Raw genomic sequence first — 144,179 nt, forward strand, 5'->3', positions numbered from 1 at the left:
ATGACCCCCTCCACTGCCCGAACACCACTGCCCTAAACCCTGAAACGCCTTCCCCTGCAAGACCCTCTACACTGCCCGAACACCACTGCACCACTGCCCTAAACCCTGAAATGCCACCCCCTGCAAGACCCCCTATATTGCCCGAACACCACTGCACTGCCCTAAATCCTGAAACACCACCCCCAGCACGACCCCCTACACTGCCCGAACACCACTGCACTGCCCTAAACCCTGAAACACCACCCCAGCACGACCCCCTACATTACCCGAACAACACTGCACTGCCCTTAATCCTGAAACACCACCCCCAGCAAGACCCCCTACACTGCCTGAACACCACTGCCCTAATCCCTGAAACACCACCCCAGCAAGAACCCCTGGAATGCCCGAAAACCACTGCACTGCCCTAAACCCTGAAACACCACCGCCTGCACGGCCCCCTGCACTGCCCGAACACCACTGCACTGCCCTAAACCCTGAAACACCACCCCCAGCACGACCCCCTACACTGCCCGTACACCACTGCACTGCCCTAAATCCTGAATCACCATCCCAGCATAACCCCCTACACTGCACGAACACCACTGCACTGCCCTAAACCCTAAAACACTACCCCCAGCATGACCCCCCACACTGCCCGAACACCACTTCACTGCCCTAAACCCTAAAACACCACCCACTGCACGACACCCTACACTACCGAAACACCACTGCACTACCCTCAAACACCACCCCCAGCATGACGCTCAACACAACCCGAACACCACTGCACTACCCTAAACCATAAAACACCAGCCCCAGCATGACCCCCTAGACTGCCCGAACACCACTGCAGTGCCCTAACCCTAAAACACCAGAACGACCCTTCACACTGCCCGAACATCACTGCACTGCCCTAAACCCTGAAAAACCAGCCTCAGCACGACCCCCTACACTGCCCGAACACCACTGCACTGCCCTAAACCCTGAAACACCACTCCCAACATAACCCTCTACACTGCCAGAACACCACTGCACTGCCCTAAACCCTGAATCACCACCCCCTGCACGACCCCCTACAGTGCCCGAACACCACTGCATTGCCCTAAACCCTGAAACACCACCCCCTGCACAACCCCCTACACTGCCCGAACACCACTGCACTGCCCTAAATCCTGAAACACCACTACCAGGACGACCCCCTACACTGCCCAAACACACCTGCTCTGCCCTAAACCCTAAAACACCACCCTCAGCACGTCCCCCTACACTGCCAAAACACCACTGCACTACCCTAATTCCTGAAACACCACCCCCAGCACGACCCAATACACTGCCTGAACACCACTGCACTGCCCCAAACCCTGAAACACTAGCCCCAGCACGACCCGTTACACTGCCCGCACACCACTGCACTGCCCTAAACCCTGAAACAACTCCCCCAGCATGACCCCCTACACTGCACGAACACCACTGCACTGCCTTAAACCCTAAAACACCACCCACAGCACGATCCCCTACACTACCCGCACACCACTGCACTACCCTAAACCCTGAAACACCACCCCAGCATGACCCCCTACACTGCCCGAACACCACTGCACTGCCCTAAACCCTGAAACACCAGCCCGATCACGGCCCCCTACACTGCCCGAACACCACTGCACTGCCCTAAACCCTGAAACACCACCCCCAGCATGACCCCCTACACTGCCCGAACACCACTGCACTGCCCTAATCCCTAAAACACCACCCCCCTGCACGACCCCCTACACTGCCCGAACACCACTGCACTGCCATAAACCCTGAAGCACCACCCCCAGCAAGACCCCCTACACTGCCCGAACACATCTGCACTGCCCTGAACCCTGAAACACCACCCCCAGCAGGACCCTCTACACTGCCTGAACACCACTGCCCTAATCCCTGAAACACCACCCCAGCAAGAACCTCTAGAATGCCCGAAAACCACTGCACTGCCCTAAACCCTGAAACACCACCCCCTGCACGGCCCCCCTGCACTGCCCGAACACCACTGCACTGCCCTAAACCCTGAAACACCACCCCCTGCACAATCCCCTACACTGCCGGAACACCACTGCACTGCCCTAAACCCTGAAACACCACTCCCAGGACGAACCCCTACACTGCCCAAACACCACTGCTCTGCCCTAAACCCTAAAACACCACCCCCAGCACGTCCCAATACACTGCCAGAACACCACTGCACAGCCCTAATTCCTGAAACACCACCCCCAGCATGACCCCCTACACTGCCTGAACACCATTGCTCTGCCCTAAACCCTGAAACACCACCCCCTGCACGTCTCCCTACACTGCCTGAACACCACTGCCGTGCCCTAAACCCTGAAACACCAGCACGACCCCCTACACTGCCCAAACATCACTGCACTGCCCTAAACCCTGAAACACCATCCCCAGCACGACCCCCTACACTGCCCGCACTCCACTGCGCTGCCCTAAACCCTGAAACACCACCCCCAGCAAGACCCCCTACACTGCCCGAACACCACTGCTCTTAACCCTGAAACGCCACCCACTGCAAGACCCCCTACACTGCCCGAACACCACTGCACTGCCCTAAACCCTGAAACATCACCCCCAGCACAACTCCTACACTGCCCGAACACCACTTCACTGCCCTAAACCCTGAAATACCACCCCCAGCATGACCCCCTACACTGCCCGAACACTACTGCACTGCCCTAAACCCTAAAACACCACCTCCAGCACGACCTCCCACACTGCCCGAACACCACTGCACAGCCCTAAACCCTGAAACACCAGCCCCAGCTGTCCCCCTACACTGCCCGAACACCTCTGCACTGCCCTGAAAGCTGAAACACCACCCCCAGCAAGACCCCTACACTGCCTGAACACCACTGCCCTAAACCCATAAACACCACCCCAGCAAGACACCCTATGCTGCCCGAAAACCACTGTACTGCCCTAAAACCTGAAACACCACCCCCTGCACGACCCCCTACACTGCCCGAACACTACTGCACTGCCCTAAACCCTGAAACACCACCCCTTGCACGGCCCCCCTACACTGCCCGAACACCACTGCACTGCTCTAAACCCTGAAACGCCACCCCCAGCACGTCCTCCTACACTGCCTGAACACCACTGCTCTGCCCTAAACCCTCAAACACCAGCACGACCCCCTACACTTCCCTAACACCACTGCACAGCCCTAAACCCTGAAACACCACCAACAGCACGACCCCCTACACTACCCGCACACCACTGCACTGCCTTAAACCCTGAAATACCACACCCAGCACGTCCTCCTACACTTCCCGAACACCACTGCACTGCCCTAAACCCTGAAACACCACCCCCAGCACGACTCCCTATACTGCCCGAACTCCACTGCACTGCCCTAAACCGTGAAACACCAGCCCCAGTGCGACCCCTTACACTGCCCGAACACCACTGCACTGCCCTATACCCTAAAACACCAGCACGACCCCCTACACTGACCGCACACCACTGCACTGCCCTAAACCCTGAAACACCACCCCCAGCACGACCCCCTACACTGCCCAAACAACACTGCACTGCCCTAAGCCCTGAAACACCACCCCCAGCACGACCCCCTACACTACCAGCACACCACTGCACTGCCCTAAACCCTGAAAAACCAGCCCCAGCATGACCCCCTCCACTGCCCGAACACCACTGCCCTAAACCCTGAAACGCCTTCCCCTGCAAGACCCTCTACACTGCCCGAACACCACTGCACCACTGCCCTAAACCCTGAAATGCCACCCCCTGCAAGACCCCCTATATTGCCCGAACACCACTGCACTGCCCTAAATCCTGAAACACCACCCCCAGCACGACCCCCTACACTGCCCGAACACCACTGCACTGCCCTAAACCCTGAAACACCACCCCAGCACGACCCCCTACATTGCCCGAATACCACTGCACTGTCCTGAACCCTAAAACACTACCCCCAGCACGACCCCCCACACTGCCCGAACACCACTTCACTACCCTAAACCCTAAAACACCACCCCCTGCACGACACCCTACACTACCGGAACACCACTGCACTACCCCAAAACACCACCCCCAGCATGACCCTCAACACTGCCCGAACACCACTGCACTACCCTAAACCATAAAACACCAGCCCCAGCATGACCCCTCACACTGCCCGAACACCATTGCACGGCCCTAAACCCTGAAACACCATCCCCAGCATGACCCCCTACACTGCCCGAACACCACTGCACTGCCCTAAACCCTGAAACACCAGCCCCAGCACGACCCCCTACACTGCCCGAACACCACTGCACTGCCCTAAACCCTGAAACACCACCCCCAGCACGACCCCCTACACTGCCTGAACAACACAGCACTGCCCTAAACCCTGAAACACCACCCCCAGCAAGACCCCCTACATTGCCCGAACACCACTGCACTGGCATAAACCCTGAAACACCACCCCCAGCAAGACCCTCTACACTGCCTGAACACCACTGCCCTAAACCCTGAAACACCACCCCAGCAAGACCCTCTACACTGCCTGAACACCACTGCCCTAATCCCTGAAACACCACCCCAGCAAGACCCCCTGCACTGCCTGAAAACCAATGCACGGCCCTAAACCCTCAAACACCACCCCCTGCACGACCCCCTACACTGGCCGAACACCACTTCACTGCCCTATACCCAAAAACACTACCCACAGCACGACACCCTACACTACCTTAACACCACTGCACTATCCAAAAACGCCACCTCCAGCAAGAACCCCTACACTGCCGAACACCACTGCCCTAAACCCTGAAAAACCACCCCCAGCAAGACCCCCTACATTGCCCGAACACCACTGCACTGCCCTAAACCCTGAAACACCACCCCCAGCAATACCCTCTACACTGCCTGAGCACCACTGTCCTAAACCCTGAAACACCACCCCAGCAAGACCCCCTACACCACCCGAAAACCACTTCACTGCCCTAAACCCCAAAACACTACCCCCAGCACGACACCCTAAACTACCTGAATACCACTGCACTATCCTAAAACGCTACCTCCAGCAAGACCCCTATGTTATGTTATGTTATAAAATTTTTGTATAGCGCCTATCACCACCCGTCTCTAAGCGCTTAAACAGAAAGAACACAACATACTGTCACCCCGAAGCCCTCTACTGTCTCCGATTAGGCCGAGGATATAGCTTTTTTAAAAAGGCGCGTCTTGAGTTTTTTCCTGAAGGAAAGTAGCTGTGTATCTTCCTTCAGACTGGCCGGTAGCGCATTCCAGAGTTGCGGAAGAATCACCGAAAAGGCCTTGCCTCCTTTAGTTTTTAATTTAAATCTGGGTTGAATCAGGTTGGAGGCTTGACCTGAGCACAAAGTTCTGCCAGGGCCATACCTCCTCAGGCGCTGCTTAATGTATTCTGGGGCTTTGCCCCAGAGTGCCTTATGGGCCACACAAAGACATTTAAATTGAATTCTGAACTTCACAGGCAGCCAATGCAGCTTCCAGAGGAGTGGGGTTGCATGGGCGTTTCTCGGTAGAGAAAAAATCAACCTGGCTGCATCGTTTTGTAAGACCTGCAACTTCCTCAGCAACTTCTGTGGTAAACCCAGATACAGAGCGTTGCCGTAGTCTAGCCTCGATATGACTGTGGCAGAGACGATGGTTTGTAGGGTGGAGGCTGAAAGAATGGAAGTCAGCTTGCGTAGTTGCCTCATCACGCCCGTGCAGGAGCCCACCACCGCCAAGACTTGAGGGGCCATGGTGAGGTCTGCATCAATTTTAAGGCCTAGACTTTTTACCACTGACCGGGAGAGGGGGTTCTTCCTAATTCCGGGGGCCAGTATAGATCACCCCAGGGATTAGCCTGGTTGGTGAGCACCAGCACCTCCGTTTTCTCAGCATTCACTTTCAAAAGGTTGTCAGTCATCCAATTGACCGTGAATCTCAGCACGTTACTCACAGATTCCTGGACCTCCTTAGTTTCGTCTAGCTGCACCAGTAGCTGAGTATCATCTGCGTAGTTAAAGATTTCACAACTCCTACGCGAGAGCTCCTCCATCAGCGGTTGCAGGTAAATGTTGAAGAGTAGGGGGGAGAGAGCGGACCCCTGGGGTACACCCCATGTCACTTGATTAATCCCAGACAACTGGTCCCCCATCTGAACCCTCTGAGTACGCCCTGACAGGAAGGATTCAAGCCACTTGAGCGCCTGTCCTGTTATCCCCAGCTTGGCGATACGGTCCAGCAGGATGATATGGCTGACCGTATCAAATGCTGCCGACAGGTCTAATAGAATCAGAGCGCATGGTTGTTTCTTGTCGGCTCTTATTCTCAGTTCATCGGTGACCGTGGCCATAACTAGTTCTGTACTTTGCTGTGGCCGGAACCCAGCCTGCCTAGCCTGGAGTAGATGGTGTTCCTCCGGATAGCTGGCTAAGGTGTTTAAGACGTGCTTTTCTATAATGTTACTCATAAGTGGCAACTGGGAGATAGGCCTATAGTTTTTCAGTACCCTGGCATCGGCACCCAATTTCTTAAGAAGTAGGGAGACTCTAGCTTCCTTCAGCTGGACTGGCAGGTAGCCCGCTTCTAGTGAGGCATTCAGTAGGCTCAGCAACTGAGGCTGAATACCAGGTAAGGCCAGTTTAAAAAAATTTGGGGGACAGGGGTCTGTGCTGGAGCCTGATTTAACATGGCCGACAAGCACCACCAGTCGCTGTTCATCAATGTAAGGGAAACTACTCAAGACCCCGATTTCCGGCTGACTGTCTGGGCAGGATGGTGGAGACAATCCAGCTGGAGTCATGGTAATGTCTTTTAAGATGTCCTGAACCTTCTGAAGGAAAAAGCCTTGAAAGGTATCACAGTCAGGCTGTTCATCCGCAGGCTTTTTCTCACTTAGCTGTGTAAGTTCTCTTAAGATCATAAAGGTCTCCCTTTGTTTGTTTGTGGCCTCCCTAATTCTGTTTTCATAGAAGGCGGATTTCCTCACCAGAATATCCGTCTTATAACTGGCCAGGAGTGATTTAAAGGTTAGTGACTCTGCTGGACAGTAGTTAAGTCTCCATCTTCGCTCGGCCTTAGGAAGGGCTTGTTTCTTTTCCTTGAGTGAGGCGTCAAACCATGGAGCTCCCTTTCCCTTTGTTCTGGTCCTCCCCAAACGCTCCGGGGCAAGTTTATCTAAAGCAGACCGGATCCAGGTCATCAGGGCAGTAGTATCAGAGTCCAGGTTCGTCAGTGTCATCTTGGGGGGAGGAGAGGAAAGCAGGGTCGAGACTAAGGAAACAGCCTCAATCTTCTTCCAAGACCTAACTTTCCTCCCCAGTTGCTTTGAGACAGCCGGTAAGGGATCCCCCGGAACCCAGCACTTTATTAGGGAATGGTCTGACCAAATGCAAGGGTTAACTTCAGTTATTTCCACAAGGGACAGAGAGGACCAGACAAGATCAAGTGTGTGGCCCTTCACATGGGTTGGACCCGTTACTAGTTGTTGTAAATTCAGAGCAGATAGATTGGTTTCAAAATCTGTCACCGTGGGCTCTCTGGGAACCTTGTCCCAATGGTAATTGAAGTCACCTACCACAATAAGAGACTTATATCTCGAGGCTAAGTCTGTCAGTAGTTCAAAGAAGATGTCATTAAATTCAGGTGAACTCTGAGGTGGGCGATATACTAACAGTAGCAGGATGCATGAGGATTTAAGTGATATTTTTATCCCTAACAGCTCTGCACAATCACAATTTTCTGCTACAATTTGTGTCACTTTAAGACTCTTTTTGAACAAGAAGGCCACACCACCCCCTCTGATGTCATTGGGGCGATTGTACCAAAGTGCGTCAAACTCAGGAGGCAGGGCTGCTAGAACATCCGGAGTCGAAGACTTGCCCAGCCATGTCTCTGGGAGAGCAAGGATGTCAATCTCACCCTCGGCCAGCAGTGAGAATACCTCTAGGTGATGCTTTTGCAGGGAGCGAGTATTTAATGTGGCAATGATTAGGCCTTGAGTCCTCGTACGGGTCCGTGCATCCTCTCCCTGCAACAAAGCCTCAGACCGTAGTTTAGCGTAGGTTAACCTATCTAACACCATGTTACCTGTGTTAAGAGACCTGAGAAGATCGGGCGAGTATATACGAGAACGGCCAGGGGTTATGGCCCCTGGGCCCGTTCTGGCCCGGACGGGCCCAGACGGGCTTTCCTCTGGCGCTCATCCGGCGCGACGCTGCGCACGTGCGCCTCGCGCGACCATTGCAGTGCCCTAAATAGTGTATGGCAAGGGCTGCTCGTCCAGACTACAGCGCTAGCCCCGGAAGCATTGTGGGAGCGCTTCAGACCCACACCCAAAATGGCGGCCGGGAGCAAGGGAGCGCGAAAACACCCAAATGGTGAGTTTGTGCAAACAAATTAATGTGCAGGCAATGCGGGCGTTTAGGGGGACAGGAAAGCGTTATTTGTGCAAATTTTAAAATACAGATTTTAAAAACAACAAGTTCACAATTTTATAAAGCTAAAAACTCAGCGAGAATTAGCAGCTAGCAGCAAAAGTTTACAATGACAGCGTTAGCATTACAGTCCAATCTGTTGACCTCAGGCACACCAACTGGCCCCCTAAATAGAGTTTGCCAAGGGCTGCTCGTCCAGACTAGAGCGCTAGCCCCGGAAGCGTCGTGGGAGCGCTTCAGACCCATACCCAAAATGGCGGCCGGGAGCAAGGGAGTGCGAAAACACCCAAATGGTGAGTTTGTGCAAACAAATTAATGTGCAGGCAATGCGGGCGTTTAGGGGGACAGGAAAGCGTTATTTGTGCAAATTTTAAAATACTGATTTTAAAAACAACAAGTTCACAATTTTACAAAGCTAAAAACTCAGCGTGAATTAGCAGCTAGCAGCAAAAGTTTACAATGACAGCGTTAGCATTACAGTCCAATCTGTTGACCTCAGGCACACCAACTGGCCCCCTAAATAGAGTTTGCCAAGGGCTGCTCGTCCAGACTAGAGCGCTAGCCCCGGAAGCGTCGTGGGAGCGCTTCAGACCCACACCCAAAATGGCGGCCGGGAGCAAGGGAGCACCATGTTACCTGTGTTAAGAGACCTGAGAAGATCGGGCAAGTATATACGAGAACGGCCAGGGGTTATGGCCCCTGGGCCCGTTCTGGCGCGGACGGGCCCAGACGGGCTTTCCTCTGGCGCTCATCCGGCGCGACGCTGCGCACGTGCGCCTCGCGCGACCATTACAGTGCCCTAAATAGCGTATGGCAAGGGCTGCTCGTCCAGTCTACAGCGCTAGCCCCGGAAGCGTTGTGGGAGCGCTTCAGACCCACACCCAAAATGGCGGCCGGGAGCAAGGGAGCGCGAAAACACCCAAATGGTGAGTTTGTGCAAACAAATGAATGTGCAGGCAATGCGGGCGTTTAGGGGGACAGGAAAGCGTTATTTGTGCAAATTTTAAAATACAGATTTTAAAAACAACAAGTTCACAATTTTATAAAGCTAAAAACTCAGCGAGAATTAGCAGCTAGCAGCAAAAGTTTACAATGACAGCGTTAGCATTACAGTCCAATCTGTTGACCTCAGGCACACCAACTGGCCCCCTAAATAGAGTTTGCCAAGGGCTGCTCGTCCAGACTAGAGCGCTAGCCCCGGAAGCGTCGTGGGAGCGCTTCAGACCCATACCCAAAATGGCGGCCGGGAGCAAGGGAGCGCGAAAACACCCAAATGGTGAGTTTGTGCAAACAAATTAATGTGCAGGCAATGCGGGCATTTAGGGGGACAGGAAAGCGTTATTTGTGCAAATTTTAAAATACTGATTTTAAAAACAACAAGTTCACAATTTTACAAAGCTAAAAACTCAGCGTGAATTAGCAGCTAGCAGCAAAAGTTTACAATGACAGCGTTAGCATTACAGTCCAATCTGTTGACCTCAGGCACACCAACTGGCCCCCTAAATAGAGTTTGCCAAGGGCTGCTCGTCCAGACTAGAGCGCTAGCCCCGGAAGCGTCGTGGGAGCGCTTCAGACCCACACCCAAAATGGCGGCCGGGAGCAAGGGAGCGCAAAAACACCTAAATGGTGAGTTTTTGCAAACAAATTAATGTGCAGGCAATGTGGGCGTTTAGGGGGACAGGAAAGCGTTATTTGTGCAAATTTTAAAATACAGATTTTAAAAACAACAAGTTCACAATTTTACAAAGCTAAAAACTCAGAGAGAATTAGCAGCTAGCAACAAAAGTTTACAATGACAGCGTTAGCATTACACTGCCCAAACACCACTGCCCTAAACCCTGAAACGCCACCCCCTGCAAGACCTTCTACACTGCCCGAACACCACTGCACCACTGCCCTAAACCCTGAAATGCCACCCTCTGCAAGACCCCCTACACTGCCCGAACACCACTGCACTGCCATAAACCCTGAAACACCACCCCCAGCACGACCCCCTATACTGCCTGAACACCACTGCTCTACCCTAAAACACCAGCCCCAGCATGACCCCTACCCTGCCCGAACACCACTGCCTTAAACCCTGAAACGCCACCCTCTGCAAGACCCCCTACCCTGCCCGAACACCACTGCTCTGCCCTAAACCCTGAAACACCAGTCCCAGCATGACCCCCTGCACTGCCCGAACTGCACTGCACTGCCCTAAACCCTGAAACACTAGCCCCAGCACGACCCCCTACACTGCCCGATCACCACTGCACTGCCCTAAACCCTGAAACACCAGCCCCAGCATGACCCCCTACATTGCCCGAACACCACTGCACTGTCCTAAACCCTGAAACACCAGCCCCAGCATGACCCCCTACACTGCCCGAACACCACTGCACTGCCCTAAACCCTGAAACACCACCCCCAGCAAGACCACCTACATTGCCCGAACACCTCTGCACTGCCCTGAACCCTGAAATACCACCCCCAGCAAGACCCTCTACACTGCCTGAACACCACTGCCCTAAACCCTGAAACACCACCCCAGCAAGACCCCCTACACCGCCCGAAAACCAATGCACTGCCCTAAACCCTGAAACACCACCCCCTGCACGACCCCCTACACTGCCCGAACACCACTTCACTGCCCTAAACCCTAAAACACTACCCCCAGCACGACAACTGAAGTACTGGGTATTTTAGACCCAGCAGTGCAGGGGCACACACCCTATGACTTCTGGGTTCACCCTGTTCCAGACCTACAGAAACACAGAGTCTTCTAGGTGAAGTCAAAGATCGTTTATTGGCTGCAGACCAATTACAGGTATCCTAGAAGTACAACAGCGTGTATGTTCTCAGGAGACTGCTGAAAATCATAGAAACGGACTTCATCTTAAATACGCTTTTTCCTGCCTCAAGCATACATTCCTAGGTTTTATGATACGGCAATATACAAGTGTACATTTCAAAGAAAAGAGCAGAGTCATGATGACCATCCCACATTCCAGTTCGGCCAGCCCACAATGATTTACACAGCAAGGTTCAGATCCCACATTAGATAATCGATAGGCCCCAATAAACATGAGCATCTCCTGTTTTGGGAAACAAGCCATAAAGCAGGAACAAGCAGGTGCGAAAGTGATTAGCCGGAGGCTTGTGTGTGATGAAAGGACTTTATGGTGCGCTGAGCCCTGATGCTAATCACAGGTGGCCGGAGGAAGGGGAGCTCGTGAGACCAGTTTGACCTGGGGCAGCAGAGCCAAGCTGCCCAGGTCACAGAAGAGTCATGGAAAGGCACATGGATTGCAAGGCCCGTAGTTGCTTCATTATAGCCTATGTGAGGGCAATCACAAGATGGCCACTGCCTTCAAAATGGAACCCGCGTAGTGAAGCAGAATAACGTGTACACAGTGCATTCATAGCTAGAACGATATATAAAGCACTCGTACATACCGCATTAACCATTTGCGGTTTGCTAATACCAGGATAGACAGGGGTGGGGCCCTGTCCCCTACGCGGTAACAGAGATTAAAGTATGACAGACCCTCCTTTTGCCCTTACATAGGCAATTACTATACTCATCTTAATCCGAGTCTAGGTCAATGTTCACAAAGTCATGGAGATGTTGCTGTAGCATCATCCTATTACTTAGCTCATCCCTCGATACAGGTTTCCTTACACATAAGGTAGCACAGAGGCTACATATCGCAGGAGCACACTGTATGCACAGACAGAACAGGAAAAGAATGGCTAAGATCATTCCAATGACCATTAGAACTTTCCAACCCCAGGCAGATATCAGTTCCCAGAACCACCCCACCAGTGACCAGTCTCCCTTATCCACGTGTATGGATTCAGATATTTTATGGAGTTTGGAGATGGCTTGATAGACTGTTGGAGCGTTATCTGGTATGAAAATGCAACAACTGGATTGGATAACCTTACATACCCCACCGCGGTCTGCAAGAATAACGTCTAGAACCATGCGGTTCTGCAAAGTCATAAGGCGATCCACTTGGAGCTCAGCGGTCAGATTACCAAGGGCACCAGCCGTTACATTGACAGTGGATTCAACCACACGAGTCAGTTGTCTCAGCTTCCTACTATTTACCATAGGTCCCCAAAACGGCAGGAAACCCAAGAAGAAGTCTCCTTCTTCCTGACCGGCAGTATCCTCCTTACTAATCACGCCCCTCACAACTCTGGTCTTGTGATAGTCAGCGGCAGCAGTAAATGTTGGCGGTAGCAAGTTCGCAATATAACATGTGCCCGAGAAGTCAGGGGGCAACCATGTATATGCTCGGTCATTGCAGATGAAATATGTACCCTTGGCAGCCAAAAACGCAGGGGAAAACTGTGACGGGAAAGTGTACGTTTCAGTACAGTCACTTCTTCCCAGTTGGGCTCTAGGATTCTGACCATTACCCTGTAAGCAGAACCGACCTATGTGGGGTACGACCCAGATTGGAGATGAGATTTTTCGCTGTCTTTCACCCAGACTAATACTATACCCCGTCGCGTTCCACCCTACATAAGCTCTCAGCTCTTCTTTGGGAATGGATGAGTATGCATCAATATCCCTACTCATATCGGCAATTCCTCTCACTAAGGCTTTATTATTTGTACTAGGTCTGATGGAACGCGGTTGTCGCGGGGAGTAGGCATCTAGAGCGTAGAGGAACATGGTCTGGAATGCCCATGACGATCCATTGTAACTAAAGGGCAGCACCAAATAGGGAATACCCTTGTTAATGGTATGTGGCATTAACCCACAGACCCAGCAATTGGTTGTATTCATTACTAGTTGGTGTTGGTGCAAGAGCTGAATAAACGAGTTATTTACAAATTCTGATCGTCTGGTTTGTTCGTGCTCAGGCAGAGGGTGGAAAGAGTGTGAGGAGGCAGTAGAAAGAGGTATAGGCTGTACAGTGGGCGCAATGGTCTTTTGAGAGGAGAAAAACACAAATCCTACGATGAACATTATTATACTACACAGTGTAAATAGGCACAAAAATACAAAACATTTACTTTTTACAATTCTACACATCCTTGCTTTAAAGTTCATTTCCTCAACGGGTCTCTCCATCTTAAAAAACTCCATCCTCTAATCGGGCCGCTCGCGGCGGATGAGTTTCTTCTGCTAAGGAGTACGCCTGTCAGTCCAGGGAAACGCCCTAGACCAACCAGAACCGTTGACCTAACGTCTTCGGCCTGTACCCCAAAGTCTTGGCACCGCGACCCTGCGGCTGAACCCGGATGGTGGTTCGAAAAACAAAAATCAAGAAAGTCCTTCAGATGGGAGAGCTCAAATGTCAAAAAGGAAATAGTAAGGAAATCTTTATTTGTCTATAGGCCTTGGTCTCAAATTATAGCGGAGACGGCCAGGTGCTGTTTGGTCTTGGAACAAAAGTTCAGGCTCTGTGGTGTCCAATTGATTTGACAGTGGCACAGCTTCTTGTAAAATATCGTCACTCTCTTGGTCTGAAACTGTGCCTTTTATGCGTGCATCACTGAATGATACAAAACGAGGTACAGTGTCTGTCTCAGAGTCGGCGATACCCTCCTGGACCCACCGGTCATATGGCAAGGGCAAGGGAACTACCTTGCAGTGGGTGCCGTGGATCCAGTGTTTCTTCCCCTTCACTCGCACCGCTGATCTTGTTGATAAAAGGACAAGGTGAGGGCCGATCCAGCGAGGCTCGTCGTTGCTCTTGCGCTGGAAATTTCGGATCAGCACCCACGTACCAGGGTTGATAGGAGTTTCAGAAGCTTGAGGAAGAGTATCATGTACCTGTTGGTGCAAAACACGCAGTTTAACAGTCAAATCATACAGGTAATCGAGTAGTACTGGATGGTCGATCTCACTAAATTTCGCCGGTCTTGGCACGCCCCATACATTAGCCGGGCGGCCAAAGACGACCTCATAGGGACTAAGTCCCACTCGTGAGTGTATGGTCATTCTGGTGGACAGGAGTGCTAAGGGCAGGGCGTCAGGCCATTTAAGACCGGTGCTTGCCTGGATTTTGGCCAATTTAAGTTTTAGAGCGCCATTGTAGCGTTCTACTAATCCAGCTGATTGGGGGTGATTTGCAGCGTGGAACTTTTGCTGGATGCCTAAACCTTCACATACATTCTTCATCACTTTACCCACGAACTCACTTCCATTATCACACCACACCATTCTTGGCATCCCAAACCTGGGAAAAAACTCCTTCACAAGAGCTTTGGCTGTGGACAGGGCAGTGTTATCTTTCAGAGGATAGGCCTCTACCCATTTGGAGAAAGCACAAACAACCACCAGTACATATTTCAGGTTGTTGCACCTTTCCATGTGGATAAAGTCCAGCTGCAAAACTTCAAATGGGTATGATGGGGGTGCAATGTGACCAGCTGGAGTTGGGGTTCCCCTACCAGGGTTGTATTTCAAGCATACCATGCAATTCTTAACCACATTCTCTGCACATTTGGGAATTCCAGCATTCTGCCATGCTGGAGCCAACAACTTACAAATTCCTTTCGTACTGATATGTGCCATCCCATGTGCCATTGTAACTACTGGAAGCACATATGCATCGGGCAACAACCATCGCCTATGTTCTGTCAGATCAATCCAACAACCATTCTCATCTAACTTACCCACACTTTCTCTCCACTTGCTTAATTCTTTCTCTGTAGCTTCAGCTTGAAGCGACTTCACACTCTCTATTGTGTTTTCACACATCCCAACATCATCAACCCATCTTGCGGGGCCTGCAATATACATTCTAGTCTTTACATTCTGTGCTGTTTCTTTCGCGATCTCATCAGCAAACGCATTCCCACGTCCAACATCATCTGTGATTTTCCTGTGCGCACTGCATTTCATAATCGCAACTTGTAATGGTAGGGTCAGTGATTCAAGGAGATCATTCACCAGCTTGCCATTCTGAATTTTAGCTCCATGCGACGTCAGGAACCCACGTTCTTTCCACAGTCGTCCAAAATTGTGAGCCACGCCAAAGGCGTACTGGCTATCCGTGTATATATTCACTCTCATTCCTTCAGACAACACGCACGCTCTCGTGAGGGCGATTAATTCTGCTGCTTGGGCCGAATTATGTGGCACTCGTGCAGTTTCCACGACTGTGTGTAACGTCGTGATAGCATATGCAGCAGTCGTATCACCATTAGGGAGCTTGAAACACGAACCATCCACCCATAAAGTACCATCACACTCAGTCAGGGGAGTATCTTTTAGATCTACTCTCCCTTTCGTCTCTTCTTCTGTTCTGAACAGACAGTCATGTTGCTCATTCTCATCTAGGTCTGCTGGATTTGGCAATAACGTAGCTGGATTCAGCGTGTTGCATCTCTTTATGTGTATGTGATTTGCTAACAGTGTGAGCTCATAACCTGATAATCGCGCACTAGTCAAGTGTTGTGTCTTGGTCCTGTTTAATAATGTGTCTACAGCATGTGGAACCATAACGATCAATGTGTTGTCCATTACCAGACCAGCAGATTGTCGGATAGACATAGCTGCAGCAGCTGTCGCTCTCAGACAGCTTGGCAATGCCCTCGCTACAGGGTCCAAGGTTGATGAAAAATATGCGCATGGGCGCGGTCTGTCACCAAAAGGCTGTGTTAACACTGATAATGCGCAACCATCTTTCTCGTGAACATACAATGTAAAAGGCTTGCTGTAGTCAGGAGTACCCAACACAGGTGCTGAACACAATGCATTGCGCAATTCCACAAAACGTTTCTGACACTCTTCAGACCATGGGATAGGATTTGGTGTGTCTTTGCATGTTAATGCTAACAAAGGTTTTGCCAACAAGGAAAAATTTGGGATCCAGTGCCTACAGTATGAGGTAATGCCCAAGAAAGCACGCACTTCTCTCTGTGTTCTTGGCACACTCAACTGCGCAATGGCTTGAATTCTTTCTGGGGTCAGTTTCCTTCCCTCCTTCGATAAGAGATGACCTAAGTAGGTCACTTCTTGTCGACAATATTGCAGCTTGGAGAGAGACACTTTATGATGGAAAGCAGATAAATGGCGCAACAATGACAATGTGGCTTCTTTGCAGATCTTTTCAGTATCCGCGGCGATTAGTAAATCGTCCACGTACTGAATCAGAATAGCGCCACTAGGTAAAACAAGTGCATCAAGCTGCGCTTTCAAAGCTTGACTGTATATGGATGGACTCTCACAATAGCCCTGGGGAGCGCGTTTGAAGCGGAAGCTTCGGCCTCCCAGACTAAAGCCAAAAATGTCTCTGCTCTCTTCTGCAATTGGGATGCTAAAGAAAGCATTCTTTAAATCGATCACTGAAAACCATGCAGCAGAGGCTGGAATCATCGTTAACAAGGCAGTTATATCAGGGACAACTGGAAACTGTGGCACAACAATCTTATTAACCTCTCTAAGATCAATCACAAATCTGTAAACAGGTGGCTGTGAAGGGTCCGTTCGTTTTAAAACAGGTAAAATCGGACTATTGCAAACGTTGCCTCTTGTCTCTTCAATTACACCCTTATTAATCAAATCTCTGACAATGTCTAACAATGCTTTCTGGCCTTCATTAGAGATCTTGTACTGGGGAATACGTGGCAGTCTGACATTAGCCTTTAAAGTTACCACGTATGGCGGTATCTCCAAGAGGCCCACATCATTGGGACCAGTAGCCCAAAGGACATCCGGAAGGGATGACAATTCAGGCGGCATTGTATTTTTAGACAAGTACATCGGGGAAATCACTTTCCTGCCTAATGTAAGTTGTACCCCTGACGGTGAACAATACAGTGTAGCATGTAATCTTTTCAACAAATCTAACCCTAGCAAATTCTCACCACAACCTGTTGTTAGAATCAGGGGTGCTTTCAGCTCGCAAGGTCCAATAGAAAGTGACATGGGACTAGAAATCGGGTTTCTAACTGGGGCCAGAAAAACCTACTGAAACATTTATATCGCCAGACAAAGGTGCGCCAGGGAGTTTTGAATGCATGATTGAACTCTTTGCAGCACCAGTGTCTAGCAGAAAGGGCTCCGTTACATTTGCTGTAGTCACCTCAACATACGGTCCGCTCTGATCCACTGGCACTGAAACAACTCCCTCTCTCTGTCTACGGCTGTCCTAGTAGTCATTATTTCCTGCATCGCCGTCCTCTGCATAATAATCATTATTGTAGTACTGAGCTGTATTACTAGTCGTGTTAGCTTGCTGGTCAAAACTATTGATGGTATTCTGAGGCGGCAGAGGACGCGCGTTCTGGGGAGCATTTCCACGCCCTCTGCCTCTAGGAGCTTGCTGACCACCCCTACCTCTTGCGCCATAAGCATTACCGTTCCGCTGCATTAATTTAGGTCAACTATATTTAAAATGACCTTCCTCTTTGCAGTATGAACATTGGTTGGGACCTACAGGGACACGTGGTTGATAATACCCATTCGTTTGCTGATTGTTCTGAAATTGTTGGGGTTGGTGATAGACACCTTGGGGTTGCCTATAATTATTCTGACCTCCACGTGGCGGATAGGCCTGCTGCAAAAGGACCTTTGTCTTTAGTTCCTTCGTTTTCTTATCTGTTCTATCTTTTTCATCTTTATCTCTGTTCTGGTAATACTGTGCAGTAGCCAGTATTTGCGCTGAAGAGGAAACAGCCCAAGAACTTTCTGAATCTTTTAACTTTTTACACAGGTCAGGAAGTAAATTCTGCACAAATGTATCCACAAATAACCGTTGGCCACCCTCAGTACTCATATCTTGCCCACTGTGATCAATAAACGTTTCTTCAAACCTGGTAAAGAAGTGTGACACTGTTTCATCTTTCTTCTGCTTGCATGCAGATAGTTTGTCCCAATTTACGCGCATCGCGGGCATTATTGTCTTCATATACGTGATGATTCTACCAGGCAGTTCTGCTATTAAAGGCTCAGGTTTCGCGCCACCAGTTTGTCTAGCGTCAGCGGCAATAATGTCTGCCCATGTAGCACCTAATTCTGCATCGTGATCTGCATTACGAATTGATCCCCATAGAGGCTGTGGAACAACATTACCAAACAACATGTCTATGTCGGCCAGATTCATAACGCATGACCCTGCCGTCTGTGACAACTCTTTATAATATCCTGCAGGGTTTTTACGGGGATCAGGCAATGTCTGCTTAAGCGCTAGCACCTCAGAACGCTTCCATGGAACATGCACCCAAACACGCTGGAAATGCGCTGGCACAGCAGCGATACCGGCACCGGCGTCAGCTGCAACTGCTTCCTTCCATACCGGGGGAACTTCTCTCATGGGGTATTGTCGCGCTTTTACCTTCTTCCCCACAAGGACCTCTTGTTCAAATAATGACTGTTGACAATCATCATTCCTGAAGGACAATACAACCACAACTGCTTTATCTACCTCGCGATCCACAATTGTACCAGTTCCAAAATCGAACCTCACTCTACACAACTCCTGCGGGCTCGGGTCTTTACCACTATCCTCCAATTCTTCACAGAGAATTTCACACATTTTCTCAAACACATATCTCTGTTTTGGGGCATCCCATTGATGGAAAACGTTGACAACTGATTCCACATCATACAGTGAAGGGAAAACAATCCATCTACGCGCCATGCGATCTATTACCTTTTTCTCATCGGGGTTAGGCAATTGACTACGCAGTTGCTTATGCTGTAAACCAGGAGTCGCACCAGATGACTCAAAGAGAGGAGACATTAATGTAGTAACCACATTAGCTAAGCGCTGTCGCGCTGAAGGAGAAGCTGAGGCGAAAACAGGGGGATAAACAGAGGGGAGAAAAGAGGATGCAGAAACAGGTACTGGAGTGGTGCAAGGAAGAGTGTCAGGGGAGGCAGCTGCTGAACTAGACAAAGTCGCAGGAAGTGCGGGGGCAGTTGGAAACACAACTGGCGGCCCTTGAGAAGGCTGCGCTATAGGGATAGGAGCCGGCTGCAAAGCAACTGGCGGTAGCGGCAAGGCTTGCAGTATATTGACTGGAGGTGGCATATTCACAAGCTGGGGAGGCGCCGTGGCATTTTGAGCATACGGGGGTGGCGAACTCAACAAATGCGACATCAGGGGATCTTTCTCCTTTTCTTCTAACTCATTCTGTTTAGAGTGTGGTAAAGCTGGGTAACATTTGTCGATCCCTAACTTATGCTGACTGTGCAATTGCTCATTCATCTGCTCCTCCTCATTGTCTTTGAATTGTACAGCTGCTTGCATTACTGTCATACCTCTCTCTCTTTTATTCTTTTTCGCTAGCTTAATTTCCTTCTGTTTGGCTTCCTTTCGCCATAAGCGGAAAGAATCAAACATCGCCGGCCGGGCTTTCTTTTTAAACAATTTAATTTCCAAATTATCTAAAATATCGGTATCGAAACTACCATTTTGGGGCCATTTTAAAACACCGTCTTTTCTGGTGTAGTGGATCCACACTTCGTTATATGCAATAGGGCCTACACCATGTTTTAGATAGAGCTCATAAGTTGGAGTTCCAACCGGAGGAACCGGACATGATTCCTCCAGCTGGAAATCTCTTCCACAACCCAAACAAAATATTCTACCAAATATTCTAGAACCAGGCATCTTCGCTCACTAGTCTAGATCTAAACGTCAGAGGATTATCGATTACGATAGTCTCGTGAATACACGAGTCCTCTGGCTTTGGCGTTTGCAAACTCCAAATTTCCAAATCAAAACAATCCCGAGGGATACCAAACAAATGGGAGACGCTCCACTTATACTTAACTGAATATTGCTGATCAATGGCGTCACCAGAAGACTCTCTCGATTGTTTCGCTCTCTCAAAACTCGTCAAGGGTCCAAAACAGGTCGATTAATCAGGGCAGCAGTCCTTCGTAGCCGTCGGGACGCGGAGAACCTCGCAGAAAAGACTTTCGGACCACGTCGACATGCAGGGGTCGATGAAGTGGCGGCCTTCCTCCAGAATTTCCACACGAAGCTCCTCACGAACCTCTGGCTTGGACCGGTACCGCTGAAATCGTCCCGAGTTGGGCGCCAAACTGAAGTACTGGGTATTTTAGACCCAGCGGTGCAGGGGCACACACCCTATGACTTCTGGGTTCACCCTGTTCCAGACCTACAGAAACACAGAGTCTTCTAGGTGAAGTCAAAGATCGTTTATTGGCTGCAGACCAATTACAGGTATCCTAGAAGTACAACAGCGTGTATGTTCTCAGGAGACTGCTGAAAATCATAGAAACGGACTTCATCTTAAATACGCTTTTTCCTGCCTCAAGCATACATTCCTAGGTTTTATGATACGGCAATATACAAGTGTACATTTCTAAGAAAAGAGCAGAGTCATGATGACCATCCCACATTCCAGTTCGGCCAGCCCACAATGATTTACACAGCAAGGTTCAGATCCCACATTAGATAATCGATAGGCCCCAATAAACATGAGCATCTCCTGTTTTGGGAAACAAGCCATAAAGCAGGAACAAGCAGGTGCGAAAGTGATTAGCCGGAGGCTTGTGTGTGATGAAAGGACTTTATGGTGCGCTGAGCCCTGATGCTAATCACAGGTGGCCGGAGGAAGGGGAGCTCGTGAGACCAGTTTGACCTGGGGCAGCAGAGCCAAGCTGCCCAGGTCACAGAAGAGTCATGGAAAGGCACATGGATTGCAAGGCCCGTAGTTGCTTCATTATAGCCTATGTGAGGGCAATCACAAGATGGCCACTGCCTTCAAAATGGAACCCGCGTAGTGAAGCAGAATAACGTGTACACAGTGCATTCATAGCTAGAACGATATATAAAGCACTCGTACATACCGCATTAACCATTTGCGGTTTGCTAATACCAGGATAGACAGGGGTGGGGCCCTGTCCCCTACGCGGTAACAGAGATTAAAGTACGACACACCCTACACTACCTGAACACCACTGCACTACCCTAAAACACCACACCCAGCATGACCTCCAATACTGCCCGAACACCACTGCACTACTCTAAACCATAAACCACCACCCCCAGCAAGACCCCCTACACTGCCAGAACACCACTGCTCTAAACCCTGAAACGCCACCCCCTGCAAGACCCTCTACACTGCCCGAACACCTCTGCACCACTGCCCTGAACCCTAAAACATCACCCCCTGCAAGACCCCCTACACTGCCCGAACACCACTGCACTGCCCTAAACCCTGAAACATCACCCCCAGCACGACTCCTACACTGCCCGAACACCACTGCACTGCCCTAAAACATGAAATACCACCTACAGCATGACCCCTACACTGCCCGAACACTACTGCACTGCCCTAAACCCTAAAACACCACCCCAGCACGACCTCCCACACTGCCCGAACACCACTGCACTGCCCTAAAACCTAAAACACCACCGCATCACGACACCCTACACAGCCCGAACACCACTGCAGTGCCCTAAACCGAGAAACACCACCCCAGCACAACCACTTACACTGCCCGAACACCACTGCACTGCCCTAAACCCTAAAACACTGCCCCCAGCATGACCCCCCACACTGCCCGAACACCACTTCACTGCACTAAACCCTAAAACACCACCCCCTGCACGACACCCTATACTACCGGAACACCACTGCACTACCCTAAAACACCACCCCCAGCATGACCCTCAACACTGCCTGAACACCACTGCACTACCCTAAACCGTAAAACACCAGCCCCAGCATGACCCCCTACATTGCCCGAACACCACTGCACTGCCCTAAACCCTGAAACACCAGCCCCAGCACAACCCCCTACACTGCCCTAACACCACTGCCCTAAACCCTTAAACACCACCCCAGCAAGACACCCTACGCTGCCCGAAAACCACTGTACTGCCCTAAACCCTGAAACACCACCCCCAGCATGACCCCCTACACTGCCTGAACACCACTGCCCTAAGCCCTGAAACGCCACCTCCAGCAAGACCCTCTACACTGCCCGAACACCACTGCACCACTGCCCTAAACCCTGAAATGCCACCCCCTGCAAGACCCCCTACATTGCCCGAACACCACTGCACTGCCCTAAACCCTAAAACACCACCCCCAACACGACAACCTACACTACCCGAACGCCACTGCACTGCCCTAACCATAAATCACCAGCCCCAGCACAACCCCCTACACTGCCCGAACACCACTGCACTGCCATAAACCCTGAAACACCACCCCCAGCATGACCCCCTACACTGCCCGAACACCACTGCTCTACCCTAAACCCTAAAACACCAGCCCCAGCACGACCCGCTACACTGCCGGAACACCACTGCACTGCCCTAACCCTAAAACACCAGCCCCAGTACGAGCCCTTACACTGCCCCAACACCACTGCACTGCCCTAAACCCTAAAACAACAGCCCCAGCACGACCCCTCACAGTGCCCGAACACCACTGCACGGCCCTAAACCCTGAAACACCAGCCCCAGCACGACCCCCTACACTGCCCGAACACCACTGCACTGCCGTAAACCATGAAAGACCACCCCCAGAAAAACCCCCTACACTGCCCGAACACCACTGCTCTGCCCTATGCCCTCAACCATGCCCAGCACGTCCCCCTACATTGCCCGAACACCACTGCTCTGGCCTAAATCCTGAAACACCACCCCCAGCACGACCCCTACTCTGCCCGAACACCACTGCTCTGCCCTAAACCCTGAAACACCACCCCCAGCACGTCCCCCTACACTGCCGAACACTACTGCTCTGCACTAAACTCTGAAACACCAGCACCAGCACGACACCCTACACTGCCCGATCCCCACTGCACTTCCCTAAACCCTGAAACACCAGCCCGAGCACGACCCCCTACACTGCCCGAACACCACTGCACTGCCCTAAACCCTGAATCACCAGCCCCAGCACGACCCCTACTTTGCCCGAACACCACTGCCCTAAACCCTGAAACGCCACCTCCAGCAAGACCCCCTACACTGCACGAACACCACTGCCCTAAACCCTGAAATGCCACCCCCTGCAAGACACTCTACACTGCCCGAACACCCCTGCATATTGCCCTAAACCCTGAAATGACACCCCCTGCAAGACACCCTACATTGCCCGAACACCACTGCACTGCCCTAAACCCTGAAACACCACCCCCAGCATGACCCCCTACACTGCCCGAACACCACTGCACTGCCATAAACCCTGTAACACCACCCCTAGCACGACCCCCTACACTGCCCAAACATCCCTGCACTGCCCTAAACCTTAAAACACCACCCCCAGCACGATCCCTACACTACCTGAACACCACTGCACTACCCTAAAACACCACCCCAGCATGACCCCAACACTGCCCAAACACCACTGCACTACCCTAAACCATAAAACACCAGCCCCAGCACAACCCCCTCCAGTTCCCGAACACTACTGCACTGCCCTAACCCTAAAACACCAGCCCCAGCACGACCCCCTACACTGCCCGAACACCACTGCACTGCCATAAACCCTGAAACACCACCCCTAGCACAACCCCCTACACTGCCCGAACACCACTGCACTGCCCTAAACCCTAAAACACCACCCCGAGCATGACCCCCCACACTGCCCTACCACTTCCCTGCCCTAAACCCTAAAACAGCACCCCCGGCACAACACCCTACACTACCTGAACACCACTGCACTATCCAAAAACGCCACCTCCAGCAAGACCCCTACACTGCACGAACACCACTGCCCTAAACCCTGAAACACCACCCCCAGCAAGACCCCCTACATTGCCCGAACACCACTGCACTGCCCTAAACCCTGAAACACCACCCTCAGCAATACCCTCTACACTGCCTGAACACCACTGCCCCAAACCCTGAAACACCACCCCATGCACAACCCCCTACACTGCCCGAACACCACTTCACTGCCCTAAACCCTAAAACACTACCCCCAGCATGACACCCTACACTACCTGAATACCACTGCACTATCCTAAAACGCTACCTCCAGCAAGACCCCTACACTTCCCAAACACCACTGCCCTAAACCCTGAAACACCACCCCCTGCAAGACCCTCTACACTGCCCGAACACCACTGCACCACTGCCCTAAACCCTGAAATGCCACCCTCTGCAAGACCCGCTACACTGCCCGAACACCACTGCACTGCCATAAACCCTGAAACACCACCCCCAGCACGACCCCCTACACTGCCCGAACACCACTGCTCTACCCTAAACCCTAAAACACCAGCCCCAGCATGACCCCTACACTGCCCGAACAACACTGCCCTAAACCCTGAAACGCCACCCTCTGCAAGACCCCCTACCCTGCCCGAACACAATTGCACTCCCCTAAACCCTGAAACGTCAGCCCCAGCATGACTCCCTACACTGCCCGAACTCTACTGCACTGCCCGAAACCCTGAAACACTAGCCCCAGCACGACCCCCTACACTGCCCGATCACCAGTCACCACTGCACTGCCCTAAACCCTGAAACACCACCCCCAGCAATACCCTCTACACTGCCTGAGCACCACTGCCCTAAACCCTGAAACACCACCCCAGCAAGACCCCCTACACCGCCCGAAAACCAATGCACTGCCCTAAACCCTCAAACACCACCCCCTGCACAACCCCCTACACTGCCCGAACACCACTTCACTGCCCTAAACCCCAAAACACTACCCCCAGCACGACACCCTACACTACCTGAGTACCACTGCACTATCCTAAAAAATGCTACCTCCAGCAAGACCCCTATGTTATGTTATGTTATAAAATTTTTGTATAGCGCCTATCACCATCGGTCTCTAAGCGCTTAAACAGAAAGAACACAACATACTGTCACCCCGAAGCCCTCTACTGTCTCCGATTAGGCCGAGGATATAGCTTTTTTTAAAAGGCGCGTCTTGAGTTTTTTCCTGAAGGAAAGCAGCTGTGTATCTTCCTTCAGACTGGCCGGTAGCGCATTCCAGAGTTGCGGAGGAATCACCGAAAAGGCCTTACCTCCTTTAGTTTTTAATTTAAATCTGGGTTGAATCAGGTTGGAGGCTTGACCTGAGCGCAAAGTTCTGCCAGGGACATACCTCCTCAGGCGCTGCTTAATGTATTCTGGGGCTTTGCCCCAGAGTGCCTTATGGGCCACACAAACACATTTAAATTGAATTCTGAACTTCACAGGCAGCCAATGCAGCATCCAGAGGAGTGGGGTTGCATGGGCGTTTCTCGGTAGAGAAAAAATCAACCTGGCTGCATCGTTTTGTAAGACCTGCAACTTCCTCAGCAACATCTGTGGTAAACCCAGATACAGAGCGTTGCCGTAGTCTAGCCTCAAGATGACTGTGGCAGAGACGATGGTTTGTAGGGTGGAGGCTGAAAGAATGGAAGTCAGCTTGCGTAGTTGCCTAATCACAATCGTGCAGGAGCCCACCACCGCCAAGACTTGAGGGGCCATGGTGAGGTCTGCATCAATTTTAAAGGCCTAGACTTTTTACCACTGTACCGGGAGAGGGGGTTCTTCCTAATTCCGGGGGCCAGTATAGATCACCCCAGGGATTAGCCTGGTTGGTGAGCACCAGCACCTCCGTTTTCTCAGCATTCACTTTCAAAAGGTTGTCAGTCATCCAATTGACCGTGAATCTCAGCACGTTCCTCACAGATTCCTGGACCTCCTTAGTTTCGTCTAGCTGCACCAGTAGCTGAGTATCGTCTGCGTAGTTAAAGATTTCACAACTCCTACGCGAGAGCTCCTCCATCAGCGGTTGCAGGTAAATGTTGAAGAGTAGGGGGAGAGAGCGGACCCCTGGGGTACACCCCATGTCACTTGATTAATCCCAGACAACTGGTCCCCCATCTGAACCCTCTGAGTACGCCCTGACAGGAAGGATTCAAGCCACTTGAGCGCCTGTCCTGTTATCCCCAGCTTGGCGATACGGTTCAGCAGGATGATATGGCTGACCGTATCAAATGCTGCCGACAGGTCTAATAGAATCAGAGCGCATGGTTGTTTCTTGTCGGCTCTTATTCTCAGTTCATCGGTGACCGTGGCCATAACTAGTTCTGTACTTTGCTGTGGCCGGAACCCAGCCTGCCTAGCCTGGAGTAGATGGTGTTCCTCCGGATAGCTGGCTAAGGTGTTTAAGACGTGCTTTTCTAGAATTTTACTCATAAGTGGTAACTGGGAGATAGGCCTATAGTTTTTCAGTACCCTAGCATCGGCACCCAATTTCTTAAGAAGTAGGGAGACTCTAGCTTCCTTCAGCTGGACTGGCAGGTAGCCCGCTTCTAGTGAGGCATTCAGTCGGCTCAGCAACTGAGGCTGAATACCAGGTAAGGCCAGTTTAAAAAAATTTGGGGGACAGGGGTCTGTGCTGGAGCCTGATTTAACATGGCCGACAAGCTCCGCCAGTCGCTGTTCATCAATGTAAGGGAAACTACTCAAGACCCCGATTTCCGGCTGACTGTCTGGGCAGGATGGCGGAGACAATCCAGCTGGAGTCATGGTAATGTCTTTTAAGATGTCCTGAACCTTCTGAAGGAAAAAGCCTTGAAAGGTATCACAGTCAGGCTGATCATCCGCAGGCTTCTTCTCACTTAGCTGTGTAAGTTCTCTTAAGATCATAGAGGTCTCCCTTTGTTTGTTTGTGGCCTCCCTAATTCTGTTTTCATAGAAGGCGGATTTCCTCACCAGAATATCCGTCTTATAACTGGCTCGGCCTTACGAAGGGCTTGTTTCTTTTCCTTGAGTGAGGCGTCAAACCATGGAGCTCCCTTTCCCTTTGTTCTGGTCCTCTCCAAACGCTCCGGGGCAAGTTCATCTAAAGCAGACCGGATCCAGGTCATCAGGGCAGTAGTATCAGAGTCCAGGTTCGTCAGTGTCATCTTGGGGGGAGGAGAGGAAAGTAGGGTCGAGACTAAGGAAACAGCCTCAATCTTCTTCCAAGACCTAACTTTCCTCCCCAGTTGCTTTGAGACAGCCGGCAAGGGATCCCCCGGAACCCAGCTCTTTATTAGGGACTGGTCTGACCAAATGCAAGGGTTAACTTCAGTTATTTCCACAAGGGACAGAGAGGACCAGACAAGATCAAGTGTGTGGCCCTTCACATGGGTCGGACCCGTTACTAGTTGTAAATTCAGAGCAGATAGATTGGTTTCAAACTCTGTCAGCGTGGGCTCTCTGGGAACCTTGTCCAAATGGTAATTGAAGTCACCTACCACAATAAGAGACTTATATCTGGAGGCTAAGTCTGTCAGTAGTTCAAAGAAGATGTCATTAAATTCAGGTGAACTCTGAGGTGGGCGATATACTAACAGTAGCAGGATGCATGAGGATTTAAGTGATATTTTTATCCCTAACAGCTCTGCACAATCACAATTTTCTGCTACAATTTGTGTCACTTTAAGACTCTTTTTGATCAAGAAGGCCACACCACCCCCTCTGATGTCATTGGGGCGATTGTACCAAAGTGCGTCAAACTCAGGAGGCAGGGCTGCTAGAACATCCGGAGTCGAAGACGTGCCCAGCCATGTCTCTGAGAGAGCAAGGATGTCAATCTCACCCTCGGCCAGAAGTGAGAATACCTCTAGGTGATGCTTTTGCAGGGAGCGAGTATTTAATGTGGCAATGATTAGGCCTTGAGTCCTCGTACGGGTCCGTGCATCCTCTCCCTGCAACAAAGCCTCAGACCGTAGTTTAGCGTAGGTTAACCTATCTAACACCATGTTACCTGTGTTAAGAGACCTGAGAAGATCGGGCGAGTATATACGAGAACGGCCAGGGGTTATGGCCCCTGGGCCTGTTCTGGCCCAGACGGGCCCAGACGGGCTTTCCTCTGGCGCTCCTCCGGCGCGACGCTGCGCGCGTGCGCTGCGCGCGACCATTACAGTGCCCTAAATAGAGTATGGCAAGGGCTGCTCGTCCAGACTACAGCGCTAGCCCCGGAAGCGTTGTGGGAGCGCTTCAGACCCACACCCAAAATGGCGGCCGGGAGCAAGGGAGCGCGAAAACACCCAAATGGTGAGTTTGTGCAAACAAATTAATGTGCAGGCAATGCGGGTGTTTAGGTGGACAGGAAAGCGTTATTTGTGCAAATTTTAAAATACAGATTTTAAAAACAACAAGTTCACAATTTTACAAAGCTAAAAACTCAGCGAGAATTAGCAGCTAGCAGCAAAAGTTTACAATGACAGCGTTAGCATTACAGTCCAATCTGTTGACCTCAGGCACACCAACTGGCCCCCTAAATAGAGTTTGCCAAGGGCTGCTCGTCCAGACTAGAGCGCTAGCCCCGGAAGCGTCGTGGGAGCGCTTCAGACCCACACCCAAAATGGCGGCCGGGAGCAAGGGAGCGCGAAAACACCCAAATGGTGAGTTTGTGCAAACAAATTAATGTGCAGGCAATGTGGGCGTTTAGGGGGACAGGAAAGCGTTATTTGTGCAAATTTTAAAATACAGATTTTAAAAACAACAAGTTCACAATTTTACAAAGCTAAAAACTCAGCGAGAATTAGCAGCTAGCAACAAAAGTTTACAATGACAGCGTTGGCATTACACTGCCCAAACACCACTGCCCTAAACCCTGAAACGCCACCCCCTGCAAGACCCTCTACACTGCCCGAACACCACTGCACCACTGCCCTAAACCCTGAAATCCCACCCTCTGCAAGACCCCCTACACTGCCCGAACACCACTGCACTGCCATAAACCCTGAAACACCACCCCCAGCACGACCCCCTACACTGCCAGAACACCACTGCTCTACCCTAAAACACCAGCCCCAGCATGACCCCTACACTGCCCGAACACCACTGCCCTAAACCCTGAAACGCCACCCTCTGCAAGACCCCCTACCCTGCCTGAACACCACTGCTCTGCCCTAAACCCTGAAACACCAGTCCCAGCATGACCCCCTGCACTGCCCGAACTCCACTGCACTACCCTAAACCCTGAAACACTAGCCCCAGCACGACCCCCTACACTGCCCGATCACCACTGCACTGCCCTAAACCCTGAAACACCAGACCCAGCATGACCCCCTACATTGCCCGAACACCACTGCACTGCCCAAAACCCTGAAACACCAGCCCCAGCATGACCCCCTACACTGCCCGAACACCACTGCACTGCCCTAAACCCTGAAACACCACCCCCAGCAAGACCGCCTACATTGCCCGAACACCTCTGCACTGCCCTGAACCCTGAAACACCACCCCCAGCAAGACCCTCTACACTGCCTGAACACCACTGCCCTAAACCCTGAAACACCACCCCAACAAGACCCCCTACACCGCCCGAAAACCAATGCACTGCCCTAAACCCTCAAACACCACCCCTGCACGACCCCCTACACTGCCCGAACACCACTTCACTGCCCTAAACCCTAAAACACTACCCCCAGCACGACACCCTACACTACCTGAACACCACTGCACTACCCTAAAACACCACACCCAGCATGACCTCCAATACTGCCCGAACACCACTGCACTACTCTAAACCATAAACCACCACCCCCAGCAAGACCCCCTACACTGCCAGAACACCACTGCTCTAAACCCTGAAACGCCACCCCCTGCAAGACCCTCTACACTGCCCGAACACCTCTGCACCACTGCCCTGAACCCTAAAACGTCACCCCCTGCAAGACCCCCTACACTGCCCGAACACCACTGCACTGCCCTAAACCCTGAAACATCACCCCCAGCATGACTCCTACACTGCCCGAACACCACTGCACTGCCCTAAACCCTGAAATACCACCCCCAGCATGACCCCCTACACTGCCCGAACACTACTGCACAGCCCTAAACCCTAAAACACCACCCCAGCACGACCTCCCACACTGCCTGAACACCACTGCACTGCCCTAAACCCTAAAACACCACCCCATCACGACACCCTACACAGCCCGAACACCACTGCAGTGCCCTAAACCCAGAAACACCACCCCAGCACAACCACTTACACTGCCCGAACACCACTGCACTGCCCTAAACCCTAAAACACTACCCCCAGCATGACCCCCCACACTGCCCGAACACCACTTCACTGCACTAAACCCTAAAACACCACCCCCTGCACGACACCCTATACTACCGGAACACCACTGCACTACCCTAAAACACCACCCCCAGCATGACCCTCAACACTGCCCAAACACCACTGCACTACCCTAAACCATAAAACACCAGCCCCAGCACGACCCCCTACATTGCCCGAACACCACTGCACTGCCCTAAACCCTGAAACACCAGCCCCAGCAAGTCCCCCTACACTGCTCGAACACCACTGCACTGCCCTAAACCCTGAAACACCAGCCCCAGCACAACCCCCTACACTGCCCTAACACCACTGCCCTAAACCCTTAAACACCACCCCAGCAAGACACCCTACGCTGCCCGAAAACCACTGTACTGCCCTAAACCCTGAAACACCACCCTCAGCATGACCCCCTACACTGCCTGAACACCACTGCCCTAATCCCTGAAACGCCACCCCCTGCATGACCCCCTACACTGCCCGAACACCACTGCACTGCCCTAAACCCTAAAACACCACCCCAGCACAACCCCCTACACTGCCCGAACACCACTGCACTGCCATAAACCCTGAAACACCACCCCCAGCACGACCCCCTACACTGCCCGAACACCACTGCTCTACCCTAAACCCTAAAACACCAGCCCCAGCACGACCCGCTACACTGCCGGAACACCACTGCACTGCCCTAACCCTAAAACACCAGCCCCAGTACGACCCCCTACACTGCTCGAACACCACTGCACTGCCCTAAACCCTAAAACACCAGCCCCAGCACGACCCCTCACAGTGCCCGAACACCACTGCACGGCCCTAAACCCTGAAACACCAGCCCCAGCACGACCCCCTACACTGCCCGAACACCACTGCACTGCTCTATGCCCTCAACCATGCCCAGCACGTCCCCCTACATTGCCCGAACACCACTGCTCTGCCCTAAATCCTGAAACACCACCCCCAGCACGACCCCTACTCTGCCCGAACACCACTGCTCTGCCCTAAACCCTGAAACACCACCCCCAGCACGTCCCCCTACACTGCCGAACACTACTGCTCTGCACTAAACTCTGAAACACCAGCACCAGCACGACACCCTACACTGCCCGATCCCCACTGCACTTCCCTAAACCCTGAAACACCAGCCCGAGCACGACCCCCTACACTGCCCGAACACCACTGCACTGCCCTAAACCCTGAATCACCAGCCCCAGCACGACCCCCTACACTGCCCGAACACCACTGCCCTAAACCCTGAAACGCCACCTCCAGCAAGACCCCCTACACTGCCCGAACACCACTGCCCTAAACCCTGAAATGCCACCCCCTGCAAGACTCTCTACACTGCCCGAACACCCCTGCACCACTGCCCTAAACCCTGAAATGACACCCCCTGCAAGACACCCTACATTGCCCGAACACCACTGCACTGCCCTAAACCCTGAAACACCACCCCCAGCATGACCCCCTACACTGCCCAAACACCAATGCACTGCCAAAAACCCTGTAACACCACCCCTAGCACGACCCCCTACACTGCCCAAACATCCCTGCACTGCCCTAAACCTTAAAACACCACCCCAGCACGATCCCTACACAACCTGAACACCACTGCACTACCCTAAAACACCACCCCAGCATGACCACAACACTGCCCGAACACCACTGCACTACCCTAAACCATAAAACACCAGCCCCAGCTCAACCCCCTCCACTTCCGGAACACTACCGCACTGCCCTAACCCTAAAACACCAGCCCCAGCACGACCCCCTACACTGCCCGAACACCACTGCCCTAAACCCTGAAACGCCACCCCCTGCAAGACCCTCTACACTGCCCGAACACCACTGCACCACTGCCCTAAACCCTGAAATGCCACCCTCTGCAAGACCCCCTACACTGCCCGAACACCACTGCACTGCCATAAACCCTGAAACACCACCCCCAGCACGACCCCCTACACTGCCCAAACACCACTGCTCTACCCTAAACCCTAAAACACCAGCCCCAGCATGACCCCTACACTGCCCGAACAACACTGCCCTAAACCCTGAAATGCCACCCTCTGCAAGACCCCCTACCCTGCCCGAACACAATTGCACTGCCCTAAACCCTGAAACGTCAGCCCCAGCATGACTCTCTACACTGCCCGAACTCTACTGCACTGCCCTAAACCCTGGAACACTAGCCCCAGCACGACCCCCTACACTGCCCGATCACCAGTCACCACTGCACTGCCCTAAACCCTGAAACACCAGCCCCAGCATGACCCCCTACATTGCCCGAACACCACTGCACTGCCCTAAACCCTGAAACACCAGCCCCAGCATGACCCCCTACACTTCCCGAACACCACTGCACTGCCCTAAACCCTGAAACACCACCCCCAGCAAGACCCCCTACACTGCCCGAACACTACTGCACTGCCCTAAACCCTAAAACACGACCCCCAGCACGACCTCCCACACTGCCCGAACACCACTGCACTACCCTAAACCCTAAAACACCACCCCATCACGACACCCTACACTGTCTGAACACCACTGCACTGCCCTAAACCCAGAAACACCACCCCAGCACGACCACTTACACTGCCCGAACAACACTGCACTGCCCTAAACCCCAAAACACTACCCCCAGCATGACTCCCCACACTGCCCGAACACCACTTCACTGCACTAAACCCTAAAACACCACCCCCTGCACGACACCCTATACTACCAGAACACCACTGCACTACCCTAAAACACCACCCCCAGCATGACCCTCAATACTGCCCGAACACCACTGCACTACCCTAAACCATAAAACACCAGCCCCAGCACGACCCCCTACACTGCCCGAACACCACTGCAATGCCCTAAACCCTGAAACACCAGCCCCAGCACGTCCCCCTACACTGCCCGAACACCACTGCACTGCCCTAAACCCTGAAACACCAGCCCCAGCACAACCACCTACACTGCCCGAACACCACTGCACTGCCCTCAACCCTGAAACACCACCCCCAGCAAGACCGCCTACATTGCCGAACACCTCTGCACTGCCCTGAACCCTGAAACACCACCCCCAGCAAGACCCTCTACACTGCCTGAACACCACTGCCCTAAACCCTGAAACACCACCCCAGCAAGACCCCCTACACCGCCCGAAAACCAATGCACTGCCCTAAACCCTGAAACACCGCCCCTGCACGACCCCCTACACTGCCCGAACACCACTTCACTGCCCTAAACCCTAAAACACTACCCCCAGCACGACACCCTACACTACCTGAACACCACTGCACTACCCTAAAACACCACACCAAGCATGACCTCCAATACTGCCCGAACACCACTGCACTACTCTAAACCATAAACCACCACCCCCAGCAAGACCCCCTACACTGCCAGAACACCACTGCTCTAAACCCTGAAACGCCACCCCCTGCAAGACCCTCTACACTGCCCGAACACCTCTGCACCACTGCCCTGAACCCTAAAACGTCACCCCCTGCAAGACCCCCTACACTGCCCGAACACCACTGCACTGCCCTAAACCCTGAAACATCACCCCCAGCACGACTCCTACACTGCCCGAACACCACTGCACTGCCCTAAACCCTGAAATACCACCCCCAGCATGACCCCCTACACTGCCCGAACACTACTGCACTGCCCTAAACCCTAAAACACCACCCCAGCACGACCTCCCACACTGCCTGAACACCACTGCACTGCCCTAAACCCTAAAACACCACCCCATCATGACACCCTACACAGCCCGAACACCACTGCAGTGCCCTAAACCCAGAAACACCACCCCAGCACAACCACTTACACTGCCCGAACACCACTGCACTGCCCTAAACCCTAAAACACTACCCCCAGCATGACCCCCCAAACTGCCCGAACACCACTTCACTGCACTAAACCCTAAAACACCACCCCCTGCACGACACCCTATACTACCGGAACACCACTGCACTACCCTAAAACACCACCCCCAGCATGACCCTCAACACTGCCCAAACACCACTGCACTACCCTAAACCATAAAACACCAGCCCCAGCACGACCCCCTACATTGCCCGAACACCACTGCACTGCCCTAAACCCTGAAACACCAGCCCCAGCAAGTCTCCCTACACTGCCCAAACACCACTGCACTGCCCTAATCCCTGAAACACCAGCCCCAGCACAACCCCCTACACTGCCCTAACACCACTGCCCTAAACCCTTAAACACCACCCCAGCAAGACACCCTACGCTGCCCGAAAACCACTGTACTGCCCTAAACCCTGAAACACCACCCCCAGCATGACCCCCTACACTGCCTGAACACCACTGCCCTAATCCCTGAAACGGCACCCCCTGCATGACCCCCTACACTGCCCGAACACCACTGCACTACCCTAAACCCTAAAACACCACCCCCAGCACAACCCCCTACACTGCCCGAACACCACTGCACTGCCATAAACCCTGAAACACCACCCCCAGCAAGACCCCCTACACTGCCCGAACACCACTGCTCTACCCTAAACCCTAAAACACCAGCCCCAGCACGACCCGCTACACTGCCGGAACACCACTGCACTGCCCTAACCCTAAAACACCAGCCCCAGTACGACCCCCTACACTGCTCGAACACCACTGCACTGCCCTAAACCCTAAAACACCAGCCCCAGCCGACCCCTCACAGTGCCCGAACACCACTGCACGGCCCTAAACCCTGAAACACCAGCCCCAGCACGACCCCCTACACTGCCCGAACACCACTGCACTGCTCTATGCCCTCAACCATGCCCAGCACGTCCCCCTACATTGCCCGAACACCACTGCTCTGCCCTAAATCCTGAAACACCACCCCCAGCACGACCCCTACTCTGCCCGAACACCACTGCTCTGCCCTAAACCCTGAAACACCACCCCCAGCACATCCCCCTACACTGCCGAACACTACTGCTCTGCACTAAACTCTGAAACACCAGCACCAGCACGACACCCTACACTGCCCGATCCCCACTGCACTTCCCTAAACCCTGAAACACCAGCCCGAGCACGACCCCCTACACTGCCCGAACACCACTGCACTGCTCTAAACCCTGAATCACCAGCCCCAGCACGACCCCCTACACTGCCCGAACACCACTGCCCTAAACCCTGAAACGCCACCTCCAGCAAGACCCCCTACACTGCCCGAACACCACTGCCCTAAACCCTGAAATGCCACCCCCTGCAAGACACTCTACACAGCCCGAACACCCCTGCACCACTGCCCTAAACCCTGAAATGACACCCCCTGCAAGACACCCTACATAGCCCGAACACCACTGCACTGCCCTAAACCCTGAAACACCACCCCCAGCATGACCCCCTACACTGCCCAAACACCACTGCACTGCCATAAACCCTGTAACACCACCCCTAGCACGACCCCCTACACTGCCCAAACATCCCTGCACTGCCCTAAACCTTAAAACACCACCCCAGCACGATCCCTACACAACCTGAACACCACTGCACTACCCTAAAACACCACCCCAGCATGACCACAACACTGCCCGAACACCACTGCACTACCCTAAACCATAAAACACCAGCCCCAGCTCAACCCCCTCCACTTCCGGAACACTACTGCACTGCCCTAACCCTAAAACACCAGCCCCAGCACGACCCCCTACACTGCCCGAACACCACTGCCCTAAACCCTGAAACGCCACCCCCTGCAAGACCCTCTACACTGCCCGAACACCACTGCACCACTGCCCTAAACCCTGAAATGCCACCCTCTGCAAGACCCCCTACACTGCCCGAACACCACTGCACTGCCATAAACCCTGAAACACCACCCCCAGCACGACCCCCTACACTGCCCAAAAACCACTGCTCTACCCTAAACCCTAAAACACCTGCCCCAGCATGACCCCTACACTGCCCGAACAACACTGCCCTAAACCCTGAAACGCCACCCTCTGCAAGACCCCCTACCCTGCCCGAACACAATTGCACTGCCCTAAACCCTGAAACGTCAGCCCCAGCATGACTCTCTACACTGCCCGAACTCTACTGCACTGCCCTAAACCCTGAAACACTAGCCCCAGCACGACCCCCTACACTGCCCGATCACCAGTCACCACTGCACTGCCCTAAACCCTGAAACACCAGCCCCAGCATGACCCCCTACATTGCCCGAACACCACTGCACTGCCCTAAACCCTGAAACACCAGCCCCAGCATGACCCCCTACACTTCCCGAACACCACTGCACTGCCCTAAACCCTGAAACACCACCCCCAGCAAGACCCCCTACACTGCCTGAACACTACTGCACTGCCCTAAACCCTAAAACACGACCCCCAGCATGACCTCCCACACTGCCCGAACACCACTGCACTACCCTAAACCCTAAAACACCACCCCATCACGACACCCTACACTATCCGAACACCACTGCACTGCCCTAAACCCAGAAACACCACCCCAGCACGACCACTTACACTGCCCGAACTACACTGCACTGCCCTAAACCCTAAAACACTACCCTCAGCAGGACCCCCCACACTGCCCGAACACCACTTCACTGCACTAAACCCTAAAACACCACCCCCTGCACGACACCCTATACTACCAGAACACCACTGCACTACCCTAAAACACCACCCCCAGCATGACCCTCAATACTGCCCGAACACCACTGCACTACCCTAAACCATAAAACACCAGCCCCAGCACGACCCCCTACACTGCCCGAACACCACTGCAATGCCCTAAACCCTGAAACACCAGCCCCAGCACGTCCCCCTACACTGCCCGAACACCACTGCACTGCCCTAAACCCTGAAACACCAGCCCCAGCACAACCCCCTACACTGCCCGAACACCACTGCACTGCCCTCAACCCTGAAACACCACCCCCAGCAAGACCGCCTACATTGCCGAACACCTCTGCACTGCCCTGAACCCTGAAACACCACCCCCAGCAAGACCCTCTACACTGCCTGAACACCACTGCCCTAAACCCTGAAACACCACCCCAGCAAGACCCCCTACACCGCCCGAAAACCAATGCACTGCCCTAAACCCTGAAACACCACCCCTGCACGACCCCCTACACTGCCCGAACACCACTTCACTGCCCTAAACCCTAAAACACTACCCCCAGCACGACACCCTACACTACCTGAACACCACTGCACTACCCTAAAACACCACACCCAGCATGACCTCCAATACTGCCCGAACACCACTGCACTACTCTAAACCATAAACCACCACCCCCACCAAGACCCCCTACACTGCCAGAACACCACTGCTCTAAACCCTGAAACGCCACCCCCTGCAAGACCCTCTACACTGCCCGAACACCTCTGCACCACTGCCCTGAACCCTAAAACGTCACCCCCTGCAAGACCCCCTACACTGCCCGAACACCACTGCACTGCCCTAAACCCTGAAACATCACCCCCAGCACGACTCCTACACTGCCCGAACACCACTGCACTGCCCTAAACCCTGAAATACCACCCCCAGCATGACCCCCTACACTGCCCGAACACTACTGCACTGCCCTAAACCCTAAAACACCACCCCAGCACGACCTCCCACACTGCCCGAACACCACTGCACTGCCCTAAACCCTAAAACACCACCCCATCATGACACCCTACACAGCCCGAACACCACTGCAGTGCCCTAAACCCAGAAACACCACCCCAGCACAACCACTTACACTGCCCGAACACCACTGCACTGCCCTAAACCCTAAAACACTACCCCCAGCATGACCCCCCACACTGCCCGAACACCACTTCACTGCACTAAACCCTAAAACACCACCCCCTGCACGACACCCTATACTACCGGAACACCACTGCACTACCCTAAAACACCACCCCCAGCATGACCCTCAACACTGCCCAAACACCACTGCACTACCCTAAACCATAAAACACCAGCCCCAGCACGACCCTCTACATTGCACGAACACCACTGCACTGCCCTAAACCCTGAAACACCAGCCCCAGCACGTCCCCCTACACTGCCCGAACACCACTGCACTGCCCTAAACCCTGAAACACCAGCCCCAGCACAACCCCCTACACTGCCCTAACACCACTGCCCTAAACCCTTAAACACCACCCCAGCAAGACACCCTACGCTGCCCGAAAACCACTGTACTGCCCTAAACCCTGAAACACCACCCCCAGCATGACCCCCTACACTGCCTGAACACCACTGCCCTAAACCCTGAAATGCCACCTCCAGCAAGACCCTCTACACTGCCCGAACACCACTGCACCACTGCCCTAAACCCTGAAATGCCACCCCCTGCAAGACCCCCTACATTTCCCGAACACCACTGCACTGCCCTAAACCCTAAAACACCACCCCCAGCACGACAACCTACACTACCCGAACACCACTGCACTGCCCTAACCATAAAACTCCACCCCCAGCACAACCCCCTACACTGCCGGAACACCACTGCACTGCCATAAACCCTGGAACACCACCCCCAGCACGACCCCCTACACTGCCCGAACACCACTGCTCTACCCTAAACCCTAAAACACCAGCCCCAGCACGACCCGCTACACTGCCGGAACACCACTGCACTGCCCTAACCCTAAAACACCAGCCCCAGTACGACCCCCTATACTGCCCCAACACCACTGCACTGCCCTAAACCCTAAAACACTAGCCCCAGCACGACCCCTCACAGTGCCCGAACACCACTGCACGGCCCTAAACCCTGAAACACCAGCCCCAGCACGACCCCCTACACTGCCCGAACACCACTGCACTGCTCCATGCCCTCAACCATGCCCAGCACGTCCCCCTACATTGCCCGAACACAACTGCTCTGCCCTAAATCCTGAAACACCACCCCCAGCACGACCCCCTACACTGCCCAAACATCCCTGCACTGCCCTAAACCTTAAAACACCATCCCAGCACGATCCCTACACTACCTGAACACCATTGCACTACCCTAAAACACCACCCCAGCATGACCCCAACACTGCCCGAACACCACTGCACTACCCTAAACCATAAAACACCAGCCCCAGCTCAACCCCCTCTACTTCCCGAACACTACTGCACTGCCCTAACCCTAAAACACCAGCCCCAGCACGACCCCCTACACTGCCCGAACATCACTGCCCTAAACCCTGAAACGCCACCCCCTGCAAGACCCTCTACACTGCCCGAACACCACTGCACCACTGCCCTAAACCCTGAAATGCCACCCCCAGCACGACCCCCTACACTGCCCAAACACCACTGCTCTACCCTAAACCCTAAAACACCAGCCCCAGCATGACCCCTACACTGCCCGAACAACACTGCCCTAAACCCTGAAACGCCACCCTCTGCAAGACCCCCTACCCTGCCCGAACACAATTGCACTGCCCTAAACCCTGAAACGTCAGCCCCAGCATGACTCTCTACACTGCCCGAACTCTACTGCCCTGCCCTAAACCCTGAAACACTAGCCCCAGCACGACCCCCTACACTGCCCGATCACCAGTCACCACTGCACTGCCCTAAACCCTGATACACCAGCCCCAGCATGACCCCCTACATTGCCCGAACACCACTGCACTGCCCTAAACCCTGAAACACCAGCCCCAGCATGACCCCCTACACTTCCCGAACACCACTGCACTGCCCTAAACCCAGAAACACCACCCCAGCACGACCACTTACACTGCCCGAACAACACTGCACTGCCCTAAACCCTAAAACACTACCCCCAGCATGACCCCCCACACTGCCCGAACACCACTTCACTGCACTAAACCCTAAAACACCACCCCCTGCACGACACCCTATACTACCAGAACACCACTGCACTACCCTAAAACACCACCCCCAGCATGACCCTCAACACTGCCCGAACACCACTGCACTATCCTAAACCATAAAACACCAGCCCCAGCACAACCCCCTACACTGCCCGAACACCACTGCAATGCCCTAAACCCTGAAACACCAGCCCCAGCACGTCCCCCTACACTGCCCGAACACCACTGCACTGCCCTAAACCCTGAAACACCAGCCCCAGCATGACCCCCTACACTGCCTGATCACCACTGCCCTAAACCCTGAAACGCCACCTCCAGCAAGACCCTCTAGACTGCCCGAACACCACTGCACCACTGCCCTCAACCCTGAAATGCCACCCCCTGCAAGACCCCTTACATTGCCTGAACACCACTGCACTGCCCTAAACCCTAAAACACCACCCCCAGCACGACAACCTACACTACCCGAACAAAACTGCACTGCCCTAACCATAAAACACCAGCCCCAGCACAACCCCCTACACTGCCCGAACACCACTGCACTGCCATAAACCCTGAAACACCACCCCCAGCACGACCCCCTACACTGCCCAAACACCACTGCTCTACCCTAAACCCTAAAACACCAGCCCCAGCATGACCCCTACACTGCCCGAACAACACTGCCCTAAACCCTGAAACGCCACCCTCTGCAAGACCCCCTACCCTGCCCGAACACAATTGCACTGCCCTAAACCCTGAAACACTAGCCCCAGCACGACCCCCTACACTGCCCGATCACCAGTCACCACTGCACTGCCCTCAACCCTGAAACACCAGCCCCAGCATGATCCCCTACACTGCCCGTACACCACTGCACTGACCTAAACCCTGAAACACCAGCCCCAGCATGACCCCCTATACTTCCCGAACACCACTGCACTGCCCTAAACCCTGAAACACCACCCCAGCAAGACCCCCTACATTGCCCGAACACCACTGCACTGCCCTAAACCCTGAAACACCACCCCCAGCAATACCCTCTACAATGCCTGAACACCACTGCCCTAAACCCTGAAACACCACCCAGCAAGACCCCCTACACCGCCTGAAAACCAATTCACTGCCCTAAACCCTCAAACACCACCCCCTGCACAACCCCCTACACTGCCCGAACACCACTTCACTGCCCTAAACCCTAAAACACTACCCCCAGCACGACACCCTACACTACCTGAATACCACTGCACTATCCTAAAACGCTACCTCCAGCAAGACCCCTACACTGCCCTAACACCAATGCCCTAAACCCTGAAACGGCACCTCCTGCAAGACCCTCTACACTGCCCGAACACCACTGCACCACTGCTCTAAACCCTGAAATGCCACCCTCTGCAAGACCCCCTACACTGCCCGAACACCACTGCACTGCCCTAAACCCTGAAACACCAGCCCCAGCATGACCCCCTATACTTCCCGAACACCACTGCACTGCCCTAAACCCTGAAACACCACCCCCAGCAAGACCCCCTACACTGCCCGAACACTACTGCACTGCCCTAAACCCTAAAACACGACCCCCAGCACGACCTCCCACACTGCCCGAACACCACTGCACTACCCTAAACCCTAAAACACCACCCCATCACGACACTTTACACTGTCCGAACACCACTGCACTGCCCTAAACCCAGAAACACCACCCCAGCACGACCACTTACACTGCCCGAACAACACTGCACTGCCCTAAACCCTAAAACACTACCCCCAGCATGACCCCCCACATTGCCCGAACACCACTTCACTGCACTAAACCCTAAAACACCACCCCCTGCACGACACCCTATACTACCAGAACACCACTGCACTACCCTAAAACACCACCCCCAGCATGACCCTCAATACTGCCCAAACACCACTGCACTACCCTAAACCATAAAACACCAGCCCCAGCACAACCCCCTACACTGCCCGAACACCACTGCAATGCCCTAAACCCTGAAACAGCAGCCCCAGCACGTCCCCCTACACTGCCCGAACACCACTGCACTGCCCTAAACCCTGAAACACCAGCCCTAGCACAACCCCCTACACTGCCCGAAAACCACTGTACTGCCCTAAACCCTGAAACACCACCCCCAGCATGACCCCATACACTGCCTGATCACCACTGCCCTAAACCCTGAAACGCCACCTCCAGCAAGACCCTCTACACTGCCCGAACACCACTGCACCACTGCCCTCAACCCTGAAATGCCACCCCCTGCAAGACCCCTTACATTGCCCGAACACCACTGCACTGACCTAAACCCTAAAACACCACCCCCAGCACGACAACCTACACTACCCGAACACCACTGCACTGCCCTAACCATAAAACACCAGCCCCAGCACAACCCCCTTCACTGCCCGAACACCAATGCACTGCCATAAACCCTGAAACACCACCCCCAGCATGACCCCCTACACTGCCCGAACACCACTGCTCTACCCTAAACCCTAAAACACCAGCCCCAGCACGACCCCCTACACTGCTGGAACACCACTGCACTGCCCTAACCTTAAAACACCAGCCCTAGTACGACCCCCTACACTGCTCGAACACCACTGGACTGCCCTAAACCCTAAAACACCAGCCCCAGCACGACCCCTCACAGTGCCCGAACACCACTGCACGGCCCTAAACCCTGAAACACCAGCCCCAGCACGACCCCCTACACTGCCCGAACACCACTGCACTGCCGTAAACCATGAAGGACCACCCCCAGAACAACCCCCTACACTGCCCGAACACCACTGCTCTGCCCTATGCCCTCAACCATGCCCAGCACATCCCCCTACATTGCCCGAACACCACTGCTCTGCCCTAAATCCTGAAACACCACCCCCAGCACGACCCCTACTCTGCCCGAACACCACTGCTCTGCCCTAAACCCTGAAACACCACCCCCAGCATGTCCCCCTACACTGCCGAACACTACTGCTCTGCACTAAACTCTGAAACACCAGCACCAGCACGACACCCTACACTGCCCGATCCCCACTGCACTTCTCTAAACCCTGAAACACCAGCCCGAGCACGACCCCCTACACTGCCCGAACACCACTGCCCTAAACCCTGAAACGCCACTTCCAGCAAGACCCCCTACAGTGCCCGAACACCAGTGCCCTAAACCCTGAAATGCCACTCCCTGCAAGACACTCTACACTGCCCGAACACCACTGCACCACTGCCCTAAACCCTGAAATGACACCCCCTGCAAGACACCCTACATTGCCCGAACACCACTGCACTGCCCTAAACCCTGAAACACCACCCCCAGCATGACCCCCTACACTGCCCGAACACCACTGCACTGCCATAAACACTGTAACACAACCCCTAGCACGACCCCCTACACTGCCCAAACATCCCTGCACTGCCCTAAACCCTAAAACACCACCCCGAGCATGACCCACCACACTGCCCTAACACCACTTCCCTGCACTAAACCCTAAAACACCACCCCCAGCACGACACCCTACACTACCTGAACACCACTGCACTATCCAAAAACGCCACCTCCAGCAAGACCCCTACACTGCACGAACACCACTGCCCTAAACCCTGAAACACCACCCCAGCAAGACCCCCTACATTGCACGAACACCACTGCACTGCCCTAAACCCTGAAACACCACCCCCAGCAATACCCTCTACACTGCCTGAACACCACTGCCCTAAACCCTGAAACACCACCCAGCAAGACCCCCTACACCGCCTGAAAACCAATGCACTGCCCTAAACCCTCAAACACCACACCCTGCACAACCCCCTACACTGCCCGAACACCACTTTACTGCCCTAAACCCTAAAACACTACCCCCAGCACGACACCCTACACTACCTGAATACCACTGCACTATCCTAAAACGCTACCTCCAGCAAGACCCCTACACTGCCCTAACACCAATGCCCTAAACCCTGAAACGCCACCCCCTGCAAGACCCTCTACACTGCCCGAACACCACTGCACCACTGCTCTAAACCCTGAAATGCCACCCTCTGCAAGACCCCCTACACTGCCCGAACACCACTGCACTGCCATAAACCATGAAACACCACCCCCAGCACGACCCCCTACACTGCCCGAACACCACTGCTCTACCCGGCCTAAACCCTAAAACACCAGCCCCAGCATGACCCCTACACTGCCCAAACACCACTGCCCTAAACCCTGAAACGCCACCCTATGCAAGACCCCCTACCCTGCCCAAACACCATTGCACTGCCCTAAACCCTGAAACGTCAGCCCCAGCATGACTCCCTACACTGCCCGAACTCCACTGCACTGCCCTAAACCCTGAAACACTAGCCCCAGCACGACCCCTACACTGCCCGATCACCAGTCACCACTGCACTGCCCTAAACCATGAAACACCAGCCCCAGCATGACCCCCTACATTGCCCGAACAACACTGCACTGCCCTAAACCCTGAAACACCAGCCCCAGCATGACCCCCTACACTTCCCGAACACCACTGCACTGCCCTAAACCCTGAAACACCACCCCCAGCAAGACCGCCTACATTCCCCGAACACCTCTGCACTGCCCTGAACCCTGAAACACCACCCCCAGCAAGACCCTCTACACTGCCTGAACACCACTGCTCTAAACCCTGAAACACCACCCCAGCAAGACCCCCTACACCGCCCGAAAACCAATGCACTGCCCTAAACCCTGAAACACCACCCCCTGCATGACCCCCTACACTGCCCGATCACCACTTCACTGCCCTAAACCCTAAAACACTACCCACAGCACGACACCCTACACTACCTGAACACCACTGCACTACCCTAAAACAACACACCCAGCATGATCCCCAATACTGCCCGAACACCACTGCACTACTCTAAACCATAAACCACCACCCCCAGCAAGACCCCCTACACTGCCCGAACACTACTGCTCTAAACCCTGAAATGCCACCCCCTGCAAGACCCTCTACACTGCCCGAACACCTCTGCACCACTGCCCTGAACCCTAATACGTCACCCCCTGCAAGACCCCCTACACTGCCCGAACACCACTGCACTGCCCTAAACCCTGAAACATCACCCCCAGCACGACTCCTACACTGCCCGAACACCACTGCACTGCCCTAAACCCTGAAATACCACCCCCAGCATGACCCCCTACACTGCCCGAACACTACTGCACTGCCCTAAACCCTAAAACACGACCCCCAGCACGACCTCCCACACTGCCCAAACACCACTGCACTACCCTAAACCCTAAAACACCACCCCATCACGACACCCTACACTGCCCGAACACCACTGCACTGCCCTAAACCCAAAAACACCACCCCAGCACAACCACTTACACTGCCTGAACACCACTGCACTGCCCTAAACCCTAAAACACTACCCCCAGCATGACCCCCCACACTGCCCGAACACCACTTCACTGCACTAAACCCTAAAACACCACCCCCTGCACGACACCCTATACTACCAGAACACCACTGCACTACCCTAAAACACCACCCCCAGCATGACCCTCAACACTGCCCGAACACCACTGCACTACCCTAAACCATAAAACACCAGCCCCAGCACGACCCCCTACACTGCCCGAACACCACTGCACTGCCCTAAACCCTGAAACACCACCCCCGGCACGTCCCCCTACACTGCCGAACACTAGTGCTCTGTGCTAAACTCTGAAACACCAGCACCAGCACGACACCCTACACTGCCCGATCCCCACTGCACTTCCCTAAACCCTGAAACACCAGCCCGAGCACGACCCCCTACACTGCCCAAACACCACTGCACTGCCCTAAACCCTGAATCACCAGCCCCAGCCCAACCCCCTACACTGCCCGAACACCACTGCCCTGAACCCTAAAACGCCACCTCCAGCAAGACCCCCTACACTGCCCAAACACCTCTGCCCTGAACCCTGAAATGCCACCCCCTGCAAGACACTCTACACTGCCCGAACACCCCTGCACCACTGCCCTAAACCCTGAAATGACACCTCCTGCAAGACACCCTACATTGCCCGAACACCACTGCACTGCCCTATACCCTGAAACACCACCCCCAGCATGACCCCCTACACTGCCCGAACACCACTGCACTGCCATAAACCCTGTAACACCACCCCTAGCACGACCCCCTTCACTGCCCAAACATCCCAGCACTGCCCTAAACCTTAAAACACCACCCCCAGCACGATCCCTACACTACCTGAACACAACTGCACTACCCTAAAACACCACCCCAGCATGACCCCAACACTGCCCGAACACCACTGCACTACCCTAAACCATAAAACACCAGCCCCAGCACAACCCCCTCCACTTCCCGAACACTACTGCACTGCCCTAACCCTAAAACACCAGCCCCAGCACGACCCCCTACACTGCCCGAACACCACTGCACTGCCATAAACCCTGAAACACCACCCCTAGCACAACCCCCTACACTGCCCGAACACCACTGCACTGTCCTAAACCCTAAAACACCACCCTAAGCATGACCCCCCACACTGCCCTACCACTTCCCTGCCCTAAACCCTAAAACACCACCCCAGCACGACACCCAACACTACCTGAACACCACTGCACTATCCAAAAACGCCACCTCCAGCAAGACCCCTTCACTGCACGAACACCACTGACCTAAACCCTGAAACACCACCCCCAGCAAGACCCCCTACATTGCCCGAACACCACTGCACTGCCCTAAACCCTGAAACACCACCCCCAGCAAAACCCTCTACACTGCCTGAACACCACTGCCCTAAACCCTGAAACACCACCCAGCAAGACCCCCTACACCGCCCGAAAACCAATGCACTGCCCTAAACCCTCAAACACCACCCCCTGCACAACCCCCTACACTGCCCGAACACCACTGCACTGCCATAAACCCTGAAACACCACCCCCAGCACGACCCCCTACACTGCCCGAACACCACTGCTCTACTCTAAACCCTAAAACACCAGCCCCAGCATGACCCCTACACTGCCTGAACACCACTGCCCTAGAACCTGAAACGCCACCCTCTGCAAGACCCCCTACTCTGCCCGAACACCATTGCACTGCCCTAAACCCTGAAACGTCTGCCCCAGCATGACTCCCTACACTGCCCGAACTCCACTGCACTGCCCTAAACCCTGAAACACTAGCCCCAGCACGAACCCCTACACTGCCCGATCACCAGTCACCACTGCACTGCCCTAAACCCTGAAACACCAGCCCCAGCATGACCCCCTACATTGCCCGAACACCACTGCACTGCCCTAAACCCTGAAACACCAGCCTCAGCATGACCCCCTACACTTCCCGAACACCACTGCACTGCCCTAAACCCTGAAACACCACCCCCAGCAAGACCGCCTACATTGCCCGAACACCTCTGCACTGCCCTGAACCCTGAAACACCACCCCCAGCAAGACCATCTACACTGCCTGAACACCACTGCCCTAAACCCTGAAACACCACCCCAGCAAGACCCCCTACACCGCCCGCAAACCAATGCACTGCCCTAAACCATGAAACACCACCCCCTGCACGACCCCCTACACTGCCCGAACACCACTTCACTGCCCTAAACCCTAAAACACTACCCCCAGCACGACACCCTACACTACCTGAACACCACTGCACTACCCTAAAACACCACACCCAGCATGACCCCCAATACTGCCCGAACACCACTGCACTACTCTAAACCATAAACCACCACCCCCTGCAAGACCCCCTACACTGCCCGAACAGCACTGCACTGCCCTAAACCCTGAAACATCACCCCCAGCACGACTCCTACACTGCCCGAACACCACTGCACTGCCCTAAACCCTGAAATACCATCCCCAGCATGACCCACTACACTTCCCGAACACTACTGCACTGCCCTAAACCCTAAAACACGACCCCCAGCACGACCTCCCACACTGCCCGAACACCACTGCACTACCCTAAACCCTAAAACACCACCCCATCACGACACCCTACACTGCCTGAACACCACTGCACTGCCCTAAACCCAGAAACACCACCCCAGCACGACCACTTACACTGCCCGAACACCACTGCACTGCCCTAAACCCTAAAACACTACCCTCAGCATGACCCCCCACACTGCCTGAACACCACTTCACTGCACTAAACCCTAAAACACCACCCCCTGCACGACACCCTATACTACCAGAACACCACTGCACTACCCTAAAACACCACCCCCAGCATGACCCTCAACACTGCCCGAACACCACTGCACTACCCCAAACCATAACACACCAGCCCCAGCACGACCCCCTACACTGCCCGAACACCACTGCAATGCCCTAAACCCTGAAACACCAGCCCCAGCACGTCCCCCTACACTGCCCGAACACCACTGCACTGCCCTAAACCCTGAAACACCAGCCCCAGCACAACCCCCTACACTGCCCGAACACCACTGCCCTAAACCCTTAAACACCACCCCAGCAAGACACCCTACGCTGCCCGAAAACCACTGTACTGCCCTAAACCCTGAAACACCACCCCCAGCATGACCCCTACACTGCCTGATCACCACTGCCCTAAACCCTGAAATGCCACCTCCAGCAAGACCCTCTACACTGCCCAGACACCACTGCACCACTGCCCTCAACCCTGAAATGCCACCCCCTGCAAGACCCCCTACATTGCCCGAACACCACTGCACTGCCCTAAACCCTAAAACACTACCCCCAGCACGACAACCTACACTACCCGAACACCACTGCACTGCCCTAACCATAAAACACCAGCCCCAGCACAACCCCCTACACTGCCCGAACACCAATGCACTGCCATAAACACTGAAACACCACCCCCAGCACGACCCCCTACACTGCCCGAACACAACTGCTCTACCCTAAACCCTAAAACACCAGCCCCAGCACGACCCCCTACACTGCTGGAACACCACTGCACTGCCCTAACCCTAAAACACCAGCCCTAGTACGACCCCCTACACTGCTCGAACACCACTGCACTGCCCTAAACCCTAAAACACCAGCCCCAGCACGACCCCTCACAGTGCCCGAACACCACTGCACGACCCTAAACCCTGAAACACCAGCCCTAGCACGACCCCCTACACTGCCCAAACACCACTGCACTGCCGTAAACCATGAAAGACCACCCCCAGAACAACCCCCTACACTGCCCGAACACCACTGCTCTGCCCTATGCCCTCAACCATGCCCAGCACGTCCCCCTACATTGCCCGAACACCACTGCTCTGCCCTAAATCCTGAAACACCACCGCCAGCACGACCCCTACTCTGCCCGAACACCACTGCTCTGCCCTAAACCCTGAAACACCACCCCCAGCACGTCCCCCTACACTGCTGAACACTACTGCTCTGTAATAAACTCTGAAACACCAGCACCAGCACGACACCCTACACTGCCCGATCCCCACTGCACTTCCCTAAACCCTGAAACACCAGCCCGAGCACGACCCTCTACACTGCCCAAACACCACTGCAATGCCCTAAACCCTGAATCACCAGCCCCAGCACGACCCCCTACACTGCCCGAACACCACTGCCCTAAACCCTGAAACGCCACCTCCAGCAAGACCCCCTACACTGCCTGAACACCACTGCCCTAAACCGGGAAATGCCACCCCCTGCAAGACACTCTACACTGCCCGAACACCACTGCACCACTGCCCTAAACCCTGAAATGACACCCCCTGCAAGACACCCTACATTGCCCGAACACCACTGCACTGCCCTAAACCCTGAAACACCACCCCCAGCATGACCCCCTACACTGCCCAAGCATCCCTGCACTGCCCTAAACCCTAAAACACCACCCGAGCATGACCCCCCACACTGCCCTAACACCACTTCCCTGCCCTAAACCCTAAAACACCACCCCCAGCACGACACCCTACACTACCTGAACACCACTGCACTATCCAAAAACGCCACCTCCAGCAAGACCCCTACACTGCACGAACACCACTGTCCTAAACCCTGGAACACCACCCCCAGCAAGACCCCCTACATTGCCCGAACACCACTGCACTGCCCTAAACCCTGAAAAACCACCCCCTGCAATACCCTCTACACTGCCTGAACACCACTGCCCTAAACCCTGAAAAACCACCCAGCAAGACCACCTACACCGCCCAAAAACCAATGCACTGCCCTAAACCCTCAAACACCACCCCCTGCACAACCCCCTACACTGCCCGAACACCACTTCATTGCCCTAAACCCTAAAACACTACCCCCAGCACGACACCCTACACTACCTGAATACCACTGCACTATCCTAAAACGCTACCTCCAGCAAGACCCCTACACTGCCCAAACACCACTGCCCTAAACCCTGAAACGCCACCCCCTGCAAGACCCTCTACACTGCCCGAACACCACTGCACCACTGCCCTAAACCCTGAAATGCCACCCTCTGCAAGACCCCCTACACTGCCCGAACACCACTGCACTGCCATAAACCCTGAAACACCACCCCCAGCACGACCCCCTACACTGCCGGAACACCACTGCTCTACCCTAAACCCTAAAACACCAGCCCCAGCATGACCCCTACACTGCCCAAACACCACTGCCCTAAACCCTGAAACGCCACCCTCTGCAAGACCCCCTACCCTGCCCGAACACCATTGCACTGCCCTAAACCCTGAAACGTCAGCCCCAGCATGACCCCCTACATTGCCCAAACACCACTGCTCTGCCCTATGCCCTCAACCATGCCCAGCATGTCCCCCTACATTGCCCGAACACCACTGCACTGCCCTAAATCCTGAAACACCATCCCCAGCACGACCCCTACTCTGCCCGAACACCACTGCTCTGCCCTAAACCCTGAAACACCACCCCCAGCACGTCCCCCTACACTGCCGAACACTACTGCTCTGCACTAAACTCTGAAACACCAGCACCAGCACGACACCCTACACTGCCCGAACAACACTCCTCTACCCTAAATCTTGAAACACCACCACCAGCATGACCCCCTACACTGCCTGAACACCACTGCACTGCCCTAAACCCTGAAACACCACCCCCAGCATGACCCCTACACAGCCCGAACCCCACTGCACTTCCCTAAACCCTGAAACACCAGCCCGAGCACGACCCCCTACACTGCCCGAACACCACTGCACTGCCCTAAACCCTGAAACACCAGCCCCAGCACGACCCCCTACACTGCCCGAACACCACTGCCCTAAACCCTGAAACGCCACCTCCAGCAAGACCCCCTACACTGCCCGAACACCACTGCCCTAAACCCTGAAATGCCACCCCCTGCAAGACCCTCTACACTGCCCGAACACCATTGCACCACTGCCCTAAACCCTGAAATGACACCCCCTGCAAGACACCCTACATTGCCCGAACACCACTGCCTTAAACCCTAAAACGCCACCTCCAGCAAGACCCCCTACACTGCCCGAACACCACTGCCCTAAACCCTGAAACACCACCCCCAGCAAGACCCCCTACACTGCCCGAACACCACTGCACTGCCATAAACCCTGTAACACCACCCTTGCATGACCCCCTACACTGCTCGAACATCACTGCACTACCCTAAACCCTAAAACACCACCCCGAGCACGACCCCCCACACTGCCCTAACACCACTTCACTGCCCTAAACCTTAAAACACCACCCCCAGCACGACATCCACTGCACTACCCTAAAACACCACCCCAGCATGACCCCAACACTGCCCGAACACCACTGCACTACCCTAAACCATAAAACACCAGCCCCAGCACAACCCCCTCCACTGCCCGAACACTACTGCACTGCCCTAACCCTAAAACACCAGCCCCAGCACGACCCCCTACACTGCCCGAACACCACTGCACTGCCATAAACCCTGAAACACCACCCCTAGCACAACCCCCTACACTGCCCGAACACCACTGCACTGCCCTAAACCCTAAAACACCACCCCGAGCACGACCCCCCACACTGCCCTAACACCACTTCACTGCCCTAAACCCTAAAACACCACCCCCAGCACGACACCCTACACTACCTGAACACCACTGCACTACCCTAAAACACCACCCCCAGCATGACCCCCAACACTGCTCGAACACCACTGCACGGCCCTAAACCCTGAAACACCAGCCGCAGCACGACCCCCTACACTGCCCGAACACCACCGCACTGCCCTAAACCCTGAAACACCACCCCCAGCACGACCACATACATGGCCCGAAAACCACTGCACTGCCATAAACCCTGAAACACCACCCCCTGCATGACCCCTACACTGCCCGAACACCACTGCACTGCCCTAAACCCTGAAACACCACCACCTGCACGACCCCCTACACTGCCCGAACACCTCTGCACTGCCCTAAACCCTGAAACACCACTCCCAGGATGACCTCCTACACTGCCCAAACACCACTGCTCTGCCCTAACCATAAAACACCAGCCCCAGCACAACCCCCTACACTGCCCGAACACCACTGCACTGCCATAAACCCTGAAACACCACCCCCAGCATGACCCCCTACACTGGCCGAACACCACTGCTCTACCCTAAACCCTAAAACACCAGCCCCAGCACGACCCGCTACACTGCCGGAACACCACTGCACTGCCCTAACCCTAAAACACCAGCCCCAGTACGACCCCTTAAACTGCCCCAACACCACTGCACTGCCCTAAACCCTAAAACACCAGCCCCAGCACGACCCCTCACAGTGCCCGAACACCACTGCACGGCCCTAAACCCTAAAACACCAGCCCCAGCACGACCCCCTACACTGCCCGACCACCACTGCACTGCCATAAACCCTGAAACACCACCCCTAGCACAACCCCCTACACTGCCCGAACACCACTGCACTGCCCTAAACCCTAAAACACCACCCCGAGCATGACCCCCCACACTGCCCTAACACCACTTCCCTGCCCTAAACCCTAAAACACCACCCCCAGCACGACACCCTACACTACCTGAACACCACTGCACTATCCAAAAACACAACCTCCAGCAAGACCCCTACACTGCACGAACACCACTGCCCTAAACCCTGAAACACCACCCCCAGCAAGACCCCCTACATTGCCCGAACACCACTGCACTGCCCTAAACCCTGAAACACCACCCCCAGCAATACCCTCCACACTGCCTGAACACCACTGCCCTAAACCCTGAAACACCACCCAGCAAGACCCCCTACACCGCCCGAAAACCAATGCACTGCCCTAAACCCTCAAACACCACCCCCTGCACAACCCCCTACACTGCCCGAACACCACTTCACTGCCCTAAACCCTAAAACACTACCCCCAGCACGACACCCTACACTACCTGAATACCACTGCACTATCCTAAAACGCTACCTCCAGCAAGACCCCTACACTGCCCAAACACCACTGCCCTAAACCCTGAAACGCCACCCCCTGCAAGACCCTCTACACTGCCCGAACACCACTGCACCACTGCCCTAAACCCTGAAATGCCACCCTCTGCAAGACCCCCTACACTGCCCGAACACCACTGCTCTACCCTAAACCCTAAAACACCAGCCCCAGCATGACCCCTACACTGCCCGAACACTACTGCCCTAAACCCTGAAATGCCACCCTCTGCAAGACCCCCTACCCTGCCCGAACACCATTGCACTGCCCTAAACCCTGAAACGTCAGCCCCAGGATGACTCCCTACACTGCCTGAACTCCACTGCACTGCCCTAAACCCTGAAACACTAGCCCCAGCACGACCCCCTACACTGCCCGATCACCAGTCACCACTGCACTGCCCTAAACCCTGAAACACCAGCCCCAGCATGACCCCCTACATTGCCCGAACACCACTGCACTGCCCTAAACCCTGAAACACCACCCCCAGCAAGACCGCCTACATTGCCCGAACACCTCTGCACTGCCCTGAACCCTGAAACACCACCCCCAGCAAGACACGCTACATTGCCCGAACACCACTGCCTTAAACCCTAAAACGCCACCTCCAGCAAGACCCCCTACACTGCCCGAACACCACTGCCCTAAACCCTGAAACACCACCCCCAGCAAGACCCCCTACACTGCCCGAACACCACTGCACTGCCATAAACCCTGTAACACCACCCTTGCATGACCCCCTACACTGCTCGAACATCACTGCACTACCCTAAACCCTAAAACACCACCCCGAGCACGACCCCCCACACTGCCCTAACACCACTTCACTGCCCTAAACCTTAAAACACCACCCCCAGCACGACATCCACTGCACTACCCTAAAACACCACCCCAGCATGACCCCAACACTGCCCGAACACCACTGCACTACCCTAAACCATAAAACACCAGCCCCAGCACAACCCCCTCCACTGCCCGAACACTACTGCACTGCCCTAACCCTAAAACACCAGCCCCAGCACGACCCCCTACACTGCCCGAACACCACTGCACTGCCATAAACCCTGAAACACCACCCCTAGCACAACCCCCTACACTGCCCGAACACCACTGCACTGCCCTAAACCCTAAAACACCACCCGAAGCACGACCCCCCACACTGCCCTAACACCACTTCACTGCCCTAAACCCTAAAACACCACCCCAGCACAACACCCTACACTACCTGAACACCACTGCACTACCCTAAAACACCACCCCCAGCATGACCCCCAACACTGCTCGAACACCACTGCACGGCCCTAAACCCTGAAACACCAGCCGCAGCACGACCCCCTACACTGCCCGAACACCACTGCACTGCCCTAAACCCTGAAACACCACCCCCAGCACGACCACATACATGGCCCGAAAACCACTGCACTGCCCTAAACCCTGAAACACCACCCCCTGCATGACCCCTACACTGCCCGAACACCACTGCACTGCCCTAAACCCTGAAACACCACCACCTGCACGACCCCCTACACTGCCCGAACACCTCTGCACTGCCCTAAACCCTGAAACACCACTCCCAGGATGACCTCCTACACTGCCCAAACACCACTGCTCTGCCCTAACCATAAAACACCAGCCCCAGCACAACCCCCTACACTGCCCGAACACCACTGCACTGCCATAAACCCTGAAACACCACCCCCAGCATGACCCCCTACACTGCCCGAACACCACTGCTCTACCCTAAACCCTAAAACACCAGCCCCAGCACGACCCGCTACACTGCCGGAACACCACTGCACTGCCCTAACCCTAAAACACCAGCCCCAGTACGACCCCTTACACTGCCCCAACACCACTGCACTGCCCTAAACCTTAAAACACCAGCCCCAGCACGACCCCTCACAGTGCCCGAACACCACTGCACGGCCCTAAACCCTAAAACACCAGCCCCAGCACGACCCCCTACACTGCCCGACCACCACTGCACTGCCATAAACCCTGAAACACCACCCCTAGCACAACCCCCTACACTGCCCGAACACCACTGCACTGCCCTAAACCCTAAAACACCACCCCGAGCATGACCCCCCACACTGCCCTAACACCACTTCCCTGCCCTAAACCCTAAAACACCACCCCCAGCACGACACCCTACACTACCTGAACACCACTGCACTATCCAAAAACGCCACCTCCAGCAAGACCCCTACACTGCACGAACACCACTGCCCTAAACCCTGAAACACCACCCCCAGCAAGACCCCCTACATTGCCCGAACACCACTGCACTGCCCTAAACCCTGAAACACCACCCCCAGCAATACCCTCCACACTGCCTGAACACCACTGCCCTAAACCCTGAAACACCACCCAGCAAGACCCCCTACACCGCCCGAAAACCAATGCACTGCCCTAAACCCTCAAACACCACCCCCTGCACAACCCCCTACACTGCCCGAACACCACTTCACTGCCCTAAACCCTAAAACACTACCCCCAGCACGACACCCTACACTACCTGAATACCACTGCACTATCCTAAAGCGCTACCTCCAGCAAGACCCCTACACTGCCCAAACACCACTGCCCTAAACCCTGAAACGCCACCCCCTGCAAGACCCTCTACACTGCCCGAACACCACTGCACCACTGCCCTAAACCCTGAAATGCCACCCTCTGCAAGACCCCTACACTGCCCGAACACCACTGCTCTACCCTAAACCCTAAAACACCAGCCCCAGCATGACCCCTACACTGCCCGAACACTACTGCCCTAAACCCTGAAATGCCACCCTCTGCAAGACCCCCTACCCTGCCCGAACACCATTGCACTGCCCTAAACCCTGAAACGTCAGCCCCAGGATGACTCCCTACACTGCCTGAACTCCACTGCACTGCCCTAAACCCTGAAACACTAGCCCCAGCACGACCCCCTACACTGCCCGATCACCAGTCACCACTGCACTGCCCTAAACCCTGAAACACCAGCCCCAGCATGACCCCCTACATTGCCCGAACACCACTGCACTGCCCTAAACCCTGAAACACCACCCCCAGCAAGACCGCCTACATTGCCCGAACACCTCTGCACTGCCCTGAACCCTGAAACACCACCCCCAGCAAGACACCCTACATTGCCAGAACACCACTGCCTTAAACCCTAAAACGCCACCTCCAGCAAGACCCCCTACACTGCCCGAACACCACTGCCCTAAACCCTGAAACACCACCCCCAGCAAGACCCCCTACACTGCCCGAACACCACTGCACTGCCATAAACCCTGTAACACCACCCTTGCATGACCCCCTACACTGCTCGAACATCACTGCACTACCCTAAACCCTAAAACACCACCCCGAGCACGACCCCCCACACTGCCCTAACACCACTTCACTGCCCTAAACCTTAAAACACCACCCCCAGCACGACATCCACTGCACTACCCTAAAACACCACCCCAGCATGACCCCAACACTGCCCGAACACCACTGCACTACCCTAAACCATAAAACACCAGCCCCAGCACAACCCCCTCCACTGCCCGAACACTACTGCACTGCCCTAACCCTAAAACACCAGCCCCAGCATGACCCCCTACACTGCCCGAACACCACTGCACTGCCATAAACCCTGAAACACCACCCCTAGCACAACCCTCTACACTGCCCTAACACCACTTCACTGCCCTAAACCCTAAAAAACCACCCCCAGCACGACACCCTACACTACCTGAACACCACTGCACTACCCTAAAACACCACCCCCAGCATGACCCCCAACACTGCTCGAACACCACTGCATGGCCCTAAACCCTGAAACACCAGCCGCAGCACGACCCCCTACACTGCCCGAACACCACTGCACTGCCCTAAACCCTGAAACACCACCCCCAGCACGACCACATACATGGCCCGAAAACCACTGCACTGCCCTAAACCCTGAAACACCACCCCCTGCATGACCCCTACACTGCCCGAACACCACTGCACTGCCCTAAACTCTGAAACACCACCACCTGCACGACCCCCTACACTGCCCGAACACCTCTGCACTGCCCTAAACCCTGAAACACCACTCCCAGGATGACCTCCTACACTGCCCAAACACCACTGCTCTGCCCTAACCATAAAACACCAGCCCCAGCACAACCCCCTACACTGCCCGAACACCACTGCACTGCCATAAACCCTGAAACACCACCCCCAGCACGACCCCCTACACTGCCCGAACACCACTGCTCTACCCTAAACCCTAAAACACCAGCCCCAGCACGACCCGCTACACTGCCGGAACACCACTGCACTGCCCTAACCCTAAAACACCAGCCCCAGTACGACCCCTTACACTGCCCCAACACCACTGCACTGCCCTAAACCCTAAAACACCAGCCCCAGCACGACCCCTCACAGTGCCCGAACACCACTGCATGGCCCTAAACCCTAAAACACCAGCCCCAGCACAACCCCCTACACTGCCCGACCACCACTGCACTGCCATAAACCCTGAAACACCACCCCTAGCACAACCCCCTACACTGCCCGAACACCACTGCACTGCCCTAAACCCTAAAACACCACCCCGAGCATGACCCCCCACACTGCCCTAACACCACTTCCCTGCCCTAAACCCTAAAACACCACCCCCAGCACGACACCCTACACTACCTGAACACCACTGCACTATCCAAAAACGCCACCTCCAGCAAGACCCCTACACTGCACGAACACCACTGCCCTAAACCCTGAAACACCACCCCCAGCAAGACCCCCTACATTGCCCGAACACCACTGCACTGCCCTAAACCCTGAAACACCACCCCCAGCAATACCCTCCACACTGCCTGAACACCACTGCCCTAAACCCTGAAACACCACCCAGCAAGACCCCCTACACCGCCCGAAAACCAATGCACTGCCCTAAACCCTCAAACACCACCCCCTGCACAACCCCCTACACTGCCCGAACACCACTTTACTGCCCTAAACCCTAAAACACTACCCCCAGCACGACACCCTACACTACCTGAATACCACTGCACTATCCTAAAACGCTACCTCCAGCAAGACCCCTACACTGCCCAAACACCACTGCCCTAAACCCTGAAACGCCACCCCCTGCAAGACCCTCTACACTGCCCGAACACCACTGCACCACTGCCCTAAACCCTGAAATGCCACCCTCTGCAAGACCCCCTACACTGCCCGAACACCACTGCTCTACCCTAAACCCTAAAACACCAGCCCCAGCATGACCCCTACACTGCCCGAACACCACTGCCCTAAACCCTGAAATGCCACCCTCTGCAAGACCCCCTACCCTGCCCGAACACCATTGCACTGCCCTAAACCCTGAAACGTCAGCCCCAGGATGACTCCCTACACTGCCTGAACTCCACTGCACTGCCCTAAACCCTGAAACACTAGCCCCAGCACGACCCCCTACATTGCCCGAACACCACTGCACTGCCCTAAACCCTGAAACACCACCCCCAGCAAGACCGCCTACAGTGCCCAAACACCTCTGCACTGCCCTGAACCCTGAAACACCACCCCCAGCAAGACCCCCTACATTGCCCGAACACCACTGCACTGCCCTAAACCCTGAAACACCACCCCCAGCAAGACCGCCTACAGTGCCCGAACACCTCTGCACTGCCCTGAACCCTGAAACACCACCCCCAGCAAGACCCTCTACACTGCCTGAACACCACTGCCCTAAACCCTGAAACACCACCCCAGCAAGACCCCCTACATCGCCCGAAAACCAATGCACTGCCCTAAACCCTGAAACACCAGCCGCAGCACGACCCCCTACACTGCCCGAACACCACTGCACTGCCCTAAACCCTGAAACACCACCCCCAGCACGACCACATACATGGCCCGAAAACCACTGCACTGCCCTAAACCCTGAAACACCACCCCCTGCATGACCCCTACACTGCCCGAACACCACTGCACTGCCCTAAACCCTGAAACACCACCACCTGCACGACCCCCTACACTGCCCGAACACCTCTGCACTGCCCTAAACCCTGAAACACCACTCCCAGGATGACCTCCTACACTGCCCAAACACCACTGCTCTGCCCTAACCATAAAACACCAGCCCCAGCACAACCCCCTACACTGCCCGAACACCACTGCACTGCCATAAACCCTGAAACACCACCCCCAGCATGACCCCCTACACTGCCCGAACACCACTGCTCTACCCTAAACCCTAAAACACCAGCCCCAGCACGACCCGCTACACTGCCGGAACACCACTGCACTGCCCTAACCCTAAAACACCAGCCCCAGTACGACCCCTTACACTGCCCCAACACCACTGCACTGCCCTAAACCTTAAAACACCAGCCCCAGCACGACCCCTCACAGTGCCCGAACACCACTGCACGGCCCTAAACCCTAAAACACCAGCCCCAGCACGACCCCCTACACTGCCCGACCACCACTGCACTGCCATAAACCCTGAAACACCACCCCTAGCACAACCCCCTACACTGCCCGAACACCACTGCACTGCCCTAAACCCTAAAACACCACCCCGAGCATGACCCCCCACACTGCCCTAACACCACTTCCCTGCCCTAAACCCTAAAACACCACCCCCAGCACGACACCCTACACTACCTGAACACCACTGCACTATCCAAAAACGCCACCTCCAGCAAGACCCCTACACTGCACGAACACCACTGCCCTAAACCCTGAAACACCACCCCCAGCAAGACCCCCTACATTGCCCGAACACCACTGCACTGCCCTAAACCCTGAAACACCACCCCCAGCAATACCCTCCACACTGCCTGAACACCACTGCCCTAAACCCTGAAACACCACTCAGCAAGACCCCCTACACCGCCCGAAAACCAATGCACTGCCCTAAACCCTCAAACACCACCCCCTGCACAACCCCCTACACTGCCCGAACACCACTTCACTGCCCTAAACCCTAAAACACTACCCCCAGCACGACACCCTACACTACCTGAATACCACTGCACTATCCTAAAGCGCTACCTCCAGCAAGACCCCTACACTGCCCAAACACCACTGCCCTAAACCCTGAAACGCCACCCCCTGCAAGACCCTCTACACTGCCCGAACACCACTGCACCACTGCCCTAAACCCTGAAATGCCACCCTCTGCAAGACCCCTACACTGCCCGAACACCACTGCTCTACCCTAAACCCTAAAACACCAGCCCCAGCATGACCCCTACACTGCCCGAACACTACTGCCCTAAACCCTGAAATGCCACCCTCTGCAAGACCCCCTACCCTGCCCGAACACCATTGCACTGCCCTAAACCCTGAAACGTCAGCCCCAGGATGACTCCCTACACTGCCTGAACTCCACTGCACTGCCCTAAACCCTGAAACACTAGCCCCAGCACGACCCCCTACACTGCCCGATCACCAGTCACCACTGCACTGCCCTAAACCCTGAAACACCAGCCCCAGCATGACCCCCTACATTGCCCGAACACCACTGCACTGCCCTAAACCCTGAAACACCACCCCCAGCAAGACCGCCTACATTGCCCGAACACCTCTGCACTGCCCTGAACCCTGAAACACCACCCCCAGCAAGACACCCTACATTGCCAGAACACCACTGCCTTAAACCCTAAAACGCCACCTCCAGCAAGACCCCCTACACTGCCCGAACACCACTGCCCTAAACCCTGAAACACCACCCCCAGCAAGACCCCCTACACTGCCCGAACACCACTGCACTGCCATAAACCCTGTAACACCACCCTTGCATGACCCCCTACACTGCTCGAACATCACTGCACTACCCTAAACCCTAAAACACCACCCCGAGCACGCCCCCCCACACTGCCCTAACACCACTTCACTGCCCTAAACCTTAAAACACCACCCCCAGCACGACATCCACTGCACTACCCTAAAACACCACCCCAGCATGACCCCAACACTGCCCGAACACCACTGCACTACCCTAAACCATAAAACACCAGCCCCAGCACAACCCCCTCCACTGCCCGAACACTACTGCACTGCCCTAACCCTAAAACACCAGCCCCAGCACGACCCCCTACACTGCCCGAACACCACTGCACTGCCATAAACCCTGAAACACCACCCCTAGCACAACCCTCTACACTGCCCTAACACCACTTCACTGCCCTAAACCCTAAAACACCACCCCCAGCACGACACCCTACACTACCTGAACACCACTGCACTACCCTAAAACACCACCCCCAGCATGACCCCCAACACTGCTCGAACACCACTGCATGGCCCTAAACCCTGAAACACCAGCCGCAGCACGACCCCCTACACTGCCCGAACACCACTGCACTGCCCTAAACCCTGAAACACCACCCCCAGCACGACCACATACATGGCCCGAAAACCACTGCACTGCCCTAAACCCTGAAACACCACCCCCTGCATGACCCCTACACTGCCCGAACACCACTGCACTGCCCTAAACTCTGAAACACCACCACCTGCACGACCCCCTACACTGCCCGAACACCTCTGCACTGCCCTAAACCCTGAAACACCACTCCCAGGATGACCTCCTACACTGCCCAAACACCACTGCTCTGCCCTAACCATAAAACACCAGCCCCAGCACAACCCTCTACACTGCCCGAACACCACTGCACTGCCATAAACCCTGAAACACCACCCCCAGCACGACCCCCTACACTGCCCGAACACCACTGCTCTACCCTAAACCCTAAAACTCCAGCCCCAGCACGACCCGCTACACTGCCGGAACACCACTGCACTGCCCTAACCCTAAAACACCAGCCCCAGTACGACCCCTTACACTGCCCCAACACCACTGCACTGCCCTAAACCCTAAAACACCAGCCCCAGCACGACCCCTCACAGTGCCCGAACACCACTGCACGGCCCTAAACCCTAAAACACCAGCCCCAGCACAACCCCCTACACTGCCCGACCACCACTGCACTGCCATAAACCCTGAAACACCACCCCTAGCACAACCCCCTACACTGCCCGAACACCACTGCACTGCCCTAAACCCTAAAACACCACCCCGAGCATGACCCCCCACACTGCCCTAACACCACTTCCCTGCCCTAAACCCTAAAACACCACCCCCAGCACGACACCCTACACTACCTGAACACCACTGCACTATCCAAAAACGCCACCTCCAGCAAGACCCCTACACTGCACGAACACCACTGCCCTAAACCCTGAAACACCACCCCCAGCAAGACCCCCTACATTGCCCGAACACCACTGCACTGCCCTAAACCCTGAAACACCACCCCCAGCAATACCCTCCACACTGCCTGAACACCACTGCCCTAAACCCTGAAACACCACCCAGCAAGACCCCCTACACCGCCCGAAAACCAATGCACTGCCCTAAACCCTCAAACACCACCCCCTGCACAACCCCCTACACTGCCCGAACACCACTTTACTGCCCTAAACCCTAAAACACTACCCCCAGCACGACACCCTACACTACCTGAATACCACTGCACTATCCTAAAACGCTACCTCCAGCAAGACCCCTACACTGCCCAAACACCACTGCCCTAAACCCTGAAACGCCACCCCCTGCAAGACCCTCTACACTGCCCGAACACCACTGCACCACTGCCCTAAACCCTGAAATGCCACCCTCTGCAAGACCCCCTACACTGCCCGAACACCACTGCTCTACCCTAAACCCTAAAACACCAGCCCCAGCATGACCCCTACACTGCCCGAACACCACTGCCCTAAACCCTGAAATGCCACCCTCTGCAAGACCCCCTACCCTGCCCGAACACCATTGCACTGCCCTAAACCCTGAAACGTCAGCCCCAGGATGACTCCCTACACTGCCTGAACTCCACTGCACTGCCCTAAACCCTGAAACACTAGCCCCAGCACGACCCCCTACACTGCCCGATCACCAGTCACCACTGCACTGCCCTAAACCCTGAAACACCAGCCCCAGCATGACCCCCTACATTGCCCGAACACCACTGCACTGCCCTAAACCCTGAAACACCACCCCCAGCAAGACCGCCTACAGTGCCCGAACACCTCTGCACTGCCCTGAACCCTGAAACACCACCCCCAGCAAGACCCTCTACACTGCCTGAACACCACTGCCCTAAACCCTGAAACACCACCCCAGCAAGACCCCCTACATCGCCCGAAAACCAATGCACTGCCCTAAACCCTGAAACACCACCCCCTGCAGGACCCCTACACTGCCCGAACACCACTTCACTGCCCTAAACCCTAAAACACTACCCCCAGCACGACACCCTACACTACCTGAACACCACTGCACTACCCTAAAACACCACACCCAGCATGACCCCCAATACTGCCCGAACACCACTGCACTACTCTAAACCATAAACCACCTCCCCCAGCAAGACCCCCTACACTGCCCGAACACCACTGCTCTAAACCCTGAAACACCACCCCCTGCAAGACCCTCTACACTGCCCGAACACCTCTGCACCACTGCCCTGAACCCTAAAACGTCACCCCCTGCAAGACCCCCTACACTGCCCGAACACCACTGCACTGCCCTAAACCCTGAAGCATCACCCCCAGCACGACTCCTACACTGCCCAAACACCACTGCACTGCCCTAAACCCTGAAATACCACCCCCAGCATGACCCCCTACACTGCCCGAACACTACTGCACTGCCCTAAACCCTAAAACACGACCCCCAGCACGACATCCCACACGGCCCAAACACCACTGCACTACCCTAAACCCTAAAACACCACCCCATCATGACACCCTACATTGCCCGAACACCACTGCACTGCCCTAAACCCAGAAACACCACCCCAGCACGACCACTTACACTGCCCGAACACCACTGCACTGCCCTAAACCCTAAAACACTACCCCCAGCATGACCCCCCACACTGCCCGAACACCACTTCACTGCACTAAACCCTAAAACACCACCCCCTGCACGACACCCTATACTACCAGAAAACCACTGCACTACCCTAAAACACCACCCCCAGCAAGACCCTCAACACTGCCCGAACACCACTGCACTACCCTAAACCATAAAACACCAGCCCCAGCACGACCCCCTACACTGCCCGAACACCACTGCACTGCCCTAAACCCTGAAACACCAGCCCCAGCATGTCCCCCTACACTGCCCGAACACCACTGCACTGCCCTAAACCCTGAAACACCAGCCCCAGCACAACCCCCTACACTGCCCGAACACCACTGCCCTAAACCCTTAAACACCACCCCAGCAAGACACCCTATGTTGCACGAAAACCACTGTACTGCCTTAAACCCTGAAACACCAACCCCAGCATGACCCCCTACACTGCCTGGTGATCACCACTGCCCTAAACCCTGAAACGCCACCTCCAGCAAGACCCTCTACACTGCCCGAACACCACTGCACCACTGCCCTCAACCCTGAAATGCCACCCCCTGCAAGACCCCCTACATTGCCCGAACACCACTGCACTGCCCTAAACCCTAAAACACCACCCCCAGCACGACAACCTACACTACCCGAACCCCACTGCACTGCCCTAACCATAAAACACCAGCCCCAGCAAAACCCCTACACTGCCTGAACACCACTGCACTGCCATAAACCCTGAAACACCACCCCCAGCACGACCCCCTACACTGCCCGAACACCACTGCTCTACCCTAAACCCTAAAACACCAGCCCCAGCACGACCCCCTACACTGCCAGAACACCACTGCACTGCCCTAACCCTAAAACACCACCCCTAGTACAACCCCCTACACTGCTCGAACACCACTGCACTGCCCTAAACCCTAAAACACCAGCCCCCGCACGACCCCACACAGTGCCCGAACACCACTGCACGGCCCTAAACCCTGAAACACCAGCCCCAGCACGACCCCTACACTGCCAGATCACCAGTCACCACTGCACTGCCCTAAACCCTGAAACACCAGCCCCAGCATGACCCCCTACATTGCCCGAACACCACTGCACTGCCCTAAACCCTGAATCACCAGCCCCAGCACAACCCCCTACACTGCCCGAACACCACTGCCCTAAACCCTGAAACGCCACCTCCAGCAAGACCCCCTACACTGCCCGAACACCTTTGCCCTAAACCCTGAAATGCCACCCCCTGCAAGACACTCTACACTGCCCGAACACCCCTGCACCACTGCCCTAAACCCTGAAATGACACCCCCTGCAAGACACCCTACATTGCACGAACACCACTGCACTGCCCTAAACCCTGAAACACCACCCTCAGCATGACCCCCTACACTGCCCGAACACCACTGCACTGCCATAAACCCTGTAACACCACCCCTAGCACGACCCCCGACACTGCCCAAACATCCCTGCACTGCCCTAAACCTTAAAACACCACCCCCAGCACGATCCCTACACTACCTGAACACAACTGCACTACCTTAAAACACCACCCCGGCATGACCCCAACACTGCCCGAACACCACTGCACTACCCTAAACCATAAAACACCAGCCCCAGCACAACCCCCTCCACTTCCCGAACACTACTGCACTGCCCTAACCCTAAAACACCAGCCCCAGCACGGCCCCCTACACTGCCCGAACACCACTGCACTGCCATAAACCCTGAAACACCACCCCTAGCACAACCCCCTTCAATGCCCGAACACCACTGCACTGCCATAAACCCTAAAACACCACCCCAAGCATGACCCCCCACACTGCCGTACCACTTCCCTGCCCTAAACCCTAAAACACCACCCCCAGCACGACAGCCTACACTACCTGAACACCACTGCACTATCCAAAAACGCCACCTCCAGCAAGACCCCTACACTGCACGAACACCACTGCCCTAAACCCTGAAACACCACCCCCAGCAAGACCCCCTACATTGCCCGAACACCACTGCACTGCCCTAAACCCTGAAACACCACCCCCAGCAATACCCTCTACACTGCCTGAACACCACTGCCCTAAACCCTGAAACACCACCCAGCAAGACCCCCTACACCGCCCGAAAACCAATGCACTGCCCTAAACCCTCAAACACCACCCCCTGCACGACCCCTACACTGCCCGAACACCACTTCACTGCCCTAAACCCTAAAACACTACCCCCAGCACGACACCCTACACTACCTGAACACCACTGCACTACCCTAAAACACCACACCCAGCATGACCCCCAATACTGCCCGAACACCACTGCACTACTCTAAACCATAAACCACCACCCCCAGCAAGACCCCCTACACTGCCCGAACACCACTGCTCTAAACCCTGAAACGCCACCCCCTGCAAGACCCTCTACACTGCCCGAACACCTCTGCACCACTGCCCTGAACCCTAAAACGTCACCCCCTGCAAGACCCCTACACTGCCCGAACACCACTGCACTGCCCTAAACCCTGAAACATCACCCCCAGCATGACTCCTACACTGCCCAAATACCACTGCACTGCCCTAAACCCTGAAATACCACCCCCAGCATGACCCCCTACACTGCCCGAACACTACTGCACTGCCCTAAACCCTAAAACACGACCCCCAGCACGACCTCCCACACGGCCCAAACACCACTGCACTACCCTAAACCCTAAAACACCACCCCATCATGACACCCTACATTGCCCGAACACCACTGCACTGCCCTAAACCCAGAAACACCACCCCAGCACGACAACTTACACTGCCCGAACACCACTGCACTGCCCTAAACCCTAAAACACTACCCCCAGCATGACCCCCACACTGCCCGAACACCACTTCACTGCACTAAACCCTAAAACACCACCCCCTGCACGACACCCTATACTACCAGAAAACAACTGCACTACCCTAAAACACCACCCCCAGCATGACCCTCAACACTGCCCGAACACCACTGCACTACCCTAAACCATAAAACACCAGCCCCAGCACGACCCCCGACACTGCCCGAACAACACTGCACTGCCCTAAACCCTGAAACACCAGCCCCAGCATATCCCCCTACACTGCCCGAACACCACTGCACTGCCCTAAACCGTGAAACACCAGCCCCAGCACAACCCCCTACACTGCCCGAACACCACTGCCCTAAACCCTTAAACACCACCCCAGCAAGACACCCTATGCTGCACGAAAACCACTGTACTGCCTTAAACCCTGAAACACCACCCCCAGCATGACCCCCTACACTGCCTGGTGATCACCACTGCCCTAAACCCTGAAACGCCACCTCCAGCAAGACCCTCTACACTGCCCGAACACCACTGCACCACTGCCCTCAACCCTGAAATGCCATCCCCTGCAAGACCCCCTACATTGCCCGAACACCACTGCACTGCCCTAAACCCTAAAACACCACCCCCAGCACGACAACCTACACTACCCGAACCCCACTGCACTGCCCTAACCATAAAACACCAGCCCCAGCAAAACCCCTACACTGCCTGAACACCACTGCACTGCCATAAACCCTGAAACACCACCCCCAGCACGACCCCCTACACTGACCGAACACCACTGCTCTACCCTAAACCCTAACACACCAGCCCCAGCACGACCCCCTACACTGCCGGAACACCACTGCACTGCCCTAACCCTAAAACACCAGCCCTAGTACAACCCCCTACACTGCTCGAACACCACTGCACTGCCCTAAACCCTAAAACACCAGCCCCCGCACGACCCCACACAGTGCCCGAACACCACTGCACGGCCCTAAACCCTGAAACACCAGCCCCAGCACGACCCCTACACTGCCAGATCACCAGTCACCACTGCACTGCCCTAAACCCTGAAACACCAGCCCCAGCATGACCCCCTACATTGCCCGAACACCACTGCACTGCCCTAAACCCTGAATCACCAGCCCCTGCACAACCACCTACACTGCCCGAACACCACTGCCCTAAACCCTGAAACGCCACCTCCAGCAAGACCCCCTACACTGCCCGAACACCTCTGCCCTAAACCCTGAAATGCCACCCCCTGCAAGACACTCTACACTGCCCGAACACCCCTGCACCACTGCCCTAAACCCTGAAATGACACCCCCTGCAAGACACCCTACATTGCACGAACACCACTGCACTGCCCTAAACCCTGAAACACCACCCTCAGCATGACCCACTACACTGCCCGAACACCACTGCACTGCCATAAACCCTGTAACACCACCCCTAGCACGACCCCCGACACTGCCCAAACATCCCTGCACTGCCCTAAACCTTAAAACACCACCCCCAGCACGATCCCTACACTACCTGAACACAACTGCACTACCTTAAAACACCACCCCGGCATAACCCCAACACTGCCCGAACACCACTGCACTACCCTAAACCATAAAACACCAGCCCCAGCACAACCCCCTCCACTTCCCGAACACTACTGCACTGCCCTAACCCTAAAACACCAGCCCCAGCACGACCCCCTACACTGCCCGAACACCACTACACTGCCATAAACCCTGAAACACCACCCCTAGCACAACCCCCTTCACTGCCCGAACACCACTGCACTGCCATAAACCCTAAAACACCACCCCAAGCATGACCCCCCACACTGCCGTACCACTTCCCTGCCCTAAACCCTAAAACACCACCCCCAGCACGACAGCCTACATTACCTGAACACCACTGCACTATCCAAAAAAGCCACCTCCAGCAAGACCCCTACACTGCACGAACACCACTGCCCTAAACCCTGAAACACCACCCCCAGCAAGACCCCCTACATTGCCCGAACACCACTGCACTGCCCTAAACCCTGAAACACCACCCCCAGCAATACCCTCTACACTGCCTGAACACCACTGACCTAAACCCTGAAACACCACCCAGCAAGACCCCCTACACCGCCCAAAAACCAATGCACTGCCCTAAACCCTCAAACACCACCCCCTGCATAACCCCCTAAACTGCCCGAACACCACTTCACTGCCCTAAATCCTAAAACACTACCCCTAACACGACACCATACACTACCTGAATACCGCTGCACTATCCTAAAGCGCTACCTCCAGCAAGACCCCTACACTGCCCAAACACCACTGCACCATTGCTCTAAACCCTGAAATGCCACCCTCTGCAAGACCCCCTACACTGCCCGAACACCACTGCACTGCCATAAACCCTGAAACACCACCCCCAGCACGACCCCTACACTGCCCGAACACCACTGCTCTACCCTAAACCCTAAAACACCAGCCCCAGCATGACCCCTACACTGCCCGAACACCACTGCCCTAAACCCTGAAACGCCACCCTCTGCAAGACCCCCTACCCTCCCCGAACACCATTGCATTGCCCTAAACCCTGAAACGTCAGCCCCAGCATGACCCCCTACACTGCCCGAACTCCACTGCACTGCCCTAAACCCTGAAACACTAGCCCCAGCACGACCCCCTACACTGCCCGATCACCAGTCACCACTGCACTGCCCTAAACCCTGAAAAACCAGCCCCAGCATGACCCCCTACATTGCCCGAACACCACTGCACTGCCCTAAACCCTGAAACACCAGCCCCAGCATGACCCCCTACACTTCCCGAACACCACTGCACTGCCCTAAACCCTGAAACACCACCCCCAGCAAGACCGCCTACATTGCCCGAACACCTCTGCACTGCCCTGAACCCTGAAACACCACCCACAGCAAGACCATCTACACTGCCTGAACACCACTGCCCTAAACCCTGAAACACCACCCCAGCAAGACCCCCTACACCGCCTGAAAAACAAATGTACTGCCCTAAACCCTGAAACACCACCCCCTGCACGACCCCCTACACTGCCTGAATACCACTTCACTGCCCTAAACCCTAAAACACTACCCCCAGCACGACACCCTACACTACCTGAACACCACTGCACTACCCTAAAACACCACACCCAGCATGACCCCCAATACTGCCCGAACACCACTGCACTACTCTAAACCATAAACCACCACCCCCAGCAAGACCCCCTACACTGCCCGAACACCACTGCTCTAAACCCTGAAACGCCACCCCCTGCAAGACCCTCTACACTGCCCGAACACCTCTGCACCACTGCCCTAAACCCTAAAACGTCACCCCCTGCAAGACCCCCTACACTGCCCGAACACCACTGCACTGCCCTAAACCCTGAAACATCACCCCAGCACGACTCCTAAACTGCCCGAACACCACTGCACTGCCCTAAACCCTGAAATACCACCCCCAGCATGACCCCCTACACTGCCCGAACACTACTGCACTGCCCTAAACCCTAAAACACGACCCCCAGCACGACCTCCCACACGGCCCGAACACCACTGCACTACCCTAAACCCTAAAACACCACACCTAGCACAACCCTCTACACTGCCCGAACACCACTGCACTGCCCTAAACCCTAAAACACCACCCCGAGCACGACCCCCCACTCTGCCCTAACACCACTTCACTGCCCTAAACCCTAAAACACCATCCCCAGCATGACACCCTACACTACCTGAACACCACTGCACTACCCTAAAACACCACCCCAGCATGAACCCCAACACTGCTCGAACACCACTGCACAGCCCTAAATCCTGAAACACCAGCCGCAGCATGACCCCCTACACTGCCCGAACACCACTTCACTGCCCTAAACCCTGAAACACCACCCCCAGCACGACCACCTACATGGCCCGAAAACCACTGCACTGCCCTAAACCCTGAAACACCACCCCCTGCATGACCCCTACACTGCCCGAACACCACTGCACTACCTTAAACCCTGAAACACCACCCACAGCACGACCCCCTACACTGCCCGAACACCACTGCACTGCCCTAAACCCTGAATCACCATCCCAGCATGACCCCTACACTGCATGAACACCACTGCACTGCCCTAAACCCTAAAACACCACCCCCTGCACGACACCCTACACTACCGAAACACCACTGCACTACCCTCAAACACCACCCCCAGCATGACCCTCAACACAACCCGAACACCACTGCACTACCCTAAACCATAAAACACCAGCCCCAGCATGACCCCCTAGACTGCCCGAACACCACTGCAGTGCCCTAACCCTAAAACACCAGAACGACCCCTAGCACTGCCCGAACACCACTGCACTGCCCTAAACCCTGAAACACCAGCCCCAGCACGACCCCCTACACTGCCAGAACACCACAGCACTGCCCTAAACCCTGAAACACTACCTCCAACACAACCCTCTACACTGCCCGAACACCACTGCACTGCCCTAAACCCTGAAACACCACCCCCCTGCACAACCCCCTACACTGCCCGAACAACACTGCACTGCCCTTAATCCTGAAACACCACCCCCAGCAAGACCCCCTACACTGCACGAACACCTCTGCACCGCCCTGAACCCTTAAACACCACCCCCAGCAAGACCCCCTACACTGCCTGAACACCACTGCCCTAAACCCTAAAACACCACCCTAGCATGACCCCCTACACTGCCCGAAAACCACTGCACTGCCCTAAACCCTGAAACACCACCCCCTGCACGACCCCCTACAGTGCCCGAACACCACTGCATTGCCCTAAACCCTGAAGCACCACCCCCTGCACCACCCATTACACTGCCCGAACACCACTGCACTGCCCGAAATCCTGAAACACCACTACCAGGACGACCCCCTACACTGCTCAAACACACCTGCTCTGCCCTAAACCCTAAAACACCACCCTCAGCACATCCCCCTACACTGCCAGAACACCACTTCACTGCCCTAATTCCTGAAACACCACCCCCAGCACGACCCCCTACACTGCCTGAACACCACTGCTCTGCCCAAAACCCTGAAACACCACCCCCAGCACGTCCCCCTGCAACACCTGAACACCACTGCTCTGCCCTAAACCCTGAAACACCAGCACGACCCCCTACACTGCCCGAACACATCTGCACTGCCCTAAACCCTGAAACACCACCCACAGCACGACCCCCTACACTACCCACACACCACTGCACTGCCCTAAACCCTGAAACACCACTCCAGCACGTCCCCCTACACTGCCCGAACACCACTGCACTGTCCTAAACCCTGAAACACCAGCCCCATCATGACCCCCTACACTGCACAAACACCACTGCACTGCCCTAAACCCTGAAACAGCACACCCAGCATGACCCCCACACTGCCCGAACACCACTGCACTGCCCTAAACCCTGAAACACCAGCCCCATCACGACCCCCTACACTGCCCGAACACCACTGCGCTGCCCTAAACCCTGGAACACCACCCCCAGCATGACCCCCTACAAAGCCTGAACACCTCTGCACTCCCCTGAACCCTGAAACACCACCCCCAGCAGGACCCCATACACTGCCTGAACACCACTGCCCTAATCCCTGAAACAACACCCCAGAAAGAACCCCTAGAATGCCCGAAAACCACTGCACTGCCCTAAACCCTGAAACACCACCGCCTGCACGGCCCCCTGCACTGCCTGAACACCACTGCACTGCCCTAAACCCTGAAACACCACCCCCTGCACGATCCCCTACACTGCCCGAACCACACTGCACTGCCCTAAACCCTGAAACACCACTCCCAGGACGAACCCCTACACTGCCCAAACACCCCTGCTTTGCCCTAAACTCTAAAACACCACCCCCAGCACGTCCCCCTACACTGCCAGAAGACCACTGCACTGCCCTAATTCCTGAAACACCACCCCGAGCACGACCCCCTACACTGCCTGAACACCACTGCTCTGCCCTTAACCCTGAAACACCACCCCCAGCACGTCTCCCTACACTGCCTGAACACCACTGCTCTGCCCTAAACCCTGAAACACCAGCACAACCCCCTACACTGCCAGAACACCACTGCACTGCCCTAAACCCTGAAACACCACCCCCAGCACGACCCCCTACACTGCCCGTACACCACTGCACTGCCCTAAATCCTGAATCACCATCCCAGCATGACCCCCTACACTGCACGAACACCACTGCACTGCCCTAAACCCTAAAACACTACCCCCAGCATGACCCCCACACTGCCCGAACACCACTTCACTGCCCTAAACCCTAAAACACCACCCCCTGCACGACACCCTACACTACCGAAATACCACTGCACTACCCTCAAACACCACCCCCAGCATGACGCTCAACACAACCCGAACACCACTGCACTACCCTAAACCATAAAACACCAGCCCCAGCATGACCCCCTAGACTGCCCGAACACCACTGCAGTGCCCTAACCCTAAAACACCAGAACGACCCTTCACACTGCCCGAACATCACTGCACTGCCCTAAACCCTGAAACACCAGCCTCAGCACGACCCCCTACACTGCCCGAACACCACTGCACTGCCCTAAACCCTGAAACACCACCCCCAACACAACCCTCTACACTGCCAGAACACCACTGCACTGCCCTAAACCCTGAAACACCACCCCCTGCACAACCCCCTACACTGCCCGAACAACACTGCACTGCCCTTAATCCTGAAACACCACCCCCAGCAAGACCCCCTACACTGCCCGAACACCTCTGCACTGCCCTAAACCCTGAAACACCACCCCCCTGCACAACCCCCTACACTGCCCGAACAACACTGCACTGCCCTTAATCCTGAAACACCACCCCCAGCAAGACCCCCTACACTGCACGAACACCTCTGCACCGCCCTGAACCCTTAAACACCACCCCCAGCAAGACCCCCTACACTGCCTGAACACCACTGCCCTAAACCCTAAAACACCACCCTAGCATGACCCCCTACACTGCCCGAAAACCACTGCACTGCCCTAAACCCTGAAACACCACCCCCTGCACGACCCCCTACAGTGCCCGAACACCACTGCATTGCCCTAAACCCTGAAGCACCACCCCCTGCACCACCCATTACACTGCCCGAACACCACTGCACTGCCCGAAATCCTGAAACACCACTACCAGGACGACCCCCTACACTGCTCAAACACACCTGCTCTGCCCTAAACCCTAAAACACCACCCTCAGCACATCCCCCTACACTGCCAGAACACCACTTCACTGCCCTAATTCCTGAAACACCACCCCCAGCACGACCCCCTACACTGCCTGAACACCACTGCTCTGCCCAAAACCCTGAAACACCACCCCCAGCACGTCCCCCTGCAACACCTGAACACCACTGCTCTGCCCTAAACCCTGAAACACCAGCACGACCCCCTACACTGCCCGAACACATCTGCACTGCCCTAAACCCTGAAACACCACCCACAGCACGACCCCCTACACTACCCACACACCACTGCACTGCCCTAAACCCTGAAACACCACTCCAGCACGTCCCCCTACACTGCCCGAACACCACTGCACTGTCCTAAACCCTGAAACACCAGCCCCATCATGACCCCCTACACTGCACAAACACCACTGCACTGCCCTAAACCCTGAAACAGCACACCCAGCATGACCCCCACACTGCCCGAACACCACTGCACTGCCCTAAACCCTGAAACACCAGCCCCATCACGACCCCCTACACTGCCCGAACACCACTGCGCTGCCCTAAACCCTGGAACACCACCCCCAGCATGACCCCCTACAAAGCCTGAACACCTCTGCACTCCCCTGAACCCTGAAACACCACCCCCAGCAGGACCCCATACACTGCCTGAACACCACTGCCCTAATCCCTGAAACAACACCCCAGAAAGAACCCCTAGAATGCCCGAAAACCACTGCACTGCCCTAAACCCTGAAACACCACCGCCTGCACGGCCCCCTGCACTGCCTGAACACCACTGCACTGCCCTAAACCCTGAAACACCACCCCCTGCACGATCCCCTACACTGCCCGAACCACACTGCACTGCCCTAAACCCTGAAACACCACTCCCAGGACGAACCCCTACACTGCCCAAACACCCCTGCTTTGCCCTAAACTCTAAAACACCACCCCCAGCACGTCCCCCTACACTGCCAGAAGACCACTGCACTGCCCTAATTCCTGAAACACCACCCCGAGCACGACCCCCTACACTGCCTGAACACCACTGCTCTGCCCTTAACCCTGAAACACCACCCCCAGCACGTCTCCCTACACTGCCTGAACACCACTGCTCTGCCCTAAACCCTGAAACACCAGCACAACCCCCTACACTGCCAGAACACCACTGCACTGCCCTAAACCCTGAAACACCACCCCCAGCACGACCCCCTACACTGCCCGTACACCACTGCACTGCCCTAAATCCTGAATCACCATCCCAGCATGACCCCCTACACTGCACGAACACCACTGCACTGCCCTAAACCCTAAAACACTACCCCCAGCATGACCCCCACACTGCCCGAACACCACTTCACTGCCCTAAACCCTAAAACACCACCCCCTGCACGACACCCTACACTACCGAAATACCACTGCACTACCCTCAAACACCACCCCCAGCATGACGCTCAACACAACCCGAACACCACTGCACTACCCTAAACCATAAAACACCAGCCCCAGCATGACCCCCTAGACTGCCCGAACACCACTGCAGTGCCCTAACCCTAAAACACCAGAACGACCCTTCACACTGCCCGAACATCACTGCACTGCCCTAAACCCTGAAACACCAGCCTCAGCACGACCCCCTACACTGCCCGAACACCACTGCACTGCCCTAAACCCTGAAACACCACCCCCAACACAACCCTCTACACTGCCAGAACACCACTGCACTGCCCTAAACCCTGAAACACCACCCCCTGCACAACCCCCTACACTGCCCGAACAACACTGCATTGCCCTAAACCCTGAAACACCACCCCCTGCACGTCCCCCTACACTGCCAGAACACCACTTCACTGCCCTAATACCTGAAACACCACCCCCAGCACGACCCCCTACACAGCCTGAACACCACGGCTCTGCCCAAAACCCTGAAACACCACCCCCAGCACGTCCCCCTACACCACCTGAACACCACTGCTCTGCCCTAAACCCTGAAACACCAGCACGACCCCCTACACTGCCCGAACACATCTGCACTGCCCTAAACCCTGAAACACAAGCCCCAGCATGACCTGTTATACTGCCGCACACCACTGCACTGCCCTAAACCCTGAAGCACCACCCCCAGCATGACCCCCTACACTGCACGAACACCACTGCACTGCCTTAAACCCTGAAACACCACCCACAGCACGACCCCCTACACTACCCGCACACCACTGCACTGCCCTAAACCCTGAAACACCACCCCAGCACGACCCCCTACACTGCCCGAACACCACTGCACTGCCCTAAACCCTGAAACACCAGCCCCATCATGACCCCCTACACTGCCCAAACACCACTGCACTGCCCTAAACCCTGAAACACCACACCCAGCATGACCCCCTACACTGCCCGAACACCACTGCACTTCCCTAAACCCTGAAACACCAGCCCCATCACGACCCCCTACACTGCCCGAACACCACTGCACTGCCCTAAACCCTGGAACACCACCCCCAGCATGACCCCCTACAAAGCCCGAACACCTCTGCACTGCCCTGAACCCTGAAACACCACCCCCAGCAGGACCCCCTACACTGCCTGAACACCACTGCCCTAATCCCTGAAACACCACCCCAGCAAGAACCCCTAGAATGCCCGAAAACCACTGCACTGCCCTAAACCCTGAAACACCACCGCCTGCACGGCCCCCTGCACTGCCCGAACACCACTGCACTGCCCTAAACCCTGAAACACCACCCCCTGCACGATCCCCTACACTGCCCGAACCACACTGCACTGCCCTAAACCCAGAAACACCACACCCAGGACGAACCCCTACACTGCCCAAACACCCCTGCTTTGCCCTAAACTCTAAAACACCACCCCCAGCATGTCCCCCTACTCTGCCAGAAGACCACTGCACTGCCCTAATTCCTGAAACACCACCCCGAGCACGACCCCCTACACTGCCTGAACACCTCTGCTCTGCCCTAAACCCTGAAACACCACCCCCAGCACGTCTCCCTACACTGCCTGAACACCACTGCTCTGCCCTAAACCCTGAAACACCAGCACGACCCCCTACACTGCCCGAACACCACTGCACTGCCCTAAACCCTGAAACACCACCCCCAGCACGACCCCCTACACTGCCCGTACACCACTGCACTGCCCTAAATCCTGCATCACCATCCCAGCATGACCCCCTACACTGCACGAACACCACTGCACTGCCCTAAACCCTAAAACACTACCCCCAGCATGACCCCCCACACTGCCCGAACACCACTTCACTGCCCTAAACCCTAAAACACCACCCCCTGCACGACACCCTACACTACCGAAACACCACTGCACTACCCTCAAACACCACCCCCAGCATGACGCTCAACACAACCCGAACACCACTGCACTACCCTAAACCATAAAACACCAGCCCCAGCATGACCCCCTAGACTGCCCGAACACCACTGCAGTGCCCTAACCCTGAAACACCAGAACAACCCTTCACACTGCCCGAACATCACTGCACTGCCCTAAACCCTGAAACACCAGCCTCAGCACGATCCCCTACACTGCCCGAACACCACTGCACTGCCCTAAACCCTGAAACACCACCCCCAACATAACCCTCTACACTGCCAGAACACCACTGCACTGCCCTAAACCCTGAAACACCACCCCCTGCACAACCCCCTACACTGCCCGAACAACACTGCACTGTCCTTAATCCTGAAACACCACCCCCAGCAAGACCCCCTACACTGCCCGAACACCTCTGCATTGCCCTAAACCCTGAAACACCACCCCCTGTACGACCCCCTACACTGCCCGAACACCACTGCACTGCCCTAAATCCGGAAACACCACTACCAGGACGACCCCCTACACTGCCCAAACACACCTGCTCTGCCCTAAACCCTAAAACAGCACCCTCAGCACGTCCCCCTACACTGTCAGAACACCACTTCACTGCCCTAATTCCTGAAACACCACCCCAGCACGACCCCCTACACTGCCTGAACACCACTGCTCTGCCCAAAACTCTGAAACACCACCCCCAGCACGTCCCCCTACACCACCTGAACACCACTGCTCTGCCCTAAACCCTGAAACACCAACACGACCCCCTACACTGCCCGAACACATCTGCACTGCTTTAAACCCTGAAACACCAGCCCCAGCACGACCCGTTATACTGCCCGCACACCACTGCACTGCCCTAATCCCTGAAACACTAGCCCCAGCACGACCCCCTACACTGCCCGATCACCAGTCACCACTGCACTGCCCTAAACCCTGAAACACCACCCCCAACACAACCCTCTACACTGCCCGAACACCACTGCACTGTCCTAAACCCTGAAACACCACCCCCCTGCACAACCCCCTACACTGCCCGAACAACACTGCACTGCCCATAATCCTGAAACACCACCCCCAGCAAGACCCCCTACACTGCCCGAACACCTCTGCACCGCCCTGAACCCTTAAACACCACCCCCAGCAAGACCCCCTACACTGCCTGAACACCACTGCCCTAAACCCTGAAACATCACCCTAGCATGACCCCCTACACTGCCCAAAAACCACTGCACTGCCCTAAACCCTGAAATACCACCCCCTGCAAGACCCCCTACAGTGCCCGAACACCACTGCATTGCCCTAAACCCTGAAACACCACCCCCTGCACGACCCTCTACACTGCCCGAACACCACTGCACTGCCCTAAATCCGGAAACACCACTACCAGGACGACCCCCTACACTGCCCAAACACACCTGCTCTGCCCTAAACCCTAAAACACCACCCTCAGCAAGTCCCCCTACGCTGCCTGAACACCACTGCTCTGCCCAAAACTCTGAAACACCACCCCCAGCACATCCCCCTACACCACCTGAACACCACTGCTCTGCCCTAAACCCTGAAACACCAACACGACCCCCTACACTGCCCGAACACATCTGCACTGCCCTAAACCCTGAAACACTAGCCCCAGCACGACCCATTATACTGCCCGCACACCACTGCACTGCCCTAAACCCTGAAGCACCACCCCCAGCATGACCCCCTACACTGCCCGAACACCTCTGCACTGCCCTGAACCCTGAAACACCACCCTCAGCAGGACCCCCTGCACTGCCTGAACACCACTGCCCTAATCCCTGAAACACCACCCCAGCAAGAACCCCTAGAATGCCTGAAAACCACTGCTCTGCCCTAAACCCTGAAACACCACCCCCTGCAAGACCCCCTACAGTGCCCGAACACCACTGCATTGCCCTAAACCCTGAAACACCACCCCCTGCACGTCCCCCTACACTGCCAGAACACCACTTCACTGCCCTAATTCCTGAAACACCACCCCCAGCACGACCCCCTACACTGCCTGAACACCACTGCTCTGCCCAAAACCCTGAAACACCACCCCCAGCACGTCCCCCTACACCACCTGAACACCACTGCTCTGCCCTAAACCCTGAAACACCAGCACGACCCCCTACACTGCCCGAACACATCTGCACTGCCCTAAACCCTGAAACACTAGCCCCAGCATGACCCGTCATACTGCCGCACACCACTGCACTGCCCTAAACCCTGAAGCACCACCCCCAGCATGACCCCCTACACTGCACGAACACCACTGCACTGCCTTAAACCCTGAAACACCACCCACAGCATGACTCCCTACACTACCCGCACACCACTGCACTGCCCTAAACCCTGAAACACCACCCCAGCACGACCCCCTACACTGCCCGAACACCACTGCACTGCCCTAAACCCTAAAACACCAGCCAAAGGAAGACCCCCTACACTGCCTGAACACCACTGCACTGCTCTAAACCCTAAAACACCAGACCCAGCACAACCCCTCACACTGGCCGAACACCACTGCATGGCCCTAATCCCTGAAACACCACCGCCAGCACGTCCCCCTATACTGCCCGAACACCACTGCTCTGCCCTAAACCCTAAAACACCACTCCGAGCATGATCCCCTATACTGCCCGAACACCAATGCACTGCCCTAAACCCTGAAACACCACCCCCGACACGACCCCCTACACTGCCCGAACACCACTGCACAGCCCTAAACCCTGAAACACCAGCCCCAGCACGATCCCCTACACTGCCCAAACACCACTGAACTGCCCTAAACCCTGAAACACCAGCCCCAGCACGACCCCCTACACTGGCCGAACACCACTGCACTGCCCTAAATCCTGAAACACCATCCCCAGCACGACCCCCTACACTGCCCGAACACCACTGCACTGCCCTAAACCATGAAACCACCCCCCTGCACGACCAACTACACTGCCTGAACACCACTGCACTGCCCTAAACCCTGAAAAACCACCCCAGTAAGACCCACTACACTGCCCGAACATCTCTGCACTGCCCTGAACCCTGAAACACCACCCCCAGCAAGACCCCCTACACTGCCTGAACACCACTGCAGTAATCCATGAAACACCACCCCCTGCATGACACCCTACACTGCCCGAACATCACTGCACTGCCATAAGTCCTGAAACACCACCCCCTGCAGGACCCCCTACACTGCCCGAACACCACTGCACTGCCCTAAACCCTAAAACACCACCCCCAGTACATCCCCCTACACTGCCAGAACACCACTGCACTGCCCTAATTCCTGAAACACCATCCCCAGCATTACCCCCTACACTGCCTGAACACCAGTGCACTGCCCTAAACTCTGAAACACCACCCCCAGCATGACCCCCAACACTGCCGGAACACCCCTGCACTACCCTAAACCATACAACACCAGCCCCAGCATGACCCCCTACACCGCCAGAACACCACTGCACTGCCCTAACCCTAAAACACCAGCCCCAGCACGACCCCCTACACCGCCCGAACACCACTGCACTGCCCTAACCCTAAAGCACCAGCCAAAGGACGACCCCCTACACTGCCCGAACACCACTGCACTGCTCTAAACCCTAAAACACCAGACCCAGCACAACCCCTCACACTGCCCGAACACCACTGCATGGCCCTAATCCCTGAAATACCACCGCCAGCACGTCCCCCTACACTGCCCGAACACCACTGCTCTTCCCTTAGCCCTGAAACACCAGCCCCAGCACGATCCCCAACACTGCCCGAACACCACTGCACTGCCCTAAACCCTGAAACACCAGCCCCAGCACGACCCCCTACACTGGCCGAACACCACTGCACTGCCCTAAATCCTGAAACACCATCCCCAACACGACCCCCTACACAGCCCCAGCATGACCGCTACACTGCCCGAACACCACTGCACTGCCATAAACCCTCAAACACCAACCAAGAATGACCCACTACACTGCCCGAACACCACTGCACTGCCCTTAACCCTGAAACACCAGCCCCTGCATGACCCCCTACACTGCCCAAACACCACTGCACTGCCCTAAACCCTGAAACACCACCCCCCGCATGACCCCCTACACTGGCCGAACACCACTGCAGTGCCCTAACCCCTGAAACATCAGCCCTAGCACGACACCCTACGCTGCCCGAACACCACTGCACTGCCCTAAACCCTGAAACACCACCCCCAGCATGACCCCCTGCACTGCCCGAACGCCACTGCACTGCCCTAAACCCTAAAACACCACCCCCAGCATGACCCCCACACTGCCCGAACAACACTTCACTGCCCTAAACCCTAAAACACCGCCCCCAGCACGACACCCTACACTTCCTGAACACCACTGCACTACCCTAAAACACCACCCCCAGCATGACCCCCAACACTGCCGGAACACCCCTGCACTACCCTAAACCATACAACACCAGCCCCAGCACGACCCCCTACACCGCCCGAACACCACTGCACTGCCCTAACCCTAAAACACCAGCCCCAGCACGACCCCGTACACCGCCCAAACACCACTGCACTGCTCTAAACCCTAAAACACCAGCCCCAGCACAACCCCTCACACTGCCCGAACACCACTGCATGGCCCTAATCCCTGAAACACCACCCCCAGCACGTCCCCCTACACTGCCTGAACACCACTGCTCTGCCCTAAACCCTGAAACACCAGCACCAGCACAACCCCATACTCTGCCCGCACACCACTGCTCTGCCCTAAACCCTGAAACACCACTCCCAGCATGATCCCCTACACTGCCCGAACACCACTGCACTGCCCTAAACCCTGAAACACCACCCCCAGCATGACCCCCTACACTGCCCGAACACCACTGCACTGCCCTAAACCCTGAACACCTGCCCCAGCACGATCCCCTATACTGCCCGAACACCACTGCCCTAAACCCTGAAACACCACCCCCTGCATGACCCCCTACACTGCCCAAACACCACTGCACTGCTCTAAACCCTGAAACACCAGCCCCTGCACGACCCCCTACACTGCCCGAACACCACTGCACTGCCCTAAACCCTGAAACACCACTCCCAGCCAGACCCCCTACACTGCCCGAACACCACTGCCCTAAACCCTGAAACGCCACCCCCTGAAAGTCCCCCTACACTGCCCAAACACAACTGCACTGCCCTAAACCCTGAAACACCACCCCCAGCACGACCCCCTACACTGGCCGAACACCACTACAGTGCCCTAACCCCTGAAACATCAGCCCCAGCACAACACCCTACGCTGCCCGAACACCACTGCACTGCCCAAAACCCTGAAACACCACCCCCAGCATGACCCCCTACACTGCCCGAATGCCACTGAACTGCCTTAAACCCTAAAACACCACCACCAGCATGACCCCCCACACTGCCCGAACACCACTTCACTGCCCTAAACCCTAAAACACCGCCCCATCACGACACCCTACACTACCCGAACACCATTGCACTACCCTAAACCATACAACACCAGCCCCAGCACGACCCCCTACACCGCCCGAACACCACTGCACTGCCCTAACCCTAAAGCACCAGCCAATGGACGACCCCCCACACTGCCCAAACACCACTGCACTGCTCTAAACCCTAAAACACCAGACCCAGCACAACCCCTCACACTGCCCGAACACCACTGCATGGCCCTAATCCCTGAAACACCACTGCCAGCACGTCCCCCTACACTGCCCGAACACCACTGCTCTGCCCTAAACCCTGAAACACCAGCACCTGCACGACCCCATACACTGCCCGAACACCACTGCTCTACCCTAAACCCTAAAACACCACTCCCAGCATGATCCTCTATACTGCCCGAACACCACTGCACTGCCCTAAACCCTGAAACACCACCCGCAGCATGACCCCCTACACTGCCCGAACACCACTGCACTGCCCTAAACCCTGAACCACCAGCCCCAGCACGATCCCCTACATGGCCCGAACACCACTGCACTGCCCTAAACCCTGAAACACCAGCCCCAGCACGACCCCCTACACTGGCCGAACACCACTGCACTGCCCTAAATCCTGAAACACCATCCCCAGCATGTCCCTCTACACTGCCCGAACACCACTGCACTGCCCTAAACCATGAAACCACCCCCCTGCACGACCAACTACACTGCCTGAACACCACTGCATTGCCCTAAACCCTGAAAAACCACCCCCAGTAAGACCCACTACACTGCCCGAACATCTCTGCACTGCCCTGAACGCTGAAACACCACCCCCAGCAAGACCCCCTACACTGCCTGAACACCACTGCAGTAATCCCTGAAACACCACCCCCTGCATGTCCCCCTACACTGCCCGAACAGCACTGCACTGCCATAAACCCTGAAACACCACCCCCTGCAGGACCCCCTACACTGCCCGAACACCACTGCACTGCCATAACCCTGAAACACCACTCCCAGCACGACCCCCTACACTGCCCAAACACCACTGCACTGCCCTAAACCCTGAAACACTAGCCCCAGAACGACTGCTTGCACTGCCCGAACCCCACTGCACTGTCCTAAACCCTGAAACACCAGCCCCAGCACGACCCCCTACACTGCTCGAACACCACTGCACTGCCCTAAACCCTGAAACACCAGCCCCAGCATGACCCCTTCACTGCCCGAACACCACTGCACTGCCCTAAACCACCAGCCCCAGCACTACCCCCTACACTGCCCTAACACTACTGCACTGCCCTAAACCCTGAAACATCACCCCCAGCACGACTCCTTACACTGCCCGAACACTACTGCCCTAAACCCTGAAACACCACCCCCAGCAAAACCCCCTTCACCGCACTGCCCTAAACCCTGAAACACCAGCCCCAGCATGACCCCTTCACTGCCCGAACACCAATGCACTGCCCTAAACCCTGAAACACCACCCCCTGCATGACCCCCTACACTGCCCGAACACACCTGCACTGCCCTAAACCCTAAAACACCACTGCAGCACGACCACCAAACTGCCCGACACCACTTCACTGCCCTAAACCCTAAAACACCACCCCCAGCATGACACCCTACACTACCTGAACACCACTGCACTACCCTAAAACACCACCCCCATTATGACCCCCTACACTGCCCCAACACCACTGCATTGCCCTCAACCCTACACCAGACCCAGCACGACCCCTCACACTGCCCAAACACCACTGCACGGCCCTAAACCCTGAAACACCACCCCCCTGCACGACCCCTACACTGCCCGAACACCACTGCACTACCCTAAACCCTGAAACACCACCCCCAGCAAGACCCCCTACACTGCCCGAACACCACTGCCCTAAACCCTGAAACGCCACCCCCTGCAAGTCCCCCTACACTGCCCGAACACCACTGCACTGCCCTAAACCCTGAAACACCACCCCCAGCATGACCCCCTACACTGCCTGAACACCACTGCCCTAAACCCGAAACACCACCACAGCAAGACACCCTACACTGCCCGAAAACCACTGCACTGCCCTAAACCCTGAAACACCACCCCCTGCACGACTCCCTACACTGCCCGAACACCACTGCACTGCCCTAAACCCTGAAACACCACCCCCTGCATGACCCCCTACACTGCCCAAACACCACTGCACTGCCCAAAACCCTGAAAAACCGCTCCCAGGATGACTCCCTACACTGCCCGAACACCACTGCTCTGTCCTAAACCCTGAAACACTACTCCCAGGACATCTCCCTACACTGCCCGAACACCACTGCTCTACCCTAAACCCTAAAACACCACCCTCAGCACGTCCCCCTACACTGCCAGAACACCACTGCACTGCCCTAATTCCTGAAACACCACCCCAGCATGACCGCCTACACTGCCTGAACACCACTGCACGGCCCTAAACCCTGAAACACCACCCCCTGCATGACCCCCTACACTGCCCAAACACCACTGCACTGCCCTAAACCCTGAAACACCGCTCCCAGGATGACTCCCTACACGGCCCAAACACCACTGCTCTGTCCTAAACCCTGAAACACCACTCCCAGGACATCTCCCTACACTGCCCGAACACCACTGCTCTACCCTAAACCCTAAAACACCACCCTCAGCACGTCCCCCTACACTGCCAGAACACCACTGCACTGCCCTAATTCCTGAAACACCACCCCACCATGACCCCCTACACTGCCCAAAAACCACTGCACTGCCCTAAACCCTGAAATACCACCCCCTGCATGACTCCCTACACTGCCCAAACACCACTGAACTGCCCTAAACCCTGAAACACCACCCACTGAACGACCCCCTACACTGCCCGAACACCACTGCACTTCCCTAAACCCTGAAACACCGCTCCCAGGATGACTACCTACACTGCCCGAACACCACTGCTCAGCCCTAAACCCTGAAACACCACTCCCAGGACATCTCCCTACACTGCCCGAACACCACTGCTCTACCCTAAACCCTAAAACACTACCCTCATCACGTCCCCCTACACTGCCAGAACACCACTGCACTGCCCTAAACCCTGAAACACCAGCCCCAGCTCGACCCCCTATACTGCCTGCACACCACTGCACTGCCCTAAACCCTGAAACACCACCCCCAGCACGACCCCCTACACTGCCCGAACACCACTGCACTGCCCTAAACACTGAAACACCACCTCCGGCACGACCCCCTACACTACTCACACACCACTGCACTGCCCTAAACCCTGAAACACCAGCCCAGCACTACCCTCTACACTGCCCGAACACCACTCCACTGCCCTCAACCACCAGCTCCAGCAAGACACCCTACACTGCCCGAACACCACTGCACTGCCCTAAACCCTGAAACACTATCCCCAGTACAACCCTCCTATACTGCCCGAACACCACTGCCCTAAACCCTGAAACGCCACCCCCTGAAAATACACTCTTCACTGCCCGAGCACCACTGCCCTGAACTCTGAAACGCCACCCCCTGCAAGACCCCCTACACTGCCCAAACACCACTGCACTGCCCTAAACCCTGAAACACCACCACCCTACACTCCCCCCTACACTGCCCGAATACCACTGCACTGCCCTAAACCCTGAAACACCACCCCCAGCAATACCCCCTACACTGCCCAAACGCCACTGCACTGCCCTAAACCCTGAAACACCTCCCCTAGAAGACCCTTACACTGCCCTAAAACCTGAAAAACCACCCCCAGCAAGACCCCCTACACTGCCCGAACACCTCTGTACTGCCCTGAACCCTGAAACACCACCCCCAGCAAGACCCCCTACACTGCCTGAACACCACTGCCGTAAACCCTGAAACACCAGCCCAGCAAGTCCCCCTACACTGTCCGAACACCACTGCACTGCCCTAAACCCTGAAACACCACCACCTGCACGATCCCCTAAACTGCCCGAACACCACTGCACTGCCTTAAACTCTGAAACACCAGCCCCAGCACGACCCACGACACTGCCCAAACACCACTGCACTGCCCTAAACCCTGAAACACCACCCCCAGCACGACCCCCTACACTGCCCGAACACCTCTGCACTGCCCTAAACCCTGAAACACTACCCCCAGCAAGACCCCCTACACTGCACAAACACAACTGCCCTAAACCCTGAAACACCAGCCCCAGCACGACCCCATACACTGCCCAAACACCACTGCACTGCCCTAAACCCTGAAACACCACCCCCAGCATAACCCACTACACTGCCCGAACACCTCTGCACTGCCCTAAACCCTGAAACGCCACCCTCAGCAAGACCCCCTACGGTGCCCGAACACAACTGACCTAAACCCTGAAACACCACTCCCAGGACGACCCCCTACACTGCCCGAACACCAATGCTCTGCCCTAAACCCTAAATCACCACCCCCAGCACATCCCGCTACACTGCCAGAACACCACTGCACTGCCCTAATTCCTGAAACACCACCCCCAGCATGACCCCCTACACTGCCTGAACACCACTGCTCTGCCCTAAACCCTGAAACACCACCCCCAGAACGTCCCCCTACACTGCCTGAACACCACTGTTCTGCCCTAAACCCTGAAACACCAGCACGGCCCCCTACACTGCCCGCACACCACTGCACTGCCCTAAACCCTGAAACACCACCCCCAGCATGACCCCCTACACTGCCTGAACAACACTGCAATGCCCTAAACCCTGAAACACCACCCACAGCACGACCCTCTACACTACCCGCACACCACTGCACTGCCCTAAACCCTGAAACACCACCCTCAGCATGACCCCCTACACTGCCCGAACACTACAGCACTGCCCTCAACCCTGAAACACCACCCCCAGCAAGACCCCCTACACTGCCCGAACTCCACTGCCCTGAACCCTGAAACGCCACCCCCTGTAAGACCCCCTACACTGCCCGAACACCACTGCACTGCCCTAAACCCTGAAACATCACCCCAGCATGACGCCCTACAATGCCCGAACACCACTGCACTGCCCTAAACCCTTAAACACCACCCCCAGCACAACCCCCTACACTGCCCGAACACCACTGCACTGCCCCAAACCCTGAAACACCACCCCCAGAACGACCCCCTACACTGCCCGAACACCACTTCACTGCCCGAAACCCTAAAACACCACCACCAGCACGACCGCTCACACTGCCCGAACACCACTGCATGGCCCTAAACCCTGAAACACCAGCCCCAGCACGACCCCCTACACTGCCCAAACACCACTGCACTGCCATAAAGCCTTAAACACCATGCCGAGCATGTCCCCCTACACTGCCTGAACACCACTGCTCTGCCCTAAATCCTGAAACACCACCCCCAGCACAACCCCCTACACTGCCCAAACACCACTGCTCTGCCCTAAACCCTGAAACACCACCCCCAGCACGTCCCCCTACACTACCCGAAAACCACTGCTCTGCCCTAAACCCTGAAACACCAGCACAACCCCCTACACTGCCCGAACACCACTACTCTGCCCTAAACCCTGAAACACCAGCCCGTTACATGACCCCCTACACTGCCCGAACACCACTGCACTGTCCTAAGCCCTAAAACATCAGCCCCAGCATGACCCCCTACACTGTCCGCACACCACTGCACTGCCCTAAACCCTGAAACACCACCCCCAGCACGACCCCTACACTGCCCGAATACCACTGCATGGCCCTAAACCCTGAAATACCAGCCCGAACATGACCCCCTACACTGCCCAAACACCACTGCTCTGCCCTAAATCCTGAAACACCAGCCCGACCCCTACACTGCCCGAACACCACTGCACTGCCCTAAACCCTGAAACGCTACCCCCAGCAAGACCCCCTACACTGCCCAAACACAATTGCCCTAAACCCTGAAACACCAGCCCCAGCACGACCCCATACACTGCCCAAACACCACTGCACTGCCCTAAACCCTGAAACACCACCCCCAGCATAACCCACTACACTGCCCGAACACCTCTGCACTGCCCTAAACCCTGAAACGCCACCCTCAGCAAGACCCCCTACGCTGCCCGAACACAACTGACCTAAACCCTGAAACACCACTCCCAGGACGACCCCCTACACTGCCCGAACACCACTGCTCTGCCCTAAACCCTAAATCACCACCCCCAGCACGTCCCGCTACACTGCCAGAACACCACTGCACTGCCCTAATTCCTGAAACACCACCCCCAGCACGGCCCCCTACCCTGCCCGCACACCACTGCACTGCCCTAAACCCTGAAACACCACCCCCAGCATGACCCCCTACACTGCCTGAACAACACTGCAATGCCCTAAACCCTGAAACACCACCCACAGCACGACCCCCTACACTACCCGCACACCGCTGCACTGCCCTAAACCCTGAAACACCATCCTCAGCATGACCCCCTACACTGCCCGAACACTACAGCACTGCCCTCAACCCTGAAACACCACCTCCAGCAAGACCCCCTACACTGCCCGAACTCCACTGCCCTGAACCCTGAAACGCCACCCTCTGTAAGACCCCCTACACTGCCCGAACACCACTGCACTGCCCTAAACCCTGAAACATCACCCCAGCATGACGCCCTACAATGCCCGAACACCACTGCACTGCCCTAAACCCTGAAACACCACCCCCAGCACGACCCCCTACACTGCCCGCAACACCACTGCACTGCCCTAAACCCTGAAACACCACCCCCAGCACGACCCCCTACACTGCCCGAACACCACTTCACTGCCCGAAACCCTAAAACACCACCCCCAGCACGACCGCTCACACTGCCCGAACACCACTGCACGGCCCTAAACCCTGAAACACCAGCCCCAGCACGACCCCCTACACTGCCCAAACACCACTGCACTGCCATAAAGCCTTAAACACCATGCCGAGCATGTCCCCCTACACTGCCTGAACACCACTGCTCTGCCCTAAATCCTGAAACACCACCCCCAGCACAACCCCCTATACTGCCCAAACACCACTGCTCTGCCCTAAACCCTGAAACACCACCCCCAGCACGTCCCCCTACACTACCTGAAAACCACTGCTCTGCCCTAAACCCTGAAACACCAGCACAACCCCCTACACTGCCCGAACACCACTACTCTGCCCTAAATCCTGAAACACCAGCCCGACCCCTACACTGCCCGAACACCACTGCACTGCACTATACCCTGAAACACCAACCCAGCACGAACCCCTACACTGCCCGAACACCACCGCACTGCCCTAAACCCTGAAACATCAGCCCCTGCACGACCCCCTACACTGCCCGAACACCACTGAACTGCACTAAACCCTGAAACACCACCCCCTGCATGACCCCCTACACTGCCCCAACACCACTGCACTGCCCTACACCCTGAAACATCACCCCCAGCACGACCCCTATACTGCCCAAACACCAATTCTCTTCCCTAAACCCTTAAACACCACCCCAAGCATGACTCCCAACACTGCCCGAACACCACTGCCCTAAACCCTGACACATCACCCCCGGCAAGACCCTCTACAATGCCCGAACACCACTGCACCACTGCCCTAAACCCTGAAACGCCACCCCCTGCAAGACCCCCTACACTGCCCTAATACCACTGCACTGACCTAAACCCTGTAACACCACCCCCAGCATGACCCACTACACTGCCCGAACTCCACTGCACTGCCCTAAACTCTGAAACCCCACCCCCAGCACGACCCCCTACACTGCCCGAACACCACTGCACTGCCCTAAAACCTAAAACATCACCCCCAGAACGACCCCCAACACTGCCTGAACACCACTTCACTGCCCAAAACCCTAAAACACCACCCCCAGCACAACAACCTACACTACCTGAACATCACTGCACTACCATAAAACACCTCCCCCAGCAAGACCCCCAACACTGCCCAAGCACCACTGCACTACCCTAAACCATGAAAAACCAGCCCCAGCACGACTCCATACACTGCCCGAACACCACTGCTCTGCCCTAAACCATGAAACACCAGCCCCTTACACGACCCCCTACACTGCCCGAACACCACTGCACTGTCCTAAACCCTAAAACATCAGCCCCAGCATGACCCCCTAAACTGTCCGCACACCATTGCACTGCCCTAAACCCTGAAACACCACCCACCAGCACGACCTCCTACACTGCCCGAACACTATAGCACTGCCCTAAACCCTGAAACACCACCCCCAGCAAGACCCCCTACACTGTCCGCACACCACTGCACTGCCCTAAACCCTGAAACACCACCCCCAGCACGACCCCTACACTGCCTGAATACCACTGCATGGCCCTAAACCCTGAAACACCAGCCCGAGCACCACCCTCTACACAGCCCGAACACCACTGCTCTGCCCTAAATCCTGAAACACCAGCTCGACCACTACACTGCCCGAACACAACTGCACTGCACTATACCCTGAAACACCACCCCAGAGTGACCCCCTACACTGCCCGAACACTACAGCACTGCCCTCAACCCTGAAACACCACCCCCAGCAAGACCCCCTACACTGCCCAAACTCCACTGCCCTCAACCCTGAAACACCACCCCCAGCAAGACCCCCTACACTGCCCGAACACCACTGCACTGCCCTAAACCCTGAAACATCACCCCAGCATGACGCCCTACAATGCCCGAACACCAGTGCACTGCCCTAAACCCTGAAACACCACCCCCAGCATGACCCCCTACACTGCCCGAACACCACTGCACTGCCCTAAACCCTGAAACACCACCCCCAGCACGACCCCCTACACTGCCCGAACACCACTTCACTGCCCGAAACCCTAAAACACCACCCCCAGCACGACCGCTCACACTGCCCGAACACCACTGCACAGCCCTAAACCCTGTAACACCAGCCCCAGCACGACCCCCTACACTGCCCAAACACCACTGCACTGCCCTCAACCCTGAAACACCACCCCCAGCAAGACCCCCTACACTGCCCGAACTCCACTGCCCTGAACCCTGAAACGCCACCCTCTGTAAGACCCCCTACACTGCCCGAACACCACTGCACTGCCCTAAACCCTGAAACATCACCCCAGCATGACGCCCTACAATGCCCGAACACCACTGCACTGCCCTAAACCCTGAAACACCACCCCCAGCACGACCCCCTACACTGCCCGCAACACCACTGCACTGCCCTAAACCCTGAAACACCACCCCCAGCACGACCCCCTACACTGCCCGAACACCACTTCACTGCCCGAAACCCTAAAACACCACCCCCAGCACGACCGCTCACACTGCCCAAACACCACTGCACTGCCATAAAGCCTTAAACACCATGCCGAGCATGTCCCCCTACACTGCCTGAACACCACTGCTCTGCCCTAAATCCTGAAACACCACCCCCAGCACAACCCCCTATACTGCCCAAACACCACTGCTCTGCCCTAAACCCTGAAACACCACCCCCAGCACGTCCCCCTACACTACCTGAAAACCACTGCTCTGCCCTAAACCCTGAAACACCAGCACAACCCCCTACACTGCCCGAACACCACTACTCTGCCCTAAATCCTGAAACACCAGCCCGACCCCTACACTGCCCGAAAACCACTGCACTGCACTATACCCTGAAACACCAACCCAGCACGAACCCCTACACTGCCCGAACACCACCACACTGCCCTAAACCCTGAAACATCAGCCCCTGCACGACCCCCTACACTGCCCGAACACCACTGCACTGCACTAAACCCTGAAACACCACCCCCTGCATGACCCCCTACACTGCCCCAACACCACTGCACTGCCCTACACCCTGAAACATCACCCCCAGCACGACCCCTATACTGCCCAAACACCAATTCTCTTCCCTAAACCCTTAAACACCACCCCAAGCATGACTCCCAACACTGCCCGAACACCACTGCCCTAAACCCTGACACATCACCCCCGGCAAGACCCTCTACAATGCCCGAACACCACTGCACCACTGCCCTAAACCCTGAAACGCCACCCCCTGCAAGACCCCCTACACTGCCCTAATACCACTGCACTGACCTAAACCCTGTAACAAAACCCCCAGCATGACCCACTACACTGCCCGAACTCCACTGCACTGCCCTAAACTCTGAAACCCCACCCCCAGCACGACCCCCTACACTGCCCGAACACCACTGCACTGCCCTAAAACCTAAAACATCACCCCCAGAACGACCCCCAACACTGCCTGAACACCACTTCACTGCCCAAAACCCTAAAACACCACCCCCAGCACAACAACCTACACTACCTGAACATCACTGCACTACCATAAAACACCTCCCCCAGCAAGACCCCCAACACTGCCCAAGCACCACTGCACTACCCTAAACCATGAAAAACCAGCCCCAGCACGACTCCATACACTGCCCGAACACCACTGCTCTGCCCTAAACCATGAAACACCAGCCCCTTACACGACCCCCTACACTGCCCGAACACCACTGCACTGTCCTAAACCCTAAAACATCAGCCCCAGCATGACCCCCTAAACTGTCCGCACACCATTGCACTGCCCTAAACCCTGAAACACCACCCACCAGCACGACCTCCTACACTGCCCGAACACTATAGCACTGCCCTAAACCCTGAAACACCACCCCCAGCAAGACCCCCTACACTGTCCGCACACCACTGCACTGCCCTAAACCCTGAAACACCACCCCCAGCACGACCCCTACACTGCCTGAATACCACTGCATGGCCCTAAACCCTGAAACACCAGCCCGAGCACCACCCTCTACACAGCCCGAACACCACTGCTCTGCCCTAAATCCTGAAACACCAGCTCGACCACTACACTGCCCGAACACAACTGCACTGCACTATACCCTGAAACACCACCCCAGAGTGACCCCCTACACTGCCCGAACACTACAGCACTGCCCTCAACCCTGAAACACCACCCCCAGCAAGACCCCCTACACTGCCCAAACTCCACTGCCCTCAACCCTGAAACACCACCCCCAGCAAGACCCCCTACACTGCCCGAACACCACTGCACTGCCCTAAACCCTGAAACATCACCCCAGCATGACGCCCTACAATGCCCGAACACCAGTGCACTGCCCTAAACCCTGAAACACCACCCCCAGCATGACCCCCTACACTGCCCGAACACCACTGCACTGCCCTAAACCCTGAAACACCACCCCCAGCACGACCCCCTACACTGCCCGAACACCACTTCACTGCCCGAAACCCTAAAACACCACCCCCAGCACGACCGCTCACACTGCCCGAACACCACTGCACAGCCCTAAACCCTGTAACACCAGCCCCAGCACGACCCCCTACACTGCCCAAACACCACTGCACTGCCCTCAACCCTGAAACACCACCCCCAGCAAGACCCCCTACACTGCCCGAACTCCACTGCCCTGAACCCTGAAACGCCACCCTCTGTAAGACCCCCTACACTGCCCGAACACCACTGCACTGCCCTAAACCCTGAAACATCACCCCAGCATGACGCCCTACAATGCCCGAACACCACTGCACTGCCCTAAACCCTGAAACACCACCCCCAGCACGACCCCCTACACTGCCCGCAACACCACTGCACTGCCCTAAACCCTGAAACACCACCCCCAGCACGACCCCCTACACTGCCCGAACACCACTTCACTGCCCGAAACCCTAAAACACCACCCCCAGCACGACCGCTCACACTGCCCAAACACCACTGCACTGCCATAAAGCCTTAAACACCATGCCGAGCATGTCCCCCTACACTGCCTGAACACCACTGCTCTGCCCTAAATCCTGAAACACCACCCCCAGCACAACCCCCTATACTGCCCAAACACCACTGCTCTGCCCTAAACCCTGAAACACCACCCCCAGCACGTCCCCCTACACTACCTGAAAACCACTGCTCTGCCCTAAACCCTGAAACACCAGCACAACCCCCTACACTGCCCGAACACCACTACTCTGCCCTAAATCCTGAAACACCAGCCCGACCCCTACACTGCCCGAACACCACTGCACTGCACTATACCCTGAAACACCAACCCAGCACGAACCCCTACACTGCCCGAACACCACCGCACTGCCCTAAACCCTGAAACATCAGCCCCTGCACGACCCCCTACACTGCCCGAACACCACTGCACTGCACTAAACCCTGAAACACCACCCCCTGCATGACCCCCTACACTGCCCCAACACCACTGCACTGCCCTACACCCTGAAACATCACCCCCAGCACGACCCCTATACTGCCCAAACACCAATTCTCTTCCCTAAACCCTTAAACACCACCCCAAGCATGACTCCCAACACTGCCCGAACACCACTGCCCTAAACCCTGACACATCACCCCCGGCAAGACCCTCTACAATGCCCGAACACCACTGCACCACTGCCCTAAACCCTGAAACGCCACCCCCTGCAAGACCCCCTACACTGCCCTAATACCACTGCACTGACCTAAACCCTGTAACACCACCCCCAGCATGACCCACTACACTGCCCGAACTCCACTGCACTGCCCTAAACTCTGAAACCCCACCCCCAGCACGACCCCCTACACTGCCCGAACACCACTGCACTGCCCTAAAACCTAAAACATCACCCCCAGAACGACCCCCAACACTGCCTGAACACCACTTCACTGCCCAAAACCCTAAAACACCACCCCCAGCACAACAACCTACACTACCTGAACATCACTGCACTACCATAAAACACCTCCCCCAGCAAGACCCCCAACACTGCCCAAGCACCACTGCACTACCCTAAACCATGAAAAACCAGCCCCAGCACGACTCCATACACTGCCCGAACACCACTGCTCTGCCCTAAACCATGAAACACCAGCCCCTTACACGACCCCCTACACTGCCCGAACACCACTGCACTGTCCTAAACCCTAAAACATCAGCCCCAGCATGACCCCCTAAACTGTCCGCACACCATTGCACTGCCCTAAACCCTGAAACACCACCCACCAGCACGACCTCCTACACTGCCCGAACACTATAGCACTGCCCTAAACCCTGAAACACCACCCCCAGCAAGACCCCCTACACTGTCCGCACACCACTGCACTGCCCTAAACCCTGAAACACCACCCCCAGCACGACCCCTACACTGCCTGAATACCACTGCATGGCCCTAAACCCTGAAACACCAGCCCGAGCACCACCCTCTACACAGCCCGAACACCACTGCTCTGCCCTAAATCCTGAAACACCAGCTCGACCACTACACTGCCCGAACACAACTGCACTGCACTATACCCTGAAACACCACCCCAGAGTGACCCCCTACACTGCCCGAACACTACAGCACTGCCCTCAACCCTGAAACACCACCCCCAGCAAGACCCCCTACACTGCCCAAACTCCACTGCCCTCAACCCTGAAACACCACCCCCAGCAAGACCCCCTACACTGCCCGAACACCACTGCACTGCCCTAAACCCTGAAACATCACCCCAGCATGACGCCCTACAATGCCCGAACACCAGTGCACTGCCCTAAACCCTGAAACACCACCCCCAGCATGACCCCCTACACTGCCCGAACACCACTGCACTGCCCTAAACCCTGAAACACCACCCCCAGCACGACCCCCTACACTGCCCGAACACCACTTCACTGCCCGAAACCCTAAAACACCACCCCCAGCACGACCGCTCACACTGCCCGAACACCACTGCACAGCCCTAAACCCTGTAACACCAGCCCCAGCACGACCCCCTACACTGCCCAAACACCACTGCACTGCCATAAAGCCTTAAACACCATGCCGAGCATGTCCCCCTACACTGCCTGAACACCACTGCTCTGCCCTAAATCCTGAAACACCACCCCCAGCACAACCCCCTACACTGCCCAAACACCACTGCTCTGCCCTAAACCCTGAAACACCACCCCCAGCACGTCCCCCTACACTACCCGAAAACCACTGCTCTGCCCTAAACCCTGAAACACCAGCACAACCCCCTACAATGCCCGAACACCACTACTCTGCCCTAAGCCCTAAAACATCAGCCCAGCATGACCCCCTACACTGTCCGCACACCACTGCACTGCCCTAAACCCTGAAACACCACCCCCAGCACGACCCCTACACTGCCCGAATACCACTGCATGGCCCTAAACCCTGAAATACCAGCCCGAACATGACCCCCTACACTGCCCAAACACCACTGCTCTGCCCTAAATCCTGAAACACCAGCCCGACCCCTACACTGCCCGAACACCACTGCACTATACCCTGAAACACCAACCCAGCACGAACCCCTACACTGCCCGAACACCACCGCACTGCCCTAAACCCTGAAACATCAGCCCCTGCACGACCCCCTACACTGCCCGAACACCACTGCACTGCACTAAACCCTGAAACACCACCCCCTGCATGACCCCCTACACTGCCCCAACACCACTGCACTGCCCTACACCCTGAAACATCACCCCCAGCACGACCCCTATACTGCCCAAACACCAATTCTCTTCCCTAAACCCTTAAACACCACCCCAAGCATGACTCCCAACACTGCCCGAACACCACTGCCCTAAACCCTGACACGTCACCCCCGGCAAGACCCTCTACACTGCCCGAACACCACTGCACCACTGCCCTAAACCCTGAAACACCACTCCCAGGATGACCCCCTACACTGCCTGAACACCACTGTTCTGCCCTAAACCCTAAAACACCACCCCAAGCACATCCCCCTACACTGCCAGAACACCACTGCACTGCCCTAAAACCTGAAACACCACCCCCAGCACGACCCCCTACACTGCCCGAACACCACTGCTCTGCCCTAAACCCTGAAACAACAGCCCCACCACGACCCCCTACACTGCCCAAACACCACTGCACTGCCCCAAACCCTGAAACACCAGCCCCAAGCACGACCCCCTACACTGCCCGAACACCACTGCCCTGCCCTAAACCCTGAAACACCACCCCATCACGACCCCCTACTCTACCCGAACACCATTGCACTGCCCTAAACCCTGAAACACCACCCACCAGCACGACCTCCTACACTGCCCGAACAGCATAGCACTGCCCTAAACCCTGAAACACCACCCCCAGCAAGACCCCCTACACTGCCCGTACACCACTGCACTGCCCTAAACCCTGAAACACCACTCCCAGGACAACCCCCTACACTGCCTGAACACCACTGTTCTGCCATAAACCCTAAAACACCACCCCCAGCACATCCCCCTACACTGCCAGAACACCACTGCTCTGCCCTAAACCCTGAAACACCACCCCCAGCAAGACCGCCGACACTGCCTGAACACCACTGCCCTAAACCCTGAAACACCACCCCATCAAGACCCCCTACACTGCCCGAAAACCACTGCACTGCCCTAAACCCTGAAACACCACCCCCTGAACGACCCCCTACACTGTCTGAACACCACTGCACTGCCCTAAACCCTGAAACACCACCCCCTGCAAAACCTCCTACACTGCCCGAACACCACTGCACTGCCCTAAACCCTGATACACCACTCCCAGGACGACCCCCTACACTGCCTGAACACCATTGTTCTGCCCTAAACCCTAAAACACCACCCCCAGCACATCCCCCAACACTGCCAGAGCACCACTGCACTGCCCTAATTCCTGAAACACCACCCCGAGCAAGACCCCCTACACTGCCTGAACACCAATGCTTTGCCCTAACCTCTGAAACACCACCCCCAGCACGTCCCCCTACACTGCCTGAACACCACTGCTCTGCCCTAAACCCTGAAACACCAGTACGACCCCCTACACTGCCCGCACACCACAGCACTGCCCTAAACCCTGAAACACCTCCCCAGCACGTCCCCCTACACTGCCTGAACACCACTGCTCTGCCCTAAACCCTGAAACACCAGTACGACCCCCTACACTGCCCGCACACCACTGCACTGCCCTAAACCCTGAAACACCACCCCAGCACGACCCCCTACACTGCCCGCACACCACTGCACTGCCCTAAACCCTGAAACACCAGCACGACCCCCTACAATGCCCGCAAACCACTGCACTGCCCAAAACCCTGAAGCACCACCCCCAGGACGACCCCCTACACTGCCTGAACACCATTGTTCTGCCCTAAACCCTAAAACACCACCCCCAGCACATCCCCCAACACTGCCAGAACACCACGGCACTGCCCTAATTCCTGAAACACCACCCCGAGCAAGACCCCCTACACTGCCTGAACACCACTGCTCTGCCCTAAACCCTGAAACACCACCCCCAGCAAGACCGCCTACACTGCCTGAACACCACTGCCCTAAACCCTGAAACACCACCCCATCAAGACCCCCTACACTGCCCGAAAACCACTGCACTGCCCTATACCCTGAAACACCACCCCCTGCACGACCCCCTACACTGTCTGAACACCACTGCACTGCCCTAAACCCTGAAACACCACCCCCTGCACAACCTCCTACACTGCCCGAACACCACTGCACTGCCCTAAACCCTGATACACCACTCCCAGGACGACCCTCTACACTGCCTGAACACCATTGTTCTGCCCTAAACCCTAAAACACCACCCCCAGCACATCCCCCAACACTGCCAGAACAACACTGCACTGCCCTAATTCCTGAAACACCACCCAGAGCAAGACCCCCTACACTGCCTGAACACCAATGCTTTGCCCTAACCTCTGAAACACCACCCCCAGCACGTCCCCCTACACTGCCTGAACACCACTGCTCTGCCCTAAACCCTGAAACACCAGTATGACCCCCTACACTGCCCGCACACCACTGCACTGCCCTAAACCCTGAAACACCACCCCAGCACGACCCCCTACACTACCCACATACCACAGCACTGCCCTAAACCCTGAAACACCACCCCCAGCACGTCCCCCTACACTGCCTGAACACCACTGCTCTGCCCTAAACCCTGAAAAACCAGTAAGACCCCCTACACTGCCCGCACACCACTGCACTGCCCTAAACCCTGAAACACCACCCCAGCACGACCCCCTACACTGCCCGCACACCACTGCACTGCCCTAAACCCTGAAACACCACCCCCAGCACGTCCCCCTACACTGCCTGAATACCACTGCTCTGCCCTAAACCCTGAAACACCAGCCCCAGCACGACCCCCTACACTGCCCGCACACCATTGCACTGCCCTAAATCCTGAAACACCACCCCAGCATGACCCCCTACACTGCCCGAACACCACTGTACTGTCCCAAACCCTGAAACACCAGCCCCAGCACGACCCCCTACACTGCCCGAACACCACTGCACTGCCCTAAACCCTGAAACACCAGCCCCACAACGACCCCCTACACTGCCCGAACACCACTGCACTGCCCCAAACCCTGAAACACCAGCCCCAAGCACGACCCCCTACACTGCCCGAACACCACTGCACTGCCCTAAACCCTGAAACACCACCCCATCACGACCCCCTACTCTACCCGAACACTATAGCACTGCCCTAAACCCTGAAACACCACCCCCAGCAAGACCCCCTACACTGCCCATACACCACTGCACTGCCCTAAACCCTGAAACACCACTCCCAGGACGACCCCCTACACAGCCTGAACACCACTGTTCTGCCCTAAACCCTAAAACACCACCCCATGCACATCCCCCTACACTGCCAGATCACCACTGCACTGCCCTAAATCCTGAAACACCACCCCCAGCACGGCCCCCTACACTGCCCAAACACCACTGCTCTGCCCTAAACACTGAAACACCAGCACAACCCCCTACACTGCCTGAAAACCACTGCTCTGCCCTAAACCCTGAAACACCACCCCCAGCAAGACCGCCTACACTGCCTGAACACCACTGCCCTAAACCCTGAAACACCACCCCATCAAGACCCCCTACACTGCCTGAACACCACTGTTCTGCCCTAAACCCTAAAACACCACCCCCAGCACATCCCCCAACACTTCCAGAATACCACTGCACTGCCCTAATTCCTGAAACACCACCCCGAGCAAGACCCCCTACACTGCCTGAACACCACTGCTTTGCCCTAACCTCTGAAACACCACCCCCAGCACGTCCCCCTACACTGCCTGAACACCACTGCTCTGCCCTAAACCCTGAAACACCAGTACGACCCCCTACACTGCCCGCACACCACTGCACTGCCCTAAACCCTGAAACAACACCCCAGCACGACCCCCTACACTGCCCGCACACCACTGCACTGCCCTAAACCCTGAAACACCAGCCCCAGCACGACCCCCTACACTGCCCGCAAACCACTGCACTGCCCTAAACCCTGAAACACCACCCCCAGCACGACCCCCTACACTGCCCGCACACCACTGCACTGCCCTAAACACTGAAACACCACCCCAGCACGACCCCCTACACTGTTCGAACACCAATGCACTGCCCCAAACCCTGAAACACCAGCCCCAAGCACGACCCCCTATACTGCCCGAACACCACTGCACTGCCTAAACCCTGAAACACCACCCCCCTGCATGACCCCCTACACTGCCCGAACACCACTGCACTACCCTAAAGCCTGAAACACCACCCCCCTGCACGACCCCCTACACTGCCCAATCACCACTTCACTGCCCTAAACCCTGAAACAGCACTCCCCTGCATGATCCCCTATACTGCCCGAACACCACTGCACTGCCATAAACCCTGTAACACCACCCCCAGCACGATACCCTACACTTCCTGAACACCACTACACTACCCTAAAACACCACCCCCAGCATGAGCACCAACACTGCCCGAAAACCACTGCACTGCGCTAACCCTAAAACACCAGCCCCAGCACGACCCCCTACACTGCCCGGACACCACTGCACTGCCCTAACCCTAAAACGCCAGCCCCAGCACAACACCCAACACTGCCCGGACACCACTGCACTGCCCTAAACCCTAAAATACCAGCCCCAGCACGACCCCTCACACTGCCCGAACACCACTGCATGGCCCTAAACACTGAAACACCAGCCGCAGCACCACCCCCAACATAGCCCGAACACCCCTGCACTGCCCTAAACCCTGACAGACCACCCCCAGCACAACCCCCTACACTGCCCGAACACCACTGCTCTGCCCTAAACCCTCAAACAACATGCCCAGCACGTCCCCCTACACTGCCCGAACACTACTGCTCTGCCCTAAATCCTGAAACACCACCCCAGCACGACTTTCTACACTGCCTGAACATCACTGCTCTGCCCTAAAACCTGAAACACCTCTCCCAGCACATCCCCCTACACTGCCCGAACACCACTGCTCTGCCCTAAACCCTGAAACACCAGCACGACCCCCTACACAGCCCAAACACCACTGCTCTGCCCTAAACCCTGAAACACCACCCCCAGCAAGACCCCCTACACTGCCTGAACACCACTGCCCTAAACACTGAAACACCACCCCAGCACGACCCCCTACACTGTTCGAACACCAATGCACTGCCCCAAACCCTGAAACACCAGCCCCAAGCACGACCCCCTATACTGCCCGAACACCACTGCACTGCCTAAACCCTGAAACACCACCCCCCTGCATGACCCCCTACACTGCCCGAACACCACTGCACTACCCTAAAGCCTGAAACACCACCCCCCTGCACGACCCCCTACACTGCCCAAACACCACTTCACTGCCCTAAACCCTGAAACAGCACTCCCCTGCATGATCCCCTATACTGCCCGAACACCACTGCACTGCCATAAACCCTGTAACACCACCCCCAGCACGATACCCTACACTTCCTGAACACCACTACACTACCCTAAAACACCACCCCCAGCATGAGCACCAACACTGCCCGAACACCACTGCACTGCGCTAACCCTAAAACACCAGCCCCAGCAGGACCCCCTACACTGCCCGGACACCACTGCACTGCCCTAACCCTAAAACGCCAGCCCCAGCACAACACCCAACACTGCCCGGACACCACTGCACTGCCCTAAACCCTAAAATACCAGCCCCAGCACGACCCCTCACACTGCCCGAACACCACTGCATGGCCCTAAACACTGAAACACCAGCCGCAGCACCACCCCCAACATAGCCCGAACACCCCTGCACTGCCCTAAACCCTGACAGACCACCCCCAGCACAACCCCCTACACTGCCCGAACACCACTGCTCTGCCCTAAACCCTCAAACAACATGCCCAGCACGTCCCCCTACACTGCCCGAACACTACTGCTCTGCCCTAAATCCTGAAACACCACCCCAGCACGACTTTCTACACTGCCTGAACATCACTGCTCTGCCCTAAAACCTGAAACACCTCTCCCAGCACGTCCCCCTACACTGCCCGAACACCACTGCTCTGCCCTAAACCCTGAAACACCAGCACGACCCCCTACACAGCCCAAACACCACTGCTCTGCCCTAAACCCTGAAACACCACCCCCAGCAAGACCCCCTACACTGCCTGAACACCACTGCCCTAAACCCTGAAACACCACCCCATCAAGACCCCCTACACTGCCCGAAAACCACTGCATTGCCCTAAACCCTGAAACACCACCCCCTGCATAACCCCCTACACTGCCCGAACACCACTGCACTGCCCTAAACCCTAAAACACCACTCCCAGGACGACCCACTACACTGCCTGAACACCACTGTTCTGACCTAAACCCTAAAACACCAGCCACAGCACGACCCCCTACACTGCCCGAACACCACGGCACTGCCCTAAACCCTGAAACACCAGCCCCACAACGACCCCCTACACTGCCCGAACACCACTGCACTGCCCCAAACCCTGAAACACCAGCCCCAAGCACGACCCCCTACACTGCCCGAACACCACTGCACTGCCCTAAACCCTGAAACACCACCCCATCACGACCCCCTACTCTACCAGAACACCATTGCACTGCCCTAAACCCTGAAACACCACCCACCAGCACGACCTCCTACACTGCCCGAACACTATAGCACTGCCCTAAACCCTGAAACACCACCCCCATCAAGACCCCCTACACTGCCCATACACCACTGCACTGCCCTAAACCCTGAAACACCACTCCCAGGATGACCCCCTACACTGCCTGAACACCACTGTTCTGCCCTAAATCCTGAAACACCACCCCCAGCACGACCCCCTACACTGCCCGAACACCACTGCTCTGCCCTAAACCCTGAAACACCAGCACAACCCCCTACACTGCCTGAACACCACTGCTCTGCCCTAAACCCTGAAACACCACCCCCAGCAAGACCGCCTACACTGCCTGAACACCACTGCCCAAAACCCTGAAACACTACCCCATCAAGACCCCCTACACTGCCTGAACACCACTGTTCTGCCCTAAACCCTAAAACACCACCCCAGCACATCCCCCAACACTTCCAGAACACCACTGCACCGCCCTAATTCCAGAAACACCACCCCGAGCAAGACCCCCTACACTGCCTGAACACCACTGCTTTGCCCTAACCTCTGAAACACCACCCCCAGCACGTCCCCCTACACTGCCTGAACACCACTGCTCTGCCCTAATTCCTGAAACACCACCCCGAGCAAGACCCCCTACACTGCCTGAACACCACTGCTTTGCCCTAACCTCTGAAACACCACCCCCAGCACGTCCCCCTACACTGCCTGAACACCACTGCTCTGCCCTAAACCCTGAAACACCAGTATGACCCCCTACACTGCCCGCACACCACTGCACTGCCCTAAACCCTGAAACACCACCCCAGCACGACCCCCTACACTGCCCACATACCACAGCACTGCCCTAAACCCTGAAACACCACCCCCAGCACGTCCCCCTACACTGCCTGAACACCACTGCTCTGCCCTAAACCCTGAAAAACCAGTACGACCCCCTACACTGCCCGCACACCACTGCACTGCCCTAAACCCTGAAACACCACCCCAGCACGACCCCCTCCACTGCCCGCACACCACTGCACTGCCCTAAACCCTGAAACACCACCCCCAGCACGACCCCCTACACTGCCTGAATACCACTGCTCTGCCCTAAACCCTGAAACACCAGCCCCAGCATGACCCCCTACACTGTCCGCACACCACTGCACTGCCCTAAACCCTGAAACACCACCCACAGCACAAAACCCTACACTGCCCGCACACCACTGCACTGCCCTAAATCCTGAAACACCACCCCAGCATGACCCCCTACACTGCCCGAACACCACTGTACTGTCCCAAACCCTGAAACATCCAGCCCCAGCACGACCCCCTACACTGCCCGAACACCACTGCACTGCCCTAAACCCTGAAACACCAGCCCCACAACAACCTCCTACACTGCCCGAACACTATAGCACTGCCCTAAACCCTGAAACACCACCCCCAGCAAGACCCCCTACACTGCCCGTACACCACTGCACTGCCCTAAACCCTGAAACACCACTCCCAGGACGACCCCCTACACTGCCTGAACACCACTGTTCTGCCCTAAACCCTAAAACACCACCCCATGCACATCCCCCTACACTGCCAGATCACCACTGCACTGCCCTAAATCCTGAAACACCAGCCCCAGCACGTCCCCCTACACTGCCTGAACACCACTGCTCTGCCCTAAACCCTGAAACACCAGTACGACCCCCTACACTGCCCGCACACCACACCACTGCCCTAAACCCTGAAACACCACCCCAGCACGTCCCCCTACACTGCCCGAACACCACTGCTCTGCCCTAAACCCTGACACACCAGTACGACCCCCTACACTGCCCGCACACCACTGCACTGCCCTAAACCCTGAAACACCACCCCAGCATGACCCCCTACACTGCCCTCACACCACTGCACTGCCCTAAACCCTGAAACACCAGCACGACCCACTACACTGCCGGCAAACCACTGCACTGACCTAAACCCTGAAGCACCACCCCCAGGACGACCCCCTACACTGCCTGAACACCATTGTTCTGCCCTAAACCCTAAAACACCACCCCCAGCACATCCCCCAACACTGCCAGAACACCACGGCACTGCCCTAATTCCTGAAACACCACCCCGAGCAAGACCCCCTACACTGCCTGAACACCACTGCTCTGCCCTAAACCCTGAAACACCACCCCCAGCAAGACCGCCTACACTGCCTGAACACCACTGCCCTAAACCCTGAAACACCACCCCATCAAGACCCCCTACACTGCCCGAAAACCACTGCACTGCCCTATACCCTGAAACACCACCCCGAGCAAGACCCCCTACACTGCCTGAACACCACTGCTTTGCCCTAACCTCTGAAACACCACCCCCAGCACATCCCCCTACACTGCCTGAACACCACTGCTCTGCCCTAAACCCTGAAACACCAGTATGACCCCCTACACTGCCCGCACACCACTGCACTGCCCTAAACCCTGAAACACCACCCCAGCACGACCCCCTACACTGCCCACATACCACAGCACTGCCCTAAACCCTGAAACACCACCCCCAGCACGTCCCCCTACACTGCCTGAACACCACTGCTCTGCCCTAAACCCTGAAAAACCAGTACGACCCCCTACACTGCCCGCACACCACTGCACTGCCCTAAACCCTGAAACACCACCCCAGCACGACCCCCTACACTGCCCACATACCACAGCACTGCCCTAAACCCTGAAACACCACCCCAGCACGACCCCCTACACTGCCCGCACACCACTGCACTGCCCAAAACCGTGAAACACCACCCCCAGCACGTCCCCCTACACTGCCTGAATACCACTGCTCTGCCCTAAACCCTGAAACACCAGCCCCAGCACGACCCCCTACACTGTCCGCACACCACTGCACTGCCCTAAACCCTGAAACACCACCCACAGCACAAAACCCTACACTGCCCGCACACCACTGCACTGCCCTAAATCCTGAAACACCACCCCAGCATGACCCCCTACACTGCCCGAACACCACTGTACTGTCCCAAACCCTGAAACTTCAGCCCCAGCACGACCCCCTACACTGCCCGAACACCACTGCACTGCCCTAAACCCTGAAACACCAGCCCCACAACGACCTCCTACACTGCCCGAACACTATAGCACTGCCCTAAACCCTGAAACACCACCCCCAGCAAGACCCCCTACACTGCCCGTACACCACTGCACTGCCCTAAACCCTGAAACACCACTCCCAGGACGACCCCCTACACTGCCTGAACACCACTGTTCTGCCCTAAACCCTAAAACACCACCCCATACACATCCCCCTACATTGCCAGATCACCACTGCACTGCCCTAAATCCTGAAACACCAGCCCCAGCACGTCCCCCTACACTGCCTGAACACCACTGCTCTGCCCTAAACCCTGAAACACCAGTACGACCCCCTACACTGCCCGCACACCACAGCACTGCCCTGAACCCTGAAACACCACCCCAGCATGACCCCCTACACTGCCCGCACACCACTGCACTGCCCTAAACCCTGAAACACCAGCACGACCCACTACACTGCTGGCAAACCACTGCACTGCCCTAAACCCTGAAGCACCCTCCCCAGGACGACCCCCTACACTGCCTGAACACCATTGTTCTGCCCTAAACCCTAAAACACCACCCCCAGCACATCCCCCAACACTGCCAGAACACCACGGCACTGCCCTAATTCCTGAAACACCACCCCGAGCAAGACCCCCTACACTGCCTGAACACCACTGCTCTGCCCTAAACCCTGAAACACCACCCCCAGCAAGACCGCCTACACTGCCTGAACACCACTGCCCTAAACCCTGAAACACCACCCCATCAAGACCCCCTACACTGCCCGAAAACCACTGCACTGCCCTATACCCTGAAACACCACCCCCTGCACGACCCCCTACACTGTCTGAACACCACTGCACTGCCCTAAACCCTGAAACACCACCCCCTGCACAACCTCCTACACTGCCCGAACACCACTGCACTGCCCTAAACCCTGATACACCACTCCCAGGACGACCCTCTACACTGCCTGAACACCATTGTTCTGCCCTAAACCCTAAAACACCACCCCCAGCACATCCCCCAACACTGCCAGAATACCACTGCACTGCCCTAATTCCTGAAACACCACCCCGAGCAAGACCCCCTACACTGCCTGAACACCACTGCTTTGCCCTAACCTCTGAAACACCACCCCCAGCACATCCCCCTACACTGCCTGAACACCACTGCTCTGCCCTAAACCCTGAAACACCAGTATGACCCCTACACTGCCCGCACACCACTGCACTGCCCTAAACCCTGAAACACCAGCCCCAAGCACGACCCCCTACACTGCCCGAACACCACTGCACTGCCCTAAACCCTGAAACACCACCCCATCACGACCCCCTACTCTACCCGAACACCATTGCACTGCCCTAAACCCTGAAACACCACCCACCACCACGACCTCCTACACTGCCCGAACACTATAGCACTGCCCTAAACCCTGAAACACCACCCCAAGCAAGACCCCCTACACTGCCCGTACACCACTGCACTGCCCTAAACCCTGAAACACCACTCCCAGGACAACCCCCTACACTGCCTGAACACCACTGATCTGCCATAAACCCTAAAACACCACCCCAGCACATCCCCCTACACTGCCAGAACACCACTGCACTGCCCTAAACCCTGAAACACCACCCCCAGCACGACCCCCTACACTGCCCGAACACCACTGCTCTTCCCTAAACCCTGAAACACCAGCACAACCCCCTACACTGCCTGAACACCACTGCTCTGCCCTAAACCCTGAAACACCACCCCCAGCAAGACCGCCGACACTGCCTGAACACCACTGCCCTAAACCCTGAAACACCACCCCATCAAGACCCTCTACACTGCCCGAAAACCACTGCACTGCCCTAAACCCTGAAACACCACCCCCTGAATGACCCCCTACACTGTCTGAACACCACTGCACTGCCCTAAACCCTGAAACACCACCCCCTGCAAAACCTCCTACACTGCCCGAACACCACTGCACTGCCCTAAACCCTGATACACCACTCACAGGACGACCCCCTACACTGCCTGAACACCATTGTTCTGCCCTAAACCCTAAAACACCACCCCCAGCACATCCCCCAACACTGCCAGAGCACCACTGCACTGCCCTAATTCCTGAAACACCACCCCGAGCAAGACCCCCTACACTGCCTGAACACCAATGCTTTGCCCTAACCTCTGAAACACCACCCCCAGCACGTCCCCCTACACTGCCTGAACACCACTGCTCTGCCCTAAACCCTGAAACACCAGTACGACCCCCTACACTGCCCGCACACCACAGCACTGCCCTAAACCCTGAAACACCTCCCCAGCACGTCACCCTACACTGCCTGAACACCACTGCTCTGCCCTAAACCCTGAAACACCAGTACGACCCCCTACACTGCCCGCTTACCACTGCACTGCCCTAAACCCTGAAACACCACCCCAGCACGACCCCCTACACTGCCCGCACACCACTGCACTGCCCTAAACCCTGAAACACCACTCCCAGGACAACCCCCTTCACTGCCTGAACACCACTGATCTGCCATAAACCCTAAAACACCACCCCCAGCACATCCCCCTACACTGCCAGAACACCACTGCACTGCCCTAAACCCTGAAACACCACCCCCAGCACGACCCCCTACACTGCCCGAACACCACTGCTCTTCCCTAAACCCTGAAACACCAGCAAAACCCCCTACACTGCCTGAACACCACTGCACTGCCCTAAACCCTGAAACACCACCCCCAGCAAGACCGCCGACACTGCCTGAACACCACTACCCTAAACCCTGAAACACCACCCCCTGAATGACCCCCTACACTGTCTGAACACCACTGCACTGCCCTAAACCCTGAAACTCCACCCTCTGCAAAACCTCCTACACTGCCCGAACACCACTGCACTGCCCTAAACCCTGATACACCACTCCCAGGACGACCCCCTACACTGCCTGAACACCATTGTTCTGCCCTAAACCCTAAAACACCACCCCAGCACATCCCCCAACACTGCCAGAGCACCACTGCACTGCCCTAATTCCTGAAACACCACCCCGAGCAAGACCCCCTACACTCCCTGAACACCAATGCTTTGCCCTAACCTCTGAAACACCACCCCCAGCACGTCCCCCTACACTGACTGAACACCACTGCTCTGCCCTAAACCCTGAAACACCAGTACGACCCCTACACTGCCCGCACACCACAGCACTGCCCTAAACCCTGAAACACCACCCCAGCACGTCCCCCTACACTGCCTGAACTCCACTGCTCTGCCCTAAACCCTGAAACACCAGTACGACCCCCTACACTGCCCGCACACCACTGCACTGCCCTAAACCCTGAAACACCACCCCAGCACGACCCCCTACACTGCCCGCACACCACTGCACTGCCCTAAACCCTGAAACACCAGCACGACCCCCTACACTGCCCGCAAACCACTGCACTGCCCTAAACCCTGAAGCACCACCCCCAGGACGACCCCCTACACTGCCTGAACACCATTGTTCTGCCTTTAAACCCTAAAACACCACCCCCAGCACATCCCCCAACACTGCCAGAACACCACGGCACTGCCCTAATTCCTGAAACACCACCCGGAGCAAGACCCCCTACACTGCCTGAACACCACTGCTCTGCCCTAAACCCTGAAACACCACCCCCAGAAAGACCGCCTACACTGCCTGAACACCACTGCCCTAAACCCTGAAACACCACCCCATCAAGACCCCCTACACTGCCCAAAAACCACTGCACTGCCCTATACCCTAAAACACCACCCCCTGCACGACCCCCTACACTGTCTGAACACCACTGCACTGCCCTAAACCCTGAAACACCACCCCCTACACAACCTCCTACACTGCCCGAACACCACTGCACTGCCCTAAACCCTGATACACCACTCCCAGGACGACTCTCTACACTGCCTGAACACCATTGTTCTGCCCTAAACCCTAAAACACAACCCCCAGCACATCCCCCAACACTGCCAGAACACCAATGCACTGCCCTAATTCCTGAAACACCACCCCGAGCAAGACCCCCTACACTGCCTGAACACCACTGCTTTGCCCTAACCTCTGAAACACCACCCCCAGCACGTCCCCCTACACTGCCTGAACACCACTGCTCTGCCCTAAACCCTGAAACACCAGTATGACCCCCTACACTGCCCGCACACCACTGCACTGCCCTAAACCCTGAAACACCACCCCAGCACGACCCCCTACACTGCCCACATACCACAGCACTGCCCTAAACCCTGAAACACCACCCCCAGCACGTCCCCCTACACTGCCTGAACACCACTGCTCTGCCCTAAACCCTGAAAAACCAGTACGACCCCCTACACTGCCCGCACACCACTGCACTGCCCTAAACCCTGAAACACCACCCCAGCACGACCCCCTCCACTGCCCGCACACCACTGCACTGCCCTAAACCCTGAAACACCACCCCCAGCACGACCCCCTACACTGCCTGAATACCACTGCTCTGCCCTAAACCCTGAAACACCAGCCCCAGCATGACCCCCTACACTGTCCGCACACCACTGCACTGCCCTAAACCCTGAAACACCACCCACAGCACAAAACCCTACACTGCCCGCACACCACTGCACTGCCCTAAATCCTGAAACACCACCCCAGCATGACTCCCTACACTGCCCGAACACCACTGTACTGTCCCAAACCCTGAAACATCCAGCCCCAGCACGACCCCCTACACTGCCCGAACACCACTGCACTGCCCTAAACCCTGAAACACCAGCCCCACAACAACCTCCTACACTGCCCGAACACTATAGCACTGCCCTAAACCCTGAAACACCACCCCCAGCAAGACCCCCTACACTGCCCGTACACCACTGCACTGCCCTAAACCCTGAAACACCACTCCCAGGACGACCCCCTACACTGCCTGAACACCACTGTTCTGCCCTAAACCCTAAAACACCACCCCATGCACATCCCCCTACACTGCCAGATCACCACTGCACTGCCCTAAATCCTGAAACACCAGCCCCAGCACGTCCCCCTACACTGCCTGAACACCACTGCTCTGCCCTAAACCCTGAAACACCAGTACGACCCCCTACACTGCCCGCACACCACAGCACTGCCCTAAACCCTGAAACACCACCCCAGCACGTCCCCCTACACTGCCTGAACACCACTGCTCTGCCCTAAACCCTGACACACCAGTACGACCCCCTACACTGCCCGCACACCACTGCACTGCCCTAAACCCTGAAACACCACCCCAGCATGACCCCCTACACTGCCCGCACACCACTGCACTGCCCTAAACCCTGAAACACCAGCACGACCCACTACACTGCCGGCAAACCACTGCACTGCCCTAAACCCTGAAGCACCACCCCCAGGACGACCCCCTACACTGCCTGAACACCATTGTTCTGCCCTAAACCCTAAAACACCACCCCCAGCACATCCCCCAACACTGCCAGAACACCACGGCACTGCCCTAATTCCTGAAACACCACCCCGAGCAAGACCCCCTACACTGCCTGAACACCACTGCTCTGCCCTAAACCCTGAAACACCACCCCCAGCAAGACCGCCTACACTGCCTGAACACCACTGCCCTAAACCCTGAAACACCACCCCATCAAGACCCCCTACACTGCCCGAAAACCACTGCACTGCCCTATACCCTGAAACACCACCCCGAGCAAGACCCCCTACACTGCCTGAACACCACTGCTTTGCCCTAACCTCTGAAACACCACCCCCAGCACATCCCCCTACACTGCCTGAACACCACTGCTCTGCCCTAAACCCTGAAACACCAGTATGACCCCCTACACTGCCCGCACACCACTGCACTGCCCTAAACCCTGAAACACCACCCCAGCACGACCCCCTACACTGCCCACATACCACAGCACTGCCCTAAACCCTGAAACACCACCCCAGCACGACCCCCTACACTGCCCGCACACCACTGCACTGCCCAAAACCGTGAAACACCACCCCCAGCACGTCCCCCTACACTGCCTGAATACCACTGCTCTGCCCTAAACCCTGAAACACCAGCCCCAGCACGACCCCCTACACTGTCCGCACACCACTGCACTGCCCTAAACCCTGAAACACCACCCACAGCACAAAACCCTACACTGCCCGCACACCACTGCACTGCCCTAAATCCTGAAACACCACCCCAGCATGACCCCCTACACTGCCCGAACACCACTGTACTGTCCCAAACCCTGAAACTTCAGCCCCAGCACGACCCCCTACACTGCCCGAACACCACTGCACTGCCCTAAACCCTGAAACACCAGCCCCACAACGACCTCCTACACTGCCCGAACACTATAGCACTGCCCTAAACCCTGAAACACCACCCCCAGCAAGACCCCCTACACTGCCCGTACACCACTGCACTGCCCTAAACCCTGAAACACCACTCCCAGGACGACCCCCTACACTGCCTGAACACCACTGTTCTGCCCTAAACCCTAAAACACCACCCCATACACATCCCCCTACATTGCCAGATCACCACTGCACTGCCCTAAATCCTGAAACACCAGCCCCAGCACGTCCCCCTACACTGCCTGAACACCACTGCTCTGCCCTAAACCCTGAAACACCAGTACGACCCCCTACACTGCCCGCACACCACAGCACTGCCCTGAACCCTGAAACACCACCCCAGCATGACCCCCTACACTGCCCGCACACCACTGCACTGCCCTAAACCCTGAAACACCAGCACGACCCACTACACTGCTGGCAAACCACTGCACTGCCCTAAACCCTGAAGCACCCTCCCCAGGACGACCCCCTACACTGCCTGAACACCATTGTTCTGCCCTAAACCCTAAAACACCACCCCCAGCACATCCCCCAACACTGCCAGAACACCACGGCACTGCCCTAATTCCTGAAACACCACCCCGAGCAAGACCCCCTACACTGCCTGAACACCACTGCTCTGCCCTAAACCCTGAAACACCACCCCCAGCAAGACCGCCTACACTGCCTGAACACCACTGCCCTAAACCCTGAAACACCACCCCATCAAGACCCCCTACACTGCCCGAAAACCACTGCACTGCCCTATACCCTGAAACACCACCCCCTGCACGACCCCCTACACTGTCTGAACACCACTGCACTGCCCTAAACCCTGAAACACCACCCCCTGCACAACCTCCTACACTGCCCGAACACCACTGCACTGCCCTAAACCCTGATACACCACTCCCAGGACGACCCTCTACACTGCCTGAACACCATTGTTCTGCCCTAAACCCTAAAACACCACCCCCAGCACATCCCCCAACACTGCCAGAATACCACTGCACTGCCCTAATTCCTGAAACACCACCCCGAGCAAGACCCCCTACACTGCCTGAACACCACTGCTTTGCCCTAACCTCTGAAACACCACCCCCAGCACATCCCTCTACACTGCCTGAACACCACTGCTCTGCCCTAAACCCTGAAACACCAGTATGACCCCCTACACTGCCCGCACACCACTGCACTGCCCTAAACCCTGAAACACCAGCCCCAAGCACGACCCCCTACACTGCCCGAACACCACTGCACTGCCCTAAACCCTGAAACACCACCCCATCACGACCCCCTACTCTACCCGAACACCATTGCACTGCCCTAAACCCTGAAACACCACCCACCACCACGACCTCCTACACTGCCCGAACACTATAGCACTGCCCTAAACCCTGAAACACCACCCCAAGCAAGACCCCCTACACTGCCCGTACACCACTGCACTGCCCTAAACCCTGAAACACCACTCCCAGGACAACCCCCTACACTGCCTGAACACCACTGATCTGCCATAAACCCTAAAACACCACCCCAGCACATCCCCCTACACTGCCAGAACACCACTGCACTGCCCTAAATTCTGAAACACCACCCCCAGCACGACCCCCTACACTGCCCGAACACCACTGCTCTTCCCTAAACCCTGAAACACCAGCACAACCCCCTACACTGCCTGAACACCACTGCTCTGCCCTAAACCCTGAAACACCACCCCCAGCAAGACCGCCGACACTGCCTGAACACCACTGCCCTAAACCCTGAAACACCACCCCATCAAGACCCTCTACACTGCCCGAAAACCACTGCACTGCCCTAAACCCTGAAACACCACCCCCTGAATGACCCCCTACACTGTCTGAACACCACTGCACTGCCCTAAACCCTGAAACACCACCCCCTGCAAAACCTCCTACACTGCCCGAACACCACTGCACTGCCCTAAACCCTGATACACCACTCACAGGACGACCCCCTACACTGCCTGAACACCATTGTTCTGCCCTAAACCCTAAAACACCACCCCCAGCACATCCCCCAACACTGCCAGAGCACCACTGCACTGCCCTAATTCCTGAAACACCACCCCGAGCAAGACCCCCTACACTGCCTGAACACCAATGCTTTGCCCTAACCTCTGAAACACCACCCCCAGCACGTCCCCCTACACTGCCTGAACACCACTGCTCTGCCCTAAACCCTGAAACACCAGTACGACCCCCTACACTGCCCGCACACCACAGCACTGCCCTAAACCCTGAAACACCTCCCCAGCACGTCACCCTACACTGCCTGAACACCACTGCTCTGCCCTAAACCCTGAAACACCAGTACGACCCCCTACACTGCCCGCTTACCACTGCACTGCCCTAAACCCTGAAACACCACCCCAGCACGACCCCCTACACTGCCCGCACACCACTGCACTGCCCTAAACCCTGAAACACCAGCACGACCCCCTACACTGCCCGCAAACCACTGCACTGCCCAAAACCCTGAAGCACCACCCCCAGGACGACCCCCTACACTGCCTGAACACCATTGTTCTGCCCTAAACCCTAAAACACCACCCCCAGCACATCCCCCAACACTGCCAGAACACCACGGCACTGCCCTAATTCCTGAAACACCACCCCGAGCAAGACCCCCTACACTGCCTGAACACCACTGCTCTGCCCTAAACCCTGAAACACCACCCCCAGCAAGACCGCCTACACTGCCTGAACACCACTGCCCTAAACCCTGAAACACCACCCCATCAAGACCCCCTACACTGCCCGAAAACCACTGCACTGCCCTATACCCTGAAACACCACCCCCTGCACGACCCCCTACACTGTCTGAACACCACTGCACTGCCCTAAACCCTGAAACACCACCCCCTGCACAACCTCCTACACTGCCCGAACACCACTGCACTGCCCTAAACCCTGATACACCACTCCCAGGACGACCCTCTACACTGCCTGAACACCATTGTTCTGCCCTAAACCCTAAAACACCACCCCCAGCACATCCCCCAACACTGCCAGAACACCACTGCACTGCCCTAATTCCTGAAACACCACCCGAGCAAGACCCCCTACACTGCCTGAACACCACTGCTTTGCCCTAACCTCTGAAACACCACCCCCAGCACGTCCCCCTACACTGCCTGAACACCACTGCTCTGCCCTAAACCCTGAAACACCAGTATGACCCCCTACACTGCCCGCACACCACTGCACTGCCCTAAACCCTGAAACACCACCCCAGCACGACCCCCTACACTGCCCACATACCACAGCACTGCCCTAAACCCTGAAACACCACCCCCAGCACGTCCCCCTACACTGCCTGAACACCACTGCTCTGCCCTAAACCCTGAAAAACCAGTACGACCCCCTACACTGCCCGCACACCACTGCACTGCCCTAAACCCTGAAACACCACCCCAGCACGAACCCCTACACTGCCCGCAAACCACTGCACTGCCCTAAACCCTGAAACACCACCCCCAGCACGTCCCCCTACACTGCCTGAATACCACTGCTCTGCCCTAAACCCTGAAACACCAGCCCCAGCACGACCCCCTACACTGCCCGCACACCACTGCACTGCCCTAAATCCTGAAACACCACCCCAGCATGACCCCCTACACTGCCCGAACACCACTGTACTGTCCCAAACCCTGAAACACCAGCCCCAGCACGACCCCCTACACTGCCCGAACACCACTGCACTGCCCTAAACCCTGAAACACCAGCCCCACAACGACCCCCTACACTGCCCGAACACCACTGCACTGCCCCAAACCCTGAAACACCAGCCCCAAGCACGACCCCCTACACTGCCCGAACACCACTGCACTGCCCTAAACCCTGAAACACCACCCCATCACGACCCCCTACTCTACCCGAACACCATTGCACTGCCCTAAACCCTGAAACACCACCCACCAGCACGACCTCCTACACTGCCCGAACACTATAGCACTGCCCTAAACCCTGAAACACCACTCCCAGGACGACCCCCTACACAGCCTGAACACCACTGTTCTGCCCTAAACCCTAAAACACCACCCCATGCACATCCCCCTACACTGCCAGATCACCACTGCACTGCCCTAAATCCTGAAACACCACCCCCAGCACGACCCCCTACACTGCCCGAACACCACTGCTCTGCCCTAAACACTGAAACACCAGCACAACCCCCTACACTGCCTGAAAACCACTGCTCTGCCCTAAACCCTGAAACACCACCCCCAGCAAAACCGCCTACACTGCCTGAACACCACTGCCCTAAACCCTGAAACACCACCCCATCAAGACCTCCTACACTGCCTGACCACCACTGTTCTGCCCTAAACCCTAAAACACCACCCCCAGCACATCCCCCAACACTTCCAGAATACCACTGCACTGCCCTAATTCCTGAAACACCACCCCGAGCAAGACCCCCTACACTGCCTGAACACCACTGCTTTGCCCTAACCTCTGAAACACCACCCCCAGCACTGTCCCCCTACACTGCCTGAACACCACTGCTCTGCCCTAAACCCTGAAACACCAGTACGACCCCCTACACTGCCAGCACACCACTGCACTGCCCTAAACCCTGAAACAACACCCCAGCACGACCCCCTACACTGCCCGCACACCACTGCACTGCCCTAAACCCTGAAACACCAGCCCCAGCACGACCCCCTACACTGCCCGCAAACCACTGCACTGCCCTAAACCCTGAAAAACCACCCCCAGCACGACCCCCTACACTGCCTGCACACCACTGCACTGCCCTAAACACTGAAACACCACCCCAGCACGACCCCCTACACTGTTCGAACACCAATGCACTGCCCCAAACCCTGAAACACCAGCCCCAAGCACGACCCCCTACACTGCCCGAACACCACTGCACTGCCTAAACCCTGAAACACCTCCCCCCTGCATGACCCCCTACACTGCCCGAACACCACTGCACTACCCTAAAGCCTGAAACACCACCCCCCTGCACGACCCCCTACACTGCCCAAACACCACTTCACTGCCCTAAACCCTGAAACAGCACTCCCCTGCATGATCCCCTATACTGCCCGAACACCGATGCACTGCCATAAACCCTGTAACACCACCCCCAGCACGATACCCTACACTTCCTGAACACCACTACACTACCCTAAAACACCACCCCCAGCATGAGCACCAACACTGCCCGAACACCACTGCACTGCGCTAACCCTAAAACACCAGCCCCAGCACGACCCCCTACACTGCCCGGACACCACTGCACTGCCCTAACCCTAAAACGCCAGCCCCAGCACGACACCCAACACTGCCCGGACACCACTGCACTGCCCTAAACCCTAAAATACCAGCCCCAGCACGACCCCTCACACTGCCCGAACACCACTGCATGGCCCTAAACACTGAAACACCAGCCGCAGCACCACCCCCAACACAGCCCGAACACCCCTGCACTGCCCTAAACCCTGACAGACCACCCCCAGCACAACCCCCTACACTGCCCGAACACCACTGCTCTGCCCTAAACCCTCAAACAACATTCCCAGCACGTCCCCCTACACTGCCCGAACACTACTGCTCTGCCCTAAATCCTGAAACACCACCCCAGCACGACTTTCTACACTGCCTGAACATCACTGCTCTGCCCTAAAACCTGAAACACCTCTCCCAGCACGTCCCCCTACACTGCCCGAACACCACTGCTCTGCCCTAAACCCTGAAACACCAGCACGACCCCTACACAGCCCAAACACCACTGCTCCGCCCTAAACCCTGAAACACCACCCCCAGCAAGACCCCCTACACTGCCTGAACACCACTGCCCTAAATCCTGAAACACCACCCCATCAAGACCCCCTGCACTGCCCGAAAACCACTGCACTGCCCTAAACCCTGAAACACCACCCCCTGCATAACCCCCTACACTGCCCGAACACCACTGCACTGCCCTAAACCCTAAAACACCACTCCCAGGACGACCCACTACACTGCCTGAACACCACTGTTCTGACCTAAACCCTAAAACACCAGCCACAGCACGACCCCCTACACTGCCCGAACACCACTGCACTGCCCTAAACCCTGAAACACCAGCCCCACAACGACCCCCTACACTGCCCGAACACCACTGCACTGCCCCAAACCCTGAAACACCAGCCCCAAGTACGACCCCCTACACTGCCCGAACACCACTGCACTGCCCTAAACCCTGAAACACCACCCCATCACGACCCCCTACTCTACCCGAACACCATTGCACTGCCCTAAACCCTGAAACACCACCCACCAGCACGACCTCCTACACTGCCCGAACACTATAGCACTGCCCTAAACCCTGAAACACCACCCCCATCAAGACCCCCTACACTGCCCATACACCACTGCACTGCCCTAAACCCTGGAACACCACTCCCAGGACGACCCCCTACACTGCCTGAACACCACTGTTCTGCCCTAAACCCTAAAACACCACCCCATGCACATCCCCCTACACTGCCAGATCACCACTGCACTGCCCTAAATCCTGAAACACCACCCCCAGCACGACCCCCTACACTGCCCGAACACCACTGCTCTGCCCTAAACCCTGAAACACCAGCACAACCCCCTACACTGCCTGAACACCACTGCTCTGCCCTAAACCCTGAAACACCACCCCCAGCAAGACCGCCTACACTGCCTGAACACCAATGCCCAAAACCCTGAAACACCACCCCATCAAGACCCCCTACACTGCCTGAACACCACTGTTCTGCCCTAAACCCTAAAACACCACCCCCAGCACATCCCCCAACACTTCCAGAACACCACGGCACTGCCCTAATTCCTGAAACACCACCCCGAGCAAGACCCCCTACACTGCCTGAACACCACTGCTTTGCCCTAACCTCTGAAACACCACCCCCAGCACGTCCCCCTACACTGCCTGAACACCACTGCTCTGCCCTAAACCCTGAAACACCAGCCCCAGCACGACCCCCTACACTGCCCGCAAACCACTGCACTGCCCTAAACCCTGAAACACCACCCCCAGCACGACCCCCTACACTGCCCGCACACCACTGCACTGCCCTAAACACTGAAACACCACCCCAGCACGACCCCCTACACTGCTCGAACACCAATGCACTGCCCCAAACCCTGAAACACCAGCCCCAAGCACGACCCTCTACAGTGCCCGAACACCACTGCACTGCCCTAAACCCTGAAACACCATCCCCAGCACGACCCCCTACTCTACCCGAACACCATTGCACTGCCCTAAACCCTGAAACACCACCCCCCAGCACGACCTCCTACACAGCCTGAACACGACTGCACTGCCCTAAACCCTGAAACACCAACCCCAGCAAGACCCCCTACACTGCCCGTACACCACTGCACTGCCCTAAACCCTGAAACACCACTCCCAGGACAACCCCCTACACTGTCTGAACACCACTGTTCTGCCATAAACCCTAAAACACCACCCCCAGCACATCCCCCTACACTGCCAGAACACCACTGCACTACCCTAAACCCTGAAACACCACCCCCAGCACGACCCCCTACACTGCCCGAACACCACTGCTCTTCCCTAAACCCTGAAACACCAGCACAACCCCCTACACTGCCTCAACACCACTGCTCTGCCCTAAACCCTGAAACACCACCCCCAGCAAGACCGCCGACACTGCCTGAACACCACTGCCCTAAACCCTGAAACACCACCCCATCAAGACCCCCTACACTGCCCGAAAACCACTGCACTGCCCTAAACCCTGAAACACCACCCCCTGAACGACCCCCTACACTGTCTGAACACCACTGCACTGCCCTAAACCCTGAAACACCACCCCCTGCAAAACCTCCTACACTGCCCGAACACCACTGCACTGCCCTAAACCCTGATACACCACTCCCAGGACGACCCCCTACACTGCCCGAACACCACTGCACTGCCCTAAACCCTGAAACACCACCCCATCACGACCCCCTACTCTACCCGAACACCATTGCACTGCCCTAAACCCTGAAACACCACCCACCAGCACGACCTCCTACACTGCCCGAACACTATAGCACTGCCCTAAACCCTGAAACACCACCCCCATCAAGACCCCCTACACTGCCCATACACCACTGCACTGCCCTAAACCCTGGAACACCACTCCCAGGACGACCCCCTACACTGCCTGAACACCACTGTTCTGCCCTAAACCCTAAAACACCACCCCATGCACATCCCCCTACACTGCCAGATCACCACTGCACTGCCCTAAATCCTGAAACACCACCCCCAGCACGACCCCCTACACTGCCCGAACACCACTGCTCTGCCCTAAACCCTGAAACACCAGCACAACCCCCTACACTGCCTGAACACCACTGCTCTGCCCTAAACCCTGAAACACCACCCCCAGCAAGACCGCCTACACTGCCTGAACACCAATGCCCAAAACCCTGAAACACCACCCCATCAAGACCCCCTACACTGCCTGAACACCACTGTTCTTCCCTAAACCCTAAAACACCACCCCCAGCACATCCCCCAACACTTCCAGAACACCACGGCACTGCCCTAATTCCTGAAACACCACCCCGAGCAAGACCCCCTACACTGCCTGAACACCACTGCTTTGCCCTAACCTCTGAAACACCACCCCCAGCACGTCCCCCTACACTGCCTGAACACCACTGCTCTGCCCTAAACCCTGAAACACCAGTACGACCCCCTACACTGCCCGCACACCACTGCACTGCCCTAAACCCTGAAACAACACCCCAGCACGACCCCCTACACTGCCCGCACACCACTGCACTGCCCTAAACCCTGAAACACCAGCCCCAGCACGACCCCCTACACTGCCCGCAAACCACTGCACTGCCCTAAACCCTGAAACACCACCCCCAGCACGACCCCCTACACTGCCCGCACACCACTGCACTGCCCTAAACACTGAAACACCACCCCAGCACGACCCCCTACACTGCTCGAACACCAATGCACTGCCCCAAACCCTGAAACACCAGCCCCAAGCACGACCCTCTACAGTGCCCGAACACCACTGCACTGCCCTAAACCCTGAAACACCATCCCCAGCACGACCCCCTACTCTACCCGAACACCATTGCACTGCCCTAAACCCTGAAACACCACCCCCCAGCACGACCTCCTACACAGCCTGAACACGACTGCACTGCCCTAAACCCTGAAACACCAACCCCAGCAAGACCCCCTACACTGCCCGTACACCACTGCACTGCCCTAAACCCTGAAACACCACTCCCAGGACAACCCCCTACACTGCCTGAACACCACTGTTCTGCCATAAACCCTAAAACACCACCCCCAGCACATCCCCCTACACTGCCAGAACACCACTGCACTACCCTAAACCCTGAAACACCACCCCCAGCACGACCCCCTACACTGCCCGAACACCACTGCTCTTCCCTAAACCCTGAAACACCAGCACAACCCCCTACACTGCCTCAACACCACTGCTCTGCCCTAAACCCTGAAACACCACCCCCAGCAAGACCGCCGACACTGCCTGAACACCACTGCCCTAAACCCTGAAACACCACCCCATCAAGACCCCCTACACTGCCCGAAAACCACTGCACTGCCCTAAACCCTGAAACACCACCCCCTGAACGACCCCCTACACTGTCTGAACACCACTGCACTGCCCTAAACCCTGAAACACCACCCCCTGCAAAACCTCCTACACTGCCCGAACACCACTGCACTGCCCTAAACCCTGATACACCACTCCCAGGACGACCCCCTACACTGCCTGAACACCATTGTTCTGCCCTAAACCCTAAAACACCACCCCAGCACATCCCCCAACACTGCCAGAGCACCACTGCACTGCCCTAATTCCTGAAACACCACCCCGAGCAAGACCCCCTACACTGCCTGAACACCAATGCTTTGCCCTAACCTCTGAAACACCACCCCCAGCACGTCCCCCTACACTGCCTGAACACCACTGCTCTGCCCTAAACCCTGAAACACCAGTACGACCCCCTACACTGCCCGCACACCACAGCACTGCCCTAAACCCTGAAACACCACCCAAGCACGTCCCCTACACTGCCTGAACTCCACTGCTCTGCCCTAAACCCTGAAACACCAGTACGACCCCCTACACTGCCCGCACACCACTGCACTGCCCTAAACCCTGAAACACCACCCCAGCACGACCCCCTACACTGCCCGCACACCACTGCACTGCCCTAAACCCTGAAACACCAGCACGACCCCCTACACTGTCCGCAAACCACTGCACTGCCCTAAACCCTGAAGCACCACCCCCAGGACGACCCCCTACACTGCCTGAACACCATTGTTCTGCCCTAAACCCTAAAACACCACCCCCAGCACATCCCCCAACACTGCCAGAACACCACGGCACTGCCCTAATTCCTGAAACACCACCCGGAGCAAGACCCCCTACAATGCCTGAACACCACTGCTCTGCTCTAAACCCTGAAACACCACCCCCAGCAAGACCGCCTACACTGCCTGAACACCACTGCCCTAAACCCTGAAACACCACCCCATCAAGACCCCCTACACTGCCCGAAAACCACTGCACTGCCCTATACCCTAAAACACCACCCCCTGCACGACCCCCTACACGGTCTGAACACCACTGCACTGCCCTAAACCCTGAAACACCACCCCCTACACAACCTCCTACACTGCCCGAACACTATAGCACTGCCCTAAACCCTGAAAAACCACCCCCAGCAAGACCCCCTACACTGCCCATACACCACTGCACTGCCCTAAACCCTGAAACACCACTCCCAGGACGACCCCCTACACTGCCTGAACACCACTGCTCTGCCCTAAACCCTAAACCCTAAAACACCACCCCATGCACATCCCCCTACACTGCCAGATCACCACTGCACTGCCCTAAATCCTGAAACACCACCCCCAGCACGACCCCCTACACTTCCCGAACACCACTGCTCTGCCCTAAACCCTGAAACACCAGCACAACCCCCTACACTGCCTGAACACCACTGCTCTGCCCTAAACCCTGAAACACCACCCCCAGGACGACCCCCTACACTGCCTGAACACCACTGTTCTGCCCTAAACCCAAAAACACCACCCCATGCACATCCCCCTACACTGCCAGATCACCACTGCACTGCCCTAAATCCTGAAACACCACCCCCAGCACGACCCCCTACACTGCACGAACACCACTGCTCTGCCCTAAACCCTGAAACACCAGCACAACCCCCTACACTGCCTGAACACCACTGCTCTGCCCTAAACCCTGAAACACCACCCCCAGCAAGACCGCCTACACTGCCTGAACACCACTGCCCTAAACCCTGAAACACCACCCCCATCAAGACCCCCTACACTGCCTGAACACCACTGTTCTGCCCTAAACCCTAAAACACCACCCCCAGCGCATCCCCCAACACTTCCAGAACACCACTGCACTGCCCTAATTCCTGAAACACCACCCCGAGCAAGACCCCCTACACTGCCTGAACACCACTGCTTTGCCCTAACCTCTGAAACACCACCCCCAGCACGTCCCCTTACACTGCCTGAACACCACTGCTCTGCTCTAAACCCTGAAACACCAGTACGACCCCCTACACTGCCCGCACACCACTGCACTGCCCTAAACCCTGAAACACCACCCCATCACGACCCCCTACTCTACCCGAACACCATTGCACTGCCCTAAACCCTGAAACACCACCCACCAGCACGACCTCCTACACTGCCCGAACACTATAGCACTGCCCTAAACCCTGAAACACCACTCCCAGCAAGACCCCCTACACTGCCCGTACACCACTGCACTGCCCTAAACCCTGAAACACCACTCCCAGGACGACCCCCTACACAGCCTGAACACCACTGTTCTGCCCTAAACCCTAAAACACCACCCCATGCACATCCCCCTACACTGCCAGATCACCACTGCACTGCCCTAAATCCTGAAACACCACCCCCAGCACGACCCCCTACACTGCCCGAACACCACTGCTCTGCCCTAAACACTGAAACACCAGCACAACCCCCTACACTGCCTGAAAACCACTGCTCTGCCCTAAACCCTGAAACACCACCCCCAGCAAGACCGCCTACACTGCCTGAACACCACTGCCCTAAACCCTGAAACACCACCCCATCAAGACCTCCTACACTGCCTGAACACCACTGTTCTGCCCTAAACCCTAAAACACCACCCCCAGCACATTCCCCAACACTTCCAGAATACCACTGCACTGCCCTAATTCCTGAAACACCACCCCGAGCAAGACCCCCTACACTGCCTGAACACCACTGCTTTGCCCTAACCTCTGAAACACCACCCCCAGCACGTCCCCCTACACTGCCTGAACACCACTGCTCTGCCCTAAACCCTGAAACACCAGTACGACCCCCTACACTGCCCACACATCACTGCACTGCCCTAAACCCTGAAACAACACCCCAGCACGACCCCCTACACTGCCCGCACACCACTGCACTGCCCTAAACCCTGAAACACCAGCCCCAGCACGACCCCCTACACTGCCCGCAAACCACTGCACTGCCCTAAACCCTGAAACACCACCCCCAGCACGACCCCCTACACTGCCCGCACACCACTGCACTGCCCTAAACACTGAAACACCACCCCAGCACGACCCCCTACACTGTTCGAACACCAATGCACTGCCCCAAACCCTGAAACACCAGCCCCAAGCACGACCCCCTACACTGCCCGAACACCACTGCACTGCCTAAACCCTGAAACACCACCCCCCCTGCATGACCCCCTACACTGCCCGAACACCACTGCACTACCCTAAAGCCTGAAACACCACCCCCCTGCACGACCCCCTACACTGCCCAAACACCACTTCACTGCCCTAAACCCTGAAACAGCACTCCCCTGCATGATCCCCTATACTGCCCGAACACCACTGCACTGCCATAAACCCTGTAACACCACCCCCAGCACGATACCCTACACTTCCTGAACACCACTACACTACCCTAAAACACCACCCCCAGCATGAGCACCAACACTGCCCGAACACCACTGCACTGCGCTAACCCTAAAACACCAGCCCCAGCACGACCCCCTACACTGCCCGGACACCACTGCACTGCCCTAACCCTAAAACACCAGCCCCAGCACGACACCCAACACTGCCCGGACACCACTGCACTGCCCTAAACCCTAAAATACCAGCCCCAGCACGACCCCTCACACTGCCCGAACACCACTGCATGGCCCTAAACACTGAAACACCAGCCGCAGCACCACCCCCAACACAGCCCGAACACCCCTGCACTGCCCTAAACCCTGACAGACCACCCCCAGCACAACCCCCTACACTGCCCGAACACCACTGCTCTGCCCTAAACCCTCAAACAACATGCCCAGCATGTCCCCCTACACTGCCCGAACACTACTGCTCTGCCCTAAATCCTGAAACACCACCCCAGCACGACTTTCTACACTGCCTGAACATCACTGCTCTGCCCTAAAACCTGAAACACCTCTCCCAGCACGTCCCCCTACACTGCCCGAACACCACTGCTCTGCCCTAAACCCTGAAACACCAGCACGACCCCCTACACAGCCCAAACACCACTGCTCTGCCCTAAACCCTGAAACACCACCCCCAGCAAGACCCCCTACACTGCCTGAACACCACTGCCCTAAATCCTGAAACACCACCCCATCAAGACCCCCTACACTGCCCGAAAACCACTGCACTGCCCTAAACCCTGAAACACCACCCCCTGCATAACCCCCTACACTGCCCGAACACCACTGCACTGCCCTAAACCCTAAAACACCACTCCCAGGACGACCCACTACACTGCCTGTACACCACTGTTCTGACCTAAACCCTAAAACACCAGCAACAGCACGACCCCCTACACTGCCCGAACACCACTGCACTGCCCTAAACCCTGAAACACCAGCCCCACAACGACCCCCTACACTGCCCGAACACCACTGCATTGCCCCAAACCCTGAAACACCAGCCCCAAGCATGACCCCCTACACTGCCCGAACACCACTGCACTGCCCTAAACCCTGAAACACCACCCCATCACGACCCCCTACTCTACCCGAACACCATTGCACTGCCCTAAACCCTGAAACACCACCCACCAGCACGACCTCCTACACTGCCCGAACACTATAGCACTGCCCTAAACCCTGAAACACCACCCCCATCAAGACCCCCTACACTGCCCATACACCACTGCACTGCCCTAAACCCTGGAACACCACTCCCAGGACGACCCACTACACTGCCTGTACACCACTGTTCTGACCTAAACCCTAAAACACCAGCCACAGCACGACCCCCTACACTGCCCGAACACCACTGCACTGCCCTAAACCCTGAAACACCAGCCCCACAACGACCCCCTACACTGCCCGAACACCACTGCATTGCCCCAAACCCTGAAACACCAGCCCCAAGCACGACCCCCTACACTGCCCGAACACCACTGCACTGCCCTAAACCCTGAAACACCACCCCATCACGACCCCCTACTCTACCCGAACACCATTGCACTGCCCTAAACCCTGAAACACCACCCACCAGCACGACCTCCTACACTGCCCGAACACTATAGCACTGCCCTAAACCCTGAAACACCACCCCCATCAAGACCCCCTACACTGCCCATACACTACTGCACTGCCCTAAACCCTGGAACACCACTCCCAGGACGACCCCCTACACTGCCTGAACACCACTGTTCTGCCCTAAACCCTAAAACACCACCCCATGCACATCCCCCTACACTGCCAGATCACCACTGCACTGCCCTAAATCCTGAAACACCACCCCCAGCACGACCCCCTACACTGCCCGAACACCACTGCTCTGCCCTAAACCCTGAAACACCAGCACAACCCCCTACACTGCCTGAACACCACTGCTCTGCCCTAAACCCTGAAACACCACCCCCAGCAAGACCGCCTACACTGCCTGAACACCACTGCCCAAAACCCTGAAACACCACCCCATCAAGACCCCCTACACTGCCTGAACACCACTGTTCTGCCCTAAACCCTAAAACACCACCCCCAGCACATCCCCCAACACTTCCAGAACACCACTGCACTGCACTAATTCCTGAAACACCACCCCGAGCAAGACCCCCTACACTGCCTGAACACCACTGCTTTGCCCTAACCTCTGAAACACCACCCCCAGCACGTCCCCCAACACTGCCTGAACACCACTACTCTGCCCTAAACCCTGAAACACCAGTACGACCCCCTACACTGCCCGCACACCACTGCACTGCCCTAAACCCTGAAACAACACCCCAGCACGACCCCCTACACTGCCCGCACACCACTGCACTGCCCTAAACCCTGAAACACCAGCCCCAGCACGACCCCCTACACTGCCCGCAAACCACTGCACTGCCCTAAACCCTGAAACACCACCCCCAGCACGACCCCCTACACTGCCCACACACCACTGCACTGCCCTAAACACTGAAACACCACCCCAGCACGACCCCCTACACTGCTCGAACACCAATGCACTGCCCCAAACCCTGAAACACCAGCCCCAAGCACGACCCTCTACAGTGCCCGAACACCACTGCACTGCCCTAAACCCTGAAACACCATCCCCAGCACGACCCCCTACTCTACCCGAACACCATTGCACTGCCCTAAACCCTGAAACACCACCCCCCAACACGACCTCCTACACAGCCTGAACACGACTGCACTGCCCTAAACCCTGAAACACCACCCCCAGCAAGACCCCCTACACTGCCCGTACACCACTGCACTGCCCTAAACCCTGAAACACCACTCCCAGGACAACCCCCTACACTGCCTGAACACCACTGTTCTGCCATAAACCCTAAAACACCACCCCCAGCACATCCCCCTACACTGCCAGAACACCACTGCACTGCCCTAAACCCTGAAACACCACCCCCAGCACGACCCCCTACACTGCCCGAACACCACTGCTCTTCCCTAAACCCTGAAACACCAGCACAACCCCCTACACTGCCTCAACACCACTGCTCTGCCCTAAACCCTGAAACACCACCCCCAGCAAGACCGCCGACACTGCCTGAACACCACTGCCCTAAACCCTGAAACACCACCCCATCAAGACCCCCTACACTGCCCGAAAACCACTGCACTGCCCTAAACCCTGAAACACCACCCCCTGAACGACCCCCTACACTGTCTGAACACCACTGCACTGCCCTAAACCCTGAAACACCACCCCCTGCAAAACCTCCTACACTGCCCGAACACCACTGCACTGCCCTAAACCCTGATACACCACTCCCAGGACGACCCCCTACACTGCCTGAACACCATTGTTCTGCCCTAAACCCTAAAACACCACCCCCAGCACATCCCCCAACACTTCCAGAATACCACTGCACTGCCCTAATTCCTGAAACACCACCCCGAGCAAGACCCCCTACACTGCCCGCACACCACTGCACTGCCCTAAACCCTGAAACACCACCCCAGCACGACCCCCTACACTGCCCGCACACCACTGCACTGCCCTAAACCCTGAAACACCAGCACGACCCCCTACACTGCCCGCAAACCACTGCACTGCCCTAAACCCTGAAGCACCACCCCCAGGACGACCCCCTACACTGCCTGAACACCATTGTTCTGCCCTAAACCCTAAAACACCACCCCCAGCACATCCCCCAACACTGCCAGAACACCACGGCACTGCCCTAATTCCTGAAACACCACCCGGAGCAAGACCCCCTACACTGCCTGAACACCACTGCTCTGCCCTAAACCCTGAAACACCACCCCCAGCAAGACCGCCTACACTGCCTGAACACCACTGCCCTAAACCCTGAAACACCACCCCATCAAGACCCCCTACACTGCCCGAAAACCACTGCACTGCCCTATACCCTAAAACACCACCCCCTGCACGACCCCCTACACTGTCTGAACACCACTGCACTGCCCTAAACCCTGAAACACCACCCCCTACACAACCTCCTACACTGCCCGAACACCACTGCACTGCCCTAAACCCTGATACACCACTCCCAGGACGACTCTCTACACTGCCTGAACACCATTGTTCTGCCCTAAACCCTAAAACACCACCCCCAGCACATCCCCCAACACTGCCAGAACACCACGGCACTGCCCTAATTCCTGAAACACCACCCAGAGCAAGACCCCCTACACTGCCTGAACACCACTGCTTTGCCCTAACCTCTGAAACACCACCCCCAGCACGTCCCCCTACACTGCCTGAACACCACTGCTCTGCCCTAAACCCTGAAACACCAGTATGACCCCCTACACTGCCCGCACACCACTGCACTGCCCTAAACCCTGAAACACCACCCCAGCATGACCCCCTACACTGCCCACATACCACAGCACTGCCCTAAACCCTGAAACACCACCCCCAGCACGTCCCCCTACACTGCCTGAACACCACTGCTCTGCCCTAAACCCTGAAAAACCAGTACGACCCCCTACACTGCCCGCACACCACTGCACTGCCCTAAACCCTGAAACACCACCCCAGCACGACCCCCTACACTGTCCGCACACCACTGCACTGCCCTAAACCCTGAAACACCACCCCCAGCACGACCCCCTACACCGCCTGAATACCACTGCACTGCCCTAAACCCTGAAACACCACCCCCTGAACGACCCCCTACACCGTCTGAACACCACTGCACTGCCCTAAACCCTGAAACACCACCCCCTGCAAAACCTCCTACACTGCCCGAACACCACTGCACTGCCCTAAACCCTGATACACCACTCCCAGGACGACCCCCTACACTGCCTGAACACCATTGTTCTGCCCTAAACCCTAAAACACCACCCCAGCACATCCCCCAACACTGCCAGAGCACCACTGCACTGCCCTAATTCCTGAAACACCACCCCGAGCAAGACCCCCTACACTGCCTGAACACCAATGCTTTGCCCTAACCTCTGAAACACCACCCCCAGCACGTCCCCCTACACTGCCTGAACACCACTGCTCTGCCCTAAACCCTGAAACACCAGTACGACCCCCTACACTGCCCGCATACCACAGCACTGCCCTAAACCCTGAAACACCACCCCAGCACGTCCCCCTACACTGCCTGAACTCCACTGCTCTGCCCTAAACCCTGAAACACCAGTACGACCCCCTACACTGCCCGCACACCACTGCACTGCCCTAAACCCTGAAACACCACCCCAGCACGACCCCCTACACTGCCCGCACACCACTGCACTGCCCTAAACCCTGAAACACCAGCACGACCCCCTACACTGCCCGCAAACCACTGCACTGCCCTAAACCCTGAAGCACCACCCCCAGGACGACCCCCTACACTGCCTGAACACCATTGGTCTGCCCTAAACCCTAAAACACCACCCCCAGCACATCCCCCAACACTGCCAGAACACCACGGCACTGCCCTAATTCCTGAAACACCACCCAGAGCAAGACCCCCTACACTGCCTGAACACCACTGCTCTGCCCTAAACCCTGAAACACCACCCCCAGCAAGACCGCCTACACTGCCTGAACACCACTGCCCTAAACCCTGAAACACCACCCCATCAAGACCCCCTACACTGCCCGAAAACCACTGCACTGCCCTATACCCTAAAACACCACCCCCTGCACGACCCCCTACACTGTCTGAACACCACTGCTCTGCCCTAAACCCTGAAACACCACCCCCTACACAACCTCCTACACTGCCCGAACACCACTGCACTGCCCTAAACCCTGATACACCACTGCCAGGACAACCCCCTACACTGCCTGAACACCATTGTTCTGCCCTAAACCCTAAAACACCACCCCCAGCACATCCCCCAACACCGCCAGAACACCACTGCACTGCCCTAATTCCTGAAACACCACCCCGAGCAAGACCCCCTACACTGCCTGAACACCACTGCTTTGCCCTAACCTCTGAAACACCACCCCCAGCACGTCCCCCTACACTGCCTGAACACCACTGCTCTGCCCTAAACCCTGAAACACCAGTACGACCCCCTACACTGCCCGCACACCACTGCACAGCCCTAAAACCTGAAACACCACCCCAGCACGACCCCCTACACTGCCCACACACCACAGCACTGCCCTTAACCCTGAAACACCACCCCCAGCACGTCCCCCTACACTGCCTGAACACCACTGCTCTGCCCTAAACCCTGAAACACCAGTATGACCCCCTACACTGCCCGCACACCACTGCACTGCCCTAAACCCTGAAACACCACCCCAGCACGACCCCCAACACTGCTCGCACACTACTGCACTGCCCTAAACCCTGAAACCCCAGCCCCAGCACGACCACCTACACTGCCCGCAAACCACTGCACTGCCCTAAACCCTAAAGCACCACCCCCAGCACGACCCCCTACACTGCCGGCACACCATTGCACTGCCCTAAACACTGAAACACCACCCCAGCACGACCCCCTACACTGCCCGAACACCACTGCACTGCCCTAAACCCTGATACACCACTCCCAGGACGACCCCCTACACTGCCTGAACACCATTGTTCTGCCCTAAACCCTAAAACACCACCCCCCGCACATCCCCCAACACTGCCAGAACACCACTGCACTGCCCTCATTCCTGAAACACCACCCCGAGCAAGACCCCCTACACTGCCTGAACACCACTGCTTTGCCCTAACCTCTGAAACACCACCCCCAACACGTCCCCCTACACTGCCTGAACACCACTGCTCTGCCCTAAACCCTGAAACACCAGTATGACCCCCTACACTGCCCGCACACCACTGCACTGCCCTAAACCCTGAAACACCACCCCAGCACGACCCCCTACACTGCCCACACACCACAGCACTGCCCTAAACCCTGAAACACCACCCCCAGCACGTCCCCCTACATTGCCTGAACACCACTGCTCTGCCCTAAACCCTGAAACACCAGTACGACCCCCTACACTGTCCGCACACCACTGCACTGCCCTAAACCCTGAAACACCACCCCAGCATGACCCCCTACACTGCCCGCACACCACTACACTGCCCTAAACCCTGAAACACCACCCCCAGCACGTCCCCCTACACTGCCTGAATACCACTGCTCTGCCCTAAACCCTGAAACACCAGCCCCAGAACGACCCCCTACACTGTCCGCACACCACTGCACTGCCCTAATCCCAGAAACACCACCCTCAGCACAAAACCCTACACTGCCCGCACACCACTGCACTGCCCTAAATCCTGAAACACCACCCCAGCACGACCCCCTACACTGCCCGAACACCACTGCACTGTCCCAAACCCTGAAACACCAGCCCCAGCACGACCCCCTACACTGCCCGAACACCACTGCACTGCCCTAAACCCTGAAACACCAGCCCCACAACGACCCCCTACACTGCCCGAACACCACTGCACTGTCCTAAACCCTGAAACACCAGCCCCACAACGACCCCCTACACTGCCCGAACACCACTGCACTGCCCTAAACCCTGAAACACCAGCCCCACAACGACCCCCTACACTGCCCGAACACCACTGCACTGCCCCAAACCCTGAAACACCAGCCCCAAGCACGACCCCCTACACTGCCCGAACACCACTGCACTGCCCTAAACCCTGAAACACCACCCCATCACGACCCCCTACTCTACCCGAACACCATTGCACTGCCCTAAACCCTGAAACACCACCCACCAGCACGACCTCCTATACTGCCCGAACACTATAGCACTGCCCTAAACCCTGAAACACCACCCCCAGCAAGACCCCCTACACTGCCCGTACACCACTGCACTGCCCTAAACCCTGAAACACCACTCCCAGGACGACCCCCTACACTGCCTGAACACCACTGGTTTGCCCTAAATCCTAAAACACCACCCCATGCACATCCCCCTACACTGCCAGATCACCACTGCACTGCCCTAAATCCTGAAACACCACCCCCAGCACGACCCCCTACACTGCCCGAACACCACTGCTCTGCCCTAAACCCTGAAACACCAGCACAACCCCCTACACTGTCTGAACACCACTGCTCTGCCCTAAACCCTGAAACACCACCCCCAGCAAGTCCGCCTACACTGCCTGAACACCACTGCCCTAAACCATGAAACACCACCCCATCAAGACCCCCTACACTGCCTGAACACCACTGTTCTGCCCTAAACCCTAAAACACCACCCCCAGCACATCCCCCAACACTTCCAGAACACCACTGCACTGCCCTAAACCCTAAAACACCACCCCCAGCACATCCCCCAACACTTCCAGAACACCACTGCACTGCCCTAATTCCAGAAACACCACCCCGAGCAAGACCCCCTACACTGCCTGAACACCACTGCTTTGCCCTAACCTCTGAAACACCACCCCCAGCACGTCCCCCTACACTGCCTGAACACCACTGCTCTGCCCTAAACCCTGAAACACCAGTACGACCCCCTACACTGCCTGCACACCACTGCACTGCCCTAAACCCTGAAACAACACCCCAGCACGACCCCCTACACTGCCCGCACACCACTGCACTGCCCCAAACCCTGAAACACCAGCCCCAAGCACGACCCCCTACACTGCCCGAACACCACTGCACTGCCTAAACCCTGAAACACCACCCCCCTGCATGACCCCCTACACTGCCCGAACACCACTGCACTACCCTAAAGCCTGAAACACCACCACCCTGCACGGCCCCCTACACTGCCCAAACACCACTTCACTGCCCTAAACCCTGAAACAGCACTCCCCTGCATGATCCCCTATACTGCCCGAACACCACTGCACTGCCATAAACCCTGTAACACCACCCCCAGCACGATACCCTACACTTCCTGAACACCACTACACTACCCTAAAACACCACCCCCAGCATGACCACCAACACTGCCCGAACACCACTGCACTGCGCTAAACCTAAAACACCAGCCCCAGCACGACCCCCTACACTGCCCGGACACCACTGCACTGCCCTAACCCTAAAACGCCAGCCCCAGCACGACACCCAACACTGCCCGGACACCACTGCACTGCCCTAAACCCTACAATACCAGCCCCAGCACGACCCCTCACACTGCCCGAACACCACTGCATGGCCCTAAACGCTGAAACACCAGCCGCAGCACCACCCCCAACACAGCCCGAACACCCCTGCACTGCCCTAAACCCTGACAGACCACCCCCAGCACAACCCCCTACACTGCCCGAACACCACTGCACTGCCCTAAACCCTGAAACACCAGCCCCAGCACGACCCCTACACTGCCTGCAAACCTCTGCACTGCCCTAAACCCTGAAACACCACCCCCAGCACGACCCCCTACACTGCCCGCACACCACTGCACTGCCCTAAACACTGAAACACCACCCAAGCACGACCCCCTACACTGCTCGAACACCAATGCACTGCCCCAAACCCTGAAACACCAGCCCCAAGCACGACCCCCTACACTGCCCGAACACCACTGCACTGCCTAAACCCTGAAACACCACCCCCTGCATGACCCCCTACACTGACCGAACACCACTGCACTACCCTAAAGCCTGAAACACCACCCCCCTGCACGACCCCCTACACTGCCCGCACACCACTGCACTGCCCTAAACCCTGAAACAACACCCCAGCACGACCCCCTACACTGCCCGCACACCACTGCACTGCCCTAAATCCTGAAACACCAGCCCCAGCACGACCCCCTACACTGCCCGCAAACCACTGCACTGCCCTAAACCCTGAAACACCACCCCCAGCACGACCCCCTACACTGCCCGCACACCACTGCACTGCCCTAAACACTGAAACACCACCCCAGCACGACCCCCTACACTGCTCGAACACCAATGCACTGCCCCAAACCCTGAAACACCAGCCCCAAGCACGACCCTCTACAGTGCCCGAACACCACTGCACTGCCCTAAACCCTGAAACACCATCCCCAGCACGACCCCCTACTCTACCCGAACACCATTGCACTGCCCTAAACCCTGAAACACCACCCCCCAGCACGACCTCCTACACAGCCTGAACACGACTGCACTGCCCTAAACCCTGAAACACCAACCCCAGCAAGACCCCCTACACTGCCCGTACACCACTGCACTGCCCTAAACCCTGAAACACCACTCCCAGGACAACCCCCTACACTGCCTGAACACCACTGTTCTGCCATAAACCCTAAAACACCACCCCCAGCACATCCCCCTACACTGCCAGAACACCACTGCACTACCCTAAACCCTGAAACACCACCCCCAGCACGACCCCCTACACTGCCCGAACACCACTGCTCTTCCCTAAACCCTGAAACACCAGCACAACCCCCTACACTGCCTCAACACCACTGCTCTGCCCTAAACCCTGAAACACCACCCCCAGCAAGACCGCCGACACTGCCTGAACACCACTGCCCTAAACCCTGAAACACCACCCCATCAAGACCCCCTACACTGCCCGAAAACCACTGCACTGCCCTAAACCCTGAAACACCACCCCCTGAACGACCCCCTACACTGTCTGAACACCACTGCACTGCCCTAAACCCTGAAACACCACCCCCTGCAAAACCTCCTACACTGCCCGAACACCACTGCACTGCCCTAAACCCTGATACACCACTCCCAGGACGACCCCCTACACTGCCTGAACACCATTGTTCTGCCCTAAACCCTAAAACACCACCCCAGCACATCCCCCAACACTGCCAGAGCACCACTGCACTGCCCTAATTCCTGAAACACCACCCCGAGCAAGACCCCCTACACTGCCTGAACACCAATGCTTTGCCCTAACCTCTGAAACACCACCCCCAGCACGTCCCCCTACACTGCCTGAACACCACTGCTCTGCCCTAAACCCTGAAACACCAGTACGACCCCCTACACTGCCCGCACACCACAGCACTGCCCTAAACCCTGAAACACCACCCAAGCACGTCCCCTACACTGCCTGAACTCCACTGCTCTGCCCTAAACCCTGAAACACCAGTACGACCCCCTACACTGCCCGCACACCACTGCACTGCCCTAAACCCTGAAACACCACCCCAGCACGACCCCCTACACTGCCCGCACACCACTGCACTGCCCTAAACCCTGAAACACCAGCACGACCCCCTACACTGTCCGCAAACCACTGCACTGCCCTAAACCCTGAAGCACCACCCCCAGGACGACCCCCTACACTGCCTGAACACCATTGTTCTGCCCTAAACCCTAAAACACCACCCCCAGCACATCCCCCAACACTGCCAGAACACCACGGCACTGCCCTAATTCCTGAAACACCACCCGGAGCAAGACCCCCTACAATGCCTGAACACCACTGCTCTGCTCTAAACCCTGAAACACCACCCCCAGCAAGACCGCCTACACTGCCTGAACACCACTGCCCTAAACCCTGAAACACCACCCCATCAAGACCCCCTACACTGCCCGAAAACCACTGCACTGCCCTATACCCTAAAACACCACCCCCTGCACGACCCCCTACACGGTCTGAACACCACTGCACTGCCCTAAACCCTGAAACACCACCCCCTACACAACCTCCTACACTGCCCGAACACTATAGCACTGCCCTAAACCCTGAAAAACCACCCCAGCAAGACCCCCTACACTGCCCATACACCACTGCACTGCCCTAAACCCTGAAACACCACTCCCAGGACGACCCCCTACACTGCCTGAACACCACTGCTCTGCCCTAAACCCTAAACCCTAAAACACCACCCCATGCACATCCCCCTACACTGCCAGATCACCACTGCACTGCCCTAAATCCTGAAACACCACCCCCAGCACGACCCCCTACACTTCCCGAACACCACTGCTCTGCCCTAAACCCTGAAACACCAGCACAACCCCCTACACTGCCTGAACACCACTGCTCTGCCCTAAACCCTGAAACACCACCCCCAGGACGACCCCCTACACTGCCTGAACACCACTGTTCTGCCCTAAACCCAAAAACACCACCCCATGCACATCCCCCTACACTGCCAGATCACCACTGCACTGCCCTAAATCCTGAAACACCACCCCCAGCACGACCCCCTACACTGCACGAACACCACTGCTCTGCCCTAAACCCTGAAACACCAGCACAACCCCCTACACTGCCTGAACACCACTGCTCTGCCCTAAACCCTGAAACACCACCCCCAGCAAGACCGCCTACACTGCCTGAACACCACTGCCCTAAACCCTGAAACACCACCCCCATCAAGACCCCCTACACTGCCTGAACACCACTGTTCTGCCCTAAACCCTAAAACACCACCCCCAGCGCATCCCCCAACACTTCCAGAACACCACTGCACTGCCCTAATTCCTGAAACACCACCCCGAGCAAGACCCCCTACACTGCCTGAACACCACTGCTTTGCCCTAACCTCTGAAACACCACCCCCAGCACGTCCCCTTACACTGCCTGAACACCACTGCTCTGCTCTAAACCCTGAAACACCAGTACGACCCCCTACACTGCCCGCACACCACTGCACTGCCCTAAACCCTGAAACACCACCCCATCACGACCCCCTACTCTACCCGAACACCATTGCACTGCCCTAAACCCTGAAACACCACCCACCAGCACGACCTCCTACACTGCCCGAACACTATAGCACTGCCCTAAACCCTGAAACACCACTCCCAGCAAGACCCCCTACACTGCCCGTACACCACTGCACTGCCCTAAACCCTGAAACACCACTCCCAGGACGACCCCCTACACAGCCTGAACACCACTGTTCTGCCCTAAACCCTAAAACACCACCCCATGCACATCCCCCTACACTGCCAGATCACCACTGCACTGCCCTAAATCCTGAAACACCACCCCCAGCACGACCCCCTACACTGCCCGAACACCACTGCTCTGCCCTAAACACTGAAACACCAGCACAACCCCCTACACTGCCTGAAAACCACTGCTCTGCCCTAAACCCTGAAACACCACCCCCAGCAAGACCGCCTACACTGCCTGAACACCACTGCCCTAAACCCTGAAACACCACCCCATCAAGACCTCCTACACTGCCTGAACACCACTGTTCTGCCCTAAACCCTAAAACACCACCCCCAGCACATTCCCCAACACTTCCAGAATACCACTGCACTGCCCTAATTCCTGAAACACCACCCCGAGCAAGACCCCCTACACTGCCTGAACACCACTGCTTTGCCCTAACCTCTGAAACACCACCCCCAGCACGTCCCCCTACACTGCCTGAACACCACTGCTCTGCCCTAAACCCTGAAACACCAGTACGACCCCCTACACTGCCCACACATCACTGCACTGCCCTAAACCCTGAAACAACACCCCAGCACGACCCCCTACACTGCCCGCACACCACTGCACTGCCCTAAACCCTGAAACACCAGCCCCAGCACGACCCCCTACACTGCCCGCAAACCACTGCACTGCCCTAAACCCTGAAACACCACCCCCAGCACGACCCCCTACACTGCCCGCACACCACTGCACTGCCCTAAACACTGAAACACCACCCCAGCACGACCCCCTACACTGTTCGAACACCAATGCACTGCCCCAAACCCTGAAACACCAGCCCCAAGCACGACCCCCTACACTGCCCGAACACCACTGCACTGCCTAAACCCTGAAACACCACCCCCCTGCATGACCCCCTACACTGCCCGAACACCACTGCACTACCCTAAAGCCTGAAACACCACCCCCCTGCACGACCCCCTACACTGCCCAAACACCACTTCACTGCCCTAAACCCTGAAACAGCACTCCCCTGCATGATCCCCTATACTGCCCGAACACCACTGCACTGCCATAAACCCTGTAACACCACCCCCAGCACGATACCCTACACTTCCTGAACACCACTACACTACCCTAAAACACCACCCCCAGCATGAGCACCAACACTGCCCGAACACCACTGCACTGCGCTAACCCTAAAACACCAGCCCCAGCACGACCCCCTACACTGCCCGGACACCACTGCACTGCCCTAACCCTAAAACACCAGCCCCAGCACGACACCCAACACTGCCCGGACACCACTGCACTGCCCTAAACCCTAAAATACCAGCCCCAGCACGACCCCTCACACTGCCCGAACACCACTGCATGGCCCTAAACACTGAAACACCAGCCGCAGCACCACCCCCAACACAGCCCGAACACCCCTGCACTGCCCTAAACCCTGACAGACCACCCCCAGCACAACCCCCTACACTGCCCGAACACCACTGCTCTGCCCTAAACCCTCAAACAACATGCCCAGCATGTCCCCCTACACTGCCCGAACACTACTGCTCTGCCCTAAATCCTGAAACACCACCCCAGCACGACTTTCTACACTGCCTGAACATCACTGCTCTGCCCTAAAACCTGAAACACCTCTCCCAGCACGTCCCCCTACACTGCCCGAACACCACTGCTCTGCCCTAAACCCTGAAACACCAGCACGACCCCCTACACAGCCCAAACACCACTGCTCTGCCCTAAACCCTGAAACACCACCCCCAGCAAGACCCCCTACACTGCCTGAACACCACTGCCCTAAATCCTGAAACACCACCCCATCAAGACCCCCTACACTGCCCGAAAACCACTGCACTGCCCTAAACCCTGAAACACCACCCCCTGCATAACCCCCTACACTGCCCGAACACCACTGCACTGCCCTAAACCCTAAAACACCACTCCCAGGACGACCCACTACACTGCCTGTACACCACTGTTCTGACCTAAACCCTAAAACACCAGCAACAGCACGACCCCCTACACTGCCCGAACACCACTGCACTGCCCTAAACCCTGAAACACCAGCCCCACAACGACCCCCTACACTGCCCGAACACCACTGCATTGCCCCAAACCCTGAAACACCAGCCCCAAGCACGACCCCCTACACTGCCCGAACACCACTGCACTGCCCTAAACCCTGAAACACCACCCCATCACGACCCCCTACTCTACCCGAACACCATTGCACTGCCCTAAACCCTGAAACACCACCCACCAGCACGACCTCCTACACTGCCCGAACACTATAGCACTGCCCTAAACCCTGAAACACCACCCCCATCAAGACCCCCTACACTGCCCATACACCACTGCACTGCCCTAAACCCTGGAACACCACTCCCAGGACGACCCACTACACTGCCTGTACACCACTGTTCTGACCTAAACCCTAAAACACCAGCCACAGCACGACCCCCTACACTGCCCGAACACCACTGCACTGCCCTAAACCCTGAAACACCAGCCCCACAACGACCCCCTACACTGCCCGAACACCACTGCATTGCCCCAAACCCTGAAACACCAGCCCCAAGCACGACCCCCTACACTGCCCGAACACCACTGCACTGCCCTAAACCCTGAAACACCACCCCATCACGACCCCCTACTCTACCCGAACACCATTGCACTGCCCTAAACCCTGAAACACCACCCACCAGCACGACCTCCTACACTGCCCGAACACTATAGCACTGCCCTAAACCCTGAAACACCACCCCCATCAAGACCCCCTACACTGCCCATACACTACTGCACTGCCCTAAACCCTGGAACACCACTCCCAGGACGACCCCCTACACTGCCTGAACACCACTGTTCTGCCCTAAACCCTAAAACACCACCCCATGCACATCCCCCTACACTGCCAGATCACCACTGCACTGCCCTAAATCCTGAAACACCACCCCCAGCACGACCCCCTACACTGCCCGAACACCACTGCTCTGCCCTAAACCCTGAAACACCAGCACAACCCCCTACACTGCCTGAACACCACTGCTCTGCCCTAAACCCTGAAACACCACCCCCAGCAAGACCGCCTACACTGCCTGAACACCACTGCCCAAAACCCTGAAACACCACCCCATCAAGACCCCCTACACTGCCTGAACACCACTGTTCTGCCCTAAACCCTAAAACACCACCCCCAGCACATCCCCCAACACTTCCAGAACACCACTGCACTGCACTAATTCCTGAAACACCACCCCGAGCAAGACCCCCTACACTGCCTGAACACCACTGCTTTGCCCTAACCTCTGAAACACCACCCCCAGCACGTCCCCCAACACTGCCTGAACACCACTACTCTGCCCTAAACCCTGAAACACCAGTACGACCCCCTACACTGCCCGCACACCACTGCACTGCCCTAAACCCTGAAACAACACCCCAGCACGACCCCCTACACTGCCCGCACACCACTGCACTGCCCTAAACCCTGAAACACCAGCCCCAGCACGACCCCCTACACTGCCCGCAAACCACTGCACTGCCCTAAACCCTGAAACACCACCCCCAGCACGACCCCCTACACTGCCCACACACCACTGCACTGCCCTAAACACTGAAACACCACCCCAGCACGACCCCCTACACTGCTCGAACACCAATGCACTGCCCCAAACCCTGAAACACCAGCCCCAAGCACGACCCTCTACAGTGCCCGAACACCACTGCACTGCCCTAAACCCTGAAACACCATCCCCAGCACGACCCCCTACTCTACCCGAACACCATTGCACTGCCCTAAACCCTGAAACACCACCCCCCAACACGACCTCCTACACAGCCTGAACACGACTGCACTGCCCTAAACCCTGAAACACCACCCCCAGCAAGACCCCCTACACTGCCCGTACACCACTGCACTGCCCTAAACCCTGAAACACCACTCCCAGGACAACCCCCTACACTGCCTGAACACCACTGTTCTGCCATAAACCCTAAAACACCACCCCCAGCACATCCCCCTACACTGCCAGAACACCACTGCACTGCCCTAAACCCTGAAACACCACCCCCAGCACGACCCCCTACACTGCCCGAACACCACTGCTCTTCCCTAAACCCTGAAACACCAGCACAACCCCCTACACTGCCTCAACACCACTGCTCTGCCCTAAACCCTGAAACACCACCCCCAGCAAGACCGCCGACACTGCCTGAACACCACTGCCCTAAACCCTGAAACACCACCCCATCAAGACCCCCTACACTGCCCGAAAACCACTGCACTGCCCTAAACCCTGAAACACCACCCCCTGAACGACCCCCTACACTGTCTGAACACCACTGCACTGCCCTAAACCCTGAAACACCACCCCCTGCAAAACCTCCTACACTGCCCGAACACCACTGCACTGCCCTAAACCCTGATACACCACTCCCAGGACGACCCCCTACACTGCCTGAACACCATTGTTCTGCCCTAAACCCTAAAACACCACCCCCAGCACATCCCCCAACACTTCCAGAATACCACTGCACTGCCCTAATTCCTGAAACACCACCCCGAGCAAGACCCCCTACACTGCCCGCACACCACTGCACTGCCCTAAACCCTGAAACACCACCCCAGCACGACCCCCTACACTGCCCGCACACCACTGCACTGCCCTAAACCCTGAAACACCAGCACGACCCCCTACACTGCCCGCAAACCACTGCACTGCCCTAAACCCTGAAGCACCACCCCCAGGACGACCCCCTACACTGCCTGAACACCATTGTTCTGCCCTAAACCCTAAAACACCACCCCCAGCA

The sequence above is a fragment of the Triturus cristatus genome, chromosome 1_1, assembly GCF_964204655.1.
Source record: "Triturus cristatus chromosome 1_1, aTriCri1.1, whole genome shotgun sequence".
NCBI lineage: Eukaryota > Metazoa > Chordata > Amphibia > Caudata > Salamandridae > Triturus > Triturus cristatus.